At 43.4% G+C, this 140,940-nt stretch overlaps 10 protein-coding genes across 15 annotated transcripts; 7 read left to right on the top strand and 3 right to left on the bottom strand.

Annotated features, from left to right (window-relative positions):
* The first annotated feature begins 368 nt into the window (after positions 1-368).
* Positions 369-4,558, top strand: LOC308107338 (dnaJ homolog subfamily C member 5-like). The gene is made up of 5 exons (XM_080459654.1): positions 369-529; positions 1,868-1,988; positions 2,113-2,326; positions 2,413-2,584; positions 3,256-4,558. The coding sequence occupies exons 2-5, from the start codon at positions 1,882-1,884 to the stop codon at positions 3,351-3,353; spliced, it is 591 nt and encodes a 196-aa protein (XP_080315780.1). The 5' UTR covers positions 369-529; positions 1,868-1,881; the 3' UTR covers positions 3,354-4,558.
* Positions 4,559-6,875: 2,317 nt separating this feature from the next.
* On the top strand, positions 6,876-15,402 carry LOC308118279 (E3 ubiquitin-protein ligase TRIM63-like). The gene is made up of 9 exons (XM_080477629.1): positions 6,876-7,165; positions 8,165-8,337; positions 10,570-10,744; positions 11,417-11,512; positions 12,475-12,708; positions 12,804-12,826; positions 13,224-13,348; positions 13,513-13,859; positions 14,403-15,402. The coding sequence occupies exons 1-9, from the start codon at positions 7,046-7,048 to the stop codon at positions 14,478-14,480; spliced, it is 1,371 nt and encodes a 456-aa protein (XP_080333755.1). The 5' UTR covers positions 6,876-7,045; the 3' UTR covers positions 14,481-15,402.
* Positions 15,403-15,594: 192 nt separating this feature from the next.
* Positions 15,595-16,032, bottom strand: LOC308118201 (corticoliberin-like; the record flags this gene model as incomplete). Its single annotated transcript, XM_080477508.1, has 1 exon — positions 15,595-16,032. One exon carries the CDS (start codon positions 16,030-16,032, stop codon positions 15,595-15,597), a length of 438 nt encoding a protein of 145 aa, XP_080333634.1.
* Positions 16,033-30,770: 14,738 nt separating this feature from the next.
* On the top strand, positions 30,771-42,108 carry adhfe1 (alcohol dehydrogenase iron containing 1). The gene is made up of 14 exons (XM_080486833.1): positions 30,771-30,850; positions 31,722-31,759; positions 32,754-32,803; positions 33,519-33,572; positions 34,350-34,504; positions 35,630-35,826; positions 35,906-35,983; positions 36,083-36,188; positions 36,265-36,417; positions 37,027-37,125; positions 37,522-37,600; positions 40,001-40,097; positions 41,471-41,628; positions 41,704-42,108. Exons 1-14 carry the CDS (start codon positions 30,798-30,800, stop codon positions 41,785-41,787), a joined length of 1,401 nt encoding a protein of 466 aa, XP_080342959.1. The 5' UTR covers positions 30,771-30,797; the 3' UTR covers positions 41,788-42,108.
* A 222-nt stretch (positions 42,109-42,330) lies between these two features.
* LOC308124056 (CD2-associated protein) lies at positions 42,331-47,169 on the top strand. Its single transcript, XM_080486852.1, has 5 exons — positions 42,331-42,616; positions 44,647-44,690; positions 46,023-46,187; positions 46,265-46,359; positions 46,487-47,169. Exons 1-5 carry the CDS (start codon positions 42,550-42,552, stop codon positions 46,707-46,709), a joined length of 594 nt encoding a protein of 197 aa, XP_080342978.1. The 5' UTR covers positions 42,331-42,549; the 3' UTR covers positions 46,710-47,169.
* A 1,891-nt stretch (positions 47,170-49,060) lies between these two features.
* On the top strand, positions 49,061-72,597 carry wdr33 (WD repeat domain 33). 2 transcript variants are annotated; one of them, XM_080476386.1, is made up of 21 exons: positions 49,061-49,251; positions 56,199-56,417; positions 57,798-57,866; positions 58,522-58,626; positions 59,777-59,872; positions 61,210-61,361; positions 67,669-67,766; positions 67,874-68,000; positions 68,085-68,239; positions 68,330-68,408; positions 68,489-68,599; positions 68,762-68,856; positions 68,937-69,023; positions 69,099-69,238; positions 69,310-69,465; positions 69,620-70,411; positions 70,497-70,554; positions 70,636-70,933; positions 71,444-71,601; positions 71,677-71,856; positions 71,946-72,597. In XM_080476386.1, exons 2-21 carry the CDS (start codon positions 56,214-56,216, stop codon positions 72,101-72,103), a joined length of 3,318 nt encoding a protein of 1,105 aa, XP_080332512.1. In that variant the 5' UTR covers positions 49,061-49,251; positions 56,199-56,213; the 3' UTR covers positions 72,104-72,597. The 2 variants fall into 2 exon arrangements, with proteins under 2 accessions (XP_080332512.1, XP_080332511.1); XM_080476385.1 differs by having other exon boundaries at positions 69,617-70,411.
* Positions 72,344-74,691, bottom strand: sft2d3 (SFT2 domain containing 3). The gene has a single exon (XM_080476404.1). The coding sequence runs from the start codon at positions 74,641-74,643 to the stop codon at positions 73,969-73,971; it is 675 nt and encodes a 224-aa protein (XP_080332530.1). The 5' UTR covers positions 74,644-74,691; the 3' UTR covers positions 72,344-73,968.
* A 340-nt stretch (positions 74,692-75,031) lies between these two features.
* Positions 75,032-78,230, top strand: LOC308117470 (dual specificity protein phosphatase 18). The gene is made up of 2 exons (XM_080476373.1): positions 75,032-75,066; positions 75,582-78,230. The coding sequence occupies exon 2, from the start codon at positions 75,582-75,584 to the stop codon at positions 76,212-76,214; it is 633 nt and encodes a 210-aa protein (XP_080332499.1). The 5' UTR covers positions 75,032-75,066; the 3' UTR covers positions 76,215-78,230.
* Positions 78,231-78,669: 439 nt separating this feature from the next.
* pex5lb (peroxisomal biogenesis factor 5-like b) lies at positions 78,670-125,023 on the top strand. 4 transcript variants are annotated; one of them, XM_080485731.1, is made up of 14 exons: positions 78,670-79,002; positions 105,227-105,322; positions 112,687-112,804; positions 114,722-114,964; positions 116,894-117,017; positions 117,982-118,069; positions 118,724-118,822; positions 120,700-120,819; positions 121,806-121,949; positions 122,028-122,098; positions 122,816-123,028; positions 123,248-123,413; positions 123,545-123,702; positions 123,855-125,023. In XM_080485731.1, the coding sequence occupies exons 1-14, from the start codon at positions 78,988-78,990 to the stop codon at positions 124,051-124,053; spliced, it is 1,854 nt and encodes a 617-aa protein (XP_080341857.1). In that variant the 5' UTR covers positions 78,670-78,987; the 3' UTR covers positions 124,054-125,023. The 4 variants fall into 4 exon arrangements, with proteins under 4 accessions (XP_080341857.1, XP_080341858.1, XP_080341860.1 ...); XM_080485732.1 differs by having other exon boundaries at positions 78,673-79,002; positions 116,894-116,981; XM_080485734.1 differs by lacking the exon at positions 105,227-105,322 and having other exon boundaries at positions 78,673-79,002; positions 116,894-116,981.
* A 3,288-nt stretch (positions 125,024-128,311) lies between these two features.
* mfn1a (mitofusin 1a) lies at positions 128,312-139,762 on the bottom strand. Of its 2 annotated transcripts, none has more exons than XM_080485711.1 (18): positions 139,580-139,762; positions 139,248-139,367; positions 138,554-138,689; positions 136,335-136,497; positions 136,131-136,255; positions 135,352-135,460; positions 135,163-135,270; positions 133,724-133,886; positions 132,895-132,962; positions 132,244-132,365; positions 132,022-132,148; positions 131,253-131,357; positions 130,985-131,087; positions 130,694-130,914; positions 130,518-130,619; positions 130,132-130,328; positions 129,442-129,576; positions 128,312-129,357 (listed from the first exon to the last, which is right to left on the bottom strand). In XM_080485711.1, exons 2-18 carry the CDS (start codon positions 139,360-139,362, stop codon positions 129,291-129,293), a joined length of 2,166 nt encoding a protein of 721 aa, XP_080341837.1. In that variant the 5' UTR covers positions 139,363-139,367; positions 139,580-139,762; the 3' UTR covers positions 128,312-129,290. The 2 variants fall into 2 exon arrangements, with proteins under 2 accessions (XP_080341837.1, XP_080341838.1); XM_080485712.1 differs by having other exon boundaries at positions 133,733-133,886; positions 139,580-139,734.
* Between the last annotated feature and the right edge of the window lie 1,178 nt (positions 139,763-140,940).

The raw sequence follows: 140,940 nt of genomic DNA, 5'->3' as shown, positions 1-140,940 counted from the left end.
ATTCCCTCATGACAAGCTGAGCTTCATTGTTCAGCACAACCCATTATGGAAATTTGACACTTTTTCTTCCTTCAACTTATTTACTGGTGTGCAAGAGTAAGCTATGATGGTGGCGCTTTGTTATATTATGGATAGACTCTGAACTTTTCCATCAAATTTCAGCCTTTATCCTGCATAACCCCTGTTGTGGATGTCTTCTTTTGCAAGATAGCAAAGATTAAAGCCTAGAATCTATCTATCTATCTATCTATCGATCTATCTATCTATCTGTGATACCTGTCCGTTGCCCCGCCCACGATTGCTGACTCACCTGGTCGTCACGGTAACACCCCCCCCCCCCCCCCCCCCCCCCCGACAAAGCATGCAGCGGAGCATCTCAGTGAAACCCGAGCAGGCGTGGCGTCTCGTGGTCACCCGAGCCGAGCCCCTGCTGAATGTTTAATGGAGGCTGTCAGAGATCCTGTGCGGGACAGTCGTCGCTCGGTCCAGATGCAACACCACTGAGGCGCTCTGAGGCTTCTGCTGGCAGGTAAGCTCTCCCCAGGTCTCACCCCTGTTTGATGATTTCCACTCAGGTGGGTAGATAGCAAGCCCACCTGGACGCCATCGAGATGTGTGGACAGTTGTTGCTGTGTGTAATCTACGAGATGCTGCAGAGAGACGGTGTCAGCGCAGCGTCAGGCCCAGGATGAATTCCTCTTCACAGGTCATCAGCAGCTCGGAGGCCACAGACCACCAAAGGACTGACATTTTTATTTATTTAAAAAAAAAATCTAAATCATGTAGATCCAATACTGCTTTCCTTGTTGAAATATTATGAATTCTCCCCAGTGATTGAGTTTATGGTTTCAGCTCCTGACTTGTAAAGTTCTCTTATTTTTGTAGTATGTTCCATTTGTACCACAGCTGGGAAGCAGCAGTAATCGATTATCTTCATAACCAATAGTTTTCTGTATGTACAAGTACAAAACAGCAAACAGACGACGCACAACCATTCTTACTGTAGGAGACAATATGACTGATCATGAGTTGACTCATTTAATTTTTGGTGAAAAGTTGGGACAAAGCTTCTGGAAGATAATTGATTGTTAATTGATCAATAACAGTCCAATAACCAGCCAACCAACCATCCCACCGACCGACCAACCGATTGACCGACCGATCGACCAACCAACAAACCTTCACACCAACTCTCTGTCCAGCTGACCTACCAACAAACCAACCGACTGACTGATCCACCAACCAACCAACCAACCAACCAACCAACCGTCAAAGTGACCAACCAATTGACCAACCATCCCACCAACCGGCCGACCAACCAACAAACTTCCCACCAATTGTCCGTCGAGCTGACTGACCGAACTGACCGCCCGTCCAACGATCTCACCAAACTGATCAATCAATCAATCAATCAATCAATCAATCAATCACAGGATTTCCAAAAAATGTGAGCTGAGGAAACTCTACCAAGGTTTGTATTCTGATTAAGCATAATATAATGCATTCAATTAATTTTGATTCATTTAGAATTGATTATGATTAGTCATAAGAGATAAAAGTTCTATGTTTTATCAATTGTAGCTGCTCATTTGGACTTTTAAACGCGAGTCTGTTACAGAGTGACACTGGTGATTATACTCAGTGTTACCCGCCGTTACAGTTACTTGTATAGAAAGAAGTTGAGTCACTTTACAAGCTACTGAAGAGGAAAACTACTTTGTTACTGGGTAAAACCACTCTTCCATTACCTTTTTCTCAGTTAAGACGATGTTGAAATCAAGATCCTAAAGAAACGTCTTTGGGTTTTCCGATGTGTCTGATATTTGATAGTCTGTTGACCTGTGTGACCTTCATCCACCTCTGACAGGTGATGGTGTCAGGATGTCTGAGGGAAAGCAGCGAACTTTGTCCACTTCTGGAGAGTCTCTGTACCAGATCCTGGGCCTGGAGAAAGGCTGTAGCCATGAGGAAATCAAGAAGTCGTACAGGTGAGCGCTCCCACACAGCCAACTCAGCTGCTGCAGTCGGGGTTTCATTCGGCAGCCATGAAATGTTCTGTTTTGGAGCATTGTACCACGGGTCGTGACTGCTGAAATCTCTGTGTGGTGTCAGGAAGCTGGCACTGCGGTACCATCCCGACAAAAACCCGGACAACCCAGAGGCCTCGGAGAAGTTCAAGGAACTGAACAGCGCCCACTCCGTCCTGTCCGACCTCACCAAGAGGAACATCTATGACTCGTATGGATCACTGGGACTCTACGTGGCCCAACAGTTCGGCGAGGACAATGTCAACACATACTTCATGTTGTCCACCTGGTGGGCCAAGGTGGGGAAGAGGGCGGGGCTTAGACAGATGCATGCTGACTAGGCGATGACGAGGTGAGGTGACCTGACAGCGTGTTCATGTGACAGGGTTTGTTCCTGGTCTGTGGGGTCCTGACTGGATGTTACTGCTGCTGCTGCCTCTGCTGCTGCTGCAACTGCTGCTGCGGGAAACTCAGGCCGATGCCCACCGCCGAGGGGGCGGAGCCTGACTACGTCTCCCCAGACGACCTGGAGGAGGAAATACGTAATGAAACCGATGGTGAGATGACAGAAAGTTTTATAAGAACAGTCTAACTATTGTTTGATTTGAAGTTTTCTCTGCTTCTCTTGGTGGGGGGCAGGAGCAGACAATGGGTGAGAGGGACAGTTACACCATAGACTGGTCACCAGTACATCACCATGCAAACACAGGGAGACACTGCCACATTCAAACCTATCATCATTTTAGAGACAACAAATCACTCAACACTCAGTATTTGGACTGTGGAAGGAAGCCGGAAACAGTTTTTGTCTTTTTCAAAGTTTTCTTTAACTTTACTCTTAGTCAGCCTATAAATTGCTGATATTATGAGAAATCCTGATCAGCTAATCATGTCTTTATTCTATCTTTTGTTTTGTTTTTTGTAATTTGTCCTGTCTCATCATACGACAGGACAACAAATCTGCCAAAGTCTAAGTAAAGTTGACCTTAACCTTGACCAGAGAAAATTCACACACACAAAAGTACTAACTACACCATCGGAAGCCCCAATTTAATCTGATTTTATTTAATACAGCTCTAACCTTCTACTTACCTTGCAACTGGAAGGTTGGGATTTGAACCTGAGGGTTCCACCGAAAAGGGAACAACTTGTAATAAATCAAACCAAATTATGATAATAAAAGATAAAGGATAATAATCAATTAAATGTAACTATTTCTTCTTTGCAGATGTTGAAGCTCCGATCCTCCAGCAGCCGACTAACGCCAGTGAGAAAACACAGCTGATCACTGATGGACACCGCAGATATGGAGACACCTACACATGAAGCTGACAGGAAATGTGAAACGGCTTCGATCATTGCTGCGAGATGACCAATATGACGAATATGACCTATATTATGACCAATATGACCGATATGACCTATAATAAAGCTGTTTAATTGCAGCTATATTCATTCAGGAGTTTATTTTACAAGTCGTTTAAGCAACAGTCTGGCATTGAGTGAAATTCTGAAGGGGACTGTAACTTAGACAACGAACCGATTGAAATCTTGTGTGAGCAATTGATCTGAATCTTAATATGGCGACGAGATTCAACATCTGATTGCTTACAGAACTTATTTTTGTTTTGTGTGCAAGCATTCTGCACAGTCAGTGTTGGGTTTTATCAGTTATGGACCCAAATACACCTACTGGGGTCAGATGTTCAGATTTTTGGTGCCCTCTAGTGTTCACGGTGATTACGACAGTAGCAATGTTGGGGAATGAGCGACGAGGTATGGAAAGGCTGAAAGTCTGTGTTGTGGGGTAACTTGGGATCGAGGATGGAAGTAAATTCAAGACGTTCACGAAGGCAAACGGTGTCAAGTGTAGTTTTTTGACAGTGAGAATAAACAAAAGAAAAGCTTTATTAGAGTTATCAGAATCTAAATTAGTATGTTGCACCTCAACCCATCGAATCTTTTGGTGACTAAATCTGATCACACATGTTTTTGTGAATAAACTGACATGCTTGTCATTATCGTCATTGCAGCAGGTAACTGTTCACACAACTGTCAGTAGCTAATTTCTATAATGCATCCATGTTCTGTTGAGTCTTTGAAAATGACCCAGTGATCCAGCTACAAGGTGGAGACGTAACCTACCACTACAGAATAATGGACTGAGCAGAACTGATCACATCCACTGGGACTGAAGCCATTTAAAGTGGGCGCATTAACGTGTTGCCCTGAGTTTTTTCTTCTGAGTTTCTAAAATGTCAGACTGTTATAAACCCTAGCGCATATATTTCAGAGTCTTTACTGTCATTCTTTTATTTTCATCCAACGAATGCTCTGGTTGGCTGTTGGAAGGCGAGTCGGAGCTCGAAATGGCAGTATAAACCTCCCGAGTGTTCACACAGTGCTCATAGATAAAATCATACATGAGCTGATGTAAATAACATTTTGTTTGGAGTCTTGTTTGTATTTATGCAATTTGTGCCCTGAAATAAATATGTGATGACAACTTTGGTTACATGACATCACTAACCAATACGACGTCGCTTCTTTACTTTTGAAGAAGTCAGGTGGGTTGGGTCCATATACATTCTGCATTAACATAAATAGTCATCTGGTCAATGTCTAAGTCACAAGAAAAAAAATCAAAAGGGTTAACCCAATGCCACATAAATAAGTTGGAATAGTCCATGCTTTTATGGATGATACATATAAAAAAAAAAAAAATGTATGAAATGTAAGACGCTCCAGATGCTTAAAGGTTACATATGTACATATATATCCATAGTGTTGGTAGGAACATTAGCGCATGTGAAGCAGCTGATCAGATCACTACAGAAATGCTTCAGTTCATTCAGATTTTGAAAATCTTTGGTGTCTCTTGAAGTCATTCCACAATATCTGTGATTGATTTATGTCGATTCTCTTTGAAAAAGACGTGGTTTTTTTCTGCTTTTGAAGTCCTTCCATTGTAGATTTACTTCTGTGTTTAATGTCATCGTCCTGCTGGATCATCCAACTTCTACAGAGCCTCAGCTGGCAGTCTCCCCTTGAGTGGCATTACATTAAGCAAACTGTGCTTATCTATACCTTCGGACTTTGATGTAGATCAGATCACATTTTCTGATCAGCTCATCTTGACCAAAGTGTTCACATATTCTCTCTTGCTGCTGTAAACTCTTTATTCTGATTACTTGTGTAATAGTCTGATAAAATCAGTAATTTGTTATTATTAGTTTGTACCCTGGTAAAACAGGGTCAAGATTATTGTTGACGACAAAACAGAAAGGGACTACTTTGTGTTTTAAAGGGAAGTGCGGAGGGATATTGTGAGCGCGGACGGAAAAAAAGACACGAGCCGAAGGAGACACACTACGAAGAGAGAGGAATATAGTTTAAGGTTTTTTCAGAGGTTGTGAACGTCTTTCTCTTTTTTCTTTTTTGTGAAAGAGGTTTTTCTTCTGTTCACCCGCACTGCCGCAACGGGCATATGTTGTCCACGGAGCCGATTGTGGACTTCTTTGTTGCCGTGAGTTGCGAGCTAGCCACGTTAGCTTAGCTCACAGGCGCTCCAGGGACAGGACGCACGTGAGTGCAATCTGGTTGATAGATTAATTTCTGATTAATCCCGGGTCTGTTTTATTTTCACTCATTTATTCTTGGTTCATTGAAAGTGTTTATTCTTATTCAAATCATTGTTTTTGTGTTCAATACAGAGTTGGGTTTTCTTCATTGTGGTTGTGATATTATTTATATTTCCTGCTATACCTACCCACTGGGCTGAGTGTAATTATAATTTGAATGTTATTATAAGGTACACCCTTGTAGCCTCAAATTTCCTATATTTTAAACGAGAATCATGCCTTACCCTAGACACGTTACTTTACGTTGAGATGTCTCTTTCACCATTGAGATAATAGTGTTTATTTAAAGGGGTAATTACTTTATCAGTTTAGTCATAAAGTTTTCCTGTGAGTATGAGGGTTACACTTGATTTTGGATTTTGATTTTTTTGCGCCTTTTGTAGAAAATTCTAACCTTGCCCCACCACCAATTAAACTTATAGATTTGAAATCAAGTTCTAGCCTTCATTCCGACATTGAAAGAGTATGGTCAATGCAAAAAATGTGGGATTTGTCTCCAGAAAATGAGTCAATGAAGGGCAACCGGACATCTCTGAAGGGGTTGAAAACTTGTCAAGCAAAGACGTGAGAGACATGGGATCTTCATCACTCACCACTTTTGTGGCACCTTGGGCAGTTCAATAGTTAATATAATGTCCAGAATTGTTAGTTCCTTTGAATAGTTTGGTCCCCCATTATTGTTTTTCTTTAATTGAAAATGCATGGTGTCACAGGAAAAACTCTATTGCTTTTGTTTAGGTATTTTTAGGGCGATACCCACTTTTTTCACTAGGGGTCTGTAATTACTCTAAGTGGCTGTTATCCTGGATAACGAGGAAGAAATTCAGCTGGACAGCCTGTGTTGTGGAAGCCAGTAATGAGACAATTTTCTGTGTTCCTTCTGTATTTGCAGTCTGTTATTTTGTTAGAATAAGTTGACTCACACCTGGATGAACATGGTCATCATTGTGTGCAGGTAACACTTTGCAAAGGAGGAAGAGAAAGATGTAATCCAGCTGAGAGTCTGAGTAGAAATACGAGGGAGACTCCAACACCCAACAGGAAGTAGATGTTTGTTTGGCAAATGGCTCCCTGGTAATAAGTGTGCTCACCAGCAGACGGGGCTACAGCCTCCTCTTCATCACGTACTACTTATTCACCCTCTCCTCCCCCTTCATGTCTCCCTCTGACCTTTGACATATAAGGGCATGTCGGCCTGGCAACGGCTGACGTCTGCCTGTCTAAAAACAGCACGAGTCTTCAGTCTGCTGCTCACAGGCCTCAAACTCTCATCTGCTGCTGCTGCTTCACTATTATTCTCCACTGTTCTTCTCTGCGACATCTTCTCAGTCCTCCCACTCCTCCTGACTCGTGACTTTTCGTCGTCCGCCGGACGCCATGGAGAGTCTGGAGAAACAGCTCGTCTGTCCCATCTGCCTGGAGATGTTCACCAAGCCGGTGGTGATCCTGCCCTGCCAGCACAACCTCTGCCGCAAGTGTGCCAATGACGTGTTCCAGGTGAACAACACACACACTGAAAACACACATGCGGCCCTTCACTGGTGATGTGTTCAAGGACTTCCTGAATGGTGGTTTTAATGGGAAGTCAGTTCAGGTTTGTGAATTAAATCCAACATTAGAGGTAATTTGGTGAAACAAGGATACTGAACAGAGTCATACCTTCTTGCTTAAACTCTTGTTTAGATTTAAATTTCTTAGACTCTCATTTGTTCTGCTGCTCTCAAACACTGAGAAGTTTGTTTGAAACTATCAGAATAACCTTTGATACAAACATCAGCGTAACTGACTCATAAGTTGTGAGCTTGCATTGTCTCTTTAAAATAGTGTAAGCCATAGTTAGAGAGCGTAGGAAATATTGAACGCAGCAGGTGAAAGGCAGACATGACACACACACACACACACACACACACACACACACACACACTGTTTGTCCAGATTTAAAATAAACAGGCTGGCACTGAACGCAGCAGCTGACTCACTTCATGTCCAGAATACTTTCGGATATTTTTCTGGAAGGTGACAAGCAAAATTTTTAAGGGAGGAGAGAAAGAATAAATAAATAAAGTAGCGACCAGAGATTCTGATTAAACAATTCAAGCTCAAAGCAAAACTTTACTGCATGGCTTTTCACAACAAATATCCAGTTGTAAACAAATCCTTGAACAGAAGTATCAAGAATTTATATTAAGTTACTATTCTTTAGATGATTATTTGGATATATGTACATACTCGAGGCCCTAGGCCTTGTGCATCTTCTACGTAAACAAATTGGCAGCTCTCATCGTGAAATGAAAGACGGGAGTACACTTTGAGGCAAAAATGTATGAGTATTTGAGAGGCACTGGGAGTTCCTAAGATGTGCTCCTTACACTTCACACAGTGAAACGTGATTTCAGTTTCACTCTATGGGAGTAAATATTCAGTTGTCATACCTGGAGAAATCTTGGAGAACCTTTAGAGTCTAAAGATAGGGTATGTCCTTCCTTCACCCTGCAGGCGTCCAACCCGTACCTGTCCACACGAAGTGGCAGCACCCTAGCGTCTGGAGGACGTTTCCGCTGCCCGTCCTGTCGGCATGAGGTGATTCTGGACCGACATGGAGTGTACGGACTGCAGAGGAACCTGCTGGTGGAAAATATCATCGACATGTACAAACAGGGGAGCACCAGGTACACAAACACACCTGTAGAGACTGTGGAGGTCAAACAAACGTACAAGAGTTCATGTTGTTTACGAAGTGGTACCCCGTGTGATTTTCTAGCACTTCACTCTGTCATCAAAGCTCAGAGATGTTCTCATGCAGACCCAAGTTGGTTGTAACCAGCAGTTATTTGCAGTTATTCGCTCATTTTCAACCAGTCTATCCATTCTCCTCTGACCTCTGGCATCAACAAGTCATTTTGTGAAGATGGTTATGTGTGAAAATCCCAATAAATCAGTAGTTTGTGTTCAGAAACAACAATCCCATGTTCATAGGGCCCGTTCACGCCTGGCGTTAACATGTTTCAGGTGATCAGATCACCTGTGACACCAAAGCGCTTTCACTTATACTGCTTGTCGTCAGGAACGCGTCTGACCACACAGGCTTTGTGGTGTGAATAGTCGTTTGTTGGGAATGCACTCCGGGACAGTGGCATAGCAGGAAAATGCATCAACATAATCAAGGCGCGCCTGATGATGTTGACGTATGATATGAACAAGTGTAAACAGTCTGCGTCAGGGCTCGTTGAGTGTGATCGGATTACCTGAAACGCGTGTTAAATGAGCCCAAAGTCACTTAAAACCCCTTCATTCACTATTTTCATTCTCGGATGGATTTTCTGCAGCTCATCTTCACCACGTCTACCTGCCTCGATTCACTGAATTTGTTCAATGTGATTGGCCGATTAGGCATTTGCTTTAAGCATAATTTCAACAGCGCTACCCCATGAAGTGGTCCACCTCCACAAAAACACATAAAATAGACCTGTACTCAAACCCTTTGAAACATCTTCAATTTCTTATTAAAAATGTGACTTGATCTGCAACTGTACTTTTGAAAGACTTTTTTTTTTTTTTTAAACATCACAACAGGTAATTTTTCTTCAGTGATTAACATTATATAGTTTACCTAGAGTATTGAAACCAGCGCCGGCTCACACGTGCGTTATCCGAAGTCTGTTTTGACCGGGAGTCGCTCTGTGTGTTGAAACAGTGAAGCTCCGGTTTCTGCTGAGCCACAACAAGAGGCCCGGCCCGAGTTATGCTGCCAGCGTCTCATGTTCAACATGTGACTCAATACGTCCAAGAGAAAGAAATAAATGAAGTTGAAAGAGGAGCACATTAAAAAACAAAACAGCATCAATGTACAAAATGTTGAGAACGCTTTAGATAAACTCACAAACCCAAGAAGACAGAAACAACAACGTTTGAGTTGCAGTAACCAGCAGAGGGCGCAATGACCTCTCTCTGTTTGAATTCTTCTCTGCTGATAGTTGTGACATTCAGACTCTATTTTTATGTCTGGGTCAGTGAGACAGCAGCGGGTTTATTTTGGTTCTCTGCAGCTGATAAACAGGTTCAGCTTCATGTGAGCAAACCAGACCTGACAACAGGGCAACGTGGGGAAAACTCACGGGGGTTTCAATTTGAAATATTTGGCAAGCTTTAAGGTACATCTCAACAGATGTACCTTATCCTGAGTGTGATCATCCCTCTGTCACACGTTCAATATATTGCATGTAATAAAAGTATTTTGATCAAGTATTTACCACATTAATCCTCCATTTGAGATAATTAAAGGGCATAATTCTTGCTAGAGCCTGACCAAACCCCCAATCTTTTGCTGAATCTTTTCCCATCTCTGGCTTATACGATCTCTATTTTCTCTTTTTATTACATTTATTTATGATTCAAAACAAAAAATCTCACATCAAAAACTGTCTTGCAAAGGCCTAAAGTAGGGGGCTTTAGAGTTGTAGTATATGCTGATGTAAAAATCAAAAGAAAACCAGTAGCAATCCTCCATGGGCGGGATTAAGAGGTACTTTAGCGTCTCACACACTCTTCCACCCTTGGTTTTTATATCAAACATAACAAAGAGTAAAAAAGAAAAAGAAAGCCAGACTAAATTCATGATGTTTATGATACACAACACTTGAATAAATCATTAAATTAGTGTTTTGACGGCATAAAAATGGGAAGAAAAAAAATCTACTTTTGTGCTTTTTAGCAGAACAAACCAAAGTTCAAAAGGAAAAGATAGTTTAAGATGACGGGCGATGAATTATGACCTAAATCCATGTGTTGCAATGAAAGGTCATTACTGTGTTTTCTGAAACTGGCCGCCACAACACAGGTAACATAATCCATAGCTGAAACAAACTGGTGTGTGTCTGTGTGTCTGTGTGTGTGTGTGTCAGTAAGCCGGTCCCGGAGGTGAAGATGGACCAGCCCGCGTGTGAAGATCACGAAGGCGAGAAGATCAACATCTACTGCGTCACCTGTGGCGTTCCCACCTGTTCTCTCTGCAAAGTGTTCGGGGCTCACAAAGACTGTCAGGTCGCCCCGCTCAACGACATCTTCAACCAGCAGAAGGTCAACACGACCCCGCCGATGCACAATACACACAGTTATACACAACCTATGTTTTCAGAGTCCTTGAACTCAATGGACTCAGTGGAATTGATCGACACAATCAATCAATTCCACATTCCGAACCGCAGCCATTGTTAACTATCATAACATTAACTAACAATAACTATCATAGATGTCAGGTTCAACCTCTGGACATTTATTAAATCTGCAAGAAAGAACACACACCGAGTCAAGTTCTGGTCTTACTCGCGAGGAGAACGGACAGAGAGTGTTTCAGTTACAAACTCCAACCCGCTCTGAAAACTCTCTGCGTCTCCTCTCTTTTTATTATCTCGTTCCGAGGTCACAGTGGAGAAATATAAGTCACACAGTACTTCTGCAATTCATGAGAAAGACTGTTGGTACAGTGAATGTGATAACTTTACGTAGAATTATTCCAACAATAGACTACAGAAGATAATAATAATTATTGTTATTGTTATTTAATTAATGTAATAATAATAATAATCATTATTTAATATATGTAATAATTTGTATTCTTCCTATTTTTTTGTATATGATAATAATTATTATTAATATTATTACTACTTCTACTACAGAACATGTATAACCAAATAGACGTGCCAAACAAGAGCCTCACTTAAACGCAACACCCACTTTCTGTGTGTGCAGGCAGAGCTGGCCGACTGTGTCGCCATGCTTGTTGGGAACAACGAGAGGATTCAAGCCATCATCAGTCAGCTCGATGAAACCTGCAGAGCTGTCGACGTGAGTTTATCCTCATTTTCTCTCAGTCCTTCCTACACAAAAACTCGAAACCATCCAAGTGAGCACAATCACATCATGTCTTTATTTCTAAAATTGTTCTTGGTAAGGCTTGATTGCGAGCAGCACAGAGGCACTTTGGTGAAAATGATCATGACCTTGCTTGAAGGATTCATCTCTGTTTTTAGTACTGTTAAATCATAATACTTCACAGTACTAACTGAAATCAGAACATTATACTGTAGAAACAGCTGGTTAAGCTGGTTCAGACGATGGTCATCAGACAGAATTCTTCACCTCAGACTGAAGTGAATCGTGGAGTTCGACACAGTTCTGTATCGGTACCTCTACTTTTCCATTTATTTATTCTGTGTTACAATGATAATACTCACTATTATGCTAAGGAAGAGCAGAGAAATTAGTGTATCTTTATGTGAAAACTCACAAATTTGGCTCATCTTTAACCACGCCCACTTCAAATGTATCGCCAATGAAGAGTCAAGAACAAGCTGCCTAAACTCCCGAACCAGCACGATAATAACTATTCAATTGTTCATCATAGAGGACAAATTCCTCTGTTGTTGAGTCTATAGAGACCTTAAGACCAACTTGGAGACAAAAAGGAGAAATGATCCTGTGAGCAACATTTTTGTGAAATTTGGCCTCTGATCTTCTAGTCAATGATAATAGTTGGATGTCCAGTACCATTGTAACGAATCTTGGACTGATCTGGACTCTTTTTAACTCTTATGTCAAGTGTTTGTTTTAGTTTTTTTTCCCTTCTATACAATAATGTCTTTTTCAATACAAGATTGTCCAGTTTTATAATCAAGGAGTTACGAGAAACGTTCCAAACGGCGGTTGAATTGCCTCCCTTAATATATTTACTTTCACAAGGCTGGACACTCTCTCATTCAAAACGAGCTCATGCATCGCACACGGACACGTTTGCGCTTTGCGTGCAGGAGAACGGTCGCAGGCAGAAGTCAAAGGTGTGCGAGATGTTCGACCACCTGTTTGCTCTGCTGGAGGAGAGGAAAGGTGAGATGACGGTGAGGATCACCGCCGAGCAGGAGGAGAAGCTCAACTACATCCGCAACCTGACGAGGAAGTACACCGAGCACCTGGACGGCAACGCCAAGCTGGTGGAGACCGCCATCCAGACCATGGACGAGTGTGAGATGGCCATGTTCCTGCAGGTGAAGCGATTTGAGGCGTGTTGGCGCAGCGTGTCGGTTAAAATGTCCCTCAACATTTATTTTTCACCAAGTTTCTCTGTGAATTTTGCCAACAGACGACCAAACCTCTACTTCAGAAGTGAGTCAACATGCAACTTTTGTCTTTTTGTTCGTTTGTGTGTGTTGCTCTTGTGTGTCGTTGATGTACTGTAGCCGACACCTGAAACTGGTACCGATACCGATAATAGTTTTGGGTATGGGGTCCGGTACTGCACCGAGTACTTGTTATAGTAAAAGCTCCCTGATGCAACTCGGCGAGTGTTACGTGACGTAATCCGTTAGCAACGTCACCAGAAGCAAAGCAAAGCCATCACATATCTTTATTTATTTAGTTTATTTTTCAGGGACCATGTACAAAAACATAAATCTTGCAGAAAAGGTAGCTAACGGTTAGTACTTGTACTTGTTCTTTAAAAACTGGTATCTGTGAATCCCTAGTTTTAATGTTCAGTTCAAACGTAATTTTCTGTTTTCAGGATTATGGAGGGCACCAGCACGTCTCACCTGGACAAAGTTCAACGAGGTTACGAGAACATGGACCACTTCACCACCGACTTCGAGCCTCAGAGGAAAGCACTGAGCCAAGTGGAGTTCGTCAAACGTAAACATCTTCACTGTCTAACGAGAGACGAGACGCTCGATGACCTCAATGTGAAGCATTAGTGCGACGCAAAAAAAAAAAAAAAAAAAAAACCTCGGGCTAATGTGTTTGAATGAAGCTCATATTGGGATACGTGTGTGCTAACATGTTAGCATGCTCCTCAGTTGATGAAGATGAGGACGACGATGAAGACGAGGTGGAGATCAGATCGTCGGCGGGAAGTCGAGCTGAGTCACAGCAGCATGTGGGACCCGCGGCGGCCGCGGGGCCGTCGCCCAGTCAGCCCCTTCCTCAGTCGCCTGTACCTCCGCTTCAGAGGCCCACTGAGGCCCCACCCACCCCGAGAACCCTAGAGACCCCGCCCATCCCGAGAGCCTTGGAGACCTCGCCCACCCCGAGACGCTTGGACACGTCACCCACACCTCCCTCACAAACAAAGAATCCCGCCCCTTCGTCGTCCAGCCTGGCGCCCTCCCCCATGCCCCTCCCCACTGCAAGCTCCGCCTCCCAGGTATGACATTGTATATAAGTGTACACGATCCACCATTCAGATTCCACTCAAGGTATTCTAATATTTCACGTTAATATCAAACTTTTAATTTGTCCTTGGCAATGTTGCCTAGATTAAAGGTACAGCCTGTAATACATTCAGTCAAACACAACCTGGGAAACGGAAATGTACCAAAGGTAACGCGCTTACCCTGCTTGCAAAAGACTTGAGATTCCGCCTTCTACCACAAGGTGGTGCAGTGAGTCACTTCACCTTTGACATGTTTCGACGGTGTACTTCAATCCTAGAAACATCATGATGAAGATGGAAGAACGTCTAAACATGTCAAAGGTTTGTTGAAATAAGCAAACTAGTTAAGAACAAAATAAACCTAAATGAGCTACAGACTCACAGGAGTCAGAATGAATGCTGAAGCGCTGAAGTGACTCTCTACTGCCACCAAATGCACAAAATATGGTATTGCATAAATACGTCATACCGCGTATTTAAATTGTGATCGATTTCTTACTGGGTAAACTTCTACCTTCTTCTCTTCTTCTTCAGTCCGACCAGCAGAGTGAGGCGGACGACAAAGACGGACCTAAGCACGTTTTCTCTTTCAGCTGGCTCAACCAGAAATAACTCCTACACCATTTTGAGTTGCTCTTCCTCATCCTGCTCCCCTCCTCTTCCTCCACCTCCTTCTTATCTTGCTGCAGGCTTTTGCTACATTCAAACTAGATTTTTCTCACCAAAACAACAATTAAAAAGTTGTTTTTCCTCTGGACTCATCCAAAATTATGCATGAGATGGTCTTTATCCAAGTCAATGCTCAAAAGAAGAAAATATTTGAATTTTACTTATTATTAAATATGTTGCTGTTTAAGCTTAAACACTGGAAAATGTTAAATTAAATGATTGTTTTATTAACCCTTTTGTCTCTTTAATGAATGACTGAATTATTATTGAGTATTTTTTGAAAAGATGTCTCTAGATTTATTTAAAAATATTATGAGCAATACGTTTAAAAAAACCAACAGCCTCTCTGTAAAATGATAACAGTAATTTAAAAAAAAAGTGAAATCCAATCAGTTTTATTCGATTAGGTTATTTACAGTGGCCTGTAAGTGCAAAACACCATAAACTTCAGAATACTATAGTGTGTCACATAAAGCCTAAACTCATCTTTAAAGGACCAGGAAAAAAAAGTGCAGTAATAACTTTTAAATTTACATTCGTAAGTTTTTCTTTGTTGTGGCACAGAGTCTACATGATGAAAATGTCTACATATCATGTATACATACATACACAGGAATTCAATTTCTTTCCATATGGATCCCATCGCATTAGATTTGTATGGATTAAGCATATTAATTCAGATCAGACTTTCAGACTAATTATTCGTGGCCATGTAATGGCAACCCCTGAACTGTCAAAACACTGTGCCATTGATTTTATTGCTGAATTTTAATTGACCAATAGTGAATTGTCGGTTGAGATAAAGTGTTGCTGCTGGACAGAAAAGGTAAAATAAAACCAGAAGAGACAGACTGAAACTAGGAGAGACTTCTCAGCGTCACTTGGTGTCTTTTTGTGCTTGAACGTAAAATGGAGCCGAACAGTATGTTTGAGTCATTTTTTTAATTAAATTGTTCAAGACATTGGCGATTTCATAGCTGTCAAAGAGTTTGTGGGAGTTGGAGCCTCGGGATCTGAGACTCTGGATGTTTGCCTGGCCCTAAAGGTGACGCCGTCTTCATTTTCCAAAGCTGTCCATCATTTTGCGGTTGCTGTCGGCCTGCTGGGCGATCTGCTCGGCCCGGGCCATCTCCAGCACCTCCCTGAGGAGGTGGAAAGTCAAGTCCAGAGAGATGGGCGCTTCCTCAGACCTCTTCCCCTTATCGCCCTCCCCTTCCTCCCCTTCGTCCTCCTGCTGCTCCGCCCGGGCCTGCAGGAGGCGCTGTGTGAGCTGCAGAAGAGCTCGGCTCAACGCCGAGGAGGAGGAGGAGGAAGAGGAGGCAGGTGAGCCACCTCCACCCAGCCGGAGGGAGAACTCCTCTCCCTGGCGGAGGAGGAGCGGCCGTGGGATGGCGAGGCGGCGGCTGGCGGGATCCTCGGCGGGCCGGCCGTCAGCAGAGCGGGGCAGGAAGGCACCGAGGAGAGCCGCGACCCACAGCAACACATTCAGCTTCATGACCCAGCCACAGTCTGCAGGGAGAGCAGGAGGAGAGAGAGCAGGAGATTCATGTTCTCCCTCTGCCTAAGTTTTCTCTCAGTCCTTCCTACTGTAGGTTTGTAGTTGACAGTCACCGTAATAACAATCCAGCTGTCTGTCCATACGGTTGTCTGTTTACTCCCATTGTTAATGTTAATAGCGTGTTGTTCTTTGATTGTGATTTCATTACTAAAACAACCAACAGCACCCACTAGTGGCCCAACAAGAAAACTAGTTTTCAGTGTTTCTGCCATTTCCGCGTGAACAGACATCCGTTTTCAAAACATTGCTGTGTAAACATGAAACATCGGAGACAACAATGCAGCATGTAATTTAATTAAAAAACACAATAACATGGGAATAAATACAAGCTGTGGTGCCAGTAGATAAAAGTAAGTAAGTAATAGTTAATACCCTAAAGACAAACAGCAGCAGGAACAATGAAGGAGCTAAACATTTTTACTTTAGAGTAGATTACAGAAGTTGCATTTTCTTGTTTCTATTCATGTTTTGAAAAAGTATTTTCTTGGAATTTGTACTTCTACTGAAGTACAAGTACAAATGTTTTGTGTAAAATGTAACTTCATGTACAAAAAAACTGAGAACAGAAAATCTTTTAGTAGCCAAAAATTGTGGAATAGAAACAGCAGAGGTGTTACTCTAAAGACATAGAAAATTTAAATAGATCTCTATTCAAATTTTTTTATACTTTATTCAGAACTGCTTTAGTTGTTTCAGCAATTTTTCTGGTTCTTAGGTAATATATGTTAGTACTTTTGGCATAAATGAATCTTAAATTCCACCTTTTAATCCGCTTTGTTAAAGTTTTTTCAAAAATAAAATCTTATTTCGGTTTTGTTGTCTCTATGAACTTGTTTGACAGAGCGGCTCTGAATGCAGACATACAATCCAGGTCAAATTAATCCATTTTAGGCTTGGTAAATAAAGACATAAAGCATTTATTTTGGAGAAGAAAGATATTTTTTAATCTTCTGAATTGCAACAGCTCTGTATTCATGCCCAATTTTATAAATTTTTTTCATTTTTAAGATTTTTCTGGATAAAAGAGTAATGAAGAAAGTAAACTGAATTTCTGAGGCAGTAAAGTCGTTAAGATAAGCATACAGGCTAATAACTATCGTGAAAGTTATAAAGGAGGGTAATTACTGCACATATGACACACACTCATGTACCAACAATTCAATATCTCTCATGTCAAGATGAAAACATTTGGATAAAGTTTCTCTTCTTACCTCAGCAGCGTCTCCAATTTGACTCTCTGCGTCTCCTCAGGCAGATACCAGCTCTGCAGCTCTGCTTCCACTTTATATATCTGTGTGTGTGTGTGTGTTTGTGTGTGTGTGTGTGAAACGTTCTCACTTTGGAGTAAAGTCGTGTTGGAGGCTTCTTCTGACTGTGACAGCTCTTGTGGCTCGGCAGAGGCAAAGCGGCGCGAGATCCTCAGTGAGGAAGACGACCTGACCTTTCTCAGCCTGGACGCAGACTCAATCTGTGACCTTCAGCTTCTGCAGCGTGAGTTAACAGGGTGACAGTGGGCACCAGGTTCACTGGTTTGTTTTCAGCTGTCGGGATCAAACTCTATCCCTTTGTTTTAAATATTCCACGGGGTGCTTGTTGATGACTATCATGTGGTAAATACTAAAATCAGTGAAACGGTCACAGTTGGCTGTTTCCCCGAGATGTCTGACTCCACCGAATCCACTGTTAGTATTAGTCACTGCTGTTGTCTCAACAGTTACTGTTTCACTAAACTCCTCACCTGATTCGTCACTGAAGTAATGAAGAGGTCCTAACAAGTGAAAAACATAGAACTTCTGCTTGAATACAACTATGTACATTAAAAAAACATGTTTTATCAGCACTTTTCTTTTGTCAGTTGTGTCATTCAGTCAAAGTTCAGAATCTACAGCATGAATTCATGACTGTCCTTGTGTAATATATCAACATAATGAATATATGATGATATAATATTTACAGTTTGGACCAAACAGGCCTTGCAGTGAGAGGTTTGTATGTTCTCCCACACACACAGTGTCTCTCTCTATATATATATATAAATATTTTTTTTCCCCATTACAGTAGGATTTACTTTCGTAATATATATCGCCAGAGTTAGTTGGATAGTTTTTTCCAATGACAAAAATTCTTGATTGTTTTGAGGTATTTTTTTCTAACCTTAAATTATAATCGGTGAGCAATAAATCAAAATGTCCCACTGTTTGAACTAAATACTGCTTGTAAAAAAAAAAAAATTTCTTCATGTAACAACTGAACAATAAAGTAAAAAACTCGCAGGACGTTTGTTTAAAGGTCGATTTGTCCTCCCACGGAAAACACAAGCTGTCGTGTTTACTGGAGGAATCATTAGAAATCCCGGTGTTTGAGTCACGAATCGTTGGAACTTCACGCTTTCTACCTGTCTCTTCTGACCTTTGACTTTCCTCAAACTAATTCACCACAGAGGGGAAATTCTATGCGACTATTGTCTTTTCTTTTCACAATAACCTTTTGAAATGGAATTTGCTGGGGAATCCACTCTTACCACTTTATGGGTACTCAAGACAACATACAACCGCTGAATATGTGATGGATGAAATAACTGTTCTATTCAAATATAAATGGCAAATTCAAATACAAAAGTTCGGTAGTTCTAAGCCACTTTGGTTCTTTGTGTTCTGCAGAGTTTTTAAACTTGTAAAAAATGGTTAGTTTTTCTATAAGAATTTTTTGAGACACAAACAATCCACAAAAACACATGTACTATATATTCCATTTATTATAATTAATTATCTACATGGTTTAACATTTTCCAGCTCAGCAGTTGAATGCTGCAGTGATGTCTCATGTGAATACAGTTGGTTTTTCAATTCACTGTAATTGGTCCCAGATATCTGTTACATAGATGTATGAATTTTAGAATGTAGTATGTTTTCTTTACTAATCCAGATGGCTCCACAGCCATCACAGTCCCGTGGAGAACGAGACATGGGGAGTGGTGACACACACGTTCCTAATCCAGCTCACTCGACTCAGGACCCTCGACTTCAGAACAGTAACGAACTATACAGAATAAAACATGCATCCCTCAAGCACCCTTAAGATAAAATGTTTCATTTAAGCTTCGTTTGGGGGGGAGATGAGTGGTAATACATTTTTAGGAAATTATGTCACATGACAGCTCAGAAGTGAAAGTGAAGAGGAGCAACACACTGAGCCAATTACATTACATGCAGTGTTTCCTGATATTGTCCCGGGTCTATCTTTGTCTGATGAAGCCTGTCAGGTCTTAATGTATTTTTCCGGTTGTTTATTTGCGGGGGCATTATTGCAGCAAAACTATTTGTCAATGCGTACTGAGAGCTGTGTGTATTTCAATCTGCCTGTCCAAAGTCAGAGTTGTCAATGTGTAAAAGAATTTGTCAATGTGAACCTGAATCTGCAGAAGTCATATTATAAATTTCAGGGGCTTTACCTCCTCGATCAAGCCCATTATGGTTTCCTATTGTAGCCTGACGGCAGAATCCTCCTCTGACAGGAAGTCCAGGGACTTTTAATGTCATCCAGATATTTCGTCGCTGCTTCTTTTGGCTCCATCCCAGTTCACACACTCCTGCACCGTCTCTCATTCACCTCGAGTGAAAATGAAATCCTTGTAACAAATTTGTACTAAAATCAAATGAAACCTACTTCCCACAGTCGAGCGCAGTGTACGCACCAATACAAGTAACAATGAAGTAGCATTTACTTCACAACTTCATAATTAATATAATTATAATAGTTATTATCAAAATAATAAATTTTAGACATCCTGAACTGTCAGAACTCTGCTCCTGTCTGTCAGCTGCGTCTCCATGACAACAGACGGAGATGAAATTATGTCATCCACTAGGATATGCCAGGAGATGAAAGGTTGTTGATGTGAGTTGAGTAAAAAGAAATATTACATCATGACATCCTTTCATCTCTGTTGCCGTTGAGATACAGCTGACTTGACAGGAGCAGAGCTCTTTATAGTTAGGTTGTCTTTAATGAATTCTGGCAGCGTAAGGTAGGCACACAAAATTTCCTCTGAAATTTTAAATTTTTTTGTGATTTGCTTTTGCTTTTTATAAAAAAATATATATATTTTTAGTATGACTGGAAAGGAGAAACTGGATTTGGTGCATCAAGATGCAATTCATGTGGAGACAATCAGGAAAGAGCACAAACACCAGATTCTCCACACAGAATTCTTCATTAACCCTTTCAAGAAGGGTAAGTACATTGATATGGTTTAATTTTTCTATTCTTAGGTATTTTGATACTCTCTGGACAATTGGGGGTTTATAAAACCTCAATTGGCAGCATCCCCTTGCTAAAGTGTACTCGAAAGATCCATTTTAAAATGTAATGCGATGGTGATACAAATGAAACCGGTCCCCCTGTGCCACCTGTCACTGTGCTCAAATATCCAGTGAAATGAATGACGTTAAAGGAAAAGGTCCCCACAGGCTTTACAATTATTATTACTCACAGCATGCTCCGATTTACTTAGTATGTTCCACATGACAATATGTTCCTCTCTTTACAATGTGTATCTTTCTTTCAGTGCATGTACTGCCAGATAAACCCATGTCCAGGAAACCAACAGAGGACATTGTAGAACACTGTAAGTGCTCCTTCAACTCAAAGATATGATATAGTGTTGCGTTATTTGGATTTTTTGCCCCAAATAACACTGCTCACTTCTAATAACATGCCTCTTTCCCCAGGCGATTACCTCAAAGTTTACCACAAGGCCCGTGAGGTACCCACCCAGAAATATTCGGCCCCACTCACCGAGAGTCAAGAGATTGGTTGGTTTTCAGCACAATCGGTGAGAAATGCTGTCTTGTGAAGTAGCATATTGAAGACCAGACATGTTTCAGGACGTAAACGTACTTTGTTAGCTAAATATAGAAAACCTTAATAGTGGTTTGCTCAATAGATCTTGAACTATTTTACTAAAAACCAATCGGTGAGAAATGCTGTCTTGTGAAGTGGTTTTACTATAAATTGGCATAATTATTGTTGAGTTTCACTTTTGAGGTTTTTTTTTTCTGGCATAAGACTTTTAATATGTGCATTGCATTTGTGTAGATTTCATTTAGTTCAAGTTTAGACGGCAGAGGTGGCTGACACCGACACATGTAGTAACATAGAAAAGAATGACACCAGATAACAATGACAGATTTTACACATTTTAAAGTACCGGCCACAGCCTGTAAAACTTGTATTCTTCAACCACAACAAGGCATTGTGGTGGTAGAAACTTTTTAGATATCACTGAAACTCAACATTTATCTTTGATGGTGCTTTAAAAAACATGAATCGCCCTTTATTCAATTCAGGTACTAACCATGTTAGTTTCTCTGCTTATAGATGCCATCCAATCGACACGATGAAAGAATGAATTTCTTCAGAAAAAACACAGACGTGACAAGATACCAAGAGTTGGCCCTCCGGAAAGGATGCCTTTAAGGGTAGGAAGAAAAAAGAATGACTGAGTCTCCAGGAACGAGGTTAGAGGTAAGTGGCCGAGGCCAAGTTGCAGTAGCGGAACGAGACCGCCGTCTGGGCTGGTTGGGGTCTGGTCACATAGCAGGTCTGAGAGTCGATGTGAGCAAAGCAGGTAGGACCTCCGTGCTGAGAACGGAATTAGTCGAGAAGACGAAAACAAATTGACACCATAAGTACTTTTTATTTGTTTTGAAAAAATTAGGTTGTTTCACTGCCTGTCACGCTTTGCACCATAGCTGCCACTTGGGGCCACTGTTGCATCATTTTGTTGTCTTCTCCCCCTCCCTCCTCTGTTCTCTCCAGGTTGAAGGCCCAGACAAACACATCCACACCTCACCCATGCCAGTGGGACGTAGAAGAACGAGTACCCTGCCCGGACGAGGGTCACCAGGACACACCTCTGGAGCCAAGCCCGGTAGCCCACGTGTCCTGGTCGGGCTCAGTCCGAACAATAGATGTGGGGAGGCTACATGGGCCCACCACCCGCGAAGTCCAACATCGGGGAGCAGTGCAAGAGAGCGGGGAGCCGCGTGGCATCATAGGACCCTGCAACAGAAACTGGCTCTTAGAACGTGTAATGTCACTTCACTTGGGGCTGGTGTGGGAGGTTGAGAGTTTCCGCCGAGATATAGTCAGGCTCACCTCTTCACAGAGCATTGGCTCTTGAACAATACTCTTTGATAAGAGATGATCTTGTTCCTACTCGGGCATTGCACAGAGTGAGAGGCACCAGGCGGGTGTGAGGATCCTCACAAGCCGGCGGCTGGCGGTCACACAGTTGGAGTTTGGACTGATTGACTGGCTGGCGGGCGGGCGGACTGATTGACTGGCTGGCGGGCGGGCGGACTGATTGACTGACTGACGGGCGGGCGGACTGATTGACTGGCTGGCGGGCGGGCGGACTGATTGACTGACTGACGGGCGGGCGGACTGATTGACTGGCGGGCGGGCGGGCGGGCGGACTGATTGACTGACTGACGGGCGGGCGGACTGATTGACTGGCTGGCAGGCGGGTGGATGGACGGACTGACTGACTGACTGACTGACGGGCGGGTGGGTGGACGGACGAATGGACGAATTCCACTCAATGCTGTTCTCGGCGTGAAGATCCTTCCTGCCCTGCTCACATCAACTCTCAGACCTGTTCACCAGAACTCTGACCTGCTCTGTGACCGGACCCCAATCACCCCGCTTCTGCAACTCCCCGCTTGACTGCCTGTGAGCAACCTCACTCCTGGAGACTCACTGGAACCAGTAGATAAATGTTAACCAGTAAATGTTCATTTAGCTACCTACAAATAAAACCTCACACAGTCACAAGTCTGCAATTGTGCTCTAAATATTAAACCATCAGAACATTAAAAGCAACACAAAAGCTGCACTAATTCAATTAAAACGGCAAAAAGGTCACTCAAAGTGTTTAACATTAAACATGGATGACAGTAAAGACCATGGAGGCTCATTTTTAAAGAAAAAGTATTTCATTGCACATTTATGCTAAAAGCTGCCTACACTACATTGTGATTTATTAAAAAATAAACTTGGTGGAAGAATGAGCGCACCGGTACGCTAACTTTGATCCTTGCACATGCTTGTTTTGGGGACGGGGTAACTGGCGGCGCAGGCATCAGCAATCAGCCAAAAAAATGAGATCAGATTTATCAGTGTGGCATCATTTCTGTCATGATTGAGCCAATAATTATCAGTTCAAACTAGGGATAGGTACCGAATTCTGTACTTTTATAGGTACTGACCAAATTTTGTCGGTACTACAGAGTACCGATTAAAATCTTGCTCATTCGTTTTAAACTTATTTGCCCTCCATGGAGCCAATCACACAATGTTTCCAGAGCTGGGTTTTAATTTGTGCATTATGAAAAAAGCACGGTAGAAATTTGTGAAACAACTGCGATGTTACAATATACCAACAGTTGGATGTTGGTATATTTTGTTAAAAGTTTATATATTTTGGAATATATATGCAATTTATTTTTCTTATTATTAAACAAATTAACATTTATTACCACATAAACACACAAAAGTACCGAAAATTGGTACCGTTGAGTACTGTTATCGATTCCCAGGTACCGGGTATTGGTACCGTATCGATTCAGAAGTGAAAGGTACCCATTCCTAATTCCAACAGTTATTGTGCATTCCTATTTACTTTTGTGATCAAAGTCGGCCCTCATCACATCCATCAGCCAAAATACACTTTGAGTTGCAGCGCCACCCGGGGGACATGCTTCCAATCGCTGACCAACAGGAATGCAAGAACCCGGTCAAGGCTGCTTGCAGCTTTAATTGAATTTTTTATTGATGAGTTTCAGTCCTTTTCCTTGGTTGAGCTGCCTTTATTCAAAATGCTCATTTACATACTCATTAATTAAAAAAAATGTCTTCCCTTTTTTAAATTCAGTATATAGTGTGACACTTGATTCAAGAATACTCTGGGTTTTCAATGTCTGTTTAAGTGAAATGTGTTTTTTTTTTAAGAAATGAGCAAGTACGTGATGTCACTAAACACGCTGACGCTGTTGTCACATCAAAGTTGCTTGGCAACAGTGACTTTGATGTGACTTTGTTGACAATGATGTCATGCTTCGTGATGTCACCAAACATGAAAGCTGTCATCATTGTAGTGCTGTTGTCACATCAAATTCACTTAGTCACCATTGCTAATTGAGTTTACCTCTGAGGCAGTGATATACCCAGGTGCATCTACACACTGTTGTGAATTTCTGAATCTCATTTACTCAGATTTCAGTGAGACTCCAATATAGACACGTTTTTCTAGCCATACTCAGTGTGACAAGGATTTTAGGTACAGAATATCGTTGATACTTAGAGGAAAGATGTCAAAACTTGATCAATCAAACCAGTCCAACCTAGAAATGGAAGTGGTGCTTCTCAGAGAGCACAATAGTTATCTCCAAGGTATGCTGCAGAAACTCCTACGTGACCTGGAAGAAAAGACAAAGTATATCGGGCCAAGTAAAAATGTAAAGCGGGCCCAGTTGTCGAAGGTGGGAGATGAAACCGCAAGTACAAGTATGCAGGACACGCGTTTTGTGAAACTGTTCAATGAATTGGCTCTCATAAATGAGGAACTGGAAAATCTCACAGCCTCGGTGAGCTCTCTGGAGGCCGAATTATCTGGCAGAAAGGAAGAAATATTCAGGTTGAGAGAGAGAGAGAAACTGACCGACTCACTGCTTTTACGCAAAGAAAACGAAATTGTGTCGTGTGAGTTCCTCAGACAGAAGCTTGTTGAAGAGCAGGAGCAATGTAAAAGGCTCCAGGTAGCGCTAGATGAAAGATATGAGATCATAATGCAGTGGAATAAGGAAGCAGATGCTGATGTCCTCGAGGCAAAACAATCGATGGAAAAATTGAAGGCAGATCACAAGGCTGAGGTGAATGGTCTGAAAAAACTGATTAAGCAGGAAATGAATGAAAACCTGCTTTACCAAAAAAAGGTGGCAACATTGGATGGTAAGATACTGGGATTAGAACAAGAAATTATCAAGAAAAACAAGGAGATCAAACAAATCAAGCCTACGTATGTGATGAACACGGACATCCTCGACGACACGGCAACCATGTTTGAGAGGCGCAAGTCTGACTTCAAGGCTAGAATCGCACACCAACAAAAAATGATTGAGGCCAAAAACGCGGAAATTAAATCGGCACATGACAGTTTGCAAAACATACGGGACGAATGCGCTTCAAAAGCCAAAAGAATAGGTGTTCTCACACATCATAAGAACTTGCAAAAAAACAAAATCAGTGCTCTTGAAAAAGAAATAGAAATGCTGACCTCCGAGCTCGAATTCGAGGATCGCTATGTCACGAGGCGGAGCGTACAGCTTCAAGTAGACACACAAAACAATGACATTGAAGCGCTGCGGCAGGAAGCACATCAACAAGAAAAGGAAATTCCCAAACTGAAAGAAAGGTGCGTCAAGAAGAAAAATGAATGGCGTAAGTTAAAAGAGGAGTTACAAGCGTGTGTTGATGTCAAACATGTATCTAAAGAATTTGATCGCGAGTTCCTGAAGATGACAAGACGCTACCTAGACAACGAAACGCCACTGGACGAAAGATCGAAGAACTTGAAAGACTTGAAATCGGAACTTGCCAAACTCTCGCAAGCGCAGTTGGAGGCGAATCGCCAACAATTCAAGAGAGAAAGTCACGCTTTGAAACTGAGAATCGATACCTTAGAAAATCGTGTGAAAGACTTGATAGCACATATGACTTTTTTATACAATGCTAGTGAAGAGGGAAAAAAAGAGGTGAAGAAGACAAAAAACTTGGTTAGGAAAGAGACAGTAAACCCAAAGTCCGTCACGAAAAAGAAAGTATGAATGCTACTGCTGCAGCAGAGGAAGTGGAACCACAGAGGAAGAGAAGAGAGGAGAGGAGAAGAGAGGGGAGGGGAGGGAAAGAGTGGAGAGGAGGGGAGGAGAGGAGAGGGGAAGAGTGGAGAGGAGGGGAGGAGAGGAGAGGGGAAGAGAGGAGGGGAGGAGAGTGGAAGAGTAGAGAGGAGGGGAGATAGATGGAGGGTAGAAGAGGAGGGGAAGAGTGGAGAGGAGAGTGGAAGAGAGGAGGGGAGGAGAGGGGAAGAGTGGAGAGGAGAAGAAGAGAGGGTAAGAGGAGAGGGGAAGAGTGGAGAGGAGAAGAAGAGAGGGTAAGAGTAGAGGGTAAGAGAGGAGAGGGGAAGAGTGGAGAGGTGAGAAAAGGAGATGAGAAGAAGAGGGGGAGAGGAGGGGAGAAGAAGTGAGGGGAAGAGAGGAGAGGGGAAGAGTGGCGAGGCGAGAAAAGGAGATGAGAAGAAGAGGGGGAGAGTAGAGAGAAGAGGAGGGGAGAAGAAGTGAGGGGAAGAGTGGAGAGGAGACAAGAAGCGAGGGGAAGGGTGGAGAGGAGAGGGGAAGAAGTGAGAGGAAGAGTGGAGAGAGGAGGAGAGGTGAAGAGTGGAGAGGAGAGAAGGGGAGGAGAGCGGAGAGAAGAGGTCGGGAGAGGGAAGTGTAGAGAGGAGAAGAAGATAAGGTAAGAGAGGAGAGGCAAAGAAGAGAGGAAGAGTGGAGAGGTGAGAGGAGGAGAGGGGAAGAGTAGAGAGGAGAAGAAGATAGGGTAAGAGAGGAGAGGCAAAGAAGAGAGGAAGAGTGGAGAGGAGAGGCGAGAGGAGGAGGGGAGAAGAAGTGAGGATAAGAGTGGAGAGGAGAGAAGAGGGGAAGACTGGAGAGTAGAGAAGAGGAGAGGAAAAGAAGAGAGGGGAAGAGTTGAGAGGAGAGGATGGAAGAAGAGTGGAGTGGAAAAGAAGAGAGGGAAGAGTGGAAAGGGGAGAGGAGAGAAGAAGAGGGGGGAAGAGTGGAGAAGAGTAGAGAAGAAAGGAAAAAGAGAGGAGAAGACTGGAGAGTAGAGAAGAGGAGAGGGAAGAGTGGAGAGGAAAAGAAGAGGGCAAGAGTGGAGAGATGAGGAGAGGAGAAGAAGAGAGGGGAAGAGTGGAGAGGAGAGCGGAAGAGAGAATTATTTATTTAATTTTGGCACACTTACACCATGAAATAATTACTTAAATAGTGAAATAATTATGTGTTTTTCACATTAAATGAATTGATATTTTAATGAATTAATGACACATTTGTAGATTTAATTAAATTTTAATTCATTAATAACACATAGTTAATTATTTCATGATTTAAAAACACATTTCTATATTTAATTCCAATTTTAATGAATTAATGACATGTATTTATTTACTTAATTTTAGCACATTCAGTCTTCCATACATAAGAAAACACCAGCTGGGGCTCAGCCACACCTGCCCCTAATGACCAGTCGCCCCTGAGTGCTTGGAAGTGTTTTGGGGGATTTGGAAGTATTCTCTCTATTTGGAAATATTTTCTCTATTTGGAAGTGTTTTCTCTATTTGGATGTGTTTTTTTGGATTTGGAAATATTTTCTCTTTGGAAGTCTGGGTTTTGGTATTTGGAAATATTTCTTCGATTTGGAAGTGTTTTCTCTATTTGGAAGTGTTTTCTCTATTTGGAAGTGTTTTCTCTATTTAGAAGTGTTTTTTTGGGATTTGGAAGTATTCTCTCTATTTGGAAATATTTTCTCTATTTGGAAGTGTTTTTTGGGATTTGGAAGTATTCTCTCTATTTGGAAATATTTTCTCTATTTAGAAGTGTTTTTTGGGATTTGGAAGTATTCTCTCTATTTGGAAATAGTTTCTCTATTTGGAAGTGTTTTCTCTATTTGGAAGTGTTTTTTGGGATTTGGAAATATTTCTTCTATATGGAAGTCGGGGTTTTCCTCTTTGATAGAGCTTCTCATTAGGAATAAAATAGGACCACTAAGTTGAGCTGCTCTAGGCCTAGACTGCTGAGGGGATTTTCTCTCTCCCGTTAAAGGGAGTAACTCTACATTTGGAGGTTCTGTTTCTTGTCTTTCTTTCTGTCTCTCTGTGTAACAACATTACTGGAGCCACCAGATACTGCCGCCGTCTGTTTTTCTCCCTGACAGGAGGGGAGCAGGATCCAGGGGATCAGACCCAAGACTCCCAGAGTGGAGTTACCACGGTCCTACTACCCGACCCCACCACAGCACCGGGACCCCACCGCAACGGCACGGCCCTTAAACTCCAGACTGAGATTGGTTCATCATCAGACCAACGCTCATCATCGACTTTTCTTGGTATTTGTATTTATCTCACCTGTCTGCCACTCTCTCTCTCCCTCTTCTACTCCTCTCTCTCCCTGTCCTATCCCATGTGCTTCTCCCCCCAACCGGTCAAGACGGATGGCCGCCCTTCCAGAGTCTAGGGTCCGCCCCACGGTTTCTTCCTGAAGAGGGAGTTTTTCCTGGCCACTGTTGCTTGTTACATCTGCTTGCTTTGGAAAGGTTTAGTTGGGTTCTGTTGTCCGCTATCATTGTAAGAGCGCTTTCAGATGTTTGTTGATGTGATTTAGTGCTTTACAAATAAAATTGAATTTAATTGAATTATCAAGAGTCAAGCACGTGTCCAAATGTCTCATTAACGCCCACTAATGACCTGGTTAGACATTCTCATGGTCCTCCTTGGTTTCTTATTAACGTGCTCTGAAAACAGTGAGTATATCTTGTTTTTAAGGCCTTATTTTGTGCTCTTTGATATTTATTGCACTAATGTACATGCAGTTGTCATGGTCATCCTCAGTTTCTGATTAATTTGCTCTGACAGGCATGTTGCACATGCACAGAAGATGATGTGTTCTCAACATAAAAATTAATTTTTTTAATTTTGTTGGTTGAATTCGAAAAAAGTCTATGGGAAAAATGGAGAGGCTGCCAGTGGGGAATCCAAGATGGCCGACAATATGGCTGCTTCCTTGCGATCGCCGCCACGTTGTTCCGCCATTTTGTTCCGAATCACCACCACAGCGCCACACACGGTGGGAGGCGGTAGTACATGTAATATGGCCGCTTCCTGCAGGTCGCCGACATTTTGTTTTGAAGCACAATCACAACCACTGTCGGTGGGAGGCAGAAGTACATGATCCGCAGCGCGACCGTGCTTCTCCAGAATCGAAACCCCGCCAGTGCGGTATCAAGATGGTGGCTTACGGGCGCTGACATACTTGTTTGCGGGCGCTGACATACTTGTTCGTGGTCGCCGCCATAATTGCTCACGGTCAGCGCCATACTACTCTCAAAATGGAAACCCCGCCAGTGCGGTATCAAACAATGGGCGCCGTCATACTTGTATGTGGTTGCCGCCATATTTAAAAAGCAGAGTGACGTCAGAGGCTAAAGTTACGTCATGGCTTCATGGGTCATGTTGAGTTCTCAAGATCAAGCGTGTGATTAAGATAAAGTGGGTTCATTCTCCTTCTGTGAAAATCCAATTGTGTCCAGTAATGAGCTAAATGCAATGTTAAGGCTTATTGTCAACATCTACATGAATGTTAAAGTCACCCACTATAATAATTTTATCTGAGCTCAGTACTTAAGTAGAGGGAAAGTCTGAGAATTCAGATAGAAATTCAGAGTATGGTCCAGGAGGACGGTACACTAGGACAAGTAGAGCTGGCTGCTGTGTTTTCTGGTCAGAGTCATGAGATTTAGAGTGAGACTTTCAAAGGATTTCTGGTTAGTTTTAGGTCTGGGATCAATAAGAAGACTAGAATTATAGATGGATACTACTCCTCCTCCTCGTCCAGTTTCTCGAGGGATATGAGGGTGAGGATGAAGAGATGGCCGGGCAGGCTGGTTCTGTGTTGAGGCTGTGACGGCGATGGAAGCGGAGCGGGGCAGGCTGTCGGAGTGTCCCATCATGGCTTTCTGCAGGAGTCTGCGGCGAGAAGCGGAGGGCTTCTGACTGGAAGAGGGTCACTGGTCTGGCTGTCCAGACGAAAGGGAGGTCGCTCTAGCGCTGTTACCCTCCGACGATGAAGAAGATGTGGCTGTTGGGGGCGCAGGAGGAGGGAGATCCAGGTGGCGAGCTACCGGGGCTGCAGCAGCAGGAGCAGGACCGTCAACTGGGTGGACTGGGAACTCATCAGCCAGCGGAGCATCATAGTTGGACAGGCCGAGTCCTGGAGGTGAGGCTGCTGCACCGGAGCATCCGTTACGACCACGGATTACCACCTTCGACCATGGCGGCTGATGGCTGTGGGTGGAGCAGGAGGAAGAAGGTCCTGAGTGGTGGCGTTGAACGAGGCCAGCTGTTTGGACTTTTGGAGCTTTTTCTTCCATTAGATGGTGCTCTTCTATTGGGAACCATACGTATATAGATATATCAGTCGGGTCTCCTTGTGTGTCTTTAATTTGAATTTGAATTTATTGTAAGGAAATGCAACATCTCGTTTACAAGGGGGACCTTTAGTCTATATTTTGACTCTTTTTTTTTTTCCCGCTGTTCACTTGTTCTTCCTGTATGCCCTCCCTCTGTGTGTCTGAATAGTTTGATGTGTTTCTCGGCAAGTTTTTTGGGGGGGGGGGTGGAATTGAAAACATGGTCGCTGTAACTTATTTATTAAAATCAAACAAAATAAAAACTTTGAAAAATAATAATGCTTTGTCCGCTTTTCTGCTTTTAGTGTGTCGATCTCAGAAGGTCACTTCCGGTCGAACTTTACTTTTAAAAGGCCGACCGGACGCCAGCCGTCAGTGGGGACGTAGTGAAGCTCCTTCGTAGAAACATGGCGGGTCGGACGAGGATCGTGAGCCTGCTCCAGCAGCTCGAGCGTGCTGCGTAAGTCCTCCCGGACCGACCCGAGTCAAGGCTACGGACCCCGAACACAGCCGAGCGGCGATGCGCGAGACCCCGCCAGAAAATCTGTCTATTTTCACATTATATGGTTTAAATATTGTTATTCTGCAGCAGAGAGTGTATGGAACCGTATTTATCGACGAGTGGAGACCGTAGAAAAATTCGGCATGCATAACAAACGTTGGGAGGTGTTTTATTAACAGTTTGCAGCCGTTCTCTTACAATGTCACCTGTTGTTGATATGCGATCTGCGTGACTGCGCAGCTGGAAAACAGTAACTGCACCATTTGAGGCAATAATATCTTATAGTGACCTTTGACTTGATAAGTTAAAGCACTTAATGTTTTTCAAGACGCCAAGTGAGCTTTCGAGTAAACGTGAAGTACTTTATTCTGCTGACGTGTTCCCATACTGTCAGAAAAAGTTTTGCTGCAGCTCAAATGTGAGAAATGTGCACTCTGTTATTCATATGGTACAATCTTAACTCAAACTAACCCAACAGCTCTAAAATGGATAATGAAATTGGACTATGCATTGAGTACCACTGTAACACAAGTATTAAGTGTAATTTCCCCCAGATATGTCTTATCAAAACCATGGAGTGTAAGTTGATTCATCTTGATTTGTTTGGAGGAACAAAACAAGATGTGTTGAAGTCAAACACACAGGAAAAAAGTTAAGAAACTGAAGAACATTGATTTCTTTGTGAATGGTCTTTTGTACTTGAAAGGCTCAAAGAGATTCTTCTCCAAGAGCAGAAAAGCAGTTGTTTTATTCTCATTTTACTTTGGAAGATCGTCTAAAACGTGCAGCTGTTTGAATGGAGTTTTGCTCTGTGTGTCTTTGTGTACAGATGCAGGTGTCCTGCCCACTCCAACACCCTCCACCATGGTACATATGCTTTTCTTTCAGGATCCACATTCACACCGTGCATGTAGAAAACGACCTTGGTGATATTGTTTGAACTGAAATCTGGCTTTTCTTTTGAAGTATGATTTAAATTGTATTTTCTAATATTACAAAGCATAGCGTCGTAATCATTTATTATCGAGGACTGAATGTGCCTTAAATTAAGAAATGTACCATTAAATAATTAAATGTGTCAATAATTAATTAAGATTGGAATTAAATATATAAATGTGTCAATTAAAATACCAATTCATTTTATGGAAAAATATAATTATTTCTCTATGTAATTATTTCATGATTAAATGTGCCTAAATTAAAACACCATTAAATAATTAAATGTCATTAATGAATGAAAATTGGAATTAGATATATAAATGTGTCATTGATTAAAATACCAATTTATTTTATGTAAAAAGAATTATTTTACTATTAATCATTTTATGATCGAAATGTGCCAAAATTAAATAAATAAAAACACCATTAAATAATTAAATGTAATTAATAAATGAAAATTGGAATTAAATATTTAAATGTGTCATTAATTTAAATATAATATGAATTTATTTGATGTAAAAAAAACAACATTTAATTATTTTACTATTTAATTATTTCATGGTCTGGTGTTGCGCTGCTTCATGAATTAAATTTATCTGTCAAACTCACCCATATTATATTCCAATTTTAGTCAATGACACATTTAATTAATTATTTAATGGTGTATTTATTTATTAATTTTGGCACATTCAGTCCTCCATAATTTATTCATAAATTTTTGGTATTGTTGAACACCAGTAAGTGATGGAGGCTGGTGGATAAGCCTTGATGTTGACAGTAGGGGGGGACCTTGGTTTGAATCTAACACAGTCGCCGGTGCAAGTTAGAATGATTTGCCGCGGCATGTAAAAGTGAGGAACTGAAAGGACCATCATCAGTAATGATGGGTTCACGCAGGTTTTTTTTCATTTTGCTTCTGCAGGTGCTGGAGCTGCAGCCTGCACCGTCGGGAAAACCGACTATGCCTTCGAGGTAACACACGATCATGTGGGATTAGAAAAGGGCTGATTGAATCAGCTTTTCTTTTAAGGGAGGCAAATAGATAAAATAAATACTGGACTTTTGTAACTTCTAATGTCGCTTTAAATTGAAATGCTTTCCAACACTAGTGACTCAATACTCCCACCTAATGGATAAGATTGGCGTTACTTCTAAATATCAAATACTGCAACTTTTAATTGGGTCATATTATGCAAAATTTACTTTCCAATTGTTTTCCAAAAGTAATGATCGTCCCCATTCCTGGAATGTCGCCCCAGAAGTGAAGAAAGTCTGTCCTCTCTCTCCCTGGCTTGTTTCAGTTTTTAAAAATTGTGTTGATCAGAAATCAAACCCTATATAGTGTCATCGGGGGTTCAGCCAATCCCAATCAAGGTACCACAAGAGGAAGTACTTCCTCCTCTTCCCGAGATGGGCATGTGTTGGCGGAGCCGTCCAGCTCACACAGACAGAGCAGATTCTGAATGCAGCTCCTATGATCCAATATTCAAATGGAGGAAAATCAAGGAAAAGCTGGATTTTGGTCGAAAAACTTTGAATACACCGTTTTTTAACCAACAATACCATGTGAAAGTGTTGAAAAGCTGGATAATATGACCCCTTTAAATGTTTTCTCATACACTTGGTTTACAGTTTCCATCTTTTCCACGTTGGATTTGTTACCACTAATAACTTATTTCACCATCAGATGGCAAGTTCCAACATCCGATACGGAGAAGGAGTCACCAGAGAGATCGGCATGGTAAATGAAAATCTTGTCACAGTTCCTTAAACAGATCATCTTTACTAAATCAACTGATTGTGTGGAAGTTCTCTCTGTGCCTGTGTTTGTCTTCTCTTTATGTTGAACTGAAGTCTCTCAGCTTTTGCACTTTCTCGCTTTCTTTTGGAAAGCGGCATCCTAAACGCTTGTTTTGGTGAAGTGAGTTAAGTTTAGTTTTTTTTCATTCTTAGGGTTAGGGTAATGGTTAGTTCAATTCAATGCAACACAAAAACTAAAGTTTCTAAACTTCTGAATGAAGTTATGCTATATGCCCCTTTATGTTAAACAGTTAGTTTGACATGAACAATAAAAACAAACAAAGTCACTGATGTTTTTGTATTTATAGACCTACAGCAAAAATGTAACGATGACTCCATCCAGTGGCATTGACCCATCAGTTTTACTGTTTGTCATAACATATATATATATATAAAACAACAATGTTAATGCCGAAGAAGTATAACATTGTCCGTCCTTTTCCTGTAAGTTAAACTGCTTGTCTTTGCGTGGGTGTCTTGTGGCATTCACGCAAACTCCAGGTTAATTCTACTTGGTGTAATCTATTACATATTGCAATGGATTAACTAGTTTCAACTTGTAGCAGCACAGTGAGCTCGTTGTTTGGGCTGTACTACCTGGGCGTCGATAATAGGGCCACACAGCCTGACACCCAACCACCTGTTTTTCTCCAGTTAACATAAATCCACAGATAAGCCAACAAATATTCTCTCCTCTGGATGTGGCTGCCGTTTGCAGGACCTGCAGAACCTCGGGGCTCGTAACGTCTGTGTGATGACGGACAAGAACTTGTCCCGCCTCCCTCCGATGAAGGCCGTCCTGGAGTCTCTGGCCAAAAGTGGAGTCAACTACAAAGTGTATGACAGCGTCCGGGTGGAGCCCACAGACTCTAGGTGAGACTAAGGCGCCGTCCACACCAGAACGCCGGTTCACGTAAACGCACCATTTTTGGCCGATCATCCACACGAGGCGCCGTTTTAGAAGCCTGGAAACGGGGGGGGGGTTTCAACACGGGTCCCAAAGTGAGGAAATTCTAAAAACCCTGCTCGGCTTTGAGGTGTGGACGGCAAAGACCATCATCTGTGGAGAAAAGATGACATAATCGCCCCGCAGTCATTTAATAACCACAACAATGGCGGACTCCATCCTCCGGTTCTACCGTCAGAAGCTACTGACGCTAGCCGGAGAAGGAGCAGGAGCATAGACCTATATAACTCAGAGTTATATAGAAGGTTTATGAGCAGGAGTTTACTTCTAAATTTCTATGTCTTCTTCTGCATTTTTGGTGTTTGGTGAGTCACAGCGCACCTAAAGGCCTGGCACGTGTACTACATGCCCTGAAGCCTCGTGTTGAGCCGTGTTCATAGTGAGGTGTGGACGGAATTATTATTAATTTGTTTTTTAGAACGCCGGGGAGAAAAAAAAGACAAGTCCTGAATTGGTCATGGTCACAGGTACATCAGACCTCATTGACTTGTTGTTGTAAATAAGACACCGGGGGGGGGGGGTCAAACATAAGGCCCGTGAGCCTAAATCGGCCCGCATGAGGCTCTAATCCGGCCGCCAAACCCCAAAGCAAATTGTAAAAATTTCAAGGAAAACTGTTTTATTTAAAAAAAAAAAAAAAAAATTATATATATTTATGTTTATACTATGTGCCACAACAGAGAAAAACTTAAAAGTATCAATTTAAAGGTTATTGTAGCACTGTTTTAACCACTGTTTTAACCACTCAAGAGGAAATTTGACTGTATGTGGCTGCTGAACTGAAATGTGCTTGACACCCCTGGACTACATCATGTATCTCACACCCAGTTTGCTTTAATGTCTATGGAGGATTCTTGACCTTCAGTGCCCTGCGAGGACTCGTTGGTCCCAATATTCGGACTTGTGTTTTCAGTGTGGTTATTTAGGATTTTGAGCCTAGGAACGACTGCAGAACATGTATCGGTACGGTAATCCGGTGCTTGAACTTCTCCCACTGCATCTTCAGGAGTAACAAGTCTTTCCTGTCGCAGCTTCAAAGATGCCATTTCGTTCACAAAGAATGGTTCATTCGACATGTTTGTGGCCGTGGGCGGCGGCTCTGTGATTGACACCTGTAAAGCGGCCAACCTCTACTCCTGTTTCCCGGATGCGGATTTCCTTGACTTTGTCAACGCTCCGATCGGGAAAGGGAAGCCGGTTACCGGAGCGCTGAAGCCGCTTATCGCAGGTTTGACATCGTGGATGTTTTCAGCGTGTTTTCTGTAACCAGAGATTCTTTGTTTGACTTTGTGTTTTTTTGTGCTCAGTCCCTACGACTGCAGGTACTGGCAGCGAGACCACCGGAGTTGCCATTTTTGACTACGAGCCCCTGAAGGCCAAAACTGGTATATATTGTTTCCTAGAAGTCAAATCATCTATCTAATAAAATCTTAAAAACTATCGTCTTTGTCATACTGAGCTGTGATTGGTTGTCTGTCGCGCAGGTATCGCCAGCAGAGCTCTCCGACCCATGCTGGGCATCGTGGATCCGATGCATACTCTGAGCATGCCCGAGAGAGTCGCCGCTAACAGCGGCTTCGACGTCCTCTGGTCTGTCTGTACATCCGTCTCACCTGTACCCCTCACCTGTAGGTGTCACCTGATTTATTGGTTTCATGTCCTTCAGTCACGCTCTGGAGTCCTACACTGCCCTGCCCTACAGCCAGAGGAGCCCCTGCCCCCCCAACCCCATCAACCGCCCCGCCTACCAAGGCAGCAACCCCATCAGTGACGTGTGGTCCCGCCACGCCCTCCATGTTGTCGCCAAGTACATGAAAAGGTAATTACAATCATTTTACCTGCAGAACTACAGAGAATATGAACAGGATCCCCGAGGAACTCCAGATGACCTGAACAAGATCCATGAGGAACTCCAGGGGACCCAAACAGGTCTTCCTGAGGAACTACAGAGACCCAAGACTTGCTGTTTAGCTGGTTTATTCTTGATCTTTCCACTACTGGCCGTAAAGCAAATACAGTACAGCACACGATTAATCCAGACCAATTATTTAGATCTGCCTTTAATATGAAAACACAAAGATGATGATGATCTCATTAAGAAAAAATCTTAAAGCAGATTGTTTGAAACCTATCGAGTGAACCTTTTTAGAAGACGAATCAATACATACCTAAGCATCTGTATTGCAAAGTGATGTGACGCTTGATAACAAACTTAAAATAAGGATAACACATGACAATAGAAAAAGTGAAATTGTGTTCACAAGCTTGTATTCAAACAAGCAATACAAACTAAAACGGAGCTATATACCGAGTTGTAGATTTGTTTACATGACAGGAAGACGCTCACAGTTGATAAACACATTTGGTCATTTTTGAGATGTATCGGGGTTCCCATCTTCAGACTCAATGATTGAGTGATTGATTACAGAGCTGTGCGGGACCCCCAGGACCTGGAGGCTCGGTCCAGCATGCATCTGGCCAGCGTGTTTGCCGGGATCGGCTTCGGGAATGCTGGAGTTCACCTGTGGTGAGGAACGTTCCAAGAAACACTAATACATAAATAAATAATGATTTATTAGTAGTGATACAACCACTATACATTATATAAATGGAGTATAATTGGTTACATTTTATGACCTACCAATCCATGACTACTGATATGAGTATTTAAGGTTGCAGTTTTAATTCTTAAAAATTCATTTGAAAAAAACGTTGTGTCGGCACACTGTCAAATTGAGCTTTTGTTGGTGTGAAGTCAATAATAAAGTGAAATAATGTCAAAGATGCACAGTGTAGAACTGTGCATTAATGAAATGCTTGTTGTTTACATCCAATAAGGGGAATAAACCAGCGGTTAGGGCTGCACAGTGTCCCCGGTCCGCACCACACTGGGAGCTGATGAACCTGTTTTTATTCCAAACAGTCACGGGATGTCGTACCCCATCGCAGGAAACGTGAAGACTCACGTGGCGAAGGGTTACTGCGTGGAGCACGCCCTGGTGGTGAGTAACCTCAGCCTATTACTGTAGTTATTACTGGATATTTTGCTTTATGTGCTCGTGGCTGTATCATTGTGAATTTAACTAGTTTTATACCAGTTAGTCGGAGGACGATGCTCTATAGTCTGCATGTTAGTACTTCTAGCAGTAACATGATGATAATGAGAAGAGGCAGCAACAAAGCAGCCAGCATGCAGTTTATTTTAATATTAACGTCACAACCACTGTCGACGTTACTTACAGTGGAATAGAGTGAATAAACAGCCTCTTTTGTTCTGAAATGTCAGGCCGTCTGAGATTTTTCTAAATGTTTGGTGTGTGACAGTTTTCTACCAATTATTAAGCATATATCAAATGGACTGGCACTCTGCAAAGAATACTACATTTAACTGCATGTGATGTCATTGTTCAAGAACTGAAGATGAGATTGGTGTATAGATATAGTTTGAGTTTCTTTGTAAGGTTACGCCTGTATTTCTTACATTAATACATAAAAAAGAAAGTTTGTTTAAGCAGGATTTTAATAAAAACAACATAATTATATATTTATTTATTTTTCCAGTGAGAATAGAAAACATATCTTTTTTGTTGTATTTAATCCGCCATGGAGGTTGTAAAATCACCCATGTTAATTTTTTTATTTGTTTGTTTGTCTGTCTGTTAGAAATATATCTCAAAACCTGCCAGGCGCATTTTGATCAAAAGAAGAAACCATTAAATTGTGGTGATCCGGATCAAAATACTTGTCACAATAGAAAACTTTGTGGGTCAGTTTCCTCCAGTTGTTTGCCAAAAACAGATCGTATTCGGTGTAATAAAGCATGCTGAGAAACTTCTAAATAGACCACTCGAATTTGTGGTTTTGGTTATAGAGAAATATCTTAATGTTATTTAATTAAACGTTTTCTCCACACATCTTTCGAACGCATTAAAATTACACGAACAATGGGAGATTTCTGACCTCGGCCAAGAGTAGACATGGACACAGGGGATCTCGGATCCAGGTTTTTTTATTCAAATCACCACCAAAGTTTAACGGGTTCTTCCTTTGATCAAAATGCCCTAGTGCACCAGTTGTCATGAAAATCCGATCATCAGTTATTTAGATATCTTGTTCTCAGCCAGGCAGACAACATACAGACAAATCAACGCGGGTGATTTTATAACCTCCTTGGCAGTAAACTGTATGTAGTATATAGTATGTAGTAAGCTTAAAGCTTAGAGGCGCTGTTGTATATAGACTTGAATAAGGTTTTTATCTTTGCTCCGTCCACACGACGCTCTTTAAAGCACAAGATCTCGACCTGACGATCAAACACTCCCGAGGTGTGAGATAACTTTTACAATCCGACCCAGGATGAAGCAGTAGATGGTTGATGTGAACTCATCACACTTTACAATCCAGATGCTTTTTACTGCCTCTGTGCCTGCGGGTTTAATCTGTGCAGGGTCTTAACTTCAGAGGTCAGTTTTAGAGATCAGATCAGATTTTATGGCTGAACACGTTTGTATTTATGAGACCGGGGCCCTTGACCTTTGACATCTTATGCAATTTAACAGTAACGCTCACCTACTTCACTCGCGTGCGGTCAAGAGCATCAAGAGCCACGGCCCCTTAGTCTACTTCCATGCGTTTTCCTTCACATTTAACACAGAAGGACGACCAAGATTAGATTGTGTGGATCAAAGTTTAAGGTCACAATGTTCTCACAGGACAGGTGATGAGGCCATAACTGAGGAATTCAGACCTGGGTTGGAAATTAACTTCATTAACTTTACCAGTTTTTTTTCTAAAATGGTGCAAGCACTGTTTTAGTTTTAGGCCTTGATCTGGGAATATTTTTCTACTTTTTTCAGTGGCTGAGCATTTCTTTTTCAACAGGACAATGTTCCAAAGTCTACCCTGGAAGAAGTTTAATGCCGACCGGGTGGGGTTATCAGGGAACCTGAGAAATGTGCCGCACTTAGAAACCGGAGTACAACCGGACAAACTTTCAGCAGGTTTACAGAGAAATCTCCAGATCAGCATGTACTAAATACTGAGATGGAGATTAATCATGCAATCACGTCATTTTCCCGACTTTAAAATTCAAATTACACTTGTATAACTGTGTTATTATATTAAAAAATGAAAAGGCCAACCTCTATTATGACAACTACATATGTAAGAGTAATAAGAAGGGAAATGGCATTGTGGATAATTACCTTTTTAGTCACATTCCTGCTCAGTTTGCAATATGTACGAGTTTGATATTGAACATGAGGAGATTTTACAGCATGAGCAAGTATAAAACAACAGTGTGCCCGAACAGATTCCCTGAGGAACTCCTCTGAAGTTTCGCCGTCGAGCGGCAGTGTGTGTTTCACGCTGAAATATGACTGTGTTGGTGTGTGTGCCCTCAGCCTCACGGACTCTCTGTGGTCCTCACGTCTCCGGCCGTCTTCAACTTCACCGCCCCGATGTGTCCGGAGCGCCACCTGGATGCCGCGGAGATCCTCGGTACCTGAACGCCTCGCAACAAACGCCAAAAAAAACAAACTTTTTAAATGGTCTTATGGAATAGCACAGATGCGTATATCTGAATTTCACACATATATACATTCTGAAAAATAAGAAAAAGAGACAAGACTGTTACTTAAAATCAATTTAAAATCTACTAATAATCAGTTTTCTGGAAAGAGAATGAAAAGTTTCTGTAAAAGTAAGAGTTCTCCCTCTGTGTGCGTGATTTCTGCGGGTACAGTCCAGAAACACCACAACAGATTCCCTCTAGTAGTCGGTTTGCATCTTCTCCAGCCCCCATGAGCCTTCGTTAGGACTTTAAAGTGGAGTTGGGTGCAGTTCCATGTGTTGTGTCATTTATAGAGAAAGATGAGCTTGTTGCTTTCAGGAGCTCTACGAGGAAACCTTCAGACTTTCTTACCAAATGCATTGTGGGTAATTTGGCTTCCCAAGTCCGCACAAGTACAGTCGTGAAATGTGTTTAGCGCGTGTCCAGACTCCAAAGAATTAAATAGGTATATATTGAAGATAAACAAAGTTAATTAAATCAAATGAATATATATATGTACAAGGTGGAAATAGACAGTCTATGGTTCCATGTTCAGCAGGCGGACAGTCTGAGGGGAGAAGCTCCGCCTCCTTCTTTTGAATTAGAAGTTTTATTTCGGAAGTCTTCAGAAAAACAAAACAGAACAAACGACACTGAGTGGTGTCACGAATCAGCCGAAAGGGTGTCGGTTGAAGCAAAAGATAATTCACACCTACCTCATCACAAAAAACAAAACAAGGTTCTCTAGATAATGTCACACTTTTGAATTTTTTTTTAAACTAATATTACTATTTTTATAAAACACATTCAATATATAATATACACAAGTTTTTTATATATACAGTTTATACATGCACATCAAACTCATACATACATACACAGGTGAATGTACATATTATTAATAATATTGATAATATACATCAACTACATTTTAAAAACAAATATATTGTGGCAATATTTAAATTAATAATATCCTCTGTCACAATATATGCATTTTATTATGTTAAGTATTACTATATTTTATACCGTTATATAGATATTTAGGGGCTGAGCCTGAAAGGCCAGGCCAGCGGTAACGCCGCCCTGCTGGCAGCAGAGAGAACAGTCGGTGGATAGGGTGGGTGGGTTCACTGAAAATCTTCCTGCAGGTTGGGGAGGGTGGTTCTGGTTCTGATGGTGCTCCGCCGACCGGACCCCCCTCCTTCTCAGGACCAAGAAGTCCTGCTTGGTGCTGCTGCCCCTCCAGGAGATGATCCTCCAGCCAAAACACTCGTTTTTGGTGCATTCTTGTACACTTATAGACGCCCTGTGCTGCGTTCAGGTGCCGACATCAGGCAGGTGAAGCGGGACGATGCGGGCGCCGTCCTGGCCGACACGCTGCGTCACTTCCTCTACGACCTGAGCGTGGAGGACGGACTGGGGGCGGTGGGGTACAGCAAAGATGACATCCCGGCGCTGGTGAAGGGAACCATCCCCCAGGTGAGGGTCCGCTGCGAGTTGAGAAGCTTTCGGGAGGCGTTCCACCACTAAACCGTCTGTGGGTTTTGATTCCAGGAGCGGGTGACCAAACTGTCTCCCAGAGAGCACACAGAGGAGGACCTCAGCCGCCTCTTTGAAGCCTCCATGAAGCTCTACTGAGAATGTGGCCTTTGTCTGGGTGCAGTTCCTCCAGCAGCCACCAGAGGACGCTGTTCGTCTCCGTTTTAATTGTCCCAACAACTGCTCTATGAATGGGAATCTTGATCCTGTTGATCCATAACTACCTTGACATGAAACAATATAAGCTATTTTACTTTTGATAGTAGTTTTGCTGTTGTTTCCTCAGCTGAATGAAAAGTGCCAGCATACGCTACTTAAACAATGTATTTTGTGATTTTACTCAAATATCTTTTAGACGAAGAAGTATGGAACACTTTGCATGAGTAATCTATATTATAATAAAAACCAAAATATGACTGGAGTTTGGTGCCGTGTTCTTTGAAAGGAAACAAGAAGCTAATTGAATTTCTTTGTGAAAACCTGAATAGAGTCGAGAGTGCGTGTCTGTCGATGTGCTTCTTAGAAATGCCCGTCGACGACTTAAATCCAATTTAAAGTGATCCAGTAACGGCCGTTATATAAACCTGATCTGACCGACCGTGTTTAACTGGTTTAACCTCGCGAGGAGGGAACGAGCTAAACGCAGAGCGAACTTGAACGCAACACTAATGCGCACCTGAGAGCGCCTGTCAGTCAAAACACTTAAAGGTTTTGATGCTTCTCGTCTGATGGACACCGTTTGAATGCTGTGCAGAAGTGTTGGGACTTGACATCCTCGCTCTGTGTGTGTGTGTGTATGTGTGTGTGGGATTAGTGGTTGCAGGTATTTAAGCTCTGACTGAGAGAGTGTGAACAGACGACATGCAGCAGATCTACAGACACAGCGATGAGCAGTTTGAGGTCTATACGACCGTCTTCTCTCCACAAGGTGAGCGAACCACATATTTTAATGGTTGCAACACTTTTCTGCTCACTTTGATGTTTAGATATGACAACTGGATCATCATCCCCTGAGGTATGGAGGAGTTAGGTTGGAAAGTTTGGTCTGTTCCTGATTTAGGTTTCCACTACTGGCGCATCTGAGGGCCAAATGATATCCGAGCACATTCAACGCAGTGATTTATAAGACTTATTGCATCTAATTTAAGGATAAAAACAAATTGTGTGTGTGAACGTGCAGGATTTTTATGGCTTTACCTTGAAAATACAGTAGAGTCATTTCACTTGGTTCCAATGTGCTTCAATAGAACATAATCCTGCTTTTACTTGTGCAATCAATTGATCTTCTGGCACAAGTAAGTACTTGCTCATGTCCAGTGTATATAGAGCATTTAACCAGTTGAGATCTCCATGACGCAACATTCATTCACTGCTGTTGCAAAGTGTTGGAACCAACCGAGGATGCGGTGTCTTGCTCAAGGACACTTCAACACGGGGATGGGAGGGATGGAACCACCACCTGTGGGATTAGAGGGAAACCTGCACCTGAACCTCTGCCGCCCACCAACATGCACCCGACCTTTGTTGTCATTGTAACGACGCGGTTTGTTTTCGGCTGAAGCCCTAAAAAACAAAAAAAACACCCGTTTACTTCAGGAGGAGAGACACTAACCTGAATTAGCTTTTAGATCCTTAAATCAATATTAAACACTGTCCACATGTTGGTAGTTCATCTCCTGCTTACCATCATTAGTTTTAGAAATACTATTGATGATTATAGAGCATCTTCCTCCCACTACCTGACTCCCAGATGGTGCAAAGTGTGGAAAGGAAACAGTTTTTAACCGTTGTATGGGTTTAGTGTGTTTTCTGATTGTTGCTCTTATGCTGAGTTTGAATATTAGAGAAACACCAACATGACAGTCTGCAGATTTTCAGAGTCACAATGTCTCACATCTGATCCTGAAATAAAGAAGAATTTAAGCAAAAGTTTAAATCCCTGACTTTTCAAAGAGAGCTCCAGTTTCAGGTTCAGTTTTTCATCCACGGCACCAAAATATCAATAGAGAATCCAGAGAACTCTTTGTTCACATTGTGCAAGAATGAAAGTCGATGTCGTTAGTGAAATTAAAGCCCTCAGACGGCACTGCAGTAAAACAGATGTGAGTCATTCATCCATTCATCCATTCATCCTGCTGGTTAGTGACATGAAGACATAAACCAAAGCATCAGAATTCTCCTCCGACTCAAAGAAGAGTCGATATTCCAACGAGAGGGGGTTGGATGTTGATTATACCTCTGATGATATAGAGTATGGACTCTGATGGAGTGTGAACACGGTTCCTCACTGCAGAGACGCTGCGGTTCTCTCTGCTCTGGAGCTCATTTAAGACGTACTGTGGTGATGTCCAAGTGTGTTCCGCGGTCTGAGGGAACAAAATGTGACATTCTTTTGGGAAATCACGAATCTTGTGTGAAATTTAAAGTCAAAGATGCTTTGACCATAAAATATCCTACTATTTTTATTTATTTTTTAATAAATCCTAATTAAGCTAGAAAGCTTAATGTTATTCTGATGGTATGATGGCTTTTCTTGTTAAAGCATCAATTTTGATGATTTATTACATAAAGCACCAAATTATTACATTTTCTTAAAGGGAGAGCATTTTGTAATAACTGTTGCAATATGTAACGAGTTCTTACAAAACGCAGCAACGTTTATTACAAAATGTGGCAGATTATTACAAATTGAGTTGACAATGTATTACATTATTACAAAGTGCACCGTTGTTACATAATGTGGCTCTACACACACTGTCCATGAAAAGCAAACAGAATCGATGGTACAACGTAATGCCGAGTGTACGGATAGTCCGCAGCAGTGGTTCAAGTTCTTAATACACCGATTTAAAATACAAACGGTCTCGTTGTGGTTTTCCTGTGACGTGTGATCTCTGGTGCCCCGTAAATTAAGGGATCCTGCTAAAAATACTGAGTGTGTCCTGTTTGTTCTGTCAGTCTGCAGGTCGAGGACGAGGACGAAACACACGGGACCAGACAAGGTGAACAACACGAACCGCAGCTGGAATTTGTTCCAGGTGTTAGGAGGGGAAAAGTAATTTGCAAGGCTAAGGCCACGTGTACACGTACACAGGTTTATTTTTACAAAAACTGATATTTCTCCCCTCCACATTTATAAAAACAAATCTTCATTGACACGGACCAGCATATAAGCCTGGTTCAGAGCTACTATGAGCATGCCAGACCTGTAGGGGGCAGTGTAACCAGCTATGATAGCCAATCCTGGAAAAAACAATGTCACAAATTGTGGTCGTAAATCTCCGTCTACTTTAGAGGCAAAAGGAGACAGAGTTTTTCTAAGGCCACATTTACACGCAGTATTTACAAAACGGTGATATTTCTCTGCATTTACACATAAATGCAGCTACGACTCGCCACAAACAATGATTTCTGAAAACTCCAGCCACAGGTGGAGATCTTTGTGACGTTTAGTTTTTTTCAGGACTCTGATTGGCTATCAAGGTTTTTAGTGTTCACGATGTTGCAGGGAGTCTTCACAAGCAGCGTCACACAGTGTGTGTGTAAGTTAATAAGTGTTACATCAGGCTGACCTCTGACCTCTGTGTATTTACAGCCTGCTGAGCAGATTAAAGGCGTCACACTCAACAGTCAGTCACACACACGCCGACCAGCAGCAGCAGCCGTTATTTCAGTTCAGTTTGGCCACAGAACAATACCATATTCAATGTTTGACTGTTTCAACTCCAGTAAGCAGCTATTAAGGAGTAATGAAATGACAATTCATATTAAAATAGGATATCGAGGAAAGAGAACGTACCATCTCGAGAACCAGATTCAGAGGTTGAGAACATCTGGAGTTAAGAGTATGGAAAATAATTAAAAAGAAGACGACAGAGTAAAAACAACAAAATATTAAATGATGAAATGGGGGACGAACTGAAGGTGGAGCAGCAACTGCAGATTAGAAGCTTTTAGCGCCGCAGCCAAAAATAACTTGTGAAGGTACAGAGAGTGCGAGGACAGACACTCGCCAAGTTAATAGCATGCAACGGCGATATATAAATGGATTGTGAGAGAACAAAGTAGAGAAGCTCAGGATGGAATTAGGTCTCCCAGCGGTATAACAAAATGGTCCGAATGACCTGAACAATCCCTGCAGAGACTCACTATAGCTTTTCTTTTGAAAGGTAAAAGACTATAACACCGGTCAACAAATATCACTGCATATAAATCAGTGGATCGCTGCTGACAATAATATTAATTTATATATCTTTCTTTTCTTTTTTTTTTTTTAAATCTTCATTGCATCTCTACACGATATCTGATCAGTGTTTCTGGGCTGTGGCCTGCAGGTGGTGGCAGTGATCCAGTACCGGTCCCGCTGGTCCAAAGAGCTGGAGCTGAACCAGGGGGACGTCATCCAGGTCCTGTTCAAGGAGGATGAGGCCTGGTGGTTCGGACGCTTGGCAAACGGGGATGAAGGTTACTTTCCTGCAGCCTGCGTTGAGCCACTGCAGGTAAAAGTACTGCTGAAGTACAACATGATTCAGTGGGCGACAGCCAGCAGAGGTGTAATGCTTTGTTTGTACCAAAGGGGGGAGAATCGTCCAGAGCCACGCCCACTCTGCAGAGAAGGGGGTCTGTACCAGTGGTGGTCCAAACACCAGTTCCCCCCTGTGGCTGCACAAGGTAGATGATGCAAAGACATGAGCCACAGGCTGTTTGGAAGGAAAACCAAGATCGCAAAGAATTTTCATAGTCTTGAATATACAAGCCACCGGAGCTTAGATCTTATTTATCGTCTCTTTCGTTCCAGTGGTCACAGCACTCCAAAGCTGCTTAGAAGAAACAGCATTCGCAGACCCCTAGGGATTGATGGCTCCTCTGCGTTGAAAGGTCCGGGGGCGTCAGCCGTTCCTCACGCCTCCCCCAGTCTTCTCCATCGAGTCCTGGCCAAGTCCAGGAGGAAGAGCTGCCCCCACCTCCTGAATCCTCGGCTGGGAGTGGGCATGGACAACTCCGCCTTCCAGCCGGACTGAATCCGAAGCTCCCCCGTGGATTTTAGTCACTTGTTAATTACTGTTTGTTCTTTATTTTGTACCAACTTGTGTCTCGTGTGATAGTTACTGTGGTCCTGGATATTAGTCGCCAAGAGGTTGAGTCAAAAGCTCAAAGGTTTAGAAGTCATTTCATTTAGAAACACACCAGAAGTACGTCACTGATGAGAGACGTCAGGATTTATGTCCAGGTCCTGGCTCAGCCACCAAAGACAAGAAACCAACAGTGGTCAACAAGCCTCTATGAGGTCAGAAACCGTCTGAGCAGATCCTGTCAGCTCCATATTGTTTGAGACACAAAGGTCCTGATGCAGACTCATATCCAGACGGATGTTTGGTTTGCTTAAAGGTTTATGTGAAACATCAGATATTAAAGACACCCGCTGTTTGTATCAGACTATCAAATACAACAATAAATGACCTTCGGTGTTCATAACTTCACTTTCTTGGTGTGAACTGCTCTTCTTTACAGTTTGACAAATAAACAGGGGGTTGATTTGAAGTCCAAAAGTTAGAAGCAGGAAAAACAGGCACTTGTAAGGATTTTGGTGAAAATCATGAGGGTCTAATTGTCCCGGTTGGTCCTCCTGCGGTGATCAGTATCTATCAACACAGGTCGGAGAAGTGGAAGAAAAAGCAGGGAACTTCAGAGTCGCTTTCAATGCAGACTGTGTTTGCACATGTGAAGATGAGTTTCATAGACAAAGAAGAACAGCTGAAGATTTTGCTCTGGATGGTAGAGTCATATTTATGGCATCTTGTGACATGACCCCCGCTGGCTTCCAGATGAAAATATGAAGTTGCATGTAGGTTCTTGCCCTGATGGTCCTGTTTTTCTCCCAGGATAACTTAGTTTAGATGCTCAAACTATGGGTAATAACTGGAACTGGGATGTTCTAGTGTCAGGGCCTAAGTTCCTTTGACCCCAAGACCCTACAGTTTGGGGCTTGAAGCTCTGTTCTACATTTTAGGACCCTGAGCCGTTTCTGGATCCGTCCAACACTGTGAGTAAGTCTTTCCTGGTTCAGCCATGCCTAAGGGACTGCACTCTCTGGCTGTCATGGTGGAACATGATGAATGCAGATATTTAAGAGTGCTGAACACACATTTCTGGTATGGGCGGACCATAACGTGAAAGTACATGACAACAGCTAAACATGTGGATCCACACTAGGCTTGGACCAGGAACTATCAACTGTTACCTGAGCACCAATCACACATTTGATCTCACATTTGATCACTATTTTTATCATTTTGTTTTTAATTGCCAGGAAAGCCACTGAGTGCGAAAAATGTCAGACTATTGCAGTGATAAACTTTACTTCTACTGAATGATCCTGCCATTTGTATAGTTTCTGTATATGGCACTCATTTAAGAAGGTTTAAGCTCTCAGGTGTCAGGTAAGACTCTCCTACTCAAACTAAAATGTAGAAAAAACACCTTTTAGGCTGCAAGATGAATTGAGACATTTTAGAAGAAAGCTTAAAACAGACCTCTTTATATATATGTGTGTGTGTGCGTGTATACTCACACACTATGGACAAATAAGAATAATAAGGTAAAAAGGATAAAATTATTAAAATGTTTGTGAAAATATTAGTGAGAAGATATATTTCCATAAAATATATTGTGAAAATGTCCCATTATTTGAAGTATACATCACAACCTCCTCTGATTCAATAGATGAAAGACAAAAAAAAAAAAAAGATAAAATTAATAAAACTTTTATTTCAAATGTAAGGTTTCGTGCATTGAAAGATATATAAATCTAACGCGAATAAATGAAAGAGAACTCTATTTCCCGGCACGTCTTAAGCGTTGTTTCCCGCCTGGGACGAAATCCTCCCAGCATGCTTTGCGGTAGGACCGAGAAAGTAGAGATGTGATAATTAGATCGCTGACTTATTTTCAGTGTTACCACCATCTTGGATGGGGACCCGCTTTGCTTAGAGTGCGTTCACTTCTGTGTCTGGGAAGAATCTTTGCCGTTAAAGAAAACAATGTTAACTTCATTAATTTTAACCAATTTTAAAATTGTTTGCTGTGTGACAAACAAAATCCATATAGTTAGGATGGATGGCATTTTTGCGTTAGAATACTAAACTACATATGGAGATGGTACCAGTGTATTGGATATTGAATATGTTGCGTTGTAATGGGAATACCCGATATTCCTATTACAACACAACATTTTAAAACTAGGTTTTCAACAGCGGGTTAAAATTATTTTATTTTTGCTAAGACGTGAAGTGAATACGGTGCAGGAGAGACGAGTCCTCATCCAAGATGGCGCCCGGGCAGCTACATTTGCGCCAATCGATAATTACGCTCTAGTGTCATACGTCTACAGGCCCAGAAGAAGAACCGTCATGATGGAAGCGGCTGGGGGCTAAAGTGACCAACCTGCTTACATTTTAGTTTATTAAAGTCCGCGACCTGCATATTTCTCCAGTTAAACGCGTAACGGAGGAATATAGCCCATTCATGACAGCTAGATAGTTCCTTCTGCTGTAAAGACAGTCGGTGAGTACGGACTCCGCCGCGGCGCGCTCTTGTTCCGACGAGCTGCCGGCCGCCATTTAACTCCGGATAACAAACAAAACCAGGCGTCCGCGAACCCTCTCCAGAAATCCGCTCCAAGCGTGCGGTGTCCACATTAAGTTTAACAACACTCTCCCCGTTAATCGAAGTCGATAAAAGGCAAATGCGTGTTTACAGGAAGCCCGCGCTGCTAGCCGTTAGCATGTTAGCACGGTGAAAGTGTTACTTCCTGCTGTTGTAGCATCGAAAACATCCACACAGATTCAAACAGTCCGTGAGAAGTGCGCGTTAAAAATGCACCGGGTTACTATTAAAATGTTATGAAAGCGTCAGTGTTCATGTTTGTGAGGGTGTTTGAGGCGGCAGCAGGTGAACACGAGCTTCACGTTAGCCGCTGAAACCTCGTGTGACATGTTGATTTAAAAAAAAACAAAAAACATCTCAGATCTGAGCTGCTAATGAGCTCCAAGAGTCAAAGAGAAGCTCTGAGAATCACTACATGAAATCCTGTCACTTCTTTTAGGATCATCTCTTCCTGTGAAGTCCTTTGTACGTTTACCCACCCTGTAAATGATCGTATTAATGCTCATTCCCAACATTTCTTATTGTTAAGATGTCCATGTGAGTGTGGGATTAGTCTTCGTAGATGGTATGTAAAATAGAAATAATAAAGGCTAAGCATAGGGTGTGACCACATCAAATAAAGTGGGGATATGTGTCTTTTTTTAAAGATGCATGTAAAAACAACATCTGATGTATAATAATATGATAAAGTGACCATATAAATAAACTCAAAACACCATAATGAATTTAAATGTATCACAGTCCCCTTCAAGCTCAAAGGTTTTAAACTCAGATCAGTTTGATAAGCCCCGTTTCCACTGCACAAAATGTGCCGGTACTGTACGGTTCGGGGTTTTGTGCGTTTCCCGCTGTAAAATTTGTGGATGTTACCGAAATGCCCGTACCAAAGAGTGGAGATTTTTCGTCACCCTTCGATTGGGTACCCAGTACTACAGAACGGGTCCGATAACGAGGAGGAAAACGCAGCCGTCTGCCGGTTGGTCAGTGATTTATGTCACTCTTGACACGCCCGCAATATGTAAATATTTCATCGGCTGTATGAATCATCTGTTGTTATTTATATACTCTGATTTGCACTGGTTGTTTTACTAACCCCATTTTTTGTTGTTGCGCCCGCTACCTCCACATTGGTCCTGAGAGAGCGGACGTGACATGGAGATGGAGACCAGAGCCGGCCACGGACGTCCAGCCGAACCGAGCTCCAGTCACGTTCGGCCGGTCCGGTTACGGCCGCAGCGCCTGGCCTCAAGCTCCGGTCTCCGTCCCAATGTCGCGGCCGCTCTCTCAGCACTAACACGGAAGTTTAGGCCACACCTCTGTGGCCGCACAAAAACCCAAAACAACCAGTGCAAAACACAGTATGTAAATAACCAGAGGATTCATACGTCCTGGGTCGGCCCCCAGCTGAGACTACTGTAGCGACGTCGCATATCTGCGGCGCTCACAATCCCGCCTACATTTTAACCGCACTCGCTGGTGTGGAAACGCGCAACAGATTTGGGTCTGGGTAGGCTTTGTCGTCTCGTCACATTCTGTGCAGTGGAAAGGAAGCTATACGGTCGCATTTTCTGGTTCAGCTCTAAATGTTTATTTTTTCTTCTTTTTTCGTCTGATTATGTTACTAAAAGGTTTACATGTATTTACACTACCGAAACACATTGAAACAACCCCTGTCAGCATTAGGCTGTCTTTAACAGTGACACCTGGTGCAAAATACAGAGAATTATGACAAAACCATGTCCAATTTGTGGCGTTTTGCAACCTGCAACATGTTTGTTTGTTTTTATCTTCAAGTTTTTTTTTGGTGATATTTTATAAATGTTTATTTAGCTTTTATTGTTTTCTCAGTGTTGTGCTCTTTCCATTACTCTCACTAAAACACCCAAATTCCAAGTACACATATGAGCGATAGAAGTGAAATTTGATTTTTAAAAATTCTATATTTTCATTTTCACACACATCCGTCCCGTGGCCCGCCTCGTGCTGCATGTTTGACACACCTGATTTAAACTTTCAGACTTCAGAGTAATGTAAAACTCATTAGTTTAGCACCTGTGTTGAATTTCTGTGTCCAGAGGAGACATTGTGTCACGACTGCGTGACGTGTAGAATCAATATTTCTCCCACATTCACAGTGTGATAATTTTCTTTCCCCCAAATTTGAACATCTATTGACCTGATCCTGGCTCTGAGCTTATGTTCTTAACGTGACGATCACTTTCTACTGTGCAGCCTAACTTCACGGGCAAAGATAGTTGTTACCACTATAAGAGAGATTAGAAGTAATAAGTACAGTGATGCCACTTTTAAAACTGGAAAACTACAATACTGAATGTCTCAACATGAAGATAAGTAGTACAATCATTAGTTGGCATGTTATTGCTGAGCATGTCTTTATATACTGAAGGTTTTGAGTTGTTACCATACTGATTGTGTATGGATTCCTACTAAGCGCTCATCAGGAGTTCTTCAATATTCTAAAGCCCCGTTTCCATGACAGTGTTTCAAGTGAAAACATATCATTTCTGTTTTCGTTTCAGGAATTTTTTTTGCTTTTACACGTTTTGAAAGCGATGTCCGTTCACATGAAAACGGCTGAAAAAGATGTAGTTGGCATGCCAGGCCGCAAGTTGGCGCTATTGTTTGTTTTTGTAATGAAACTAATCACACTTTATTAATCCCCTTGGGGAAATCCTTCACTTCCGCATTGATCGCACACACATGCGCACAGACAACAATACGTGATAAACATAAGGAATGGAAGAACACGGACATTCGTATGGACAGACGACCGAGTTAGATTATTACTTTGACAGTCAACTATTAAAGTAGCAAGTCTCAGAAGAATATGGACGGGGAGTCATGACATTGTTGTTGTCCGTCTACTGAGCATGTGCAGAAGAACTATTTACTACTGCTGTGTTGCGCATGCACAGTAACAGCAGTTCAGAAAAGTTGTGTTATGTAAACGTCACAGTTTTAGGCAGCGGGCCGCCCCGCCGTCATTTGGACGATCAATTTTCGAAATAGACCGCAGAAAAAACAGTTGGCGGCATGCTCAAATCCCTCTTAACCCTTGTGTGGTGTTCGTATTTTTGTTACTCAGCCAGTGTTCATGGGTCTGCTGGACCCGCTGCATTTTGCAGTATGTAAATCAACAGATAAAGTAATTTTACCTTAAAATACTCAACAGATGATTACTTGATCCCAATTATAAGCAATATAAACAACAAATCTAGTTATTACTTGCCCTTTACCTTTATTAGAGCACTTTTATAAGAAAAAATGCTACTCGTTTTGGTTTTGATGAAATGCAAAAATAAAGAAAATCAGTTGTAATCAGGAAAAAAAATATGTTTATAACCAACAAATGTGTAAATGAAGAAAGATGTATCATTGCTACTGATGTTGAGTTTGACTCAGGAAAGGTGGAGGCGGGGGGGGGGGGGGGGGTCACTATAGAAAAGGGACACTGGAGGGGGGAGACTAGAGGGAGAGCCACACAACTGAAGGAGAAGGACGGGGAAGCTCCATGGGGGGGGACAAAGAGGCAGGGGCGCTACAGGTAGGAGAACCAGGGACCGGGAATCCAGAGGTTGGGGTTGAGGAGATGCTAAGTAGTACGTTCTGTAGCTCTAGTGGGTTTGTTCAGGTGAGGCACCAGCAATCTCCTCCTGAATACTCCTCTTGGTGGCTGCAGAGGTAGAGTTCTTGGAAGATGTTTTCTCTGGATTTGAGGCCTGGCCAGACCTTCCCCAGTTCATTGAGAACGAGGCATCTGGAGTTTCTCTCTGTTTCACTCTGGGTTCAGTACCATCCAGATGACAAAACATTTAACAACATCCAGTATGTCAAAGAATATTGGTTTTTGATGCTACTGGCCACACATTCTCCTGTCCCTGTGTAGGGTACTCGTGAGTTTCCCTGTAGAACCTTGTAGGTTCCAAGGAGGAAGTGGCGTCATGGGCAGCCCAGAACTTTATACCGTACTGTCTAAAAGGGCGGCGAGATTGGTTCCCAGAAGACAAGAGGGTGAAATGTGCAGGAAGTGGGAGCAGACGGGTGGTAGTGCTTGAAATTTACAAGAACACACACACACACACACACACACACACACACACACACACACACACACACACACACACACACACACACACACACACACACACACACACACACACACACACACACACACACACACAGGATGAGAAAAGGGTAGATAGAACCTTCAATTTCCACACTTTTCTTAGCCCTGGGTCCAGTGGACCCGGACACCCTGTATGTAATATAAATGTGTAGGTTGGGTTTACAGTATGTGGACATTAAAAATTTGTTCTGGTATATGATCTTCACAGAAAATGAGCCAAGGCCAATGGGTCTCAGTTTACAGAATTAATTAACAGTATGTTTTTTTTCTTTTGAAAAAAATGAAAACGGGTCCCACAGACCCGAACACCATACAAGGGTTAAATATGAGTACAGTCGAACCTTGGACAAGGGCACCCGTTACGAGAAACACCTTGTACTGAGCACAGACAAGTATTTAACTGTTAACTCCCCTTAATGAGCGGACAGCCTCCCCCGCAGCGCGGTGCTGTGACTCCACTTGAGCTTAAGTTTCACTTTGACTTTACGCCCGGGGGGGGGGGGGTCAAACATAAGGCCTGTGGGCCAAAACCAGCCTGCAAAAGGCTCCAATCCGGCCCCACAAACCACCAAGCAGAGGGGTTATATAGGATCATTTTCAGTCCTTATTGTTTGATCTTGCAAAATTAAAGAGAATTTCATTCCGCACACTGTCCACCACAACAAAGAAAAACTTTCAAGTGTAAATTCAGAGGTTATTATAGCACTATTTTACCAGTCCGGTCCACTCGAGATGAAACTGGACTGTATGTGGCTTCTGAATTTAAATTGTCTGAATTTTATTTTTGTCTGAATTAACTTACTGCAGCTTTGAAACTATGTGAATATCTAAACGTCCTGGTTAAACTGAAGAAAGCATCAATCCTAAATCTACCTTCTGTTTAATCCATAACAATACATCACTCTGGTCTGCCTTTATTGCAGCATATTTTCTTACAGGTGTATTATTTAGTAAAAAATATAAAATCCAGTTTGTGATTTGGAGGTATGTATGTGCTGCCTCTCGTATAGATTTGTGTTTTCACATAACGCAAAGGATATATTCAGTTTGACTACTGATAAGTTAGGGATGAATCTTTTATACATGAACTGAATGAAACCTGGACTTAACGTTTTTAAACTTAATTTCTCTGCTGTCTTGAGATTTTGGTGTGTTGATTTAAAATCCATGTGAATGTGTGTTTTCTTGCTGATCTTTGGCTTCTCGGCTTCGAGCTCAGAATCCAGCTGATATGTTATTTTATCACTGAACGTTAGTTTCATCTGTCTGGCTGAAGAAACGCGTTGAAAGTGTCCAGGATGAGCAGCCAGTGTGAACTTGTTGGACTCTTGCTGTTTACTTCTTTACTGGACCTGAATGTCCGTTTTGTTTCAGGAGCTCCGCCGAGAGATCAGATCAGAAACCTTTAGCACAACTGGAGCTGTCACAATAAATCAGTGTTCCTCGGTCTGGATGACAACCTGTGTTGAACCAATTCTTCTCCACCTCAGGTTGGATGGATGCCAGAGATCCCAGGAGGAGCCCAAGGCTCAACCTGCTCTTGTTTGTAGAAAATAGAATGCTCAATACATCGTAAAGATAATCAGTAGAATTTAAAACAGAAAACTCCTTAATGCTTTTGGTGATCGAAGAGGAGGTCAGCAGCCTCTTGTAGAGACCATCTTTTTCGGGGCTGCTGGAGGAAAAAAGGATGAACTGTTTTGGTTAATTATACAAATGTCCCTTTCTAATGGTTTCCTCACCGCAATGTTTCCCCATAGCCTGTATGAGGCTCTCGAAGTGAAGAAAGTCTGTCATCTCACTCACTTGCTCCACTCTTTAACGAATGTGTGTTCATACATGGGATTCAGAGATTTCCCCTTCATGACGTCATGCAGGGAAATAACCACTCCCTCTGGTAGTGATACTCACTTTGACCCTCTTGCAGGGAGATAAAAACTTACAAAGATTACTGATATACTGAATATTTTGAGTACAATATGAAAAACCGTAACAGTAAATTGTTGGAAAAACTATTTGATATGGAACCCTTTAAACGTGTGTGTCCCAGCAGACTCTTGGAAATCAGCCTTAGAATATCTCACGGGTTGAAGTATCAAAATCTTTTGATCAAACTCTCCATGTGATCCGTTTCTGCGATTGATCCGATTGTATAATGAAGTGAGGCAGTCTGTGGGGAGAGACTCTCAACCAGAGGTATTTACTCTGAAAGGAATCCTGCGAATGGACTTAATAAACCTCTGATTTAAGCAGATTTGCTACTTTAAGTTAAGCTTCTTTTTTTTGGCCCCTGCAACATAATGAACCAGCGTAGCGGTATGAGTTGATGCAGGTGAAGATGATCCGTGTGTTGGACCTTAAAGCTGTTATTCTTCTCTATTTTTGTTAAATCATGTGATATGTGTGAAGCTGTGTGTTGTTGCTTTGTTTTTGTCCTGTTGATGCACATTTCCGCTCTTCTGTTTTGAATGAAGGTCTTTAACGAGGCGATCATGACCTAAAAGTCTTACTTCTAATTTATCGTTTTCACCAAATTGTGTTACGATTAAACGTGATTGGTTTACCGTGTTTGATCAGTGAGTGAGTTAACGTTACTGCAGCTAATGATGAAGGATATTTATCAAATTGGAGGTGGGGGGGGGGACTGAAACTTGTTTCTGCATCGCGCCCTAATCGCTTGACATCCGGTGTCCCGCAGGTTCCGCAGGTCACCATGGCGACGGACATCGGTTCGCCGCAGCGGTTCTTCCACATGCCGCGCTTCCAGCACCAGGCGCCGCGGCAGGTGTTCTACAAGAGGCCGGACTTCGCCCAACAGCAGGCCATGCAGCAGCTCACCTTCGACGGGAAGCGCATGAGGAAGGCCGTCAACCGGAAGACCATCGACTACAACCCCACCGTCATCCGATACCTGGAGGTACTCGCCTGCTGTGCTCCAACACGGATCAGAAAATATACCGTCGGGCTGTTTGGGTTTAAATCGTGAATCAAGTGTGAGCAACGCAGCCCTGGACCTCCTGTCTGATGGAAAATATAAAATATACTAGTCGTTTTGACGTCGTCACACATTTTAGTGTCTAGATAGTCAGGTTGACATAATAGACATGAATGACTTCTGAATCAGTTGTTCACACAAATACACGGAGGTTTGGTCATTCTGGTTTTTGTTTTAGGAAACATTTAGTTTTGTTAGATTTAATTGGCCCATTGTAGCCATTAGAGAATTATCAGTAATCGATCGGCCAAATGTTATTTTTGGCCAAACTTGTTTTTCACTAATAAAATGCAACGTTGCGTGTCCAGTAGAGGGCGCTCCGACTCATTTCATGTCACGCTCCAGTCGCCCCACAGCAGAGTGGAGTCGTAGATTGAAAAGCCGACAGCACATTTATTGTAAGTTAAATAGTTTGTAATGGAAACGTTTAAAAAAGTTTCCCACGGCGCGCCTCGTTGTGTCGTTCAGGCTTGACGGACCCATTAGCGCCTTCCGTGGCCATGCTTTTATCAGCTGTTGCCACGGTAACCGGACGTCGCCATTGTTGATGTGACTCATCGATGCATGTCATTACCTTCGCTAAAACGTTTGAGGTTTTCAGAAATTTTTTTTTGTCCTAATATAAATCAATGTTTATTATCTGTCCTTTTGTAACGTTATATTTTTGCAATTAGTGGAACTAGTTTTCTTTGAAGTAAAGTGACACAAAGTCGTTCCTTCCTTCAGTCACTAATATAGACTCATCACTCAGAATGAGTCCAGCAAAATGATCTTTTCAGATCGAGGAGGATGAAATAATCTGAGTGAACTGGATCAAACTGGTCTGAGTGTCGCCGCCTGCAGCGCTCTGTCTGCAGCGCTCTGTCTGCAGCGCTCTGTCTGCAGCGCTCTGTCTGCAGCGCTCTGTCTGCAGCGCTCTGTCTGCAGCGCTCTGTCTGCAGCGCTCTGTCTGCAGCGCTCTGTCTGCAGCGCTCTGTCTGCAGCGCTCTGTCTGCAGCGCTCTGTCTGCAGCGCTCTGTCTGCAGCGCTCTGTCTGCAGCGCTCTGTCTGCAGCTTAACTTCCAGCTCCACCGGAGTCGATACAAATTCTTAATGTTCCCATATTTACATCTAGATGATGGAGGCCGCGTCTAAACAACAGTCTGACGACTCTGCAGCTCCAACTAGTGGCGGCTGGCTGCAGCTGCAGCAGCAGCTTTGTAAAGTGGAGCCTGAACCTTTTCCACAGTGTGTCCATGTGGCTGGTATGAATAATAATAACTGAGGTGAAAGTTCAGTTTTCACCATTTGTTTTCTCTGCAGAACCGTCTGTGGCAGCGAGACAACCGAGACTTCAGAGCCATCCAACCCGACGCAGGGTGCTACAATGATGTGAGAGCACACACACACACACACACACACACACACACACACACACACACACACACACACACACACACACACACACACACACACACACACACACACACACACACACACACACACACACTAATTTGAAAGTGACACAGAATTGAAAAAAAGTATTTGTCTTTAGTTTGAGCTTTTAGTTTCGTTTCCACAGCAATGAGCTTTTTCTGTGTACATCAAGGTACGACATTAACTGAGTTATTAAACTGGCCAGTCGCTGCAGTATTGAATGTCTTTTTTTTGGGGGGGGGGGGACTTCATTCTGATTTTCAAGTGTTTTCTGGATTCTTGTGTTTCTCTTTTAATGGTTTACAAATTCAAAAGCCTAAAAGAGAAGCCTGGATATAAAACTGCTTCGGTTTTCTATATTATAGATTCTTTTTTAACAAGTTGAATCAGGAATGTTTTTACCTTGCTTACTTGTCATTAAAAAATAATCTATGATATACATTTAAGAGCAACAAAAGGAACATAATTCTGCTTTAATTTCCATGTAAGATACAACAAAACCAGTTAGTCTGTGCACATTTCTTAATTGGTTTCTTCTGGTTGGGGTGCTTTAGCTGAAATCTGATGTTGAGCGTCAGACTGAGGCTCTCTCTTGTCTGTGTGTCTGCAGCTGGTTCCTCCTGTGGGGATGATCAACAATCCAATGAACGCCGTCACCACCAAGTTCGTGCGCACCTCCACCAACAAAGTCAAGTGTCCCGTGTTCGTCATCAGGGTGAGAAGCCGCGTCTCTTTTTTTACATCCAGCCTGCAGTGTCAGACGGTCCAACGCTAGGGATGATCGGGGCTTTATATTACTGAATGTTTTGGATTGATCGTGTATCTGCAAATCCAGCCGATCACCTCGCCCATCTTCAATAAAAATTAAAGTTTTTATTCGATTTTCAACTTTTTTTTTCTTATTGCACTTAAACAGGACTGCAGACATCAGATACATTATGAAAAGTCCAACTTTATCGCTGTGATTGTCCTCAGGGCTAAAATGCATATAAACAATCCCAAAATAAAAAGTAAATGCAACAGCAACTACGGAAACCCACAAGGAACGGTAGAACGCAACGCGTAAAATGCTGAAAAACGAAAAGCTTTTTTAGCCACAAATTCGGTAAATCAATTAAATCAAGTTTCCTGCTCAGCCCTGAGTTGTTTATATTTTAGTCAAACTTTCACCTTGAAGTGGGATTTATATTTTTTTAACAGGTCAGGTGAGTTTAAGTGGATCAGACATTATTAAAGAAAACTAGCATTTTCTTCTTTATAAGAAAACACAGAGTGGAACTCAGATTATTATTGTTGTTGAGTGAATAAAGTTGGAAGAAGTTCTTACATCAATCTTGATTCTATTAGTGAGTTTTACATTAATTCTTGCTCGGCAAAGCTTCGTCCAATGAAGCGTTTCGCTTCAGAAAAATGGGATGGGTATCGTGTGCGTGATCGGGACTTCTCTACCGACCACTCAGTTTTTCTGGCGTCAACACAATGATCATTACTAAATGTCAAACATCTTGACTCAACGTGTTTCTGCTGAATGAACGATTAACAGCCCGGCTGGACTTCAGGAGATGATTGTGTTTCATCGCCGCCTTCAGTTTCAGTATAGGTAATTTACCGTCGGCCATGTTTGTTTTCAGACGTTGGGAGTGAAAGCGTGACGGGTCAACAGACCTTGCTGCTCTGCTGATGTGACATTTCTTTTAGGCTCCCCAGATCGTTTTGCACAATCCTGCAAAGCTGCTTTTTCTGTCCTCGTCTTTCACCGACAGCCTGTTCAAACCTGCCATACGGCCAGTCGTCGTGCTACACTGTGAGATTGTGAGATGGCGGAGCTGACGCCTCCCTCTCTCTTTCTCCTTGTGTTTCCGCAGTGGACTCCTGAAGGCCGTCGTCTGGTGACCGGCGCCTCCAGTGGAGAGTTCACCCTGTGGAACGGACTCACCTTCAACTTCGAGACCATTTTACAGGTAAACGTCCTTCCTCCGATCACACAAGCCGAGGGAGACGAGACGCAGCGTCAAGGCTGACAGAACAGTGAAGAATAGATGTATTTATGTGGCTTTTGTCTGAAGAAATCAGACTAAAGACTTTCTGAAGTGAAAGTTTGATGGTGACTCACCGACACTGTGAGAAGACGACTGAACCACGACGGGCACTTCTAATCTAATCTTCCTCGATTTATGTTTTTCAACTGCCAGTCAAACGAGAGTTAACTCACATGAGAAAGTTGCCACATTGATCACAATTCACTCCTAATTCTATTTCAAAGTCGTTTTATTGGTGTCAGCGTCTTTCCTTCATAAGAAAAAACCTGATGAAAACCATTTTTGAGCTGCAAAATTCAGGCTGAGCATTTCGTGACACGAGTTCTTATTAGTTTTTAATGCAGTGCTGCTCTGCAACTTTAAATGTATAAATAGTATGAAACTTAAAAGATTCCCTCTCAAACATCCAGCGGAGGTCGTTTCCTCTCTGACCACTGGGTGTCAGTGTTGTCATCCATTTCTTTTAGACAACAACTCACTGAGTCTTTTGTAATTCATGTTTACAAGGCAACGTTTTGAGCACCGTGTCCCTTTACACAGAAATGCCATAAACTCTGCTGGTTGTTTTTGTAATGAAACTGTGTGTGTGTGTGTGTGTGTGTGTGTGTGTGTGTGTGTGTGTGTGTGTGTGTGTGTGTGTGTGTGTGTGTGTGTGTGTGTGTGTGTGTGTGTGTGTGTGTGTGTGTGTGTGTGTGTGTGTGTGTGTGTGTGTGTGTGTGTGTGTGTGTGTGTGTGTGTGTGTGTGTGTGTGTGTGTGTGTGTGTGTGTGTGTGTGTGTGTGTGTGTGTGTGTGTGTGTGTGTGTGTGTGTGTGTGTGTGTGTGTGTGTGTGTGTGTGTGTGTGTGTGTGTGTGTGTGTGTGTGTGTGTGTGTGTGATTTGTCATTACGGTGACTTTCAACTATAAAATTTAAAAAAAAATCCCAGGAGAATATGGACTAGGAGTGGAAACGGACACCCAAGACGCAACTAAAGTTTTCTTGTTTTCACTGGAGAATCTTGTCGTATGAGCGAGGAGACAGGAAGTGAAGCAGAGCTGTGGTCCAAACATTTTCCAAATGACTTGATCAAAGACGGACGTATACTGTCAGTGTCTTGTTTGTTTTGTGTGTGACGTTTCTTTATCGACTGAAGGACTGATTCCTTCGTCTCACTGAAAACGAGCCAGTTAAACTGATTGAAATGTGTTTTTTCAGTCCGTACTGACAGATTCTCACCCCCTCCTCCTCCTTCTTGCCCCCCCCCCCCCCACCACCTGCAGGCTCACGACAGTCCGGTCCGAGCCATGACCTGGTCGCACAACGACATGTGGATGCTGACGGCGGACCACGGCGGCTACGTCAAGTACTGGCAGTCCAACATGAACAACGTCAAGATGTTCCAGGCTCACAAGGAGGCCATTAGAGAAGCCAGGTTTATACCCAATCTCCCATTCTCTGTAGTTCAGGCCAGTCTGCGCTGCTCTCTGTCTGCCACAGGGGGGCGCCACCTGTTGTGTGTGTTGTGGTTGATTAATGACAGATGTAAGTGTGTGCTGTTGCAACACTGCAGTGATCTGTTGTTGATATTCTTCCTTCTGAGCAGTCTCTCTCTGTGTACACAAACGGTTGATGTTTTGAATAAAGTCATCGATCACACATTACTAAATGGTCTGGGTAGGCCCGGTGCTTTGGGCGGCGGCGAGGAGGAGGAGGAGATCAATAAAGGCCCGCTTTCACTGTGGAGCAATAAAGTTTTAGCAGGGACCAATAAAATAAATAAAGTGAATAAAGACGGTCAGGTTTAAATAAAGTTTTGAATCTCACGTCTGCACCTGAAACACAGACCTTTAAACACCTGAAGCCCCGCCCTCTTTCCTGTTGACCCTTAAAGTTTTGTTGCTAGACAGGCAGAGGAGTTAAAAGTCTTGGTTAGTTCAGCTTTAGACCAGCGGCGCGAGACGGTCCAGTATGACACGCCTGAGTCTTACTGCTGATGTTCTCCTGCCGGTTCAGCCTCTCACACCCGCACTCCACCAGCCGACGCCTCGCAGATACTCTGAAGGTGAAAACCACGCTCCTCACGAGTCCACTCTCCCACGCAGAGGCAGACCGTTGGCTTAGCTACTGACTCTGCCGCATGGAGAACGAGCACTGCTGTCGACGGCCGAGACTTCAGTTGACTTCAGTTGACTTCAGTTTTGCCCAATAGGAAAATTATCTCACGAGAGGAAGCAGTTGGTGTTGCTCTGCATCACCTTTATTCAAAGTCTTTCCCAGTGTTTGTCTCGTAATCACGATTTTTTTTTTAAAAGTTTTTCTTCTAAATTTTGAGTTAAGAAGGAAATAAAAAGTGTGAGATGCTAATTTCCAATGAGGTTAACAATATTGACCCATTTAAACGTAATAAAGTACCGCATGATGCACACTAACTGATTTGATTTACATCATCAAGCACATGAAGCTCAGGTCTGGTTCGGCACAAAGACTGGAAGCTCAAAGTGTCCTGCACACGTCCCGACGGCAGTGATCTGCTGGGTGAGCTGATTCTCACGAAGAAAGCAAAGAGAAAGAGGAAACTGAGCTCAAAACAAGAACCAGTAGGAGGGAACATTTAGCCGAGCTCGGTATAAAGCAGGACTCTGCAGCCTTCATGACCAAAACAGACATTTTTGTGATTTTTCCACCAAGTAAAGTTTGTCTGGAGCCACAAAACTAAAAAACCATTCATTCATGACGCGTCATAGCTACTTTATCTTCAACTTTTGCAGCCATTTTTAGAGGTTTTTCCTCCTTTTATTTTCCCGCTTTAGAGATTTTGTGTTGTGGCTGTTTTAGCTTCCTTTGCTACCGTAATTTCCAGACTGTAAGCCGCTACTTTTCTGCACGCTTTGAACCCTGCCGCTTATAAATTTATAGATTTTTACGGGTTAACGGGCTTCATGCCACCAGATTCTACTTCCGCATGTAGATACCTGCTGTTTTGAGCTTCTGCTTCTCCAAAACTTGCCCTAAGAGTGATATTTCTGCTCTTGGTGACCTCGTCTCGTGCTGCTCTCTGTGGTCCGGAGCTCCAGCAGCTGACGGCGGTGAGTGATGCGTTCAGGTGCATCACGTAAAGCCGCCCTGCTGGACTCGGTGGCTGAGAAATCTTCCTCCTCAGAGTCACAATCAGCAAAGAAATTATAGAATACATTATCAACAGAGATAAAACCCTCACTGACTGTTGTCAGTGATTATTTTTTTTAATCTTTTAAAATTTCGCCGGTGCAGCTTATATCCAGGTGCTCAGTAGTCCAGAAAATACGGTATTTATAGTGGCTGTGCTTTTCCTCATGTTTAGAGCAGTTGTAGTTGTACCACCGATTGTTTTCCTCCTTTTTTTTTTTCTGTTTTCCTCCTTTACCTGATCCAAAGCTACATAATCATTCAATTTGACAATTTTCCTGTATTTTATCCATTTGCAGGGATTCCACCTATTCTGGCTGTTTGATTTAGCGAGAGGTTGGACCGGGGCTCTATATTCTTATATTTTGCAACGTTCCACCCAAAAAAAAAAATTTCATGACTACGATTTAGAACATCAGACACAATTTTCTTTTTCTCATTATTTTAGTAGAGGATTTTTTTTTTTTTTTTTAAAGCCATTTTAGCTGCTTTGGCTGTCGGCTTGAGCTTCTGTAGCCTTTTATTTTTTTTTACTGTTTTGACTTTGTTCTGCTTGATTTTTATTTTATTTTTCATTTGAGGCTACTTTAGTGCTTAAGCTATTTTAGATAAGTCACTTTTTCTTTTGTTTTTTGTCGTTTTTGTTTTAGCTTATTTGACTTTCAGAAATAATCAATTTAAAGAAAATTTCATTTGTTTCTGTTGTACGTATTTGAAGCATTTTAGCATTTGAATTTTTTATTTTTATGCCGTTTTAACTTACCTTTTTCGGCTGATTTATTTGAATTTTTTTTAAGAGGAGACATTTTCTGACTGCTTCAGGGAGCCATAACAGCAGAGCTAAAGAGCCACATGTGGCTCCAGAGCTGCAGGTTCCAGACCTCAGGTATAAAGAGAAGAAGCTTTTAGTTCCCCTCGGCACAGTTTGGGTGCAGAGAGAAACTTAAAACTTAAACCGTGATCCTGACGTAGGAAAACAGCGAGAAGTGAGAGAACTCCCCTCAACACAAAGACATGCAACGTCCTCTCAGGTCGAGTGTCAGACACATGAATCTACTTTTAGTTTGACAAAATCAGAAGCAACGCGCTGTGATTGGTTACTGCTTCTCATGGTTTGCTGCATCTAATTAAGTAGTTTTGCTCATGTGGCGTTCCTAACATTAGTAAATCACTGATCATTTCAGTCCATGTCCTAATTAAACGTGTCTGAGGGTCTTGGCAGGCTTCAGTTAGTGGGTGACTAACAAACACACACACACACACACACACCTCAGCATCAGCATCAGGCCTGCACCATCTGTTTTTATGATTCAGCACCAAAGTGTAGTGTGACGTGTCCACGCCTATTATCTTCTCTCTCACTCGGATGTTTTCCGTTACTGCTTTTCTCAAGTGAAATCCTCTTTAAATCAGCCGAAGTGGCGACGACACAGGATCCGGATCTAAACGTTTAAATGTTGACACACATTGAAATATGTGCATGAAGGCACAAACGCGATGACAGAAGCTTCTTTAAAAAAAAACAAAAATCCACATGTTAAATCCATAGAAAGCCCGATGGAAACGTCCGGTCATGTTTTTGCACTGAGGAGGTCTTTATTATCTGAACTCTCTGCACTCGGGTGTTAAATCCAGCCTTCTGTGACTTCCGAGTTCAGGTTCTGAATGTTTAGTGGTGAAGGTGCAGGTCAGATGAAATGTGACTCCCTGTAGTTCACCCCCCATACGAGAGACTCTCCAGATCCGTCAGCAGAATGTCGCCGGTTCAAGTCAGGGAGGTTCTGACTTAGTCAGGAGAAAATACAACCGAGCACAATGAATTCAAGTCTGGGTGTGTCCCACGAGCTTCACAAAGTGGAATTCCTTGTCCGCTTCTCCAATGAAACGATGAGCGCTTCAGTGTGGCTCTACTTTTTGTCTTGACGCAGTTATCGGGAGTCTGCAACCCGTCGCTCCCTGAAACTTTCACCAAATTATTCCTTAATTTAACATTTCATCATATTTTTACTGTCATGAATAGGTCATTTTTAGGGCCCTTCAAAAAAAAAAAAAAAAAAAGCACAAAAACAGCTTAAATAATTTTCACTAAAATTACTATTGTTTCTAAAAGAAAGAAAAAAAATTAAACTGCTTTTAAAAGGTTAAAAAAAATCTCAAAAATGCAGAATAAATAGAATGAAACTGCTAAAATCCTTACAAAACTGCAGAAAATGTAATGAAATGTTTACTAAATCCTTTAGTTATTTGAAGCAACTAAAGATGCAACTTTTGTACATAAATCAAAACTATATATATATATGTATATATGAAAGGTAATAAGCTGTTTTAAACAATGTCGACTTGTTGGAAAAAGACAAAAATATCTCTTGGTCATAAAGGTTGCACGTTCCGTCCTACATCCTATCTTGTTTTTTTATTTCCTGGATGAAACTGAAGCTGAACTTGTTTTGACACCATCATGGGACACAGTAAAACATCAGTTGATTTTTTATTTTTTTTTTTAATTTTAGTTTAAGTTGCAGATGCTGATTATTTCTTTCTGGAAAAAAAATCCAAAAGTTGTCAAGCATGTGGAAATATAGCCGTCCAGGAAATAGATGCATTCAATCTGATGACTAGAAATAGATTACAAATACTCACTTTGATTTGTCATGTTTTTTCAATTTACAGCTCAAAATCTCTGCTCTATGCAATTGCATGTTAAAACTTTAAGTCCTCAAGAAAAGTGATTTTTCATCTTCTTGCCTGCATCAGGATGAATTAAACGATTCAAAAAGGCCAAATAAAATATTTCACATCAGGATTTTTGTCAGGCTGCTTCTAACGCACAATACTAATACTTTCATTGACCATTTATAGGCAGAAAAAGAAACCTCCTGAAATGTTTAAAAAGTGAAAGTTGTGGGGAACCCATCAGTGGAGTGAAACCTGCGGTTGCACTTCCAGTGGTTGTCCAGCAGGGGGAGCTATGTGAGGAGCAGCTGGTGGGGATCACTGGGTTAGTGGATCAGGAAACATGGTGAGAAGTCTTCTCCTCACGTGACCTGATCTACCTGCTCTGTAGGTCAAAGGTTAAAGGCGACAGGAGAGTCCTTGAGCCTGGAAAACATCCCGCCTCCTCACTAAACAGGCTTCCAGACAGAAATGGAGCCGATGATGTTTCACACAGATTACAGATGCTGCAGATCTGGACCACAAACACATTTTATCAGGAAGCATTCTCTACATTAAGTGTTTGATCATTTATAAAGTAAACGATTTCACACATTTGACCTCTAGTTTACAAAAAATAGGAAAAGCATTTTAGATCATTAAAAAACAACTGAAATGTTCATTTGTAATAAATCTTAAGTTTCACTTTAACATAATTATTGGAAAATATGAGCAGACATAGAAAAAGCTTCACATGATCAAACACAAAACTATCAGATGTTTAAGTTACTGATCAGTTAAATTTGTTCTGACAGAAATCAGCCATAACATTATAACCACCCGTCGACCGTTGTGTATGTCCTTTTGCTGTCTCGTCAGCCCTGAGAAGCATGAGCTCCTCTGAACCCCTGAAGGTGTCCTGCCATGTCTAAATATCTCGTAACAAGCTCTGAAGTCCTGGGACTTCCCTGTTGGGAGTCTCAACAACCCATGGATCCATCACCACCTCACCTCTTTCTTCTTTGGACCTTTATTGATAGATTGTACCGCCGACACACCCTTAAAACCTGCCGAGCTGTGGTTTTGGAGATGCTCTGACCGAGTTGCTCAATTCCTGGTTTTGCTCCTTTTCTGCTTCAGCAAACGCTCCCTTGCTGCCCCAACATGTCCCTCCTAGTGCTAATCTTTACTGGTCATAATGTTATGGCTGATTGAAAAGATTCAATAGACATGGTAAGATAAGAGTCCGAATCTGCTCTGTGACACGTCACAGTGTGGTCCGTTAAAATGGTCACTTAAAAAGTTTTGACCTATTTCTCAATAGGCCAAGACTTTGGTGGGTTTATTTACACGCGTTAGTAAGTAAAACACAGTGAGACTGTTTTTAAAACTTGCTCAAGTTTGAAGAACTGAGCACTTTTTTGACGCATTCTGGGGATCCGTGCTCATTTATTACGTGACTGTCGTTCTTATTGTCCCTCACAACTCTGAAGCAGGAATCAGTGGGACAGAGACTGAAGTCCTCCATAGTCACAAGATAAAACCTTCCAACAAAATAGTAGAATTCTTTTATTTCTGAGACAAACTGTGCGATCATTGTGCAGGTTCACTTTTCTTCTTGGATTTTAGTTCAGTTCGTTTCACTTTCTTTTTTTTTTTTAATAGAGTATGTAAGATTTCCTCTGACTTAACCTTGGCATGATAGTGGTGTTTACTGATTTATCTATTGTGTTTTGCACCGACCTTCTTTAGATAAGCTGAAGAAAGGCTGGATGTCAAAATGTCTCCTGCTACGTAGTGTTTCTTGAGAATATTAGAAAATGGAAAAACTTCTCAATCTTTTCTAGATTAGCAGTGAGGTACCATCCTCTCTGTCACTTATTATCTTGCCACACTGACTCGCTCCGTCTCGTCTCCCCCAGTTTCTCCCCCACAGATAATAAGTTTGCCACCTGTTCAGACGACGGCACAGTTCGGATCTGGGACTTTCTGCGCTGCCATGAGGAGAGGATCCTTCGAGGTAATGAAACCATCTGCCAGCCGCCCCCTCTCCGATCGTCTCAAATTGTCTGCTTTCCGGGTGGGGGGGTCGGCGCTTTGTTCACTCTGGGTTTTCTCTGCTCACAGGTCACGGTGCTGATGTGAAGTGTGTGGACTGGCATCCCACTAAAGGCCTGGTGGTGTCGGGCAGTAAAGACAGCCAGCAGCCCATCAAGTTCTGGGACCCGAAGACGGGACAGAGTCTAGCCACGCTGTGAGTTCTCCCTGAAATATTTCCCTCTGCACAGCGTCACCAGTGCGTTACACGTCCGTGTGATATGGTCTCTTCTCTCCTCAGCCACGCCCATAAGAACACTGTGATGGAGGTGAAGTGGAACCTGAATGGAAACTGGCTGCTGACTGCGTCCCGAGACCACCTGTGCAAACTCTTCGACATCAGGAACCTGAAGGAGGAGCTGCAGGTCTTCAGGGGGCACAAGAAGGAGGCCACAGGTGAGGTGGCGGGGGGGGGGGGGGAACCTCTGGAGTCGGCTTGAATCGGGGAGGAGTCATCGTGTGTGTGTGTGTCCTCTGTGTGCTCAGCGGTGGCCTGGCATCCCGTCCATGAAGGTCTGTTCGCCAGCGGAGGCTCCGACGGCTCGCTGCTCTTCTGGCACACCGGGTAAGGCCGTCACTCGGAGGATAGGAAGGTATGGCGCCGCAGCTGCAGGGACTTCCTCAACACGTCTGTTGCCATTTCAGGGTGGAGAAGGAGGTCGGTGGGATGGAGATGGCCCATGAGGGGATGATCTGGAGTCTGGCCTGGCACCCGCTGGGTCACATCCTCTGCTCCGGCTCCAACGACCACACCAGGTATCCGAGGGAAATCCACCCAGCTCCATTAGCATCTTATGTTTTTTTTCTTTGATTCAGCAAAAACTACTAAACAATAAACGGTGAAGTGGGTTAGTGCTGCTGCCTCGTGTGACAGTGAACGCTCCTCCTGAGTTGAATGAGCTTGTTTTTCTTTTCCAGTAAATTCTGGACGAGGAATCGACCAGGCGATAAGATGAGGGACCGTTACAACCTGAACCTGCTGCCCGGCATGTCAGAGGACGGCGTGGAGTACGGTGAGACGCACAGGACAAAGCGTTGGAGGTTTTTACCCCTCCTCCATTCACAGCTGACCATGCCGTTTTGTCTGTGTCAGATGACATGGAGCCCAACAGCATGGCCGCCATCCCCGGAATGGGCATCCCCGAGCAGCTGAAGGCCGCCATGGAACAGGAACAGAGCAGTAAGTATGATTCCAAGAGGTGTCCCACAGGGATCAGTACACGGCCCACTCATTCGCTCCACACACTGTCTCCAGATAAAGAGGTGGCTCCTGAGGTGGAGATGTCCATCCCCGGTCTGGATTGGGGCATGGATGAGGTCATGGGCAAGGATGCCAAGAAAGTTCCTCAGAAGAAAGTCCCGTACGCCAAACCCATCCCGGCACAGTTTCAGCAGGTAACTCATCACTGCGGTGTCTTGAGAAGGTATCCTGGGACACACTGAAACATGCTTATGTGTCTGTGCAGGCCTGGGCTGAGAACAAAGTACCCATGATGCCGCCGTCTGGAGAGATGTCCAAAGACCGGAAGGTAGAGCAGAAGGTGGACATGAAGAAGCGGTCTCAGGCGGAGCTCGAGCAGGAGATGGCAGCTCTGCAGTACACCAACCCCATGCTGCTGGAGGTGGGAGTCCCTTCATTCAGAATTCCATGAAGTTGTTTTCGAAACTGTTGTCAAGATTTAAGTGGTTGAGATGTTGAGTTTGGAGGACTGCTTCAGTCTTGGTCTCTAGAACTTGTCACTTGACTGTCGGGATGCGTCTCTCTCTCTGCAGCAGATGAAGATGGACCGCATGAACCAGATGGGCCCGGACGGGAACATGGGCCCCCCACAGGGACAAGGCTCTGGGCCCCCCTTCAGCGGCCCTGGTGGCCCCATGGCTCCCGGCCAGCAGGGCTTTCCTTCAAACATGCCTCCGCAGCAGATGCCCAACAACATGGGCCCCCCCATGCAGCCTCCGTTCATGTCGGGACAGATGGGACCAGCCTCAGGGCCACAGTCTCACCAGGGGCCTCCTCAGGGCATGATGGGGCCACCAGACATGCAAGGGTCCCAAGGAATGCAGAGACATCCAGGCCCTCCAAGAAACATGGGGCCCCAAGGACCTCACGGCATGGGGCCCAGAGGGATGCAGGGGCCCCCTGGAGGAATGATGGGACCCCCTCCAAGAGGAATGGGTCCAAGAGATTCTCAGGGTAACCCGTCCCAGGGAGGCATGATGCCTCCTCAAGGGAACATGATGGGCCCCCAGGGTCCAGTGCAGGGTGGAATGATGGGGCCCCCTTCCAGGACTCATGGCAATATGGCCAATAACTATGGGATGGGCAACATGCAGGGGCCTCCAGGAGGGATTCATGGACCCCCAGGAAATATCCAGGGACCCCCAGGAAACCTGCAGGGACCTCATGGGAATATGCAGGGCCCCCCTGGAAACATGCAAGGACCCCATGGAAACATGCAGGGGCCCCCTGGTAACATGCAAGGACCACATGGAAACATACAGGGGCCTCCAGGCAACATGCAGGGGCCCCCCGGCAGCATGCAGGGCCCCCCCTACATGCAGCATCAGGTGAGTTCCTTTTGAGTGAGAATCGGTCCAGTTAGTCTCGGTTGATCTTGAGTTTTTAGAATTAATCCTGATCCATTGCGTGCAGGGGCAGAACTCGGGGCCCATGATGCACGGGATGGGGCAACAGGGGCCAAACAGCAAAGGTAAGACCGAAGAAACGCTTCAACTGGAACCGAGAGGATTAGAATTAGTCATAATAACCAGGTTTGACTTCTCTCGTCCAGGTGACCCACGGGGGCAACCACCCAATCACCACATGGGTCCCCCCGACCGACAGGGCCACGGGGGGGCGGAGCAGGGCTCTGGGCCGTACTGGGGGGACAATCAGCAGGGCCGACGTGGGCCGCAGGACTACGAAGGAGGCCACAGCAGAGGAGAGGAGGGCTGGAGGTCCGGGCCGGGCTACCAGGGTGGGGGAGGGGGTCACCGCGGGGGAGGACATCGCGGTGGAGGGGGTTCAGGAGGCTGGGGGCCCGACGACAGGTTCAATGATGGAGAGTTCAGAGGACGCAGGGATGACAGGTGAGACCTGCTTTAGTTTTGTTTTGCATTTATTAAAAGTTTTGCCTTCGTCGTTTGACCAGGAAACGGTACCAACACTGCCTGAGACTTGCAGTTAGGCCAGAGATGGAGCAATAAACAGTTTTAGACAGAGCTGACATTATTTTATGACAATCTGAACAGTTCAAAGCTGATTTCTTTCAAACTCCCAGGTCAATATTGTTGCTCCTGATAACGATACATGTCAAATATTTTTCAAGGCAGATTCTGTTTGAGCACTGGTGTCGCATTTCATCAAATTTTTACGTCATTGAATTTGGCCGTGACAATTTTGCACTGGAGCCAGTGAATTAGCGTGGCTGCCATCTTGGATGAGGACCCGCTTCTCCTCTAAGCCATTCACCTTCATTGAGGAAGGACGTCAAAAGACAATTAAAGTGATCATATTTCACAAGATTTCAGCTCATGTGGCAGACATGATTATTAACACGATTACGATTTGTGTCATCTAAGTATATTTTCTTGTTTCAGGTTTAGAGGCGGGGGTCCCGGGCGGGCGGGAGGTCGAAGCTACGACGAGTTCGGTGGCCAGGAGGAAGGTTACGACGGTCCGGAGGAGATGAGCCGGGGCTGGGACACCGGGGGCCGGGGGAGGCCGCTGCGGGGGGGAGGTCCACCCAGGGGAGGAGGTGAGAAGTCTGCGCCTCCTTCTTTTTTGTCTCGCCTCTAAAACGCGGCTCCTCTCACGCTGCCTCTGTCTGCAGGACACGACAGCTATCGGGACGGGCAGCAGATGCATGACGGGTCGTCAATGTCCGGGCGGGATCGGCCTTCGTCCATGCAGGGGATGGACATGGCGTCTCTGCCCCCCCGTAAGCGCCCGTGGCAGGATGGTCCCGGAACAGGAGACCCCAGAGAGCGAGAGTCAGCAGGAGCAGACGGAGGTAAAGAAAACGTCACAGTGTTAAACTTGACATTGTTCATGGAACACAATGTCACATCCTTGATCTTCCCTGTGTGGCGCCTCCTGCAGGTCGTCCTGTTCAGAGAGACGACGGTGGTTACGGGCCGTCCGGTCGTGGCGCGCGAGGCGGCTGGGGTCCCGGAGGAGGAATAGGTCCAGGGCCAGGCCCCCGGAGAGGAGGACTACCACCAAGAGGAGCCCCGAGGGGGGGCGTGCGGGGCCGGTAGTCCCGGCAGGAAAGCCCCTTTCCTGCTGGTTCCTCCACAGACTCTCCACGGTCGGGTCTGTGGCGCCGTGAAGAACGCTGCTCTCCAATTGGTCCGTCGTGACGGCACAGCCCACACCTGAGCCGACAGGTTGAAGAGACATTGGTGTAAAATACTGTAGAGACTCATCGTTGACATTTGTACCCGCGTCTCTCTTGATCCACTTCGTCGTCAGCTTTGTATCAGATTTCTATGTTTCTGTGTATTCCCCGATTCCACTGAGGTTGACAATAAAGATTCACTTCAAACTGTCATCACAGGACAGAGGCTGTCCTCTTTTTTTTTTTTTTTTTCCCTTCCTCAAAACAAATCAGTGAATTCGGCAGTTTACCCAGGGTCCGCCCACAGCTCTGTCCCGCCCACACGGCAGGAGATCGTCATTTGACCAGAAGTTTCACTCACAACAGGATGTTTTGTTCTGGCTGTTTCAATAAAGATTGTTTGTATTTTTCTGGTGTTACTTGTTGAAAACCTGACTACAGATGTGAAACATCCACACACACACGTCGCATCAAATACAAAATGTATTCCCTGTCCTCCATACTTGTCAAACATTTCAGTTCAGGAGCAACATTCAGCACTATTTCATCTGGAGTTAGCAGCACCAGCAAAATGATGCCATAATGCCCTTTAAATTTTTATTTGTGACAGTATATGTGATGAAAATGTTTTTTCAAAAAATCTAACAATTCTACTCAAAAAAAAACATCTTGACAAAGCCAATGTTAATGAAATCTGGTGCAAAATACAGTGAAATGTCCCAAAAAGTAAATTTTTAAAACAGTGTTTTGTTTGAAATGTTTATCATTTCATTTGTGGTTTGCCAGGTGGATTGTGTGTGGGTTTTGGCTCCCGGGGCCTCATGCTGTAAGTTGTTTAATATCAGTTTTACTATAGCTGTGTCATCAGCTGATGGTTTGAGAGCACGGAGTAAAGGAGGGGGCCGAGAACACGTCCCTGTGGCGTGCCAGCATGAGGACGACGGGTGCAGAAGTCCAGTATGTACACACACGGGGAACCGCGAAAGCAAAAGTCAACTTGTTTCAGGGAAACCACTCCCCCACAATCCTCAGGCTCAATAGTAATCAAATAGAATAGAATACAAGCAGTCACTGTGACAAGTACGAGATTTAAAAGTAATAGAATTTCACAGCTTTTGGACCCATTAAGTTAAAAATAACACATTGCAGTTACTCACTGATCATGTAGGATAAGATGTGCTAAGTTCCAGGCCTCTCCTTTCATTTTGATATTACTTTCAATGCGCAGAATCTAAAGAGATGACAGCACTCCCCCCTGTATGAGTCTTTTACTACGGCTCCCTGTTATTTTAAATGTTTGGCTTGTTTTAGTCTCCAATAATTAACACCTCTCTGATTGGACAAGTTTTAAACTGCTCTGACTTTGGAATGGGTTTTACTGTGATTTCTGATTGGAGATGCTTTGGGGTGTTTCAAGTGCTTCAGAGTTTTCTACCTATTCCATGGGTTTGACAGCAACTACAAAACTTCCAACCCCGAGCTGTACTTTCCATCTTAGAAAATGTTTCACACAACTGAAAAACTACCAGAAAGCAGAGTTAACTTTGGTTTTAATCAGTTTACCACCAGCATCCATACCAACCTCTTACCCAGTTAGTTCATTAGTTTTAGGCAGAAAATGTTAAGAAAGTCGCTTTGGTCCTCAGAAAATAAAGTTTGTAAGCAGTCAGGGTTCATTTCCCTCCAGAGTTAACAGAAATGGTCCATAGTTTCCCCCCAGCGGCCCGTCCAGATCCCGGGACTCTGCACAGCAGATACTACGGGGCCCGGGGCGCTCGGTCCCGGTCAGATGGGCATGGTTTTCCCGGTTACGGTCCTTTTGATGGCGGACGCGGCCATCCCGCCCATGAAGCGCATCCCGGCGCTGCCGCCGGGCAGCAGCGACACCACGTATCCGACGATGACTGCGACCTGCAGGGCGGCTCCCAGCGCCGTCAGCAGGGTGCTGTGGAGGCTCAGCGCCGCGTACAGAGTCCCGCCCAGCGTGCACAGGTACACTGCGGCCCCAGGGGAGGTGGGCAGGCCGGCCACCAGCCGGCTGGGGCCCCGCAGGATGGCCATGGCCGCGATGGCGAACAGGGAACCGAGCGACCAGAGCAGCGCGAACTTCCGGGCGTAGAGGAGCAGCAGCGGGGCGTAGAGCGCCGACAGTCCGAAACACAGCGCCGAGAAGGAAACGCAGACCCCAGCGGCTACCAGCCGCTGCCGCCGGCCCATTCCCGGCAGGCAGGGGTCCGGTTCGGCCGACCACGGCCAGGAAATGCCGCTGTTTCCACTGGAGCTCTGAGCCGAGCTCTGACCGGACCACGGGCTGGACCACGGGCTCGACCAGCGGCCGAACCAGCTCCCCGGCACCGGGTCGGGGTCGTCCATGTCCAGCGCCGTGCTGGAGCTGCTCTTGGCGGGGCCGCCTTTGGACTGGGCCAGGTACTCCTGCAGCTGTCTGTTTATGTCCGCCATGACGGAGGAGGCTCGGTGTGAGCTAACAGGCTAACTATTAGCACCGCCACTTCTTCCTGGGATGTTGTTCCACTGCACTTCCGGCTGCTCGGCGCAGTGCTTCCCCCTGCTGGACAGAAAAAAGAAAACACTTCCCAAAACACTGACAGATAATATAAATTCAATTTTTAACAAACCTTTTTCTTTGTGTGTGTGTTTTTTTATATGTGGGTGTATTCACGTGTTTCTATTTTCTTGTACATTTTGAAATAAGACCTTTGACTTAATGTCTTCAGGGACAGTTTTCAGCTGTTGAGACTAAAATTACCTTCACAGATGATTGGCTGGAAAAACCAGAACGCACCACCATCTATGGTGTGTGTGTGCGTGTGTTTGTGAGTGTGTGTGAGTCTTATTTACAGCAGGGATCTGAAGAGGCAGAAGGTAACACAAAGAAACACGCTTCAACTATTAAATGTGGTGAATTTGACCTGGAACCACATATGTAATCGTGCCTGTTTCTGCATGTTAAACCTGACGAGTCATATGTAGACTCAGTTTTCTATTTGGGTGTACCTCATGTTAACTGTACAAAAACATTGCTTCACACTCAAATTTGTCAGAGTGAACTCAGCACATCTGCTTGATTTATATCATAATTCAAAAGTCTATTGAAAATTATTCAGATTCTGATTAAAGCGATTCATCCATATGAATCTCTGTGTACTGGCCATTGTTAATGTTTATAGCATATTGTTGTCTGTGTGCATGTGAGTGTGGTTTCACGACAAAAACAAACAGGGTTTCTGCTGTTTCCATGTAAACATAGTTTTCAAAACGTTGCCTTGTAAACGCGAAACTTTTCTGAAACGAAAACTCAAAAATTCTGTGTTTGTACTCGAAATGTTGTCGTATGAACTTAGCCTTCGACTCTTAACTCCCTTTGATGTGTCCAGCAGATGGCGCTGTCACAGATCACGCCCACGTTGTTCCTCAGCGGGGCCGAAGCGCCCATGAACGCCACTCTGGTGTCTAAAAAAGGCATCACCCTGATCGTCAACGCCACCCTGAACCACTCCTGCCCCGCCTACCCCGGCGTGGAGTGCCTGCGCATCCCCGTCTCCGACCTGCCCAGCGCCCGCCTCGGCGACCACTTCGACCGTGTGGCTGAGCGTATCCACGGAAACCGCGGCGGGGGCACGCTGGTGCACTGCGCCGCCGGGATGAGCCGCTCGCCGGCGCTGGTGATGGCGTACCTGATGCGCTACCGAGGAGTGACGCTGTGTCAGGCTCACCGTTGGGTGCAGGAGAGCCGGCCCTACGTCCGGCTGAACGCCGGCTTCTGGGAGCAGCTGCTGCAGTACGAGAAGAGGCTGTACGGGAGAAACACCGTAAAGGTGGCGAAGGAGCCACCGCCGCTGCCCCCGCCGAGGACGTTCCGGCTGACCCGGACGGGGGCTCCTCAGCAGCAGCGCTTGACACAGGTGCCCAGGTCACCTCTGCTGACCCGCACGCCCCTGATGTCTCGGTCGCCTGTGACGTCCCCAAGAACCAAACAACGACTTGGATCCAAATCCAGCATCAAATTCTGATTTCCAAACAAACATCTCAATCCTCCAACCAGGAACCAGCGCCTGAAAGCACTCTGATCTGATTAGCATGTTAGCATGTTAGCTCTCCGGCTGCATTCTGGGACCAGTCAGATGTTTTTGTACTTTAAAGAAAAATGTTTATAATTGTCCTTGATTTCTCAGGGAATGAGTGGAGAGACAAAGCTCAAACACAACGTGCCGTTCAGAGACCGTAAATAAAGATTCCCTCCATTGTGTAACAGCTCTCTGTACCTTGGACAGGAGCAGTACTATAATGCTCTCGCGCTTTGCATACACCTGAGGCTGGTGCACCAACACAAGAGACTGACCAAAGGTCTGATTGATCGCTGCTTCAGCGCCCCAGAGGCGATAGAAGATGATAGACAATCACAGAAAACATCATTTATATATTATGTGTGGCTTATTTTCACCTCTGCCAGCATGGAGGAGGTGGAGTTTATGAACTCCAGGCTCTGACGGGGAGGATTGAGGCACTTTCACTTGTCATACCTCCATCTTCTAGTCCTGAGTACTGCCTCTGAGAAGGTCTGTGCCCCCCCCCCCCCCCCCCCCCCCCACCGTTTTTTTCTTGATGTGTAATTTAATTTTGACAACCTCAGTTGTGACTAAGTCATTATGATTTTTAATGCATTCAGAAGGAAGTTGTGGACAACAGGCTGGAAACTGCTGTTCTTTACAAGCACTGCTGGAGAAGTGTGGCGCTCCTGGGGATGGTGGGACGAAGGAGTGAGGGTCCTGCTATTGTGCTATAAATGGCGCATTAAAGAATTTCCAGAATAAGATAAAAAAAAAAAAAAATTGATTCATACGTCATTCATCCCCCCCCCCAAAAAATCAACATTTTTTATTAAAATAGAGTCAAAATGACGGATCTTGTCTTTATGATATGACATCACACCTATGGCCAATTTGATGTTACCATTAAACCTAAAGAAGGAAGGAACAGCTTCCTTCAGCTTTGTATGTCTGGCTCCAAAAAGAGCTAAATATGTTTTATAGCTAAAGGAAGCGTCTTTTCCAGTCAGGCCATGATCACTATTATAGAGATAAAGACACTGCCAGGAAGAGTGAGTCCCAGTCAAAGGAAAATTGTGTTTCCTGTGAATTCAAATACTGAGGTGAAGTTTCTTTTCTCAGATTTGAGGGGGAGTCTTCGGTGAGGCATTTCACTTTAATGACCGAATCTGTGGTTAAATCCAGAAAACGTGTTTATGCATTTAATGTTTAGTATGATTCAAAGCTTTGCCTTTGACTAACAATTTAATGAGCGACATTATTTTGGGAAAAAAAACCATCTAAATAATACCCAATTTGCAGAATTTCTTAAAAACATTTCAACAGAGCAGAACCTTTTAATCAGGTTTCTACCCTCCTATCCTGCTGATCCAGTTCAGGGTTCCGGGGCGCTGGAGCCAGTCTGTCACCTTTTCATTCAAACGTGTCATCAGGTTTTGGTGTAGTTGAGTTAACTTTTGCTTTCAAATTTAAGTAATTGTATTTAAGCTTCAATAGTAATCAAACTCATATTCAAATTCCTTCTTTCAGTCATGTTTCCTCTTTTTAAATTATTGTAAAATAAACTCCTCACGTGTATACGATTACAGGACAGAGCACTATACAGGCACACCACATGTTTACAGGGCCATGGCGTGTTCGCAGGGACATCACAGAGCTCTGCGGAGTTTATAGTGTCCTCCAGGACACACTGGTTATAGTTGAAAAACACTGGTTAGTTGCATCTTGTCATCTTGGTGTAGGTCCTGGACTCCACTGGTCCAGTTTAGTTCTATCATGTCCCTCTAAACATGTTACATAGAGCTCTGTGATGTCCCTGTAAACAGGTAATGTTTCTGTAAATATGCAATGTCTCTATAAACATGTGATATCCCTGTAAATATGTGATGTTCTTGACATTGTTGATGTCTGATGATGTTCCTGTATATATATTATGCCCCTGTAGACATGTGATGTCATTGTGAATATATGATGACCCTTTATTGTTATTATTATTTTTTCTTTAACACCTCAGTTTGACATTTTCAGCTCAACCGGGATATCACTTGTTTACATGGAAATGACAGAACTCTCACAAGGATATCACCGGCTGCTAAAAATAAAGTATAAAATAAAGTAAATCACATATTTACAGAAACACCACAGGATCATAACACGTTCATATTATTATCACATACTTCAACAATTATATCTCATTTCTGTTTATGTGCAGTAGAAGATATTGCATTTACTACAAAGAGACAAAATACAACATAAATGTACATAAAAGTGAAGCTGAGAGGGGAAAAAAAAGGTGTGCGCTGCTTTTATGGTGAAAAACTCTCCCAGCCTGCTGCCGTGTGCCGCTCGGCTGTCTCCGGAGCCACTCGGAAGTGTTCGGCTCCGCTCGGTTTATTTTCATCTCGCCCTCCACCGGAGCAGAGAGAGATGAGAAGCGGACCTCGCGGCGGTCGGGTGTCACGGTGTCGGACAGGCTTGACGGGGCGGACCGGGACGACGGACCGGGACACGGAGCCGACCGGCGTGGACGGACCGGGACACACGCCGGCCAGCGAGTACGGGCCGGGACGCACAGAGCACCGAGAACCCGGACCGGACCGCCGACAGCCCCGGAGGAGCATCGGCGCGAGGTGTGCGGCTGTTCATCCGGAGAGACGCCGGTCGCGGGGTGGACCTGAGGCGGCCGCGGCTGCAGCTGCGACCCGCTGTCCGCTGGAGGAGTGACTGAGCGGGAGACATGTACCAGGTGCAGGTGAGTTCCAGCTCAGCTCCACACAGGCCCGCAGACCGCTGGCTTTACTGCAACTTTACAATATTTACCATCAAAACATGTTAACGCCCGCTGCATCAATGAAAACATCTGCAAACTTGCTGTATTTAAAAATAAATAAAATCTGTTTAACAATATTTCTAAATATGTGAATTCTACTAATTCTATTAATTATGAAACACAACTCGCACTCCATGTCTTTTTAGTTATGTAGCAGCAGATTTTCTAATCTGTTTTAAGTCCAAAATGATAATTATTTCACTTTGAAACCTTTAAAACCAACTATTTAAACACACTGGATCTAAAAACATCTGAAAGGAAGGTTAAATATCTTTCCAACTCACTCACCAAACCACACATGTGTGGATCTTTATTCATTCTCGGGTGTTTTGAATATAATATTCTAAAATAAAAAACTCAAATCAGCCTGATGGATACGATTTAATGCTTCATCAAATGAGGAGTTTTATCACTTGTTTATTTGAGCTGCTGCTGGAGGTTAATTTTACTGAGGTGGCAGAACACACACACACACACACACACACACACACACACACACACACACACACACACACACACACACACACACACACACACACACACACACACACACACACACACACACGGCTCCGGTAAGTGCATCCCACTCAGGTTCAAAAGAAGTGGGGGCTCATCGATCAAAGGAAAATGTCCAGCTTATTCAGAGAAACACTCACAGACTGAAGTAAAACTTTTTCCTCTGGAGTAGCACACAAGTGTGTAGTGAAAAGAAATGATAAACAAATAAAGTTTAAGGTTACGCACCATCCTGAAAGCACTGTTTATCATAACAGTTACCAGAAACTGCATCGACCAGCATAATGTTCTTGCTGCTACATGGGTGTTTAATGCTGATGATGCACCTGCATTTATGCAGCATAGACTTGTGTATGTATGTGCTTGAGTGCACCGTTACTCGTGGTACATTAGTATAGACCAGCATCAGACCAGTATAAACCAGCATCAGACCAACATTAGACCAGTTTAGACCAGCATCAGACCAGTACAAACCAACATCATACCAATATTAGACCAGTGTTGACCAGCGTCCCACCAGTATAATCCACCATCAGACCAGCATCAGACCAATGTAAACCAGCATCAGACCAACATTAGGCCAGTGTAGACCAGTTTAGACCCACATCATACCAGTATAATCCACCATCAGACCAGCATAAACCAGCATCAGACAAACATTAGACCAGTTTAGACCAGCACCAGACCAGTATATAAACCAACATCAGACTAGTATAAATCAGTATCAGACCAATATTAGACCAATGTAAACCAGCACCAGACCAGTATAAACCAGCATCAGACCAGTATTGGGTGCCGAAGCAGCCAACGTGCTCACTACACTCACAAGTGCAAGTGCATGTTAAAGTTGCAGGAATGTGCATGAACGGTCTTCTGTTACTGTCCTGTTACTTCCAGCATTTTATTTGCAGCCTTGTGAGATTTCCAAAATGTTTCTATCAATGACGGCTCAAGTTGCATTGTAGCTCAGGACTCTCAGCCGGCTCCTTTTGGTTGACGTTCCAAGAGAACATTCGGAGTAGCTTCTTGTTCTTTTCCTTCTCACTGTCCTGGTGTTCTTCCAATGTGCCCACAGCCATTCTGTTCTTGTAGTAGTTATCTAAGGTTCTAATGTTGTTCTTCAAAGGCTCCAATGCTCTTTTAGCTTGCCACCATTGTTCTCACACTCTCCCCAAGGTCCTAATGGTCTCATGTTGGTTCTAATGTTCTTTTGTTGTTCCTCTAAAGTTCCTGTAAAGCTCCTCCATGGTTTTAATGGTCTCATGTTGTTCCTCTGTGGTTCTAATACTCTCAAACTGTTCTTGTATCATAGTATATTCAGCGTTCCAATGTTCTCATAGTGTTGATGCCCGTGTGCTTGTTGTTTAGAGACTTGGCTGATCTTTCATTTCTACCGTGTTTGTGAGACGTTGTAACAGCAGAGTTTAGTTAAAGTTCCTCTTACATGTTGATAGTTTTCATTGACATTTCATTGATTCACATCAGCCTTGTTGTGATAATTTTCTCAAGATCTCATCACATTCTTGTGGTTTTCCTTGACGGGACGCTGCTGTGATGTGTAACCTTCAGGTTTGAATGACCAGCAGACATCTTTACGGGCTCTTTTAATGTCCTCTAAGCCGTCTTGTGAGTTTCCCTGAATGTTCCTGTATTGTTCCTTAAGGGACTCGGCAGTAATCTATAACCTTTCGGATTAAATGACGAGCAGCCATCTTAACGGGCTCTGGAGCGTTCTGTCACGTTAACCCATTCACACACACACACACACACACACACACACACACACACACACACACACACACACACACACACACACACACACACTCGACAGCTGTCATGCGAGCTGCTCACACACCACTGCTCACACACCACCCTGCCCAAGGACAACATATGGGCAGGGTGAGTCGGGGGATCGAACTGTCAAGCGTTGGGATTGGGAGACGACCCGTTCGCCAAGCCGAGCCAAGGCCGTGGATATATAATGTATGATATATCCATCTTTTATCCCGCTTTATCCCACTGTGGGTCGCAGCGCTGCAGCCAATCATAGCTCATGAGCGAAAGGATGGTGGGTAGCCACCATGCTGGCTTCACACATGCTCTTACCGTAAAGCTACCCTGCCAGAATCCACACGGGAAAAATTAAACATTTAGGATCCCATTTTAGTTGCTGACGTACATCTCTAATACGTTGTCAATACCTTCCTTAAGGAAATTCTTTATTACACTCAGACAGATATTTCACAGAACATAACCGGGTTTCGGCCAAAGATTCCCGAAGCAAGATCGCGTCTGTACACTCGATCTGGCGAGATCTCGATTGGCACTGGAAAAACGATTAACGATCAGTTTCACAACATTTCAGACTATAATCGTGGCTTGAAGACTCTTTCTTTGAGAAAGTCTGGCTTTTTTTTTTTCGGGCTGAATCGGACAAATTCTGATTTTTTTTTTTCATTGAGCTGCCGCAACACCATCTTTGACATCCCAGAAACCCTTGCGGCAGGTCAAACAAAAACACAGTTTTTGATGGCTACAAATTCAAGTTTGTCTGTAAACATATGGACTTTGGGGAACTGCGGTTTGGAAAATAGTGGAAATGAGTCGTGATGGTATTGTTCTCGTGTGTTGGAATATTCTCTTTGCAGAAGTGCCGCTGCAGAAACTCCCAAAAAACCTCCGCTGTGAATCGCGATGCCACAATTATGCAGATTCAGAGGGAATGCTGCAGAAGTATATTTTAAAGATTTTCTTTCTGGTGAGAGCGCGCTAACGACCACGTCATTGTTTGGCTGATAAGTTTTGGTGTTTAAATGACCAGCAGGGTAATTTAAATCTTCTTGAAGGGTTCGTACATTTTTAGTGTATTCCTTCAATGTTCCTTGGTTGCGATCTTTAGCGCTTTAAGATAAATGACCAGCAGTCTTCATGGAACTTCCTCTTAAGGACTCCGTCTTCCGTAGCTTTCTTGAGGGATGTGCCTGTGATCTGTAACCTTCGGGGATTAAATGAGCTTCCTGTATTTGGAGGGTGATGAAGCTGCTGTGGCGCCGACAGATTTACAGTTTAATTACTGTCCTGTGAATTACAGCAGAGCCTGCAGCCTCTTTTACAGAATCCAGTTTCAGTCTTTCATCATCCCAAATCGGCTTCAGCTCCACATTCAGCAGCTGAGGTCTCTCTCTCGCTCTCGCGCTCTCGCGCTCTCGCGCTCTCTCTCTCTCTCTCTCTCTCTCTCTCTCTCTCTCTCTCTTCCCATTCCCCCTGTGAATAGTCACTGTTAAAGAGCGCTAAAGACAGAATCAGGGCACTTTTTCATCCCGCTGACTTCAGTCGCTCCAACAATAGATTGGAAAAACTTTCACATAAATAAGCTTCTCATACTATCTATCTATCATGTGTATGAGTTTCATAGATTCAAATAAATCTTTGAGGCTGTGTAAATCTTGCTTTTACATGTCAGACGGTGGCTTCTGTACTTCATCATGGTCTCGCTTTGGCTGACATTTCATTTACCACAGGAGATGAAACAAAAGGTCGATTCATCCAAAAATATCTGCAGCCCTTCATTTCCAGATTTATGCTCTGGCTGATTAATTGCGTTTCAAACCAACGGCTAAAGTTCTGCAGTTTTAACCACTGCTTTATCATTTTGTTTTTGCATTTTGTTTCTGGTTGTGAACAAAACAAGATGTCCTCCATTGATTTAGAGATGAAGACGTTCGTCCCGGTAATAACTAACATAAGTAGTTCATTATAAATGTAAGCTGGTTTATATTCACAAGGTCTGTTTCTGCAACTGCGCGATCTAGGTGATCGAGGCCACTGAAAATGCAACTTTTGGAAAACAGCTCGCAAGGTGGAACGTTTCGAAAATGCTCCGACTGTCAGAAACAAAATCAGAAAGGTTTTATTGCCAGGTACTATTTAAAAAAAAAAAAAAAAGAAAAAAAGTATATTTCCACAGTATGAGGAATTTGTTCTGGTATTAGGTATAAGATGTTAGAAAAAGAATGAAACCGTAGATTTGATAACCACTTGAAACTATTTTATTTGTGAAAACCACAACTAAGCTCTTTTAGTAGCTGCTGAATGTTCCTGTAAGGCTAAACTTTGAACGGAGCATCTAGAGTAGATGCATCAAACAGTCGGCCCGTGGACCGTGGTGCCACAAACACACACACACACACACACACACACACACCCAAAAAAAAATTCCATTAACCTATGTTTCATAGCTGCTTCATTCCAATTTAAGCTACCCTCTTTGTACACAATTGAAATAAAAACACGTTTTAAAAGAATGTTGTCAAAATGGTGACGTCAAAAGTCGAGTTTTTGATGAAGCGAGTCAGATTTCGCTGTACTAACAACAAAGATGTCTCTGTCCAAGCAAAAACAAAGAAGCGGATTTTTGGAGGAGTTTAGTGGAAATGGAATATCTAGGAATATAATCTCAAACGCCACTACTGGACTAGATGCTGAGAACAGTATGAGAAGCACGAGGGAGATGAGTGGGAACGACGAGCTACGCAGCTCCAGAGAGGACTAACATCTCGGCAAGATCTTATCCATAAAGCCGAGAAGGAAGCTAATGCTGCTGTTCAAGCCAGTTATGTAACGAGTGAATTAATCACCAAAGCAGGAACGCCATCCACCGAATGACTGTTTTGGAAAGGGCTGCATGTTGCAAGTTACTAATATCCCGTATCCGCAAAAGAGAAGCTTGTTTAACTATATTTCTCTGTTGGCAAACTTTCACTGGGTACTCTGTAACGCTTGATGAGAGCACGGATAAAACTGCTCAGCAGGGGAATTAATGAACAGTTTGAAGTGACAGAAGAGTTCCTCAGCATGTCTCCAAAGCACGGACGGACTACAGCCAAGGAGATCAGCAGCTGTGGGACGCGATTGAAAGAGAATCGCAGAAAATACCTTAAATATGAACATGTCATTGGTTTTGGTTCTTTTCCCTTTTTTTTTTTTTTTTTGAGGAAATTGAGTCGTCGTTGTGCTGTATCTTACTGAGCAGAGCAATTGTCCTCGGGAAATTCTGTGAGTTAAGATCGGAGGTGAAGAGATTTATGGAGGAAGGCATAATGGATGTATCTGAATTAGAGGATCCAAAGTGGGTCATGGACCTTGTATCTCTATTGGTCGTCCACCAGAAGCTGAACGTCCGTCACCTGAAGCTGCATGGTCCTGGCCAGCTCATCACAGCTGCTTAAGAAAGTGTAAAAGCCTTCGCCACAAAGCTGAAACTGTAGAAAACTCGGCTTCCTGCGAATGCGTCATTTCAAAACATGCAGATGTCTTGTGGAGGCAGGAGCATTCAGTGGTGATGAATATGCTTCTGCTTTTGAAAGCCTACTGAGGGAATCTGACCTGCGTTTTGCCGACTTTAAGGCACATCGGGACACATTGCAGCTGTTTGTCGACCCCTTCTCAGCTGGAGAGGGTCCCCAGTGTGTTGCAAATGGAATTTATTGACTTACAAAGAACAGAAAAATAATGTCAGAGATGCACAGAGAATGGCAGACGAGGCTGAACAATTTCTGAGAGAATTGCGTTGAAGGATTGCATTTCTTAGTTGATTGCCAGGTTTCAGTGAGGTATGCATGATAATTCAAAGTAAGGGAAAATCATTTTGCTGTGAGAAGTGTTATAAGGAGTTTCAGTTCAGGAGCTATGTCATGCTGAATGAGATTGAAGTCGAAGTAAAATTTCAGATACTTTGTGCTTTCTTGTCATACTTTAAACGCTGAAGTGGCCCATATGAGATGACAGAAACATGCAGTGGCCCCAAGGCAATTTGGGTTTGAGAGCCCTGAGCTACACTGTGTTTGCTGTAGAAACTGGATCGAACCCCGACTGCTGTACAAACAGCTCTGTGACATCTCGGATACAAAATGCAGACCTGCTTTGGAAACCAGGAAGCCTTCAGTTATTTGTTTCTACTTGTGGATGTCAAACGTTGCTGATGAAGGTGTAACAGCTATTTTTCACCACTGTTTTTGCCAGCTGATCACATTTAGAGTTGTAGTATTCCTCTTTCTTTTTTTTTTTTTAAAGACTGAAACACTCTGAGGACCTCTCCTCACAAGAAAACACTTTTTACTTTTGAGAGTAAACTAAAAATAATCCACTTGTGAAATGTTGAAATTCATTTAGGATCTCCGCTCTCTGACCTGAGAATGAGTGTGTTCAGACTTAACACGCTTGGTCCGGTTATAATGAACCTCACTGGGATTGCTGCAAGTGCAGCGTGAACGCTGCTCTATAAATCTGCACCAAACGGGTCGATTGAGTTTAAAAAGGTCCTGGGTGTTGATGCATTCACACTTCAATCTAAAGAGCTCTGATTGAAGCAAACACAGAGTATGACATGCTTCAGAGGCTCTGTATCCTCACAGCAGGTCTGAAGAAGTGGAGTACTTCCTGCTGCTCCTGCGGTGCTTTTATACATCTTAGAATCTGGTTTTGGGTTATCTCTAACATCTACATCTCTAACACAGTAATCCATCATGCATTGTCCAACTGTCCAGCTGGAGTTTAAATGATGGTTCTCGATGTAATGCTCCACGTTACATTGAAAGTAATAAGCAAGCCAAACCACAGTAGGAACTTTTTCATTATTTTTTTTTGGGGGGGGGGGGGGGGGTGGGGGGGTGTAAACACTCCTTCAGTATTTTGTCAAGTCCAGTCCTTTATTTGTCCCAAACAATTATACACAGTATGATGTGCCATGAAATGTTTTTTGTGATTGTTCCACACCAAAACCGAACTTAGAATAATGAAAGTTAGAGCACCAAGGTGTGTGTGTGTGTGTGTGTGTGTGTGTGTGTGTGTGTGTGTGTGTGTGTGTGTGTGTGTGTGTGTGTGTGTGTGTGTGTGTGTGTGTGTGTGTGTGTGTGTGTGTGTGTGTGTGTGTGTGTGTGTGTGTGTGTGTGTGTGTGTGTGTGTGTGTGTGTGTGTGTGTGTGTGTGTGTGTGTGTCTCTGAACCACTACTCCAGGTGGGTGACCTCCATCAGGTTCTCCTCGTTGTTGTTGGAGATCAAACCCACCACTGCTGTGTCGTCAGCGAACTTGAGTCTGATGTGGAGACACAGAAGTGCGCAGTAAGTACAGCAGTGGGCTCAGCACACAGCCCTGGGGGGCTCCGATTGTTCAGTTTGCGTGAGGACAGTTGATTTCCCACTCAGGCCGCCTGTTGTTTGCAGGGCAGAAAGCTGTAGACCCACCTGCACAGGGAGGGGGTGAGTCTGATGTCCTGCAGCTGACTGACCAGTCCGGAAGGGATTACGGTGTTGAATGCTGAACTGATGCCTATGAACAGCATTCGCAAATGAATTAAGTGTTCCAAAGATGAGCTAGATAAACTGTGGGGACTGGTTTTTTTTTTGGTTTTTTTTGTCTTGAGGCACACAATCCATATAAGAATCAAATTTCATTACAAAAACCTAAAAAGTACTAACACGTTCAAGACAAAAAATAACAAGACGGCAGCGAACCTGAAGGGCATTTTTTATTTATTTATTTTTTTTTTAAACGAATCTTTAATATTCTATCTTTCTGCAATATGTAGGTCAGAGCAGGGTTCGGCAGTGCTGCGATGGGTCAGCTCACATGAAAACATCATGTCAATCAGAAGATTCTGAAAAATCGAGTCATTAGCCGAGGTACCGTCTGGATCAGGAATTACAGAGTTTAAGTTAGGGTTCGAGTTTTCCTCGTTTTAGTCGTACCAAAGGGGGTTCGGGTTAATCAGAAGGAATCTTGAGCATACTAATCCCCAGATCTCAAAAAACTTTGCCTCAAGGCCTGTTTGACACCATGTGTCTGTGTGCATCACCCTTGACCTTTCGGTTTTAGAGAAGTTGTGATGGGCATAAAATCAGGGTTTGCGTTTTCGGAGCACGTCTGCAGTCAGTCACCCACCTCCTTGCTGTAACAAGAACGACTGCCTGACAAAAGCCTTCAATTCTTTTGACGTTTTCCTGTTCAGTTGACTCTATCAATCATTGTGAAGTTTAATCACCAGGACCTTGAGAAAACTGTCCGGAAGCGAGAAATTACTGAGCTTGCGTACGCGGGAGCCTGGGAGAGGCGGGCGTCGGTAAATCCACAGAGCTCAGAGGTGTGTCCCCCGGTGTTCAGCTTAACTTGTCTGGAGAGCTTGGAAACTCGGCTGATTGGACCTTTGAAGAGAGTGGATGGTGTCACCTTTGATCTGCGACAACAAAGTGCTGATAAAACAGAAAGAAAGTGAGCAGCACTTTGGTGTGACGCTGTCCTGGCTGCCTGCGAGTGGGCCTGAATAGATGGATAGATCTTTATTGTCATTCAAAATACACACCACAGGTGCACACATGAACAAAATAGATCGATCCTAAAAAACAAACGGTAAACAGTAATGAAGTGATAAGGTGCACAAGAACACTGCCCTGGATTATTGTATCATCCTCAAACTTGACAACAGACTATATGCAGTGGAGAAGTCTGGCCTGAGATATGAAGCTGTTTCAGAACCTGACTGTTCTGCACCTCAGGTCGTGGTACTTCCTGCCAGGGTACAGCAGAGAGAACTGTCTGTCATGCGGGTGTGTGTAGTCTCTGATGATGTGTTTGGCACCCCCGATGGAAGGAAGGGAAGTTGTGTTACTGCCGTCCTCACGGGTCTCTCTCAAAAAGATTGTTCCTCCTGCACCAGTCAGTCAGATGCAGCGCCCCCTCTCTGTGGGCCCGGTCGTTGTTGTTCTGAATCAGTGTCACTACTGTGGTATCATCTGTATACTTAATGTTGTGGAGGAAGTCACGAATCCAGATGCACAAGGTGGATTTGAAGCCCTGGGTGCCAGTTTGCTTCCCAGACACTGAGGTGTGATGGTGTTTGAAATCAATAGACTCGCTGCAATCTACCCTCCTGTCTCCCTGCTTATGTTTTCTCTCATTTCAGGCTTTGTTTTTGCCTCGAATGGGTGAGTTTCAGCCTGAATGTAAATTAGAGAGCCTTTCTGCTGAGCCGTCACACTCGAGTGCTGACTCGTCCCTCTGTCAGCTCGGCGGGGTCCGTGTCGGCTCAATGGATGATCAGGAAGCATTGGATGTTTCTGTCAGATCAAACTTCACACAAAGTCAGACTGCGGAGCTCTTCCTATTATCTCTGAGCTGCTGCTGCTGCTGCTGCTGCTGCTGCTGCTGACTCGAACACCTGAATCCACAGAAGAAAGAAACAGGCGCAGAGCTCGTTATAGAGCGAGCCCCCAGAGAAGGAACAAACCACTATTTCATACAGATTTCAGTCCAACACATCTTTTCCTCAGTTGAATGTTTAAAAACAGATGATCGAAAAGTTTGTTGGCTCCCTGTCACTTAGAGACTATTGGTGATGAAGGTGATCCACTGTACCTGAAAGTCATTCATATCGTTGGCCAGGTTGTGGCACATTGAAATCAGCTCTTTGTACATTCATGTATTTTACCACGTGACCTTGTTATAGTCATGATTGCACATTATTCGATGTACATTTGTTCCCGTCACATTGTCACGTGATAATGGAACCCCAGATTTTGACTTTATAAGTGATGAAAGCACTAATCCTAAACTTCTCACGGTGAGAGATCCCTAATCTGAGTCTGGCTTGGGCGTTTCTGTGCAGGTACTTTGGTTTCCTTCCACTGTCAATGTATATTTGACCTGTGATGAACTGGTGACCTGTCCAGGGTGAATAATGCCTTCACTTACAGCTGTCAGCTGTGATCCGTTATGGCACACACGAAGATGGACAATAATCCTGGCGTGGGGCGTCTTTGAGGTTGTTTGAGGCTCGCCTTGAAAATTCTCCACGGTTCCTTATGGCCTGTTTGCTCCTTTTCAGTCTGCATTTTACACTTTGTTAGTAGACGCTTAATCTACTTCATTCCTATTAATGTACATTATTGTTAATAACCATTGTCACAACAGAATGTCGTATTTTTTGTTGCTTCAAATCACTGTGGTATGTTTTGTGAGTGCTCCATGTAATATATTTCGTAAGAAAACATGCTGCTGCAAATTATGTTCACTTTTCTTTCATCTTGTTACCTAGAAGCAATTTTACTCATTGTGTTTAGTGACATTTTGTCGAACTGCATCGATTCAAACCAGTGGGTCATTAATTTCTTTTAATATAGCGCCTAAAACGGCAGTCATCTTAAGGCACTATTGAGAAAAACCCATCTATTTCACAGGAGCAAGTCTAGACCAGCTATAATTACCTTGACTCTTCACAAGTGGTTATATTTTAAACAAATATTCATTAATACATCTATTTCTTGTGTTCTGTATCTTTTGAGGTTATTTGCTGTCTCTAAGTTGTCTGTAGGTGAGTGTGCTGTTGCGTCTTTGTCTGTTTGCAGTGAAGGACAACGTGACAAAAAAAGAAAAGAGAGAGAAAGCATACTTTATTAATCCCCTTCGGGAAAATCCTTTATTCCGCCTTTACCCATCTTATTTCTAGGATGCGGTGGCCTACAGTGCTCTAGGGCAGTGGTTCCTAACCACGGGGGTTGCCAAAGATTCATGGGGGGTTGTGAAGCCCGCTTGATTTTAAGGGCTATAACATTTTTTCTAAGTTAGACAACAGGTAAGTCAGCATTTAATCAATTTATGTCCCAAAACCACATTTAAGTATTTACATTACAAGTGTAAAATGTGTTAAAAGGCATTTAAAAAATGTCTCTAATATGCACAAAGAAAAAAAACCTTGCAGAACTTCAGGCGAAAGAGAAAGATGAATCTGTCACAAAGTAAATACCAAGAGAGTTGCATACAATAAAATACAGCTGAGCAATAAAGCATCTTTGAGAGTGAAAATGCCCACTGATAGATTGTGACTGCTGAAACGTTCCAGGAGCAACTCAAAGCTCCAGAGTGACTCTCTGTTTCCAGGGGTGCCAAAGTAAAGAGCCTCCAGGGAGGAAGTGTTTGGGCGAAGGGAGGAACAGACGATTCAGATTCAATCAGTGTAACCTTACAGGCCGCAGTGTTGAGATAATGAACCAAAGTGATGAGAGGGGAGATTTTGGAGTTGTATGACATCGAACTGTCTTGTTGGAGGGCTTCCAAACACGGTGCAGATTAAGCGTGAGGAGGCTGTTATCATTCTAATAACAGCCGTGGAAGTGTTCGTCCTCGCCGACTCCTCACTGTGTCACTCCCTCTCATTAAAGCATGACCCCCCCCCCCCATCTGTAGAGGAGCGTTAACATTTTGTGAGTGTTTCCGATGAGCTCTGCGGGGGAAAGGGCACGTCTGACCTTGGTGACGGTGTTTGGTGTGAGCGGATGAAGGGATGAAGCAGCTTCTGTGAAGAGGCTGAGAGCATCAGAGAGCGACGTCCTGCAGCTCTAATTACACTCTGAAGAGCCAGCGGGTCTTTGCCGCGTGCAGCGAGGTGATATTTCTGTTGCTGGAGGAGCGCACGGGGAGGCAGCGGTTCAACACCACCCAACCGGGACTTTATTTTTCCAACGTATTTTCCTGCAGTGACTTTGGAGTGTTGTTCAAACAAGAATCTTAATTCATTTTAAAAATTCATTTACAGACGGGACACATGAGAATACCAGGTGATGAGTCCTTTAGCGCGATGGTGAAACACGTTTCTTCCCAAATCTCCCAGATTTCAGTTCATTGTGTAAAACTGTTCTGAGATGCATACATTTCATCGCTACCTTTAAAGGCTCAATAATAAATAATTTAATAAGAGTTCTGAGTCGGGAGGCGGAACAGATCTATGCACGGGCATAAGGTACCCAGCAGGGAGCACAAACTGCTGTTCGAAAACTCAATATACAATGTGAATGCTTTTAATATGACTTCTGCCATCAACTAACACAGCAAACCGCCTCCAATTACACCATTTCCAATACACACAACCAAGCTGCCAGGAAGAACGAAAAAAAAAAAAAAAAAAAAGCAAGCTGACCTGCAGGACACGTGTCTTGCTCTTCCTCGCTCCATTGCCCTCCATCTCTCTCTCTCTCTCTCTCTCTCATACAATATACACACACAGATCAAATGTGAATATTTTACGTAACAATGAAAGTCAAGGCTGGAGCCCTGAAGAGAAATGGATGGAAGAAGCAATGCAAACAGCGACTGTTGTTTTTTTTTAGCCGTGGGCCTGTGTTTTTCTTTACTTTCTGGTTAAGTCCCTTCTTTCTTTCTTTTTCACTTCTTTTTTTTTTATTCATATTTCACATGGTTCACATAATTCTCAACATAACATTTTACTTTTGACTTCAATTCATTTGTAAATTACAGTTGAATCTCCACAAAACATCCAAACCTATAGAAATAGTACAGAGATGAATAATTGGTCCTTCCACCATATTATAATACAATTTCTTTATAAAACCTTACAACTGAATCACTAAACTCACTAGGACAGTGGAAACATGTGTACCATTGTGATATTAAAAAAACAGAACTTTAAAAATGAGAAGAGCTATACCCTTTAACATTATACAATAGATGGAGGGACTGCTTAAACATACATGATTCATCTTTCGCATCTTTTCAAGAACACATTTTGTTGTAGTCTTATGACAAATGTAATTCTTTTCATCTTAAAAACATAATAAACAGGTTATTCTAGTTTCATCCGCTTCCTTGTGATGGCCTTCCTATCGGCCGCACAAAGTATCTGAAACGGATATTTATCCTGAGAGGAGAAGTTATCAGGTGGCAGAACCCTGGGACACAGAGAAACAAACTCAACTGGAATGTCTGTTATAAAGATCCTCTGCATAATTTTATAAACCAAAACGTCAACAAAATATGTGGAAGTGATTTGCCTCAGGCCATCTGCACTGTCTCCAGGTTAAGTCCCTTTCAAATGCCAGCTGGACCAACTGGACCGTTCTTTTGTAGAGCATTACGGGTCTTTTATCAGAAAATATGTTTCTGTTTTTAGTTTTTGATCAACAAAATACACAAAGGCTTGGTGTGCTTGTCGGTGAGTGGACTTAAGTAAGTTGTGATGCAGAATTTTGTCATTAAGCTCCCAGTGAAATTTAAGCCCAGCAAATCCCAGAGGGTTGCATGTTCTTCCTCGGCATTGGTGTGTTTTCTTTGGACACCATTTCAGGTTAATGAAGCCACATTTACGCGACGTTTTCATGTGAAAATGGAAAACTTTTGTTGGAAGTGGAAAACGTTTCGCTGTCAGTTTACATGACAATGTTGCGTGGAGCCGCTGAAAAACGCAACTTTTTGAAAACTTTTGTAACTTTTTTTTAAAACGCCCTCACTCCGTCTCCATGGAAATGAGTAAAGATTTTTGAAAAAAGCTCAGACTCCAACTTTGGGGAAACTACAATTTTTTACCTCCAAAATGTCACGACTCACAATCCACATTCTCCTGGGACTTGGTGGTTTTATAGTTCAGACTTACACCTGGAATAGCAACCCAACTTGGTGTGAATGTCCATGCACTTTCCATTGTTAATGTATATAGCATATTGTTCTCTGTGCACGTGTGTGTATGTGATTTCATTATGGTATAGAAGACGGATGGATAAATGGAGGAATGACTACAAGACCTCTCTCATCATTAACATTTTACAGATGGTTTCAGACCTGCAGAACTCCTCACTGTGATGACGGGAGAATGTTAGATGAGCCTGCATATTTACGCTCCCATTATCTATGCGTGAGTCTCGGCACAGTGTCGGGGATACATTCAGGTGAGGCCAGCTTCGACCTGCAGTAAGCCTCTGACAGCAGCTATTTTCGCCTGACTCCAAAGTCGCACCGCATGCTGTGCGTTACATAATAGAGCAGTTAAAAGTTTGATGGGGGAGTGGGCTCTGCGGATAAAACGCTTCTTTTTCGTCTGATAAAGCAGCTCCAAGTGAGCCAAGGAGATAAAAGACATGAGTCATCATGTCTGACACGAGTCAGACGCACGCAGGCAATGTGCAGATCAATAAGGGAATCTCATTTCATCTGACTCTGGACAGTTAGATATGTGACCTCTGTTTCGTTACAGTCCTCATCAGCTGCTGAATTTAGAAAGCAAATCGTTTGTTTCTATTTCTCGGCCTCTGTGAAGTGATCTGGGCTCAATTTACTGCTGACAAAAAGGTCTCCTTTTGTTTTATGATGTAAACATAAACGAACACTCACTGTTCACTGCTGATTAACGCACAATCCTGAACTAACTCGGCTGATCGCATCATAAAAAGTGTCCCTCTATATATCAATTCAACTTTATTTACATAGCGCCGAATACAACACAGTCGTCTCAAGGTGCTTTTTCCAGAGAAAAACCCAACAAATCCACACGGGAAAGCATTAGTGGCCTTAAACAAAGCCATTGTTTTAGCTGTTTTGTGGCTGCTTCTTCTTGTAATTAGTTTGTGAATATGTTGGCGCTAACACCAGACATAACAGATGTCATTTCAGATAAATTTAATGACTGAATAAGTCATTAAACTGACTCATACAGTGCTGACAGCCAATATCTTTCAGCAACACTATGATTTCACTGCTGCACTCACATTATTTAGACAAGCCGACCTTAGTGTTACTATTCTAGCAAAAAGTAAAAGAGCTGCAACTGTAATCTATTACTTTTTGACTGATAATGGTTGTGCAGACGTAGTTCCTATGCTTTTGGCTCACCTGTGGATGCCTCCTCAATGCACAGACAAAATATTCTCTACTGCTTTGCTGAACTGGCTGTTTGGGCAGTAAAATGGAGAAAAGACTCCCCATAGGGTGGTTTTCTGTTTACTCAGCTCAGGAATGAAGGACTGACGATTTCAAGAAAAAAACCTGTTATTGTTGGTGAATTTGATGATTCTGTCTTTCTACATTATGGACATCAGAATAATCTCCAGACAGTGGACAGTGCCGTTGTTATCATCAGGTTTAGTCCAAATGACCTTCGGCGAAGCCCCGCCCCCAAACACAAACAAACCAATAGCATTCAACTACCAACTGCCCAGTCTTAGACAAACATTATATTTTGTTTTTAAGACGCAAAAATGGCGAAACAATGAGCCTGGTGCCGATGCAACAGAGATACGAGGTGTCACGAAAGGATAAACAACGGGGTTTAAGCAAGTAAGCTAGGTGGCTAATTGCTGTGTAGTGCCTGTTCTTCTTCTTCTTTTGGGTTTAATGGCAGTTTGGATCCATAAAGTTGCATTGCCGCCATCTGCTGGTTCTATCCATCTTCATCGTTTCCCGACGATCTCTTCGTCCCTGATGACTGTTTCCCTATCTCTCTTATCAGCAACTTTTTCATCCCTGATGACTGTTATCCTTCTTCTTCTTCACTTGGGTTCGAAGTTGCACTGCCGCCATCTGCTGGTTCCAGCTAGTCCATATAATGCCCACTCCTCAAAAAACGAAAAAGAAGAAGACAGTTGCAGTTTGGTTTCTACACTGACAGCTGACATGTAAACATGCAGTCAGTTCGGACGGCTTGTCCGAGTTACCAACAGTAACTAAGAGGTCAAAGGTCAATTCAGACTAATAATGCGTAAAGCTTTTCATTCTTCTTGTTTTCCATCTCAGTCCACATGGGGTCACACTGGTAGTTTGGAGAGCAAAGAAGACACCTCCGTCCTCTGCAATGTCCTTCAGCTATTTTAGGGAATACCACGCCTCTTCCAGACCAAACGGTTGATATAATCTCTCTCTGGGCCGACCTCGGGGCCTCTTCCCAGTGGTTCGTGCCTGGTAGACCTCTAATGGGTAGTGACCAGCGGGCGACCCCGTCAGACGCCTGAGAACCACCTCAGCTGGCTCTTTTCAATGTGGAGGATTAGTGGTTCCACTCTGAGTCCCTCCCAGATGTTTTGAGTTCCACGTTCTGTCGTGAAGAGTGAAGCCTGCAGTGCTGTCACTACTCGCATACCTAATCCAGCTGTCCAGTTACCTGTGCCATTAGAGGAATTCAGTTATGTTTTATTTGTATTGTCCTTATTGAAACGATCTTTGCACTAAACGGAATGAAGTCGATATACGATTCCAACATAGGCAAGCAGGAGTTCCCAGTGTGGTGAGGTGAAAGTCCACCTAAATTGTGAAGTGGAGGTGGAGAAGGCACTCTAGTTTATTTGGCACTACGCCCGAAATTTGCCTATGAATAATTAAGAGGAAAATTACAACCTCCTTGAACCTTGTTCCATACTTTTCTCATAGGTGAGCGGCCTTTAAAGTGGTGAAAGTGGACCTGGGTGCACCCCAGTGTGCTAATACCCCGGCCTTTTAATGGAGCACATAGACTTTTGTGGCAGGGTAACTTCATTTCATTCCGGCCACAGTCACAGAGGTTATGATTCATCATAAATATTAATGAACACGTGAATATTCAGTGTTTAGAGGAGGAAAAGTGAAGATGACAAAACAGCTGTTCTTGTGGGACCGGCGTCAACACCAATGATCCCAGTGGTTCCAGTCAGACCTCTGCTGTGGGTTAAAAGCCACAATCACACACACACACACACACACACACACACACGCACGCACACGCACATGCACATGCACACGCACGCGTCCAGCCTCCTCTGGGACTCTCTGGTTTTCAGTCCATTAAGTCGAGCTGTGTGCAGTTGTTGTTCCGCCATGTTGTTCCAGAAGACGAGGCAGATTCACCGCCACAAGGTCACGTCCCGTGTTTTCATAAATCCACCGTAGTGACTACGCTGTTCCACTGAGAGCCACGTGCCTGAGGCGCGTCACGCAGCCAGACCCAGTGGCTCAATGGACCCAGGGTGTTTAGAGACGAATTTAAACGTGATGGCTGACGACGCCTCATCACCTCAGACCTCTTTCATTAGACGTGGTCGGTTAGTTTTCCATCGTCAAGCTCCTATTATGCTTGGAAGACACTGGATGAGCAATGGCATCAACCAATCCCATCAAGATACGATTTGGAAAACAAGCTGAACTTTTGTTCCAGAAACAGTTTGGATCGTTTTGTCTCATTGTTTTTCATTTTTATCGTACAGCACCAACAATTTCTTCTTGTTAATCCGATTCAGACTTGAGATATTGTTTTTTACGATTTATTTTAGTTTGTTAGCATCTGTGGGTATATCTGCCAGCATTCGATTTGATAGATTTTGATTTGTTTACATGATCTTTGGGTGTTACTTCTGGGCACTCCGGCTTCCTCCCACAGTCCAAAAACATGCATATGAGGTTAACTGGTGATGCTAAATTGCCACGAGGTGTGAATGTGAGTGTGTGCGGTTGTTTGTCCGGTAATGTACTGGCGACCTGTCAAGGGTGTATCTTACCCGAGGGTGTAGCCGCTCCCACAACAGGATAAAGCAGTATAGAAGTTGGATAAATAATGCAACTAATAATGAATCTGAAAAATGTAATCATGAGATGTATTTAGTTTATATATATATATAGTATATTCAAATACTGATAGTGGTCATGATAATGGAGAAAAAATAGTAAAATTGAAAAAAACTATTGAAGTGATTGTGTATTTGTATGTTGTTGATATAATATTTGTTAAAGTTGAATAGTACACTTGATTTGACTTTATGGAAAAAGAAACAGAAGAAATAAGATTATTGTTCTTTCTGCTCCTTCCATTAAAAAAATTTACTGTTTGGAAATTCAAACTCAATAGCTGACAAATGAAATAAACTATTTGAAATTAAAAACTACTTGAAACGGAATGTTTTTGGTTTTTTTCCAGAAACTGTCTTTTATAAATAGCTGAGTTGACTGAATGTGGTGGCCCGGTACTGTACTTACAGTGTGGGTGAAGGAGCCACAGGGGGAAACGCTCTCATACAAGATTAATTAGCAGCGTTGCTTCTGGACTATTGGAGGATATAAATATCTAAACTCTCCCGGGTCTGATATTCCTCCATCGGTCGCCTCCGTCAGCCGGCCCAGCCGCCGCTGTCCTTGGCACAATTTCCTCAGTCGCACCCTTTATTTCTCTTTTATTTCACTTTCAGTGACAAACAGGCGGGGTCATCGTTCGCTGGAGGCGTCAGTCACCCTGTCCTCCCCGTGGCTCTGTCTTTTCCTTACTGTCCATTTTCTAGACCAACCTTCACATGGTTGAATTTAAAGACTTGGTTGTACCAGATCAGTTGGCTGGAATTGTCTCTGAAACATTAATTATCAAGACAGAAGGCTGCAAGTTATTTCCAAACACAGTCTGTCTTGTGCAGCCGTGGCGTCGAAGACGTGCAGCCTGGCTCAGGGTTGGATGCTCTCTGTGCTCATGTAACATGCAGAACAGTTTGTTCAGTGGTGAGCGGTCAAGGTGGACCAGAGGAGTCTAGAAGAAACAGATAATGAACAAATTAATGCAGCAAATCATTCTGAGACGGGGCTTTACGTCATAAAAGTTCACTAAACTTAAAAAAAACAAAAAACTTTTTGGGATAGACTTATTGACCCATTAAGATATAGTTGCACAATGAAGCTGCTTGTATTACTCTAAGTATCTTTGGGTTGTAATTTTCTTTCTTTCTTTATACATTCATGGAGAATTATACAAGGCAATCTTTGCATCAGTTGGTAGAGTTGTTTTCCAATCCCGACAGCGGCGGCTCCATCCCCCATTTCACCCAGTCTATGTGTCGAGGTGTCCTTGAGGAAGCTCCCTACGGAGGTAGGAGTACCTTGTATGGCCAACGACAGAAGTCAAGTCCATTTCCCATTAAGACAAACGACAGACGATCCAAACACGTCACATCTGAGTAATTCACTAAAGGTTGGCCGTGCCACTGCGGCAAGGCAAAGCAAGTTTATGCACGAGGCAATTCAGAGTGCATCGCTAAGGCATGTTTAATGTCATGAAATGACATTAAAATCATAGAAATAAAACAGGACATTGAGAAAATAAAAAGTGCAACTAAAGGACAAAAGGCAGAATAAATAGTTAAGAATTTTAAATGAAGCTGATAAGAACGCATTTAGACTAGTGAGAAATTAGAATGATTACAAGGAGTAATGTATTAAAATCATGAGAATGCTGCAGTGAACAATAATGTTTTCGGCCTTGATTTAAAATAAATCAAATAAGCCGACAATTTGAACAGACCTCAGGTGTTTGGGAAGTTTGTTTCACAAGTGAGGAGCATAGAAACTAAATGCGGCTTCACTTGGTTTGGTTCTGGTTCCGGGAAGACACAGTAGACCGGACCACCTGAGGGGTCTGGATGCTTCATAGGGAATTAATAAGTCTTGCATATATTTTGATCGAAGACCATTCAACATTTTGTAGAGCAGCAATAAGACTTTGCAATCTATCCTGTGACTCACAGGAAGGCGGTGGAGTGTTTTGATTACGGGTGTGTTCTGGTCCAGGTTCTTGGTGTTTATAAGGACTCTGGCAGCAGCATTCTGGATCAGGGGAAGCTGCATAATGGATTTTTTTTTATTAAGACCTGTATAAAGGCTGTTACAGTAATGAGGCCCACTAATAATGAAAGCATGAACAAATCTTTTTGTGGCCTGTTTAGACAGACAACACTATATTCTAGCTGTGGTTTGGAGGTGATAATAGGCAGGTAATAGACAAACAGCCATGCGGGTCTTTCACAGGGGCCAAGTTGCACACATACAATTTTATTTTTTAAGTCTGAAGGCAACAAGGTCGGTGATATAAACTTCACAGGTCTTCTACAGATACAGAAAATGGTGCATTTCCTCCTGTAACTTCAATCCGTTTTAGTGGTGCCATCAAATCTGTGTAGACTGTAGTTTAGTCTGGCACTGCTGCCATTGTGGTCATACAGTAGTACTGGTAGTAGTACTGTAGTAGTGGTGTAGTAGTCTGGATGCAGGCCGAACAGGTGAATGTGCTGCAGCAGCACTGAGCTCAGCCCTGTTGGGACTCTGCTGACGGAGGACTGTTTGCTCAGCACAACGGCAGGTTATTTTTAGTCGAACAGCATCTCCACCAACATCACACACATCTCCCCTTGTGGGGAAAGAGAGGAACATTAAAAAGAGGGTGGGTGGGAAGATAAGTTCAGTTTTCATCTGATCGCTGCACCTTTGTTTTTGTTCTTTCAAGTGCAGGAAATCACAATATCAACTGCTGAGATGATCTAAATCATCGAAATGCCAGGGAAGCATGATGTATGCAGTAGGAACATTAAACACAGAAGCACCGCAGGTAAACTGTAAAATCCTAATAAATTTAAAATATAGCTAAACTATACCTTGATCAAAATGCACGCTGTACTTTTTACTGTACCTTGGTCCTGGTATTGTGTTAACGTGTAGGGAAATACTTTCCGGAACACCTATTAATCAATTAATCATATTACAGAAAGGAGCGGTGCGGATCATTCGCAAGGTTGTTTTTTTAGATTACACTCATGACTTGTTCATTCAGTCAAAGTTGCTCAAATTTGAGGATCTTGTAAACTATAATACGTCAATATTTTTAATATAAAGCGTTCAACAAATTACTACCGACTAACGTACAACGTTTCTTTACAACTCGAGAGAGAGAGAGTAATTTGAGAGGATATTCAGATTTTACATTTTACATTACAATCCACTCTGAAAGGTTTTTCTGTGTCTGTACGCGGAGTGAAACTTTGGAACAGACAGGAAATACAAATCAAGCAATGTCAAAGTATTCACTGATTTAAACTGTTATGTAAACATCAGGTCTGGTCACAATATAGAAAGAGTGGGTCTTAGATTTATAGCAACACGCAGTGGTGACAACACAAATGACACTTCCCACAACCAAAACATGCTATGACTCCATTTCCCACAATGCACTTGTCATTTAAAGTGACAGAATAAGCATGAAACAATACATTGAGAAATGAACATTTCTAACAAATATTTTTGCTCTGGATCGCCACCAAAATTCAAAGGGTTCTTTCTTTGATCAAAATGCATCTGTGGACCAATTTTTATGAAGATTCGCTCATTAGTTTGGAAGATATTTTATTAGCAGACAGACGGGTGATTTTAATACCTGCAGATGCAAAACCAAAGTTAAAATGTAAGAGGCAGACTGAAAATACAGTAAAATTAGAAAAGTCGGAACACAGACATAATAAATTATAAACAGATGCACGATAAATTGTAGAGAGAGTAGAAACATAAAAGAAGTGCAATCGGAAGAAAGATTGCACAGAAATGTGATGTACACAAAGGTGCAGTAATAGCAACGTAATTGGTAAACAGTAGAAATGAAGTTGGGACGTTTGCAGTAGAGACACTGCATGCAGAAGCTTTGGAAACATAAACAATCTACAAAGCATAAACCTGCTAAAAACACCAAACATGAAGCCAAGACACAGAAACTCAATTCAGTACCTGAAAACGGAGCGGTGAAGAAACATGGAAACGCTAATGCCACAGTTTGTTGTGATATAAAGCAAACAGTCGAAAGAGTTCCACTCCTGTCATATTGCGTAACATCACCATGAGTCCAGTGGCTGTGTTCAGTTTGAAACGTGAGCCACCGTTTCACTTTCCGAGCAGCTCAGAGAGACGCACACAGCAAGGCCATGATGGAGTGGAAAGGAGTCTTGGAGTGCAGATGAAGCTGCGGGTGAGCTCAGACAGATGCGACGGGCCTGTCTCTCCACATTGAATCTGATGGATCGGCAGACGACGACACTGTGAATCCAGGAATGGAGAAATGTGGAGCCGCTGCTCTCATCCCTCATCCCTTCATCCGCGGCTCATGTCTGCATTCTAATAATAAAACTGCGGCTGATGTTTTATTGATAAAGCTGTCCGGCCTGCTGGGTTTAGCGAGGTACGTTTCACCCCATCAGCTCGTCTCTCTGCCAGCGGATGCCTGTCACGGCTCATTATTCTGTCATCTGAATGGCAGGAGGTGAGCCGTCCAGCCTCCCGGTGGCTGCGGCCCACCTGGGGAACCTGTACAGGTGCCGCTCCGCCTGGACCGCCACGCCTGATTCAAGAGGGCGTAAACACAAGCAAAATGCAGTTATCTGTTCGTTTCAATGCATCAGACTGTCCACACATTTATATTTAGGTGTAATTCTGTTTTCTTTTTCTTATGTTTCCTTATTTAGAAAATTATACAGCCAAGTCCCTCTCTGATCAGAGCCTTGTGTATAGATCCCTGTATCTGGGTCATGTCCTTCGTCTCGTTTGGATCCCTGTTACTCTATTATCTACTTGATCTGGATCGTACGCCTGGTCTAGATTTCTCTATTTGGATCGTATACCTGAATCCCTGTATCTAGACCATATCCTGTGTCTGGATCATATAGTAATATTTAGACCCCTTTTTTTGATCGTAGCCTTGTATACAGATCCAGATCCTTGTATTTGGATCATAAGCCTGTGTCTTGTGTCCAGAGCCCTGTTTCAGGCTCCTATGTATCTGACTCTAGGGACTAGACTATGTTGTCTAACTCTCTGTATCTGGATCACAGTCCTTTGCAAGAACCCTGCATCTGGATGACAAATCTCAATGATGAACTGGACCCCTGCATCTGGCTCATATTCCTGCTTCTAGCATCCAGATCTTTGTATCTAGACCACATCTCTGTTTGTGGTGTCCTTGGAGATTAAAAAAATTACTTGACTCCTGAAAGATTCTTGGATCTTGAAGTGTTTTCATTGATGAATTGATTGATTCGTGCACAGCGAGATAATCCTGATGTATTTAGATATTTGTGAAGCCGTGCCGCCAGCCCACCGTTCAGTCTGAACCTGTTTGGTTCGGTTTGTGCAGCAGGCTGACTCGGCCTGGAACCGTCGCGTCCCTAGTCTGCATTCTATTTTTGTGTTTAGAAATGTATTTCCAGATTAATTATAGATATTTGATATAGATATTTGAGTCTACCTCATTGCGTGTGAATGTGACCCATAACTGTTGGCCACATCTTTGTAACTTAACTCCGTGCATCTGGATTTCATCTCCTTTCCATTTCTTGATGAGCCTCCTCTGAAGCTAATAGACTCCTAACTAGATTGGTTTCCTCTGTGAGTGGCGTGATTGGTTCTAGAGCTGTTTTTCTGGGCAGATCGATGTGTTTAGATCCTTGTTTCTAGCTTCTATTACTAGTGACATTTTGGATCAATTCTATTTAGATGCTTGCATTCAAACCTATTCAGATCCAGTTCGTGTGGTAAAGTGTGTTACTCAGTGCTGAAATCAAGATCAGCTTTTGACCACGGAGGGATTTGAACATGCCTACAGACAAACACTACAAACACTCACCTGCCTTGCTCGAACGCGCTAAAACAAGCATGTTCTCGTATTTAACCACTGATCCACGTGAAACCTCAGACTGTGGACAGATGGAGATCTGGAGGGTTTAGTTCTGGCTGCATTGTTGGCCAGTTTCTGTGAATGCTGATCGCAGTATTTGTGAATGGTAGCATAATGAAGCCATGTTGCAGTGCTCTCAGGCTGGAGGTTAACTGACTGTGTGTTTTCACACAGTGATCGGCCTCTGTGGGTTTCATCACCGGTAAGTACCCACTGCTGTCACGATGGTCCGTGCGTCTGATTCCTTTAGGCTTCCTGTTCTCACATCATTACTTAAAGTTTAATCTGTGTGTTATGTTCTGTTTCTGTGTGACTGTAGAGAAACCCTCCACTGCAGCTTGGCGCACAAGAGCTGAACTAGAACTCTGTTGTAACACACTGTTACAAAACCAACATGCATTGAGGACAATCAACTGTGCTGGTGAACATCTCTACTTGACAAACATAAAAAATGTGTAGTCAAGGTTTGTCATAGAGTCTTGGAAGTTCCTTTCGCCCATCACGCCGAAAAGCCGAACCTCTCTGAGCTCATCCAGGATGCAGCAGTTAGTAGACTATAACAATATGACAGTCTGATCAGACGTGGTATTTGCTCGAGTCGCTGTGTCGAATAAGATGAGACTGTTTCAGCGACCATAGAGAGAAGTTCGTGGAAGCTTTGAAAATTGCTGGGTTTATCTTTTAATTTGCCATTAATTGCGATTAAATCAGCAGCTAAATAAGTCACAAGTACAGACGAACCCAACCGTTCTAACATTCACGTCTTCAATAAAAAGTTAGTCAGTGCTGCTGGAAAAAGGAAGTGAACCCAGGATATGATAACTACTGCATCGCAGACTTTTATTGTGTCACTGTAGAATCACTGTAGAACTCTGACTTCTTCACTTTAAAACATGGCGTTTCTTTGTTTAAGGAGAGTTTACTTCCATGTTCAGGCTCTTTGTTCTGCTGTATGAGTTTCTATTGAGCTTCAGTTGGCCGATAGACACACCAATATCATCTTCAAGGATAAAATTATGAACTTGGTATTCCTTCTTCAATCCATTATAGTAATCAGTCGATGCTGCAGTTGAGGAGGCAAAGCAACTAAAAATTACCTTGCTTCACAAAACTCTACATTTCACAGAGATACGCAATCCTGCAGCAGGTTTCACAAGCGCAGACCACATATACTTACAGTTAGAAACACTGAGGCCAGTGAGCTATTTCCTGATCCACCTTCTCCTCCTCAAGCTTTAACTTACCACTACTTTATATTATTAGCATTATGAAGTGAACCTGGCTGTGGAGAATAGCAACAGCACCAAGTCTCCATTTCTGAACAGTTCGTTATACTGAAAAACTAAAGCAAGTTCAGCGGTCTCATACATGTTAATGCCAGCATATAAAAACAGGAAACTCAAACTTTTCCTTTGTTTTGGTGCAAAGAAAAACCAGTAGATTATAACACTGTTCACATTTATTGTTGCCCTGAAAGTCTGAGATCGTCTTTGCCTCAGTGATTGTCTTCGGGGTGATGTTGGGGTAACGCCTGTGACTTCTCATGATGAATGCCTTTGAGTTTTCACTGCAGCGTGTTGCCAGCTGCTCAGTTCTAGGTCTCGGTGTTGTGTTATCTCTGCAAGTCTCACCAAGCTCCCGAGCACAAATTAGGAGTAGCAGCTACGCTCATTGACAAATTGCAGTTAATTGTAATTCTTACGCTTTGCAAAGTCACCCCCTACAGCCTGGATTGAAGGACATGGCGGTATTTATGACCGCGCCGCTCGTTTCCTGTCAGACGCTCATCAACGATTCTTGATGCACAGTCTTTGGAGATCTCATAACTGAATAACTGAATAGCTCTGCTCTATCTTCACATGTCGAGGTCTGTGCGCACCTGACACAACTGCTTTCACCGATTGAACTTCATGATTCCTACCTCCTGACTCCAATAAGCTCTTTTACAGTCATTAGCTTAGAGAAGATTCATAGATGGTTGATGTAACTGTGGAGTAGAGGAGGCACGAGATAAATAACATGGGCACAAACGGTCCCCGGGGGCGGAGCAGCAGAAAGGTGAGGAAGAAAAGTCATTAGTCAGAGTGTTTACTCACTTTTCCAGCGGCTCTGTGACTGTTCAATAAAGACATAACATACTAGAATTGTACACGTATAGTAGAAGGTGAAACACATTGCTTTTGTCTAAACATGTGACTCACATATAGGATAGATACAATCTACCACCAATTCACGTAGAAAACAAGCCTCTTATTTATTGATAGTTGTTTAGCGGGACCTGATTGATTCTGACAGTGATGTCAATCTGTCCGTGTGACTGAGTGAATCTGAATGAATGAATGAACCTGTCAATCTGCCTGTTGTAGGGGAAAGGGGAAAGGGTCGTTGCCATGGTGCTGAAGGAGCTTCCTGGTAAAAAGGCCTCCTCTGAAGGAAACCCCCTCCTCACCGTGACAACCAAGGTTGGCATGACGACCACGCTCCTTTGTTACCTGGCACTGTTCAGACTCTTTCTTTCACCTCTCCTCGCTTCTGTTTGCATGCTTCAAAGTTCAAATGTGCAGCTTCATGCTTGGTTTCCACTCTGCTCACACACACACACACACACACACACACACACACACACACACACACACACACACACACACACACACACACACACACACACACACACACGCACTTGCACTTTTTATTTTACGATTTGTCATCCTGTCATAAATGATAGTATGTTAATGATCACCTGTTTGGTTTCGCCGAACACTGAGCCATTTTGCCACAGCAGACAGACGGTGTGGCTTGAATCGTTTCAGGTTGTGGCAATTTTAATTTAATCTCATTTTGATGACTAAGTCCAACAGTCAGTATCATGACATGTGCTCTGAAATCACTGTTCCAAACACAAAATGTAATCTGCCCACATTCCTTGTCAGATATTGCTAAACTTGACCTCTAAGCGACTCCTTTATCCATATTGAAACTTCTTCCACCCGACTGCTGCTGGTTTCTGACACTTCCACTGCTGTTCGTTTATATAAGTTTGCAGGAGGTCCTCCTGTAGGTTCCTGCACTCGTCAAAGGTTTCCAACTTCAGGACTTATTACAGGCCACTTTAAAACACTCCCATCTTTTCTTTTCTCACCGTCCCTTTGTGCTGGTGGATGTTTTTTGCTGTCCAGCTCCTACAACACAAAAGCCTTTATCTCAAAAATGTTTTCTGCGACTGGCTAATAGATTTCTCTCTAAATTGTTGTTTTTGTAATCTCCAGATTTCATTGCGTCTTTGTTCTGTTCAATGTCTCCAGAGGCTGCAAGGCAGCTCCACAGAATGCAGAATAAACAAACTGCTGCTCTGCTTCTTTTGAAAAAGCTCTGCGTCAGTTTTTCAGTAGGTGACAAATATCCTTGGACACTCGTGGCACGCTGAGCACTCCCCAGTAGTTACGACTAATCTACTTTGTGTTTCAGCAGATGTGCATGCATCAGCAGTTGGGAAAATATACTAGCTACTTTTTTCCTCACCATCTGTGTGATTTTATCAGGATAAGTCACAGGGGAGGCTGAGGCCTCCGCGTCTGCACGTCAGCTTCACCATTTGACCTTCACCAACTCACGACCGTGTAAATCACATATGGATGCAGGCGAAGACTAAAGTTATTGTGTCTAGAAGTGGAAAAGTTCTCCACCTGCTACCCCCTTTCCCTCCAAAAATTTAGAGCCTTGTCAATCGCAATAGCTCCGGGGCGAAATCTGAGCTCTTTGTATCCAGAAGTCTGTACATCCTTGGAGCAGGAGCCATTCAGGTGTTTTGGCTCTGGGTGCAGGTAAATCTCAGGGTTGTGAATCTGGAAGTCGGTGTATTCAGCTCCTGCTGATGTCCTGGATCTGGATATGGTGCTTTCGATCGCAACTGGTTAAGATGTCGGTAAAGCAAAGATTATTGTGTCCAGAATTAGAGTATTTTTCCAAATATACATTTTGTACAAATAAATGAAGAAAAAAAAGTATAAGCAAAACCAATGCAATTGCATTGCCTGTTAAAGACTTTCCTTTTAGTTTGTGATTTCAATATGATTTCGAGCACAATAGTTAATATGACTATGGTTTGATGGCTCGAGCTTAAATCACCTAGAATGTATTTTTTTTTTCAGTTTCTGTGAGGAAACACAACTTTTGCATTGTGTGCAGAACTACAGTAAATGAGGCAGATTGAAGTTAAAGAGAAATGTACAGTTTCTCTAAGTCAGATGTATTTGTGACTCAAGATGACGCCGCACAACCCTCCAGACGTAATCTAGTTCTACTGCATCTGTGTGGAAGACAACCATGTGAGTTAGGTCATCACTGTTTAATTTGATCCTCTTTGCTCATTGGTTCTCATACTTGGAAACTCCTGGTCTGAATCAGTCCATTAAGGTTCTTGTAAGTTTTATTACTTTGCTACACTGACGTAGGTTCCATAAACTTAGGTTGGACAGGAAGTTTCACGGCATAATGTCACTCTCCACCAATTAGAGGCGGCAACAGCTGTGACACACTTTGACACACAGGAATACCAACATTATCCTACACATTATTGTCCTATATTGTCTTGGCTTTCAAGAACTAGAAAATGAAGGGAACCAAGAATTCTTATAGTTTTGGTAAGTTTGGTAAAGAAGTGGATGGAGAACGTTGATGTGGTCCAACTTGATGGCGAGATGGCGCTGCTTCCCATCTCAGGATTAAATGCAAAGGTATTGCAGACTGCATGTGGACATACACATCTGTGTGGATTAGGATTAAAAGGCCTCAGCATTCATCTGTGATCAGGTTAAATGTGACCTTTACTTTGTTCTACATTTTCCAGAAGGCCTCTTAGTGGAGGGTGGAGGCTATAGTTGGCCTTGATTGAGAACTATATGGTAATGGCATTTGATCTGAAAGCCTGAGATTACAGTTAATACTTCCTGATGCTCACAGGGTGGTGGAGTACTCAGTACTCTCCTTTCACAGTGAGCATATCTGAGTTAAGTCTTCTACTGTGTTGAGCTTTTGTATTCTGGCCATATTTGCCTGGTCCTAAAACACACCTTTGATATCGGCTTGTGACTCTAAACTGATGGTAGTTGTGCAGGCGAGGTTTTGAGATAATCACTTTGTTCCTCTGTCTACAGAGTCTGTGGTTCATGCATAATTATGCATGTGGTGTTAATAACGTTTTAGCTTTTTTGTCAGTGATCACAACATGAATACAGAATAGTCAGGGAACCACAGCAGGTAATATTGTGAACTCTTCTTCACTCCAGATGTGTAAATGGAAGACCTGTGCCCCATCACAACTGTAAATTTGACCTCCTGGTTGTGGATGAGAAGAGTGGATCTTAGATTAGTAAATCCTTTTCAGACAAACTTCAGTCACGTCATCAAGGAGTCACATGTCCCAAGGTGATCTGTATTCACTATTCACATTTTTCAGACTGTCTCTTCTCTGGTTGTCCTATATACCTTTTCACATACACTACATTTGGTGTACCACAAGGTTCTGTTCTGGATCCCATTTTGTTCTCCTATGTTGCTGTTCCTATTAGCCAAATCATCAGCCAGTTCAGTCAGATTTCATGTCTTAGAAAAACTCCAAGCTGAGAAACCGAGAGGTTTTTTTCTGTTCCTCCTAATTACCCCACTTTCACATTTCCTCAAGAAATTATATCTCAGACACCGTCATCATCTTTTCGATTTTCTAAAGTAATATAGAAGTCTTTTTTTTTTTTTTACATCATGACAGGATTGCATCTGGCTGTAAACCCACATCCACATCTCTAAACTGTCAACTGGGCCAAAATGCTGCTGCAAGACTTTAAAAAAACAACCTTAAAAACATCTCAAATTATTAAAGATAATTTTTTTAATAATCCCTTAACTAGTTGCCCATCAAGTTAGAATTCCTGTCAAGATCCTTGTTCTTAATTATAAACAGCATGACACCCATTTACATTTCTGGATTTTCCTCATTCATACTTCCCTACAAGTCTCTTTGTCCTCCAATCAGTTCCTTTCAGTGGCTCCATGATCTCAGTTAGCAACCAGAAGTGATTCAGGGCTCTTTTCCATCACACCTACGTTTTCATACCGACCCAGACTTCAGCCATATTTTCTCCTGCGTGGTAAATCTTAAATGGAAAGGAAGCAGACTCTTGGATTTGTTTATTCGCGTCTAAGGAAAAGATGGCAAATCTTTTGAACAGATTATCTGCAGTGACAGTAACTCGGCCGGACGCACCCAAATCCATTTGCACTTAGAGCTTTAATCTTTTCACTCCTGTGATGTCACTGGTGACAGGATTTTGCACGTGTGCGTCTCTTATAACCAAAACTCATAAACCGCCAAAGACATCAAGAAAATTCCAGAAGTATGAGAAACCAAAGGACTAACTAATGGATGTCTTAACCAAGAATAAATATGAATAATAAATATATAATGTATAATTTGAATATGATATATGAAAATAAATAAATGTCTTCACAGCAGGACATCCACTGTAGAACCGCCCAATCAAATAAATTATTCTGTAGTTTGTTACACATTTTTAAGACACAGTCAAAAAGACAGAAATATCAAAGAACTGCCGAACATTGAAAGCCTAAGATATCTTGATAAAAGGGACAGAAGCAATCACTAACTTGAGATTTTCAACCTTTTTGCAACCATGAATCCAAAAGAAATGTCGACAGCCTGAATGTACAAAGTAATTATAGTCATAAGGGGGTTAAACTGGGTGCTTTACATAATTAAACGAGAGCGCTGATAGTGTTCAAGCTCCTCCAGGCTGTTCTCAGAGTTGTCTCTGTGCTGTTCGCTGCAGCTCACATCAATTAAACATTTCCACAGATTGTGACTTCAGGACCAACCGTGAACATGAACGGATTTCTGAACACCACGCGATGTCTGCTGCCCTGCGTGGGGTTAAAAATACACAAAACCTGAGCGAGATCTGACTCCTTCAGCGTCATGTCATTGTATTGATCACATTATCTCTGTGTGATGTGATGGGCCTGTTAAGCTCTGCTGTTTGATTCCTCATCTCCTACATCGGATCTTTTCGTTCCTCCCATCAGTCGGTGCTCTGGTTTCACTGGTCTGCACCAGGCGGCATCAAACACATTTAAGGGGACCAAAACCTTATCCTCCTCCCACGTGGCTACGTCTGATGTGGGTCTGCTTTGGCGGCTGTTAGTGAACACGTGTTTGTGTTTGGGTTCAGAGAGTGTCGCACCCTGAAGGCTGGATCACGACAGATAAGACTTCTTAGACCAGAGGCTGCGTGTCTGGCAGCTGCATGCAGATCGTACCAAGCTCATCGAAATGCCTTGAGTCCTGACACCAGTCACATGCTAGTTTGGATAAAGTATGATGGGATGTTTAATCCTGTGGACGTTGAAGGTTTTTTTGGGAGGTTTTCATCAAGTTTCCATCAAATGTGAGGGTGTAAAACTGAACTCCAGCTAAACATCCCATGATAGTTTATCCACTTCTAAAAACATCGTCAGAATTTATAATTGGTTTGCCTTCATGCTGCAGCGTCCTCCACGTTGGTTCCTTGTTGGCCAGGTGTGCTGATACTGGGAGCAAAGCTCAGCTGCACTTCCTGTCTCAGTTCCTGATGACATCTCTGAAGGAAACCGCTGAGTACAGCTTCCAACGCTCTCAAGTAGTGACCCAGGGAGAAAAGCACTTTTCTGTTATTATTAGTGCAGTGTACCATTAGAGCAGCTGGCCTCACAGTGGTGGAGTAGTTAGCCTGCCCACCTCACAGCCAGGATATTTTATTTTAAGTTTCTTTTATTGGCACTCTTGCTGAAAATTCTTTCTTTACTTTTAACCCAGAGATTTCCAAACGTTTCTTTCTACTCCATTTTAGAGATACCAACATTTCCAGGGCCCTCATTGTTACATCTAAACTCTGCTGCACTTGTTTTTACTAAATGTTTGATGAAAACTGCCAATGTAATTTTAAACACATCACATCTACAGTTGAAATATTGAACGTGCATCATGACAAACATTTCAGTTTTCAACATCCACTGCTCCAACTATTGTCTGTGCAAAAATTGTAAAGGGTTTTGCTCAGTGGTGACCATATTCAGCCATGAGGTCTGAGTTCTGCTTCTCTAATATCGAGGCCACCATCGCTTATATCCCCAGCTCGATATTTGATTTATTAATTTTTTTTATAAATTGCATGTTCTCTCAGGTCTGGTTTTGTTTCTCCACATACCAAAGTCCAAAGACAACCACATTGTGGATTGGTATCCTTGTTAGACATCTCGTTATATGTCAAATCATTTTAGTTTTTGGACGGCAGAGTATAGCGCAGAAAGATAAGTATTGACACAACACTTGCAATCTGGTGCCGACTAAAACAGCCGAGCTTGACCTGAAGACCTGGTGTCTGCTGCAGTGTGAATATCGTAAATAAAATTTCACCAGGGGTCTGCGCCAACAAGGTTGCACAATAATGGCTTTGCATTGTTTCTTGTTCTAGAAGCAAATTTGGCCAAACGACCACGGCCAAATCTGGACGCAAATCGAGATATGTAGCCTCACAGATTATTTGAACAACAGGTTGTACATGCTGCGTTTAGTGAACCCCTCATAGAAATACCCGTCAGTCACTGTGCGCATTCCCGTTGCCAGAAATGCCCAAAATTTTGTTGAGAATATAAAAAAAATGGTGAATAAAATGGGAGGTGGTGTGAAGAAAAGAAGAATGTGAAGTCTGGCTGTTTTCACCCTAACTTTGATATTGTTTGTTTGTTAGTTGTTGTGGAGTGTTGAGAGGAAAATATTTTCCTCGGGTAAATACATATATGTCATTGCACTGAGTGAAGTCGCGTCTAATTCTTGGATTGCTCAGTGACAGTTTTTAGTGGGAAATTCCCACTTTGACAGTGTTCAAATTGCTTTTTCCAAAGTGGGAGTCGGAATTTTAACAGTTACCTATTAATGCAACATTAATTCCAATTTAATACAGAAAGGCTTAATAGATTTAAAAGTGGTGTTAAAATTACATAGTAAGCTATGCAGATCTCATTTCTGGCTGCTTTCACAGTGACCCAGTAGTGAAACATGATTTTTTTTTTCAACATTAATATTGTTTGATCTGATAAAATTTTGTATTTTCAACAGAATCACTCACAAGAGGAAACAGTATTTATCAGTGAGGTGGAGCATAAAAAAAATATCACATGGAAAATGTTTCAAACATCAGAAAAAACAAACAAACTGAGTTTTCCTGACTTGGAATTTGATGTCATTCACCGAACACCACAGAGCTCACGACCAGAACACAAACTACAGATGCTTCTAAACAAAAACGATTATGTTCAGCTGTGTAAATGTGACAAACCATTCTGTCAACCGCACACCCTGTGCAGAAAAATGCTTAGAACACTTGTTTCTACTGCTGGTGTCGTGATAAATGTCACCAGAACACAGCAGAGGAGTTTTCTGAGAGAAAAAAAAAATGTTTTATTCGCATATTGGTGAATTTCAAAATGTTTTTTTTTTTTTGTTTGTTTATAAAGAACACAACAACCTCCCGCTGCTGCTCTGCTAAACGTGGGAGAAAAGGAAACAATGATCTGATACTTTTGTCAGCAAAAAGCATCAAATCTGCAGGTTGTGTCTGTTTCTGCTGCATCCAGTCCCTGTTCCCACACGGCGATGGATCAGCGAGCCGTATGCTTCATGTTTAGGCTTAAATGTTTAGGATTGTGTTTGACGTGCAGCTCCTAACCAGAGGCCGTCAGTCACACTCTGCTCTCTTGTCGCCCCCCCCCACCCCAGCTGGTCGGAGAGCAGCAGGAGAGTCGCCCCCTGCTGAGTCCCTCCATCGACGACTTCCTGTCTGCTGAGAGCCGCAGCGACGCCCCCTCCTCTCGACCGCTCACCTCCAACACCGCAGGTAGACTGCAGCTCATTACAGCCTCCTCTACCCTCTCTCACACACATGCACACACACACACACGATTGGAATTCATCAATGTTTGTAATCACCTCAGAAAAATGTAACGAGGGAAGAACTGAGATGACAACATCTTAATAAAAAATTTTAATATCGACGGCAAATTTAGAATTTTAATATTGAGTTACTTGGAACAGGGGCAACGAAAGGCTAGAAAAGTCAAATTTTCTCAAGTTATGAACGACTGGAGGAGGACGTGACCGCTATACTAAGCAGTAGGCTTCAGGTCTGTAGCTGTAATGGATATTTTAAGAAGCATCACAGAATTAAATAAAACTAAATTGCAAATACAATGAAGACCTCCACATCTACAGTTTTATCATTTGAAGAAATAACTGAAACCCTTTTTGGAATCTATGAAGGCTTTGTCCTGCGGACTGAAGAGAAGAGACACCACCCAGCTTGTTAGCACTACAAAAGCCTGCATCTGATTGGGTGGGATTGAATGAAGGTCTATAGCATGAGAAGCTGAGCTTCCACATCATGACCGACAACTCCAGAGTCCGCCCCCACTCGCCTCTTCCCTCTGACCTTCCCCTTTGTTCCTCTCTCTCTTTTTTTGTGCTTCTCTAACTTCGTGTCCTTGCCTGTCCTCCTTCCTCCTCTGCACTCATCTGTCACCTCCGACTCAGCAGGTACGGCGGCCATTAATTAACACCTCTGACCTGCTGTGTCGTCCTGCCATCCACCTCCTCCTCCTCCTCCTCCTCCTCCTCCCCACGCTCGTTAGCAGCATTAAACACACACAGGTCATGTTGTTGCACATTCTGGATTTACATAGAAACTGTCCACGTATCGCGGAGTGGAGGTGAAACTTGATGCGAGGAACCGTCGGCTGCGGCACCATGTTTCCACTGTAACTGAACCAGGGGCCACACTGACACTCTGACCTGTTACTGTCATGTGATCAGTGTCGGCGAGAAGCACCTCAGACCCTGCCAGGGTGTAGGACAGCTGAAACACTAGTCTGAACCGTTGCACTAAACTGTTTCAATGTTGTACACCACACAAGAACAGCACCTGAAAGCCATCGAGTCGGTCAATCATTGAGTCAGTGGGTCATTTGGTCAGTCATTGAGTTGTTTGTTTGTTCAGTTAGTCAGTCATCAAGACCGTCAGTCAGAAGGCAATATGGCCTATTAGGTGGTTGAATGGTTTATAAAATAAAAATTTGGAATATATAAAAAGTAAAAGCAATATTTCAGATTTGGGCAGCACGGTAGTGGAGAGGTTGGCTTTCTCATTTCACAGAAAAAAGACCAGAAATAAGTAGGAATCGAACGGGTTGTTGTTTTCTTTTTTACCAAGTACTCCGACTTCCTCTCATAACCACAAGACACGCTTGTTGGGTTTAAATGGGGATTCTAGTTTGACTGTAGGAGTTTGTGTTGTTAATCGCGACGCTCGTCCTGTGATGGTTAGTCTGTGTAGTTTCTCCCCCTGTGACCCGAAAATAGAAATGGCGTAGCTATAGAGTATGAGATCTAATGCAGACTTGTGCGTCTCTGCTTGGCGTCAATATTCACTCAGTGATGAGTTTATCAGTTGCAGCTGTTTGAAACAAGCCCCGTGTATTTTTTCAGTATGAGAGTAGATCCTCTCATAAAAGATGCGGCTGATACTGTTATCTGGTGTGTTTCCATTGATGCTTCTGCCCTTTAACAGCGAGGATATGATATGTATCAGAAACACTTCGCTGGACTTTGTGGCTTGTGGCCTGATAACAAAACAACCAGAAGCTCGGTGTGTTTGTGTGTCAATCACGTCGAGCTGAGCTGACTGCCAAAAAAACAAATGAAATCCAAAGTGTGGATAAAGTCAGAACACAGAAGAGGTTCAGTTTCAGTTTTCTTGCAGTTCTGTCCACAGCTCTGGACCTGGTGGACCTCAGCGAGCCGGGGGAGAGCGGTACCGTTGCGAGCAGCAGCAACAGCAGCAGCAGCAGTAATAAGGCCCAGAGAAGAAGTCCTCTGAGGAGGAAGGGAAGCTCCAAGAGCCCCCGACGCAGAGTCCGACCCGATGAGACGGAGCTGATCCAGGTGGAGGTGGAGCACCTGCCAGCCAGTCCCAGAACGCCTGAGAGGATCTCTCTCGACTCAGGTAACTCGGACTGAGCAGACACGCCGAGCGACTGCTGAGTAACATAATAACGGCTGTGAGAGGCGGAGCGGCTCCTTCGTCAGGGTCTGAGCTGCTTCTTAATGAGTCCGAGCAGAAAAACATCCCGTGTTTTGGGGTTTGTGTTTTTTAGGAACCTGAAAGTAATGGAGTCAGAGTTTGCTCCACTCATTAGGAATATAGATCAGATGTTCATCAGCAAAGGTTTTCATGTAACTCAGACTGACAGTGAGCTTCAGGTTTAACATGCCAGGCTGACATCAGCAGACGTGTTCCCCCTTCTGATCATTGCTCTTTAAGTTCAGATGAAAAGAGTTACTTCACCTGCAGGCTGGATAAAACACGTCAAATACACACTAGTTAACTAATCTGACTTTTATTATTCCGCCTGCGGAAATTCGTTTTTCTGCGTTGACCCATGCTATAGGCAGCTACATGACGGTACTCTGGGGAGCTGATGGGGGTCGAGGGTCACGCTCAGGGAGCCACAGTGGTGGAACGCCCGCCGTGGGAATGGAACCTGTGAACTCTCAATCCCAAGTCCACTTCTCTAACGTCCAAGTTTCCACTGCCCTGATATAAATACATTGAAATACATTTTAAATTCAACTAAAGCATTTTGCAAGTAATTTCTCACTTGAATACGGGTCTTCTTCTAACATAGTAATCAAATATATTGTTTTTATTGACTGATGCGACACATTGGCAATTATACTAACTCATTTGTTCTGCTTTGGAACTATAACTTTCGGGAAAAAAAATTCAGTTTCACCTATAAAATCATTTGTGAAAAATATATGTTTTAATGAAATTGTGTTGTTGTTTTTTTTCTACCATCTTATCAGGGTTTCTTCTAAATAAATAATGAAGTCAATTAGGAACAAATCTTCATAAATCACAAACAAATGTTGATAAATATATAATTTTTCAGACGTCAGAAAAAGTATGTGAAGCTTTTGAAATGTTCTTACAAATGTAGATTTTGTTATTAAGTTAAGTTTTTTTTTTTTTTTTTTTTTAATAAAAGTACTCCTGCTTGTGTTGCGATTCATTAAACATAAACATATTTGTGTTTCAGTAAAAGTCTATACAAGCTAAGAAAAGGTGTGAAACTAAAGAAATGTCTGAGCTGACTGTCATCCCGTCGACGTTCGGTCAGCCTCATTGGAGCCGATCTCTTGGTTTCGATCTGCTTCTCCTCACTCATTTTGTTAAAAGCCCAGAGCTCAGCGAGTCGTGAGTCAAAACCACTTTAATCTGAGATTTTACTGTGATGAGAGTCCTACGTCCTGTTCCTCTCTGATCCAAACACAGTCCTGAGCTCTGATGTACGAACCGTCGGGGCCGTCACTCGTCTCTTCCAAACGTTTCAGCTCAAACCTGCTGCTTTGTTCACCCTCTCATCTAGGAGGCATTTTATTTTTAAAATATATGGAAAATCAAGTTTAGTGTGAAACCTATACATAAAACATATCTGTCAAAACACATAATAACTATGGGGGTCAGACCAAACATCTAAATAAAACAGTAACAATAACAATTATTATAATGGATATTGCAATCATCATTGATTTGCATTAATTGTTTTTGCTAAAATTCGCTTCTTTAAATTTTTTCCCCAATATTTCCTGTTAAAAGTTCTCATGCAGCAAAGTGATGGACATGCTGGAGTTCCAACTTTTTTTGAATTTCTGATACTTTATAAACACAGTAAGTTTTACTATTTGATTTAATTAAATCAAACTTAAAATGATCTCAGACTGTGCCAGCTTTTGGGTGTTTGGGGTTTAAATCAGACAGAGGTGGGATGTTTGCAGGAGTTTTGAAAGATGCAGACGTTTCGCTGCTCCTGTCAGTCGTTGTGTGTCGTCCAGTTTATTTCACTGAAGCATCCTGTGCTTGTGTTTGCAGTCAGTCTGTCGTCTCCTCTGGACAAATGGGACGAGGTGAACCTGGACGTGCAGGAAGCAGGAAGCCGCAGGAGGAGACACGAGAAGAGGTGCACCTCCCACCACTCGTCCAGCGAGCTGCTGTGGTAACCAAACCAAAGCCCCCCATCTCTTCTTCCTCCTCTTCTTCTTCCTCTTGTCCTCATCTTCTTTCTCCCCCATTTTCCTCCTCCTCTTCTTCGTCCCTTCCTCTCCCTCCTCCTTCTCTTCCTCCTTCCTTCTTCTCCTCCTCCTCTTCCTCCGCCTCATCCTCCTCCTCCCCATCTTTGTCCCTTTTCCTCGTCTTCCTCCTTCCTCCTCCTCTTCCTCCTCTGTACTGACTCAGCCCGACACCTGAACCTAACAGTGAAACTCTAAACTGTATTTTCACTGAGCAGCTGACTTCACCTTGTCTCTTTGCCTCTTAAGTGACTTTGTGAAAAACATGCTGATTTAAAAACGCAGCTCGCAGCATTGAGAGAAACTCCGCGGTCGCAATCAGGCGAAGCGACAAGTTCACCAGCGCCGCTGCTCTTTGAATGAAAGCATTTTGCGTTTGTAGCTGAGATCAAATACGTCGGCACAGGAGGGTCAGCACAAAGAAAAATACAGAAAAATACAAAACCCATAACTCAAAAACTCGAACCACAACATAATTATAGAAGCAACATCACAAATATAAAAGCCGTAACACAAATATGGCACATATGTCTTATTTTTTGAATTCACATTAGCCTATTTGTGTTTTGCTGAGCCTTATGGGTGACATTAAGAAATACTGATGACACAGCCAATGATTCAATGGAAATATTTAATCATATAGACTAATAAATTGCAAATAGTGTCATATTGTTTATTTTTACAGCAACATGGTAATTAATATTGCAGAAAAATAATGTGTTAATTATGTAAGAAGCTTTTGTTCCTGCTCCTCAGAGGATGAAACCGGTCCATCTGTTTCTTAGAGTGCCACCTGCAGGGCTGGCGAGTCATCGGGACGTGGTTGAGGCACTGGCTGGATTGTCGGCCGCCTGTAGGAGGCGCTGACAGCATGTTTGTGTTGGTCTTCAGGTCTGCAGAGTTTAAAACGGATCCACTGACCAAGAACAACTTCGACATTCACAGCTTCGACGACCTGGACTTCATCTCCTCGACGCAGGTCAGCTGCTGCTTCTCACTGTGGCGAAGACTGAAGTACATATACCTCAGTATATACATGTTGGAACACATCGCAGTACAGATGCAGTGCACAGAATAGTACAAAGTGTAGTAGACACTTTATACACACTATATGCTTGTACATAAACCGAGTGAAATACAAGTTGCGTGTTTGGTCTGTCTTTAACTAAATAGCTTCAAACAGCAGTGAGTTTTTAGTTTACCTTTGGAAAATAAGTTTGGAAAACATCTGCCTTTGAGTTTATTAACATTAATGACAAGCGAGTGACTGTGTGTAGTTCAGGGACTGTGGGATAGAGCAGCGTTTGCCAGTACGAACGAGAGGTCGGAAGTTTTATGTCTCCTTAGAGTCAGTTCTGACTTTGTTCACAAGTTTCTTGGCATTTGCGTTACCGGCAGCTGGTCGACCTTCGTGTGTGTGTGTGTGTGTGTGTGTGTGTGTGTGTGTGTGTGTGTGTGTGTGTGTGTGTGTGTGTGTGTCTGTGTGTGTGTCTGTGTGTGTGTCTGTGTGTGTGTCTGTGTCTGTGTGTGTCTGTCTGTCTGTCTGTCTGTCTGTCTGTCTGTCTGTCTGTCTGTCTGTACGTGTGTGTGTGTCTGTACGTGTGTCTACGTGTGTCTACGTGTGTGTTTTCAGGACTGCGGGGCATCCAGACAGCGCAGACGGACTCGTTCTCTGCTGGCCAGAAATGAGTCTCTGGAGGACGAATTTGTCAGAGCGAAAGCTGCTGTGGAGGTATGAACGCCGAGAGTCCGTCTTCCGTCCACGGTGTCACGAGAAACCCAGAGTCCCGCTCCGTCCGAGTCCTCACATTTCCTCCGAGCACTGTCCTCTGCCTCTGCTGACAGTCAGGAGGAGATATTATATTGCAGCCTGCTCTTCAGGTTTAAACTTTTTGAGGGCTCTGAAACATATCTCTGCAGCGTGTGCTTCCTGTCTGAGGTTCAGATGAATGACACCGCACTCCGATGAGCTCTCCGCTTCAGGTGGGGATGAGGCGGCAGGGTGAAAGGAGTCGGATCAGGTTTCATATCTGATAAAGTATCTATAATGTCATGAGACCAACGGCTGTGCCCTCAGCTGACCCGCAGCTCTCTGCAGCTCAGACACCGACAGCGTTTTATTAGTCACTGCAGAAATCCACCTGTTCACAGCAGTTTGATGGCTTCCATCTCGGACCAAAGCTTTTCATTAGCAGATGGAGGCACGCGCTTTCAAAGTTAAGATGACGTGCAAATAAAGATCTAACCACTGTTGTTGCTCCAGATGTTTCAATATGTTTCAGGTTTCATTGTGGTTCAGCTTTGTTTTATATTTTTAAGTGTACAGAATGTTTTTGTTAGTTAGTTCGATAGATAAACCTCTATTACTCCCACGAGTGAGAAATTTCAGCGTTGCAGCAGAAACGTGGACAGAATAATTTTCACACAGAGATAAAAATACAAACTGATCAGCGGCCCGGTTCTGTTCAGTAATAAAGCGGCTTTACAGACCAGAAACTCATCCTGCGGGACGCTACAATAGTAACTCACTGTGAGTTAGAGAAGTAACTTCAACCTGATTACTGGTTTGGAAATAATAACCCGTTAGATTAGTCGTTACCAAAACAAGTGGTCATATGAGAGTAACGTGTTACAGGCATCGCTGACCATTACTGTCTCAGCGTCTGTCTGGGGTTTCAGGATCTCCCGGTGTGCTTCAGGATCTTTCCGTATGTTTCAGGTTCCAGGTCGAGGTTGATGATCTTTGTGTGATGGTTTCAAGCCCGGAACAGATGAAGTGACTCGCCTCGCAGTGATTGAAGTGCAGATTTTCTCTCACATATTTAATGTGAGCCACTCGTGGCGATGAGTTCGCGATGTTCTGCTCTTCAATCGCGTCAAGCTCGCTTCAGTGAACCAATCGCACCGCGGCGCTGATTGACGAGCCGTTGATTAAAAGCTCATCCTCATGGCGCCGTCTGATTTTAGCTGCAGGTGTCTTAATCTGCCGCTCGCAGGGGTCAGTGCGACGTGGCTGTCACACGCCCCGAGCGGTTTTCATCACCGTCTTTCACACCAGCTGTGAGCTGCTTACTGATACCGCTGCACCGACCGCTGCATTCATCAGCTGAACCAGCAGCTGTGTGGATCAGATAACAGTCCTGGGCCTGGTGTGTCGGTGTGGAGTGGCTCGTTGCCCAACTCTTCTTTCAGGCCCGAGGGATCATGTGAATCCTGCAGCGTCCCGAGGAACCTGGAGGCCGCCACAGCTCTCCTGCACAGGCCCTCAGGGCTTCCACAGCGGCAGGAGGTTGTGACTGTGATGGGGGTTGTGGCTCCGTGTTTATGGAGGACGAAGGAAAGAGATCAAAAAAAATTTCCAGAAACTCAAAACAGGAAATCATAATCAGTACGGTGATTTTCAATGTGTGAGACAGGAAAAATGAAAGCGCTACAACTGCTCCTCCCACCCTGCAACTTCAGCTCAATGTCAAGATGTGAGGACCAGGAGAGAAGCTCCAAGCAACGACTATTAGGGTGCATGATGGGAAATCAGGGAAATGTGAGCCTGTCAAATTCAGTGTGACAACATGACTTCGCATCACGTCTGACATGTTTGTTGTGCTGCAGTCGGACACAGAGTTCTGGGATAAGATGCAGGCAGAGTGGGAAGAGCTCGCTCGGAGGAACTGGCTGGAAGAGTCTGACGACCAGCGGCCGATCCCACGAACAGTCTCCCCGGCAGAGAAGGTGAGTCCCTCAGAGAGCAGGCCGCAGAGCCAAAAGCACACAAAGTCTGACGCACGTAGAGCAATCAACTAGGTGAAGACATGCAAACAGCTGGAAAACACTCAAACACAGGGGAGAAGGTGGGCTGGTGAACACATGAATGGATGTGCAGGTGGACAGATGTGCAGGTGGACAGATCAGAATGAGGAAATCTCTCCGAATGTTCCTTTAATAAACGTCCTTTTTCAGTCGACTAACTTTTAAACTCAATTTTGCCCTCCTGTCTCGTAAAAGGCGCCGTTATTAATAATAGCAGATTATGAGTCTGATGGATGTTAGCGCGCAGTAATCTGCGCCTTTAATCCTTTGGCCTGAGAGGAGCTGTGAGCCCTGAGCAGCGGTAATCCTGCCCTAATCTCTCCTCCGCTCAGGTGTTACATCACTGCGGCGACGGAGGTGAAGCCTCCATTCTGTGGACGCGTTATCCAACATCTGTGGATCAGATCGCCTTTTCACTTCTCCACTTTAATGATTCCCTTCTTTAGATTTGATTAAAACCAAATCTTCTCAAACTGAGCGGGATTTCAGCCTCTCAGTTTGGTAAACAAACACACACAGGTCAAAGTGTGTGTGTGTGTGTGATCCTGACCCGAAGCTCGTCTGTGACTGATTGTGTTTGTATTAGCGATCGATGCACCGATGAAAACTCGACGCAGCCGCACAGGCCTCATTGATCAGTTTAACAAGCTGCAGCACGGCGATCGATGCCACTCTGTGCCTTCAGTCCAGCTGACCAACACGCACTGCCTGGACCCGGATCGATCGGCTCACTGGAGATGATCCAGACCCAATCAGATGCCAACGCAGACTCCCGCCTGGTGGCCGCAGCGGTGTATGATGGGAAACGACGGTTGCCCCAGATAGTCAATAATAACAAAAAGTTTGTGTTTCAGGTTGAGAGACATTCGTTTTACTAGCTGAACGTATCGCCTGCATCTCATTGGCAGAGTTACTTCTTCAACACCAACAACCCGTACAGAGAGTGGCCCAACGCCTTCGCCGAGGGGCAGGAGAAGGCACGGGAGGGAGACCTGAACGCCGCCGTGCTGCTGCTGGAGGCCGCCATCTTGCAGGACCCGCAGGACTCCGAGGTGACGGCTAATGGCCTGAAGCGCCACCCAAAGGACCCGTTTCCGTCTTTAACCCGCCTCTCCTCCTCGTGGTTTCAGGCGTGGCAGATTCTGGGGATGACTCAGGCTGAAAATGAGAACGAGCAGGCCGCCATCGTCTCGCTGCAGAGGTCAGTCATCCAATTATGGTTAGAGATCAGACGGAAGGTATTCTTCCTGAAAATAATTGTTTTTAAAAGCCACTCTGATCCGTATATGGAGTAAAATCATCATAAATACATTTTTCCTTCAAGACCCTCAAGCAGGGATGAGGACTCCACCTCTTTTACTTCGCCTTCAAACAACAACGTTTTGAAAACGATGTCCATTTACACTGAAACGCTGAAAACCTTTCCTGTAGTTTTCCTGTTGAGGCACTAGTGGGTGCTGTTGGTTGTTTTTATAATGAGACCACACACACATGCATATAGAGAACAAATACATGACAAACGTTATAGTGCGGTCAATGGATTCAAATAAATTGACTAAGTAATCGCACAATTCTCTTTGTCTTTATAACCATTTGTAAGTTGTTGGGGTTTTTTTGTTTTTTATTCTAACACAAAAAAAATCTGATCCCTGCAAAAAAATGGAAATTGGGCATCAACGACCTGCGATGTGAACGGAGCCTTAGATCCGATTAGTTTGGGACTGTCACATCACGACCAGCTCGGTTGAAGGTGCTAATAAATAAGCCTGTTTTTTCTCTGAAAAAAACCCAGAAGAAAACTTGCTTTAGTGTGTAAATAAACAAAAGCCTCAGAAATAAGAACTTGTGTTGGGCGGATTGGCCTTCACCATGATTGCCTCACAGCGTTCCGCGCCGTGTGCCTCTTTACGTGCTGCAGGTGTCTGGAGCTGCGACCCAACAACCTGCCGGCCCTCATGGCGCTCGCTGTCAGCTTCACCAACAGCAGCATGCAGCGGGAGGCGTGCGACGCCCTGCGCCGCTGGATCTGCCACAACCCTCGATACCGACACCTGGTGCAGAGCAGCAGGAGCCCCCTGCAGGGCTCCCCGGCCACGCCGCGCAGGGCACCCCGCCCCAACACGCCGGCCAGGTACATGACCACCGTCACAGCAACCCACGTCACGAAGGATCTCTTTGAATTCAACTTTACCGAGTGAAAGTCCAACTTCAAACAAGTTGTTTTGGAACAAACTCATTTTAATTTGTGGGACCAGATCTCAAGGACGAGTGAAGAAATGTCAAAACAACCTTTAAAATAAATGTACAAAAATTTCCTTTGAGAATGTTCTAATAAAATGTGTGTGTGCAGGGCCGAGCTGCAGGACGTGTTGCAGCTCTTCCAGGAGGCGGCGCTATTGAATCTGGACTGTGTGGATCCGGACCTGCAGACCGGCCTGGGGGTCCTCTTCAATCTGAGCTCGGACTTCAACAAGGCGGTGGAGGCTTTCAGTGCAGCGCTGTCTGTGAGGCCGCAGGTAATATATACACACACACACACACACACACACACACACACACACACACACACACACACACACACACACACACACACACACACACACACACACACACACACTTCCTGTTTGCCCCCCCCCCCCCCCTTCAGGACTACCTGCTGTGGAACCGCCTCGGAGCAACGCTGGCCAACGGGAACCGCAGTGAGGAGGCGGTGGAGGCCTACACCCGGGCTCTGGAGCTGCAGCCCGGATTCATCCGCTCCAGATACAACCTGGGAATCAGCTGCATCAACCTGGGAGCTCACAGGTAGCGCGCACACACACACACACACACACACACACACACACACACACACACACACACACACACACACATACACACAGTATAAACACGCCTTGTTGTGTAAGTGGACTGCCTGGTCTCGATGGTCTGACGCGGCTCTGGTTGCGGTCCTACAGGGAGGCGGTCAGTAACTTCCTGACAGCTCTGAACCAGCAGAGGCGGACGCAGCGCTGCAGCCACCAGCAGATGTCGGCCAGCATCTGGACCGCCCTGCGGATCGCCATCTCCCTGATGGACCGGCCCGAGTTGTTCCAGGCCGCCAACATCGGAGACCTGGACCTGCTGATGAGGGCCTTCGACATGTGCGACGTCTGAGCGGAGAACCCCGGGCGGCGAGGGTACAGTCGGGTTTGAAACCAAAGAGACGGCTGCAGATCGCAGGGAAAAAAAAACAACAAACCTTTTTCGCAATATAACAGCACAACCCTTTAGCTTCCTATAAGAACACTCTTTATAATGGCTGCTTCGTCTGATGACCGCGGGGGGGCTGCATTTGATCTGCCGCTCCTCTCCACAGTCCCGACGACGCTTTCAAATCAGGCCTTAAAGCATCACGTGTGACACATGAAGCTAAAACGTCTGCATTGAATCCGTCTCTTCTGTTACTCAACAACATCACTGCAGTGACGGCGGACGAGGTCCCAGAAATCCTGCTTCTCTTTCAGCGCCTTCTGCTTTCAGTTCTAATCAGAAATTGTGTTTGTTTCCACTCGCTCAGCAAACAACAGCGACAAAAGTCTTGGCAAATACATTTCACCACTGAAGCAAAGCACAACTGAGGTTGGTGTCAAAGAAGGTTATGTTCCATCTCCCGATCGCTGCAAACCGAGTCATCATAAGCATGCATTACAAGGCTAAACATGACGATAATTCTGACCGTAAACCTGACGCCGGCATCAAGCTGGAATATTATTGTTGGTGTTTATTTGCCTGCTGCCACAGATTTCAGGCTTGTGACAAACCCTACATACTAATCTGAATGATTATGACAAATATAACTCTGTGTTTAATCGCCCGATGTTTAAAACCCTGAATTCCAAATCTACATTCTGAGGGCTCGTACTCATGGTACTTCAGAAACTTAAATAGCAACTTAAATAGCCCAGAAAACAACAGAAGTGCTGCTAACTGTAACGGTTCTCTACCGAGACTGAGACAATGTCTGAGTGGGCGGTTCCAGGCAGTTGAACGCTATTGGCTCAATTTGCATTCAGGGGCGGGGTTTCGCCAAATGTCCATTGAAAACGGCTGCTGTGCGACAAAATAAATGGTTTGTTTTAACGTGTGCAGGTTTCCTGGTTGTGGGTCTTATCCTGGCTGGTAGAGTTCAATTCCAGATCTCACTGTCTCCGTGTCCTTGGGCAAGACACTGAACCTTCAAGAGGCTCGCAAGTGTGTGTGATGGTTCATGTGAAACAAAGATGGTAAAAATGTGCTATATAGCTAATTTATTATTTACTATTTACCCCGTCTACCAAAAGAACCCAGGAGGGGGTCTCATTCAGGTTTCTAAAACCAGGATATGATGTTAACATGCGTGCAAAAATACGCCAAATTTGACGATCAAATCCTACATTTTGACGTTAGTGTGCAACAGGAGGAGTCAGTGTTGTGCTTCCTTACAGCTCACCGAAACACAAGGCAACGGCTTCACCACCTGTAGACCTGCTTTTAGTTCAGAGCCGTCCAGTCCAGGTCCTGGAGGACCTCAGTCCTCTTTATTTGAAGCCCCGTTTACACAAGTGAGATTATGGAAACGATGTATGGAAAGAGCAGAAACACTGAAACCGTTTATGAAAAGTTAGTTTCTCCCTGTTTCCATGAAGACGGGAGTCGAGAGTGTTTTCACTTTTCAAAAGGTTTAAACGTGTAAACGGGGCCTAAGATCCCGCTGCTACACCACACCTGACTATAATCTGGTTTATGAAACCAGTAGAGAATCATGCAATCCGCTTTTACTTTATTTCTGCTTCACCCAGACGAGTTAAGCGGCATTGACGGAGGGAGTTTGAAATCGCCTCATCAGTACGACTTTCCCCAAACCAGTCCACCTCGTCCTTCTGTCGGCAGTCGGAGGAAGTTTTAATAAAAGGTACCAAGCCATTCTGCAGACTCTGCTGTCTGCGGGGAGAGAGTGCAGCTCGCTCGCAGACTGCAGAGTCGTAAAGCCTGTAGCTTTTATAATATATCTGAATGTCAGGGATTGTGGGGGGGGTTGCAATTAATCCATAAATCCTTATCACATATATGACAACAGCTGTCTATAATCCAGCTCCAGAGTTCAGTACTGCACTGCGCACATATTCTAAACGAGTGTCTGAATTTCATTTATTTTCATTGTCAGGAATCTAAATGGTTCTGTTTTGGATGAAATCCAACCTAAACAAGCAGCAAACTTTGTTTTTTATATTTAACAATGGAGGCTTTGTTTGCATATCTGTCCCTTTAAAATAGTTTGTGTACTTCTTCCTTTAGAGCTGGATGCAACAAAACAACCTTTTTTGCACGAGAACCTCTTACAACAATAATGCAGCAGCGAGTTCACGATGTATTACTTCTGAATGTAACATGTTTTATTTTGTAGTTAGACTCTCTGCAGTAGCTCAAAGGTCCCTGCCTTGCTTTTATTTTGAAAACCGAGCAGGAAGTGGGTCTGAACCCTGAATGTATCGCCACACTTTCTTTTGCATGTTCTAAAATCTCTGTAAAAACTTTATCCAAGAAGCGAACCGCTGTGTAAATAATATACGACAACGCAACGAATATACTGTTATAATGTCATTTTGAACCCCGCGAGGTTTGAAAGTATGAAGTCATGATGATACCACCGCCTGCAGAAAAGCACAAAATAGCTCATCAAGTTCATGGCGGGGATGTTCTGCAGTTCCTGATGCTGCCACAAGAGTGATGATTTTAAATAGATAAGATATTTAAAATGACTTGAGAAAGTAAAACAACAAACGAGTTAAAATGGCTAAAATAAACGAAATGGAGGCTAAAAAGTGTTATTTAAATGACCACTGTTCTCAGTTGTACTTATGAAACTCCATAAATACAAACCAGCTTTTGGATGCGTAGAAGAAACTATTACTGCCGCATTATGAGGTTAAACATGTTCTGTAGCTCCAGACTCAACAATCTGTTTTAATCCCAACGGTTCCAGAGCTCTGCCCTGAATTAAAACCCACCAAGTCATTTAATTGATTCCTTCACTAACTGATTAGATTAAAACAATCAGACACTAAAGCTGTCTGCAGTTTTTTAAAAGCGGAACCACAATGTAAAAAAGACTAGAAGTACCTCTTTTGTGCACTGGGGAGCAGCACTGAGTCTGTCCAGCTCATTTTACATCCTTTGATCTTACTATTCTGTCAAACTTCATCTTTTATTGTGTTTAGAGTTCCATAAACTTTTTGCTCATAGAGTGACTCTTTGTTCCACCTTGTGTTGTACGCCGGTACTACAAGACGATTATGCTGCTATAAAAAAATACTCAAGTCAACAAGAAAATACTTTTATAACATTATTGGCTCAATTAAACGCAAATTAATTGTATTGTCATAACAGCCTTTTAATTAAATTTCTATTTAAAGGCAAAGCAGAATGTCCAAAATAAAAACAAACAAAAAATTCACAGAAAGTAAATTAGGTGGCGTGAATGTACTGAAGTGTATGTAAAATTATACACCTGAAGAAAATACAGAAGTACCCAAAAGCACTACTCAGTAACAGTTACGTGAATATTTAAGGACACTGCACCATTTTGTGGCTAAATGCTATATTACAAGACAACGGGATTGGGCTAGTTTTGTGTTATTTGTCTTGTTGGGGGCGTTCATCGTTTCTACCATTCTTGTGGTTATTTTAGGCATTGTATGTTTTAGCATCCTGATTTTATATTTGATAAGTGAACATCTAATTGAGTCTAAACTGGAGCGAATTCCGTAGACTTGTCGTGGAAGCTGCAGATGTTTTGCAGGTTTTAAAGCAGTTTTGTCACATTTAACGAGAAAAGACGTCCTCAACCTACTCAGAAAGATGTTTGAATGAATTTTATGTTCCTCTTGATGTCTTTATGTTTCTGTTCGTATTCCGAATGTCCCTCGTAAACGACTGTACAGACAATAATCACTCATTAAACAGCTGAAACCTGAACTCTGGTGTTTTGCGCTGAACCAGCACAATGCGTCGGTACATTTTAATAATATAGCACTATTCAGTGATAGTGCTTCACAATATGGCAAAATAAATCAAAATGCAATGTGAAATAATTAAAAGATTATCTTTTGAAATAGCAGCTGAATTCATTTTTATAAGAGTTAATGGAGGTGCTGTGTAGAGACCGTGCAGAAAGAATTTCATAGTTTTCGTGAAACGTGTGAAATATTGGAGTGTAGGAACATATAGAGCTGTAAAAGTTATAACTACGATTTTAAAATCAATCCTAAAATTGAATGGAAATAGACTTGAAAATAAAAAAAAAATTTGCACGTTTTGTGCAGTTTGCTCATCACCAAGGAGCTAAAAGTGAGTGAAATAGTAATATTCATCATAGAATCAATCACTGTTATTACATTGACAAGTTATTAACTTTATTACATTGAAAATTATTCAAATTATAATTTCATTGTCACATTATTGGCCATTACAACATTGATAATTGAACATCGACAACTGATAATACTTGATAATACTGAATAATATATAAAAGAGATAAAAACCTGGGTTATTGTTATGTTCAGCTTTTGGCAGCAGCAGTTTGAGTTTTGAGATATTTTGAGATAAAAGCTCAAACCACAAAAATATTAAAATATATATAAAGACCCTCCTGCCTGTGGCCTTCCAGGTGGTGGTCACCGGCTCTCACTCAACTGTCTGTGAAACACTGAACTCTGGTGGCGGCCGGCAGTACTGCAGAAGCTTCATGAACAACATTGACTACTGTATATTCCCGTGATGAACATTTCACACTCTAAGGTCTCTTAAACATGAATATTCATTACACAGACAATAAAGGAAACAATTTGTAACTAAGGTGAATTGATTAAAGTGTCTCTGCTGATTGTGATCAGATAAAGATGAGTTTGGGACATGGATTGGTCAGTGTGGGTCTTGATGAGGCGGTGTTGGCTGGCTGGGGTCACTGAACCATTTTCTGAGGTTCTACAGGCTTAAACTGCTGGCAGAGCGTCTCCAGATCTTGTTACCTGAGTACCTTTGCTTCCTGATCAGTGATCCACACTTCCTCCATCACTTTTCTGTTTCTCTCTTTACCTACTCTTCGCCAAAATCAGTGCAATATGTTGTTTTTTTTCTGAAGTTTTCTTCCAATTGGTTGGAAGTTTTCCCTCCGTACTTCATATTTTCTACATTTAGAGCTGAGAGGTGACTTCGTTGGATGGGTGTATGAATGAAAGTGGGTCAGACTGGGTCCAGGCAGTTTGTAGCTTCTGGATAATTCTTCTGTTTTGGCTGAGAGAAATGGAGTTTACTCGTCGTCGACAGTCGGTACGAACCAGCCGAACAGAACCGAGTGAAGCAGCGGCAAACTCTTAGTTTCCCTGCAGGTATTGAACAGAAAAGACCTCCAGCTGAGTCTCCAGCTCCGTGGCTCTGTTCCTGAAAACACACACACATTCAGGTTTCTCCCTCCAGGCTTTCCCCGAAGCGTTGTTTTCCTAATGTGGTGTGAGCAGCTGCTACCTGAAGGCCTTGGACCTCCTCTGGATGTTCTCCAGTCTCTGGATCCTGAAGCTGAGCTGCCGGATGTTTCCCTCCAGCTCCGCGTCGCTCAGGTCTACTCGCTGAGTCAGACGGCCGAAGGTCGACGACAGCTCCCTCAACACACACACACACACACACACACACACACACACACACACACACACACACACACACACACACACACACACACACACACACACACACACACACACACACACACACAGGTTATTTATACAGTGAATTAAATAATCTGTCAAGATTTCAGGTGACTTTCAGTTTCCCATGTCTCTGGATTCTCTTTTAATTCCCACTTCCATCGTATCATATGAAGAACTTAAATTCAAATTCAGCTTGTTGCTGTCGAACCTCCTCCACTAAACCCTCAGCAAGCAGTCAGACACTATTTGACGATCCATTAGCAATGAAACACTGCTGGAAGAACCAAGCAGAACATCTGATTGAAGCGCTGGAGGATGAGAAGTGTCCATAGTTTAATAAGTAAACATGGATTTTCACTCTCAGCTTTGGTGCTCGTATTGGTCCCGCTGTGGAGGAAAAGGAGAAAAGATCCCCACAGGTGCTCAGTCGGGGGGGGGGCAGGGCTTACTGGTACACTTGCTATAAAGGGCGGGGCTTACTTGTGCGCCTGCCCGAGGAGGCGGGGCTTACTTGTACACCTGCTGGCTGCAGGCGGCGCTGGTGACTGGGACGACGGCTCTCAGGCGGTGCGTGGCGTGCTCCACAAACTGTCGCTTCAGCGCTCGCTCCTTGCTGGCGTCCGTCCAGGTGAGCTTCTCGTACAGGTAGAGCAGGCCGTACAGAGAGAAGGAGAGGGCGATGATTCGCCAGCCCGCCGAGCGCCATACCTGCAGGGAGACCACACACACACACACAGAGTACTGTGTAATGGAGAATTTGTATCAGGAAACAATCTCGGGTCGTTATGATCCTGAACTTTTTTCTGAGGCTTCTGAATTCAGGCTTCACATTCAAAACCTCCTATGATCTAGACAGAAGCTCTAAAGATGAGATATGAGTCAGCCCGCGGGACGTACCACTCCTCCGATCACCAGCACTGTCATGGAGGCCCGAGAGGTGACTGAGACCAGCCCTGTTGCTATGGAGACCAGCATCTCATCCTTCACGGTGGCTCCTTCCTGCAGACACCAACGAGTCGCGGTGATCTAGTGCTCGTTTGTTTTACCGCCGCTGTGACCGCGGAGTCACTGACCTGCAGTCGGGGGTCGGACCCGGTCAGGGCCCGCTTGGCACCGGCGGCTCCGATGAAGCGCGTGACGAGGGCGGTCCAGCCCAGAGAGAACTGGAAGCTGATGTTCTCCCTGAAGTCTTCGCAGAGAGCGGCGAGGCCAAGGTCATAGGTCAGTTCGAAGGAGGCGGAGGGAGACGAGAGCGTCTCCTGGACGCCCAGAGACAGCAGGGGCCGGACGCTGTCTGCAGGGGAACAACAACGGCTTCAGAATCCCGCTGAGCAGCAACAGCCGCCGACGGGAACCGTAGTTACCGATCATGTGACTCTGGGCGTCTTTTATGTCTCTGAGGACGCTGTTTGAGCAGCGATGAGCCAAACAGCCCACCAGTCGCTCCTCCACGTGCTGCAGCAGCTTCTGAACACATCACAAGACACAAAGAGTCAACATCTCCAGTCCTGTGAAACACATTTTTTTTAGAACGATGATGCTCCATCCCCAGGATCTCCTCCTCCTCCTCCTCTTCCTCCTCCTCTTTCTTCTTCTTCAATTCAAACACAGTGTGTGTGTGTTTTCTCTCACCGCCTTGTACAGCTGGAGAGTCTCCTGCGTGGGACTGAAGTCGGCTCTGAACTCCTCCACCAGGATGGGAAGAGAGCGGATCTGATCAGACAGAGCTGTGGCCACCTGATCACACAAAACCACAACATGTTCACATTAATCCCTCCCACCTTTCAGAGCAAGAACACTCTACGTTACTGTCATGAAACATTGTTAGATTCATGCCTCCCATGCCGTCCATATTCTGCTGGGAATTCTTAGTTTCATATTCGACAGTCACTGTAATAACAATCCATCTTGGTTGTCTGTCCATGCGAATGTCCATGTTGTCTGTATTGTTAATTTCTATAGTCTATTGTTCTCTACGTGCATGTCTGTGTGTCGAACAAAAAGACAGCACCTGCTCATTTTCTGCCTAAACGGGCAGTGAGGCAGTTTTCAAATGTTGTCAAATGCTGGTTCAGACATGTTATTTTGATCTGTTTGAGTCCATCAGTCATATTATTTTCAGCTATAAGCTCTGCACTGCAGGCGACCCCACAAAGTGGATCCAATTCCCCTCTGAACTTTGAAGAGCATCTACGCTGCTTCAGGAACCATCAGAGTGACACACAGTGAATCGGACCCGAAAGAGCAAAGTTGTTGAAAATACTTTTGTGTCAATGTTTTTTGGAACGTGTTGCCAGTATCCATCTTCCAGAGATGACGGTGACACAGCAGGAGGGGGGGGCGGCCAGTCCTTAACCCTCCCTGTCAGGGACTGTTGGCGCTCAGAGGAGGATTTCTTTACCTTGGCAGCGACATCGTCGGTAAGTGTTTTGATCCGCTCCTTCACGCTGTTGCTTAGACGGTTAATCTGTCCCCGAACAAAGTCCAGCCGGTCCCTCTGCTCCTCCCGCTCCTCCAGGCAGCAGATCCTGTCAGAGGTCAGAGGTCACACCGGGTCACAGACGCACACGGAGGGGAAGAGGTCAGCCGGGAAACGCAGTTGAGGGGGTGGAGTTTCGCTCACTTTCTTTCGGCGGAGGCGATGTTGATGGCGTCCATCACAGCTTTGATGGCCTCTGTGATCTGCCACGCTCTCACCGTGTGCTGCTCGAACTTCGTCTTCACCGCAGACTGAGAGATGAACTCCTGAAGGGGACAAAGCAGCGGCACTTCAAAACTGAGCTCCTCCTCCTCAAAGCCAACATGAAAAAGTGTATTATTGTGAAAAAGTGACATTTCACAAAATTTTAAACGAAGAGGTATAATTCAAATTGGCTTTATGTTGAGATTATATTCATTTGATGTGGGTTGCATATGCATAGGAGCCGATTGTGTGGGTGCTCCGGTGCTCGAGCACCCGCTTAAAAGGTTGGGCACCTACTGGGGGATGGCTGATCCCACGGGGTATTTAAACTAAACAAGTTTTGAAAGGTCTTTAGTATTGTCCGGGAATCAAACCCGGGTCTCTCCGGGCAGGAGAGAATTCTACCACATAACAGCTTTAAAGAAAACAAAGAAATCCTTGGTAGAAATCCGATGTTCAGAAGCAGTGAACAACCCCGAGTCAGAATGATCTGATCTTTATATGATGGAAGGCTATTCATACTATTTGTGCACACACGGGCAAAAATATTAATCAAAGTATGGCTGTATGTGGCCTGAACTGAATTTGTACCTCGAAGGTCCTCTCAAACCTCTGGAACTCTCTCAGCCTCTCATGAAAACCCTCAGCCAGAGCGCCACCTGCAGGATGAAGCAGCGTGAACAAGATGAGTCAGTCTCGCTATGTGTCCACTCCAGTGATTTTTCTTGAATGCAAACGCACCGCATCTGAAACTTGCACGCTTGCTGGGCGCGCGGTGTCCGTGTTCACGCTGCAAGTGCAGCCGCCACACATGTTCTAACTCGTTAATGCGCCCAGCATGCAATGCGGTGCGTTTCACATGCACAATGAATGGATCAATGGAAAACTGCCAGATCTAGTGGACACGTACCTTTAGTCAGTAATTGCAGCAGATAGCGTGATGATCATTACAGATACTCATTTTAAACAATTCCAGCAAAACCGACATTTTGTTAACGCGTGCAGTAAGGCGACACACATTGTCTGATTGTTATTAAGGCTGAAAGTCCAAAACGTTATTCTGGTTTTAGTTTTGGTTTCAGGTCAGCATTGTTCCATGCTGTTTCTTTTGAATCAGCTGTGCCTTGTTTCTCTGTATATGTTTATGTCTGCCTTCTCAAAGCTCGTGAATTGTCACTTCTTGTTCCTCGTGCTTATGTTGGTTTAACCGAGCCTGGTCATCGTCCAAGTTTTGATGGTCTGCTGATGATAATCCTCTTGGTCACGTTCTCCTGGTTTGTGGTTTTGACGGTTTGTGTTTTGCGCCGACATTATGACTCAAATCTGATTCTAGTCAATGAAATCTGTTGTATAAAAAGAATCTGTCATTTATTTGATATTATTTGAGGCTCCTCCCCCTGCTGTCCCTCCCTCGTCTCACCTGTCTCACCTGTCTCAGGCATGCCCTGCGCCTGCTGCATCCTGGAGCTCAGCACCTCTTTAGCCGAAATGAAGAAGATCCTCCCCGCAGCCTCGTCCAGACGGACGACCCTCAGCTCCTCGGCCAGGAAGCTGACGCAGCGGTCCAGGTGCTGCTTCCTCACCTGGACAGCAGGGGGAGCACATCTGGAGATTCATTCACGTTACTTAAAGGTCTCATTTTATGTAAAATTCACTCTCTAATACTTTTCTAACGGTAATGTGTCCCCACAGCCTGTGTGATTCCTCAGAAGTGAAGTCATCTCCCTAATTTGCTCGCTCCAGTTTATAGTGAACGTGTGCTCCGACAGGGGAATCACAGATTTTCCCTTAATGATGTCATGCAGGGAAATAACCACTCCCTCTGGGAGTTGAGCTCTGCCACACTGATAAACTGAATAATTTCAGTTAGCAGGAGCAAGTATTAGATACTTGGTAGTGACATATTCAGACACACAATATTTTTAACTCATTATCTTCAGGAGCCTCTCCTTCTGGCTGAGATTCTGGTTCAAACTAGTTGAATGATAATTCACTGTGAACATTTAGCAAATGGTACCGGCGTTTTTGGATTAACTGGCAGCGCACAGCTGTGGGCTCTTCTGCTCTGAATCATATAATTCAGGTCAAAATCGTGATCCATGGTCAGGAATTGAGATTCGTGCCGTTCCTGATTTGTCGTTGTTATGTGTAAACGCACCTTTAACAACATTTACAATGAAATTTTGAAGTCTTAAACGGCGTTCGTCAGGAAAGCTACGGATTTCTAATGTCTGTTATTAGCAGAAAGAAGGAACGCTCAAGGGTCACCGGTTGGATTTGGGGAAATACACTTTGAATCCAATGCTGTTGGACCTCTGAAAACTAGGTGAAATTGTTGAAAAACTGTATAATAATCAAATATCAAGGCCCGAATTTAACTTTTACTAATATTTATACCTTAAAATTTTTTTTTATTTCATTAATCGTTTATATGAGTTCAACAAAGGTTTGTCAGCTACATTGAAAGTGTGTGTGTGTGTGTGTGTGTGTGTGTGTGTGTGTGTGTGTGTGTGTGTGTGTGTGTGTGTGTGTGTGTGTGTGTGTGTGTGTGTGTGTGTGTGTGTGTGTGTGTGTGTGTGTGTGTGCAAAGCTACACACAATAGCGTGTCAGAGTCAAGGAACCAACTAATACAGTAGATCATGTAACGACACAAATTAAATCATTTTATTAAATAAAGTGATGCTAACGGAGCTGAACTCACAAGTGATACCATTGAAAACGTTCTATTGAGGCCTGGTTTTAGGCCAAATTAAAAGTAAAGCATGAAGAAAACATGAACTGATAAATGTAATGAGGTCAAATGCTATAAAACTTCATGATGCCAACCAGCAGCTTAATGAGTGGAAGTTCCCACAAACCTCCTCAATGTACTCGGGCTCGGTGACTGAAGCGTCCCACCTGTTGTGGAGGATGAAGATGTTGGGTTTGGAGATCCTCTCGCTGACTTTGTGAAAGAAAAGTTTCTCCTGTGAGCAGAACGACGCACAGACTTTCTTACAGACGTTGCAGACGTGAAGAGGAAGTACGTGAAGGAGACGCTTCCTCACCGTGTTCATCAGGGTGGACTCGGCGTTTCCCACCAGAACAAAGACGTCTGCGTCCAAACAGAACTTATCGATCCAGCTGTCCAGCTCCAGAGTCACGTCAGTCCCGGGGCTACAGCAGAGGTCAAAGGTCAGTCAATTATTCTGGATCTTCAGGGCATTCAGAGATGATTCAGATCGAAATGTGGGATTAAAAAAACACACATTCTCTTTGCTTTAGTGCTAAAAGTGTTTGATATATATATGTACGTACATATATAAAATAAACTCTATCTTTAATATTATATTTGTTGTTTTTCTGCTGTTTTAAATGAAATTAGGTGAAATGAATTGTGCTATTCTATTACAATAGATTATATGATATTCTAATTTTCTAACATAAAATACATTCCAAAAATGCTTGAAATAATTCATTTAGATTCAAACATTAGTTTTCATTTAAAAAAATTATTAAAATGAAATAACAATCATAAAAATAATAATAATAATAATAATAATAATAATCTCTTCCAGTGTATTCAGTTTATCATATGATTCACTTTGATATGGGGGTAATACTGGATTTTTTTGTCGGTACCAATTTTAATCCCAGTACCTACTGTACCTTTTGCATGATAAAGTGTTTGGTGGTGTAAAGCCACTGTGAAGGCTGCATGCGGTGCCGTCCTGTGCGTTATCACGGCAGACTTCACCAAGAGACCAGGAGATTGAGATTACAGCTCAGTCTCAAACTAAACCAGTTCCAATCTGAACTCGTGGAAAACGCCTGACGTGGCTGCTACCTGTCCATGAGCACCAGGTCGTCCCTCAGCAGAGCGCAGCGGCTCTTGGGCCAGAACACTTTGACCAGACTGCCCGGGTCCAGCATGTGGTCCATGTGGAGAGCGTGGGCCAGCTGGTTCACCGACTGTGGAGGTCGACAGAGACTTAACACTCGATCCCTTCACACAGTGAACGGCGAGTTCTCTTTCTCAGCGCTTTCTTACGGCCACGTTCCTCCTCTCGTTGGACGCCTCCGTGGTGAGGAAGGCCTCGTTGCCATCCGTCCCCTCCACCCTCAGGAAGCAGTTGGTGGTGTGACCGATGCCGCTGGGCAGCACTCGGTCTCTCAGCATGGCGTTGATCACTGTGCTCTTACCGTTACTCGTTCTGATTGATGACAGGAACAAAAACACTTAAATGTCAGCTTTTCTCAGCTCGGTGTTGCTATTCAAACCCTGATTTCTTTACAGTGTAGCGTGAAGTCCAGGGCTGTCAGACATGTTTGTTTGTTGTTTTTTTTGTTCAGGGGTCAGTCTGGTAAAATAGTGCCATAATAACCTTTAAATTGAAACTTTTACTTTGTTGTGGCACACAGTATATGTGTTGTGAAGTGGAACTTCTCCATTGAATCCAGAGACTTAATTTTGAACTGGGCTTCCTTTACTGAAGGTTAAAGATTCAGTTACAGAACGATCATTCAAAAAATAGGGTTATTGTTAGTAAATACGTCTAAACAGAACTGCACTTCCTGTGTCTCCACAAAATAAAAGCACCTGTAAAATATGTACTTCCGGTTGTCATATTTACAAGAACATCACCAAATTAAATGACGTCTCTTTCACTGTACTTTCACACAGAATTGAACAACTACTATGAATTAATGAATCCTTTTTTTTTATACATACATATACAATGTCTGAATAGTTTGTGCGGTGTTCAGTGAGGGAAACAATGTCCGTCTGTATTTTTGACACGCAGATCTGGTTAAAATTAGACTAAACTGGGGCCACAAACCAGAAAAGCTCTTGTGACGGGTCATTAATTTGCACACAACTACTCAGCTTTTCCTTCACAGATTTCAAGCATTGCGAGTTTCTTTTGGTCTCGTTGTGACAGTTGGTTGTACAGAGGATTTTCAGCTGAGGCTGGAAGCTGCAGATAAACTTATCTGAGCTGACAGTTGGTTCATTTCCGATGAACAACTCGTCAGAAGATAAGTTGCATCGGTTTTTATCTCCTCACTGAACGGCAGCCTGAATCAGAGTCGACGACAAGCACAACATGTGTGGTCTACTTTTCTGCTTTTAGCCTGATGACCGCTTTTCAAGTCTTTTACAGTCTTCTGCCGTACATGCAATGATGACTATATTGTTTCGGTTATTTTCTGATCCCAAAATTATTGAGTCGACCCTCTTTTGTTGGATCTTTGCACAATTTTCCTGCAGGTTCACAAAACTAACTTAGGACTGTTGAATCCAAATGGAGTAAAAAATCAACACATTTACAAAATGTGAACGTTCACAATAATCGCAATATTTCAATTAAGTATGTACGGATAAACAGATTACTAAATAAGTTTAAAAGAAATTAGATAAATAAGAATAAGGCACATTGAACAGGAAAGAAAGACAACAGCAGCAGCAGCAAAAGGTAATTTGAATGCTGCTGTGATGTGTCGTTGCTATCAAACTAGCATTAGTCTTGAAGTCCTGCTGTCAGTTTGTAAAAACTTACATAATGCAAAAACTATAGCAGAACATTTTTCGACACTTTCGCACCGGAAGGTTTCATTAGAATTGGGCTTTGTGTTGAGATTGTTTTCCTTTTCTGTTTTGTTGGTTTTGTGAGACTATAGTCATTTTCATCATGAATACTCACCACGGAGAAAAAACTTTAAAGTTTAAATTTAAATGTTATTAGAGCACTATTTTAACGGTCCGGCCCACTCAAGATGAAACCGCACTCTATGTGGCTCCTGAACTGTTTTGTGTGGGTGACATTGTTCCTCGCTACAATAATAAATTAACCACATAGATTATAGTAGAAACGGTGAACTGTAGTTTGAAACAAAATGTGAACTATATTTCCATCTCATAGCATCAAATCTGTTCAAACAAAATGCACAAGTTCTCCGTTTCTGTCATGTACGATTGTGGGGGAAACATTTTCATCTTAAGCACTAAAGTGTGGTTTGGTTTGTCCTTTCAGGAAACGAAACCCTTATTAAACTAACCTGAAACTAAAGTTCAAGCGCAGGAAAATAAATACTAGCCCGACGCTTTGTTTTTGTCTGCAGTTTACTTTTCATGGTGAAACTTAATAAGAACAAAAAACAAATCAAAGTAAGATTGAAATTAAAAAAAAAGCCTTAATAGAGTCCTATACATCCTTATATGTTGCAGTTGACTGAGTTGAAGCCTAAGTGAGTTTGAGTTCCTCCTACCTGCCAAAGAAAGCCACCTTCATGTGTCTGCGGACCAGAACGTCTCTGATGGTCGACAGCTTGGTGGCGCAGCTCTGCATCTCCAGACTCTGCTCCTCCACGGCCACCTGACCCGGCTCGTCGCTCCGCCAGGCCTCTGGCATCCCCGAAAACACAGAGGAGCCGCCGGGTCAGGAGACCAGGCCGACACGATTCTCATGTGCGGCACATGTTTGGTAATAATAACCTCCTCAGATGTGAGAGATTCACCCAAATACATCAAAATACAATTTTTTTCAGATGTTAACACTAAACTATTAAGTGTTGCTTCACTTACTTACAGTTACTTCAAAGTAAGAATTGTGTTACTTTCAAGTGCCCAGTTGCATTAATGTGCAAATAGTTGAATGACTGTCATGGCATTCAATATGCAACATATACTGTGTTTACATACATATATATATTCTTATAAGACGGAGTAATCAATAAACCAGTTGCAAGGCATCCAATCTATTACATTTTAGTTGCACATTGTTTGATTTAATGGAGACAAATCCTTTTTTCCTTCATTCTAAAATGCAGTCATTTTGAATTTGCGGAGCCTGAATGCACGGGAACAGAGTGTGTTGCAGTTCAGTCAGTCGTTTGCAGTTTGTACGTTGTGCAGGTTTATGTCGCGATAACAATAACATTGAGAAACGCTGCGCTGCTTTACCGTCCACAAAGGCGGAGCCATCCTTCACAAAGTCCAGCAGCTGGTCGAAGATGGAGGTGATGGAACGCTTTGCAATGACAAAATGCCTTAGAGGAGACGGATCCTCGCCATCCATGACCCCTACACACACAAATATCATGAGAATACAATGTACTGACTGCAATAATCTCATTCTAACATGATGAGGCCTTACACACACACACACACACACACACACACACACACACACACACACACACACACACACACACACACACACACACACACACACACACACACACACACACACACACACACACACACACACACACACACACACACAAACGGTTTACCGTGTTGCTGTGTCTCTCCTGTTCAGAGGTCAGCCACCGTTTGTGGATTCATTCTTGTTGGGCTGCTGTTTCCTCCCATCACGCCTTTATTCAGAACATCAGACACAAACGGACTGAGGCGATCCTCGCCATGCAAAGCTCAGCTTACACTCTGCCCTGAGTGTGTGTGTACTCTGTGTGTGTGCAGACTGATCCTCTTAACATGACTTAGAGCTGCCTCACCTGTCCCACCTGCAGCCTCCTCCACCTGTTCCACTGCTCACTTCTCAGATCAGGGTCATTGTTAAAGATTGAAGGGGACACAATTTCCTGCAGTTATGCAGAACTCAGCATAACACCGGCTCACAAAAGAAGCAAAAGCAAAAGACGAATTCCGAAGGGAAGCAGCAATAACCAAGCAAGTGTAATGCAGCTCCGGTGTGCGTGACGCTGCTAACTCATGACAGCTGGCCTGATTACAGGCTGATCGGTTGCTATCAGAGGGACTTGGTTCAGGAGCAGTAAGATGCTCCTGTTCCAGTGAAGAGGAGTTCAGCCAACTAGTCACCATCAAATCAGGAGGACAAAGAGAGGGAGCAGACCCACAGCTGTTCCCATGTCTGGCAAATGGGTCATTTCAAGTCTCCAAATCATTTTTGTAATATTTCCTTCCATCCATCCATCTTCTTTACTGTTTAATCCTGTTCAGCGTCAAAACTATGCTACATGTTGAATAATTATCTTTTTTTTATTATTGCTAATGACTGAGCTGCTGACAAAGATAAAATTACAATAACAGTGGTAACTGTGCACAAATACATGCAACCAACTCCTCCGCCACCAACAAGAAAGGCTTGAAATTACTTTAAAAAGTCACCATGTGACAATGTTGGAATTTCAGTTATTCAAATCAATAATCTGTTTTGATCTGCTTTAAATCTAAAAACTATAAATTAATACTGAACAAGAAGGCACAGATGTTCTGGAAAAAATTTCTTTAGGATTCAGTTAACAACACTCCTTAAGAGATATGATTTGTCGAGAGCGTAATCTAAAAACAAGCCTTAAATTAATTATGAGAAACGCACCGGGCTAGGATTCGAACCGGGGACCTTCAGAGGCAGTAAATGTCCAGAACCACAGGTAGTTTGTATTTGTTTCCAGCAGGGGGCGCTGCAGGAAACGTGTTCAGGTTGTACTTCGCCTCCTCGTCATCACTGACTCTTTAATTCCACAATTGCTTTCCAGTTATTATGTGCGGAATATTGTGTAATATTGTGTAAAATAATTAAACTCTACCCAGAGATATGAACAAAGGAACCATGACCTTGTATTGCAGAGTGGAAAATGAATCGTATCTCTACTACAAAAGTGATTGTGTT

Source organism: Lipophrys pholis (assembly GCF_963383615.2).
Source record: "Lipophrys pholis genome assembly, chromosome: 1".
Taxonomy (NCBI): domain Eukaryota; kingdom Metazoa; phylum Chordata; class Actinopteri; order Blenniiformes; family Blenniidae; genus Lipophrys; species Lipophrys pholis.
This window is presented reverse-complemented; position numbering and strand designations above follow the sequence as displayed.

Bases quoted from the DNA above. Each gene is read 5' to 3' on its own strand.
- mfn1a (XM_080485711.1), bottom strand. From the start codon at position 139,362: ATGGATGGCGAGGATCCGTCTCCTCTAAGGCATTTTGTCATTGCAAAG. The intron at 133,887-135,162 runs GTTTGTGGGAAC...CCTGCTGTCCAG, and splicing joins AGCCCGAGTACATTGAGGAG to GTGAGGAAGCAGCACCTGGA. The intron at 130,620-130,693 runs GTCAGTGACTCC...TGGTGTCTGCAG, and splicing joins GGTCCGACCCCCGACTGCAG to GAAGGAGCCACCGTGAAGGA.
- sft2d3 (XM_080476404.1), bottom strand. From the start codon at position 74,643: ATGGCGGACATAAACAGACAGCTGCAGGAGTACCTGGCCCAGTCCAAA.
- LOC308107338 (XM_080459654.1), top strand. From the start codon at position 1,882: ATGTCTGAGGGAAAGCAGCGAACTTTGTCCACTTCTGGAGAGTCTCTG. The intron at 1,989-2,112 runs GTGAGCGCTCCC...GTGTGGTGTCAG, and splicing joins GAAATCAAGAAGTCGTACAG to GAAGCTGGCACTGCGGTACC. The intron at 2,585-3,255 runs GTGAGATGACAG...TCTTCTTTGCAG, and splicing joins AATACGTAATGAAACCGATG to ATGTTGAAGCTCCGATCCTC.
- LOC308124056 (XM_080486852.1), top strand. From the start codon at position 42,550: ATGCAGCAGATCTACAGACACAGCGATGAGCAGTTTGAGGTCTATACG. The intron at 46,188-46,264 runs GTAAAAGTACTG...TTTGTACCAAAG, and splicing joins CCTGCGTTGAGCCACTGCAG to GGGGGAGAATCGTCCAGAGC. The intron at 46,360-46,486 runs GTAGATGATGCA...CTTTCGTTCCAG, and splicing joins CCCCCCTGTGGCTGCACAAG to TGGTCACAGCACTCCAAAGC.
- wdr33 (XM_080476385.1), top strand. From the start codon at position 56,214: ATGGCGACGGACATCGGTTCGCCGCAGCGGTTCTTCCACATGCCGCGC. The intron at 69,024-69,098 runs GTAAGTATGATT...CACTGTCTCCAG, and splicing joins CATGGAACAGGAACAGAGCA to ATAAAGAGGTGGCTCCTGAG. The intron at 70,412-70,496 runs GTGAGTTCCTTT...CATTGCGTGCAG, and splicing joins CCCCCTACATGCAGCATCAG to GGGCAGAACTCGGGGCCCAT.
- LOC308118279 (XM_080477629.1), top strand. From the start codon at position 7,046: ATGGAGAGTCTGGAGAAACAGCTCGTCTGTCCCATCTGCCTGGAGATG. The intron at 11,513-12,474 runs GTGAGTTTATCC...CTTTGCGTGCAG, and splicing joins AAACCTGCAGAGCTGTCGAC to GAGAACGGTCGCAGGCAGAA. The intron at 13,860-14,402 runs GTATGACATTGT...CTTCTTCTTCAG, and splicing joins CTGCAAGCTCCGCCTCCCAG to TCCGACCAGCAGAGTGAGGC.
- adhfe1 (XM_080486833.1), top strand. From the start codon at position 30,798: ATGGCGGGTCGGACGAGGATCGTGAGCCTGCTCCAGCAGCTCGAGCGT. The intron at 36,189-36,264 runs GTCTGTCTGTAC...CATGTCCTTCAG, and splicing joins AGCGGCTTCGACGTCCTCTG to TCACGCTCTGGAGTCCTACA. The intron at 41,629-41,703 runs GTGAGGGTCCGC...TTTTGATTCCAG, and splicing joins TGAAGGGAACCATCCCCCAG to GAGCGGGTGACCAAACTGTC.
- pex5lb (XM_080485731.1), top strand. The intron at 123,414-123,544 runs GTAATATATACA...CCCCCCCTTCAG, and splicing joins CGCTGTCTGTGAGGCCGCAG to GACTACCTGCTGTGGAACCG. The intron at 123,703-123,854 runs GTAGCGCGCACA...GCGGTCCTACAG, and splicing joins ATCAACCTGGGAGCTCACAG to GGAGGCGGTCAGTAACTTCC.
- LOC308117470 (XM_080476373.1), top strand. From the start codon at position 75,582: ATGGCGCTGTCACAGATCACGCCCACGTTGTTCCTCAGCGGGGCCGAA.